The sequence below is a fragment of the Semicossyphus pulcher genome, unplaced genomic scaffold (genome assembly GCF_022749685.1).
Source record: "Semicossyphus pulcher isolate SPU_LCO1_2020_fin unplaced genomic scaffold, fSemPul1.0.p SCAF_13, whole genome shotgun sequence".
Classification (NCBI taxonomy): Eukaryota; Metazoa; Chordata; class Actinopteri; order Labriformes; family Labridae; genus Semicossyphus; species Semicossyphus pulcher.
Genome location: NW_027211637.1, coordinates 21,658,173 through 21,799,777, shown reverse-complemented (window position 1 = coordinate 21,799,777; position 141,605 = coordinate 21,658,173). Strand labels below are relative to the sequence as shown.

Sequence of the window (141,605 nt, the reverse complement as noted above, 5' to 3'; positions counted from 1 at the left end):
GCGGTGGATTTCTTCCCGCCTGATTTGATGCGGTCTTACTGGATATTAGTATCTCTTTTGAAACTATAAACATTATGGCATTTGAGTTTTCATACGTACACCAAAACAGGGATTTCTGATCTGTTTCTTTGAGGAATAAAAACATGATATATTACAAAATCCTGTTTTGAAATTCATCAAATATGACTCAAATAATCTTTTAATCTTAAACATTTGCTGTTGTCTAAACCAAAGCTGCCATTAAAGAACTTTTCCTTAATAAAAGTAGAGCGTACAATTGTTAAATAGTGACTTAAATCAAGATTAGTCTGATTTAGAAATAATGAAAATGACTGCAATTAGTTCGCTAAAGGCCAGGTGAGTTCAAAGTTTCTGCGACAAGACGAAAGCGTTTAAACCATTTTAGAAAAGATGACACGTCATCTGCATCAGCCAATCAGCTCGTAGCAAAGTCAGCTGGTATTCAGTTGATGCATGAATGAACAGCTAGTAAAATGCTGCTAAGAGACGTGTCCATACACAAAAAACAACAAAAGTCCAGATGCGTTTATTGTTTATTAAACTAAAGACTGACGACTGAACTCTAATACAAAAAGCAAAATGTAACAGCACATAAAGCACATTAAGGCTCCTATATATTGAACGCCTCTTTTTTCTTCTAGCTTCATTGAAACTAGAAAAACTGTTGCAAGTAATTCACTGTCACGATATTTATTCATATTTTAGGCCTATAAATGATATCAAAAGAAGCCTGGAAAGTGGTAATAGGCCTACAGTGAGTCCTTACTGTGGAAAGAGTCCTTACCAGTTGAGCATCACTGTAGAAAACCAAGAAATAAAGAGACAGCATTTTTCTAACAATAGAGTGTTAGTTAGCCCATATATACAGTATATAAGTACAGCACAGTAAGGAAAGAAATAGGATATCAGGCTTTTATTTCATGCTAACGTAGCCCTATGTAGCTGTTTAGCGTACTTGTTTGTATTTTCAACAAACCAGTTCAACAACTAGTATGTTTGTTTCACTTTTAACAGTGAAAGATTAAAGCTTCTGTGAATGTTTGCCATGTTTGCTGGAGCAGGACAGAGCTAGCTAACATTAGCCTGAATTCTGATATGAACCATCAGTTATTATTGTAGGTGGTAAGCTAACTAGCCAGACATGCTAACAATTACAGCTTATCTTTTACTCGATAAATACGTGGTTGCTGAGTTTTGATTGGACAATCACTTGTAAGGGGATAGGTTCAGGTAAAGATCAAGTCTGGCCACTTGTGTGTTGCTAACTAATGGTTGCTTATTTTTGACACTACAATGATATTACAGACATGAGCCCCCTTTTACACTGTCAGTTCAAGGCGGGACTATTACGCCTCGTTACGTCTCGTCTTCTATGTAAAATGCACAGAGGCTGAATGGTGGGGCGAAGTCGCTCTGCCTCCGGCATTGGAGGTAGTAACAGAGGGATAACAGAGGCGAAACGGCGTCAGTGTAAACAGCGCCGTGTGTGTGTATGTGAAGCACGTGCTGTTTGTTTTGGCTTCCACAACGCCGAAACGCTTTGTAAAAACACACACTGGGGCGGCTTTACGCCAGCATGGCTTGGTCCAATGGAAAAATGGAAAAGGCGGCATAACGGTGGAGCTTTGTTACTGCGCTGTGGCAGAATTGTGGTGTAAAAAAGGCTATACTTTGGCCAACACCAAAAAGTTCTGAGGCCAAGTATCTCCACACTCTGAGTGGAAACAAAAAACAGAATTGTTACGTGTAACTTTGCATGTGAATTAAATATTTGGCTATATTTACGGCTCTCCTTTAAAGCCAGGAACCACATAGCCAAAATTCCAGCCTGTTAAGCCATCAAGGCTCACGTATTATCTGCTGCTCTTGTGATAATGAATTGGAGACACACAGGGTTTTTGTGTGTTGGCTTTAGCTTTGACACCCAAATGAGCTCTGTGTTATCATACAGCTAACACTTTGAAACCAGAAATACCACCCACATCCCGTTCAGAAAAACATCTTGACTGCTTTCAAGGCTCATAAGGCCGCTCTCCACTTAACTGTCAATGAAAGTCCTTCACCGAGTGTCTTTTAAGAGCTGTGAATTCAGTTTATTTAACATTAGTCATGTAAATTATCCTCAAGTGTTGAGATGATCTTAACTACTTGTTGATTCTTTTATTCCTCTTTCTGTCTCCCTCCCTGGAGTACCTACTCATAAGTATTTTACACTCATAAACTGAAAATGATTTAAACCTCTTATTATATAAATGTAACTTCATTTGTTAAGTCCTTTTTATGTGCTGGGGATCTCATTGTCAGTGTGGCGTGTGTGTGTGTGTGAGTGATATGACTTCAGTGTGCTGTGTGCGTTGGAGTGTTTGTGCAGGAAGCTGACGTGCTTTCGTGAGTCAACACGGTACAGGAAGAGATGTTGGTGCCACACATAATTTGTCTGTGTTGACACCACCTGCAATATCACAGATCATTATTTCCAAAGGGTTCTGTGACACCGGAGAAGAATGAGGCAAAGGGATCGAATAGATCCTCAAACTTTGTAAACTTCTTTTACAAACACGTCCAGAAGGAAGGGCTGCACGATTAAACCAAAAAATGATAATCACGATTATTTTGATCAATATTGATATCACAATTATTAATCAGGATTATTTTGTGCTGCATTCTGGCTCATGTACAAATTTAGCATCAAACTTAACTGGGTTCTGAAATTGGTCCATCTTCCAGAGGCAAAATATGAGCCTAAAATTGTACCACAAACAGAACAGAGCTGTTCAGCGTCACTGTCGCTGTCGTCATGTCTGACTTGACGCTGGAGTAGCGACGTTATTCCTCTTAGCCTTCATACGTGCACATGCTGCATGCTTCATGCTGCGCTTTCTGCTGTTTTTTTAGCTGCTTGAACAAGTTAGTTGTGTTGCTTCGCGGCGCAGACACAGCTTTGCACTCTTTACACATTATTTTTTGGTGCTTAACATCTCTTACCTTAAAATACCTCCAAACAACCGATGACGAGCCGTTTCAGGGGACTCCAGCTCTTTGACTTCTGTTCCAGACATTTGACTTTTGTTTCTCCCGACTGTCTCTGTTCTTTACTCTTCCACTCTGCCGCTGCAAGGTAGGCGCCCATGATATGACGTGCCTGCCCTGCTCCCCCAAAAGTTAAGCCAAAACCTCTTGATCACCCCCCTGATAGTTTAGTGAGCGCTTGATTTGATATGCAGCAGAGTTTTCTGCATTTTAAACATCAATATCGCCATCAGTCATGTTTATTTAATCGCGTGACGCCAAAATCATGATCAGGATTAATATTTGATTAATCGTGCAGCCCTTCCAGAAGGAATATTCATGCTTACATAAATTTCTTAATACTGCAATTTTAAAGTTTTGCGTCTTATTTCCTAATTTATGTTTAATATCTTTAAGTGTTGGACTGTTAAATAAGGTTTTGATGATATTCCTGGAGTAATGATGGTCATTTTCCACCATTTTCTGACATTTATAGGCCTGAATGAATGAATACAAAATAATATTTTAAAAGGGGACGTGTTAAAATATTAAAAATACACAGTAAAATGTGTAACTTGTAACATTTTACTCTGTATCCGATCATTACTACTGTCCACATTATCCTGCTCTTGTCAGACTGCGTTAACACTGATCAGGAGCGAGTTGTGAAACCAGGTCAGTGAACACGCGTTGACCCGCACAGACTCACAAACACAGGTCACGTCCTCGTGTCGGTCTGAAATTGATCTAAGAGTTGTGTTTCTCTCCTCTGCTGTTTAACGCCATCTTTGAATCCGGTGAGATCTTTGTTTGGACGTTTCAGGAGAAACATTTAGTTTGGGTTTATGAAAATGTTTCTGGTGAAGTTACGGAGCTGAAAAGTAGTTTGTCTCTGTATTAATGGCAGAGCTGAATATCAAACGGAGTTGGACGAGGAGCTGATGATAAACAGAGCGAGAGAGAGGGAGAGAGGGGCGAGCTGCCTGTCAGAAGCACTGTCGGCTGTGTTTCCTCTGTTTCTGTTTCCTTTCTTTCCCCCAGAATGCCTCAGTGCAGCTCATGTCCTCTGCTGCTTTATTTTTCTGAGAGCTATTTCTTCTGTGAGAGGAATGTCAAGTGCCCGTCTCGGTGCGTTTCTCCTTTTTCTCTGTTTTTGTTTTGTTACTTTTGATTTCCGTCTTTTCCCCCTCCTCTTTTCCTTTTCATCCCTGTCTTTGTCTCCCTGCTGCGTTCCTCTCTGGCAGCACAAAACGAGCCGCTGCCCGGGCCTTAATAAATATATAAATAAGTTTATGTGTTATTAGCAAACATATTGTCTTTGTGCGACCGTGGCTTGTCTTTTGTGTTAGCACAGGTCCGTGTGTGTGTGAGTAAATGTGCGAGAGATGAAGGAGGGGAGAGACAGCGTGAGGAGGGGGGAGGAGACGTGGAGAGTCATTTTATTAACGCGGCGACTCCCGCTAAAATTCAGGGAGTGCTGTTGCATCCAGCTGTTACTGGTTGCGCGAGGCTTCGTTGCCATGGCAACACAGCCCTGCGCGCCTGCTCAAGGTCGTTCATCGAGCTCTGAACCGAGCGGCGAGGATGCACACCGAGAGAGGGAGAGAGAGAGGGAGAGAGAGAGAAACTACTTCAAAGTGACCAATCAAATGCACTTCAGTGACGTTGTGGTCGGTGAACAAACTCAACCCCCCTCTTTCACACTCGCTATGATACACACAAACACACACATGCTCACACACACACACTGTCTTTCTTCAATAAAAAAACAAACAAAAAAGAACCTCTGGCCTTGGGGCTTGTAGGTTCTTTTTCCAGCTGATAAAATATTTAGCTGGTCAATGTGAGATGAGGGATACAGTGGCTGGAGAAGAAGCGCAGCAGAGCTCGGCTTTGTGTTTCTCTTTCTCTAATGGTGCATCGCTGTGAGGCTACCTGGGGCTTCTCCCACCTCCTCGCCTCTCCTCTGCTCTTATCTGCTTTCCTCTTCTCTGCTCTCCTCTCCTTTCCCTTTCCTCTTCCCTCCTCTGCTCTCCTCAGAGGGCTGCAGCCTCCCTCGGGGGGCTCTTCTGCGTGTTTGCCTGCACAGACTGGGCTCAGCACAGCCCACTTAGTACCGATAAGGCCCCCCCCCACACCCTGTGTGACAGCAACAGTCCTGCAGGTTCGTTGCATGTCACGCTGTGCAAACTTAAAAATTCTGTCGGCAGACATAAATTGTGAGGAATATAATTTTGCAATGACTCACAATTGATGTGACTGTCAAGAGCTAAAATGCTAGCTAAAGCAACTTGCTCATGACAAATCTACCTTGCTGATGTAAAGTGGGATTAGCATGTTCACCATCTCATTTTAGCATGTTAACATTAGCACAAAATACAGCTGAAGGAGATGGAAGTCATGAGTTTGGCAGTTATTTGAACACACACCAAAGTGTTTGATAATTTAAAAAGTTTAAGTTGATGGTGCGCTATAAAAAAAAAAGGGGGTCACAAAGGTCACTGGGGTTAATCCTGATGCGGACATGACGGCCTGAACCAAATGTAACGGCAAGCATTCCCATAGTTTTTAAGACAATTCACTCCACATTCAAAACCACAAACCGTCAACATGAGGGGGCAATGAAAGAAAAGTCAGTAGATCACTGAAGTTGAATGTCGGTCCATCCAGTGGTTGTAAAGAAACAGAAGCTTTCGACCGACAGACATTGCTATTTCCGTAGCGCCTCCGCTAGCATGGCTAAAGCAACCAGAGACTTGTCATCTTGGCTACATAGCAGAAGGCAGACAAAGTAATAAACATTTCTACGCCACAGCTATGAGACACGGCTGACAGTGAAACTCGCATCGATGCCACATCAAAAACCGAGGTGGACATCACATAGTCTATGATGTCACGGAAACTGCATTAACCATTAGACAGGAAAAGTAGGGATCTTGTTCAATTGAATTGGTTGGAATGGTGTGTTTCCTTTTAAGTTAATCAGGGACACCAATCAATACTGGGATGTATAACACAAACAGTGAATCACCGTTTGTGACGTTCATAGGACACAATTCGATCAAGTTAGATTTTTTTTATTAATAACCAAATATTTAATGCAATATGGAGTCTAGATCTGAAACATAATCATGTTCAGAGCAAACATCCCGTCCTGATGCCTAACTCGGAGGTTGGTCTTCCTCTGCTTCCGTTTTCTCTTTTTTTCCCCTCTCTGCCGGGTGCACCCAGAGTTCACAAACCAACACGTAGAGTCACCATTTTCTTGGAGAGGAGTGACAAGTCTTGTCGTTGTCTCGTGGTCAGTGACATGATGGTTTAGGGCAGGCGCGTGTGTATGTGTGTCTTTGTTTTAAAGAGTTATGAAAACACAATCCGTCACTTTTTGCGAGCGCAGTGCTGAGGTGGGTTCTAGGCGGAGGAAGGAGGTTAGTTTCACGTTTCTTCTCGCTGTAAGGTAATGGATGCTTATTAAAGGGGTCCTCAGAGGGGTGTGTGTGTGTTTAAGAAGGGGAGGTGTGTTTTTTTTACTTATTTTCCATTGTAAAAATCCAGGCCTAGTTTATGTGTTTAAAGCTCCTTTACGTGTCCGTGCACACACACACACACAAACACACACAAACATTTATGAGGTAGGAGTTGAGGTAAATGTTACCAGCTGCAGCTCAGCGAGCAACTGGCTTCAACTCTGCCTGAACCCGGCTGTTACGTGACCACCTCCTCAACTTAATTCTGCCTTCCCCCTCGGTTGCCACACCTCCTATATCAGCCCCCGCCCCACACACACACACACACACACACACACGCACACATCTCCATCCACCAGCTCCTCTCCAGTGTCACCAGCAGCAGCATCACTCATCTCAGGATAAGCGGGAGAGCACTCCAAGGTCCGCTTCCCCCACCTCGTCACCTTGGTGTGGAGCAGCGGGCCGGTCAAGCAGGCTGCGTCTGATTGGCTGCCTCGTCGAGGTCACACTGTTGATGCGGTGATGTCACAGTGGCTTGTTTATCCGTAGCTCCTGTCAGGCTCAGTTACAACATACTGTACATAACAACAGCACCTTGCATAAGCACAAAGAGCATCAGTCTTTGGTTCTTTCTTCACTTGGATGGTGCCAGTCTTCCTAGGGGTCGACACAAAAGCAAACATACAAACAAAAAACAATTTATTAATGTTGTAAAGTAACTCTCCAACTTAAATATACACTTACAGTTTAAAAAAAGGAAAGAAGAAACATAAAGAAGCTCCGTAGAACATTATCGAGACGCAAACTTGATTGAACCCAGTATGACTTAACTTCTAGCTTATGATTTATTCATCAAATTTCTTGCATTGTCATTTCAGATAATGACTTACTTTATAAAATTAGTCACACAAAATACTTTAAAAGTGGAATTGGACAGAAAACTTCACCAGGAAATGAGCACCAGGAAGAGATGTACAGGGAGGTTAGTGATTCACTTTGGACCCGTGTAGGAGATTCTGTGCTCGTGCATCATCGGTCCTTTGTCGGTATATTCATTCAGAATATGAGCAGAACGTGAGGGTTTATTAATAATGATGGAGATTTAGGAGAATGAAATTGATTTCCTGGAACAGAAAGTTGTTTTCTACAAATTTATCTTCTAAATTTGTTGATAGCAGCACAGAGCGGGGAAAAAAATAGGCGGTTTGTGGAAATTGGATCCAGATCCTGGATAAATCCCTGAGCAAAGGTGCTTAAAATATGGAATTGATTTACATTTATCATAGCCTATGTAAATAGGTCTCAGTAGGGGCTTTTCGACAGCAGGAACCTTTTGAGGAACTGTGCATTTCGATGGCAGGAACCAGGGTCTAAATTTAGTTTCAGGGTAATTGAATTACTCCCTGAAAAGCTTGTGGGGGTAGTGCTTTCCAAAGGTCCAGGAACTTTCAGGGCGGGGCCTGCAGTGCTGATCGTTTCTGATTGGTCGAGTACTCGCAGCGTTTTATTTCACCTGCTAGGGCTGCACGATATTGGAAAAAACATACATAGCAATATCTTTTTGTTTGTTCTGAGATGTTTACTTTACTTTACTTTATCAAAAGAAACCTCATGTCTGAGGTTGTGTGCGCCAACAGGAAGTAGGAGACGCTTTCGTGCTCAATGAATACATTTGCAATGCAATAAAGCATGATCAAAACCAGCACAAGCTGAATCTCCTTCATGCTAACAGGCTAACTGTAGTGTTGCACAAATGATGATACTGGCCCGTTTGTCGCGTTTTATGCCGTCATCTTTGTTGTATTGGTTTTTTTGCTTCTCCATACGTTATTGGCCTGATTTGCATAATCTTCGTGGGACTTTAGGCCGCTGTGGAAACGCAGACAACAATGGGCGACAGAAACAACTTAGTTTCTGGAACTAAAAGTTCCTGGTACTTTTTGTCGAAAAGCACCTAATGTATATTTCTGTCCACAACTGGATCCATCCAAAGAGTCCCATCATAGTTGAGGGACATGGGGCGACCAGTTGACTAATGCTCCCCTAACAAATGTTGTGGGAAAAAATATCGATACGGCAATATATCGTCATCCTTCCACATGCTCTAAAAAGATTTCCCTATGATTTTGACCGCATCACAACTCCACGACTCCTCGCGGTGGCGCTTATGACATGAATGAGGGTAACGGAAATGAATGAATCTGAACAAAGGCAGTGACTCATTCCATCCATCTATGTACAGAATGAGTGCGGTGACTTTAGTAAGAACATTCATTTTACCAAATACAAATCATTGGTTTTGGTAATGTTCAACACTCATTTATTCGTTCTCAGCTATTTGCTTATCAATCAACCCGTTATCGATTGATCGCAATTGGCTCCGCTGGTGATATCAATGCCGTTAAACCCCCTGAAACTGTTGGGAAAGAGTTTGCTCCATGACACACGTGACTCGTGGCTTTAATCAAACTGCCGAGTTTCACACTCAGCTGCTACTACCTTCGTACATCTGTTTGTGCCAGGCAGAGGAGAGGAGAGGAGAGACGTCCTCCGTGCTCTGGCTTCAGCTCGGGCAGAGGGGAGGCAGCGCGTTTGGTTGAATCAGCTTTTCCTCTCTCACCCCTGCTCTCCCCCTCCCTTTCATTTCACTTCTACAGCCTCCCTCCCTCACAATGAGCCTGTTAGTCCTGCGAGATCCGAGTCGTAGTAAACAAGCAGTGACATCCGCATGCTCTCTTCGGAGGAAAAGGGGCCAGAATTTAAATATTGATTTGATGCAATGTGAGACAAAGATTCCGGTTCGTCTTGTGTTCCTCTTCTGGGGGCTTTTTATAGATGTTGTTTGTGTATTTTTAGGCGTCGTCCAGCGCATCAGACTGAGGAAGGTTCTGCTCCTCTTAAAGTTCTCCTCTCCGTGTATACGTGCTTGCTCCCGTGTCTCGGTTCTGCCTCAGTTAGACCTGATGCCCGGGATGAAATATCATCTCCGGTCGGCCTCAGCTGCCCACTCAGGTAACCATCAGGTGAGCGGCCTCGGCTCGCCTGCAGATGTGGAAAGCTGCTGGTGATGTTTATCGAGCTGATGAAGCCCAACTAATGGAGCGGTGACTGACGGACTGTTCACATCGCTGCAGATTCAGGTTTAGTGAGCTGGGAAAAAAAACTGCCTTTTCCTCTACATGACTCAGTCCACTGCCTGGACAAATGTGTGTGTAGGCGCAGCCATTTGAACTGATAACTACGGAGCAACAAGAGGGCAGACGTGAATGGAAAATGAATTTGTATTTTCACCCTGCCAGCTACTGTCCTTACACATGCAGCTCAAACACACAAGTCCTGTTTCGGCCTGCTTCCTACAGATTTATGACCTTTGACCTTTCTGTCCCTTCTATCAAATAACACTCCCTTTGTCGCTGATTGGCTTTATTAACTCCATCTTGTTACATCCCAATATCCTGCATCCAAATCATATTAAAGTTCCTTTCCTGGAACAGATTAAACCCTTACAAACTCATTTCTCTTTCCCCCATGATTTAAAAACCCGTCCCGTGTATAAACTGGCTGAGATGTAACTCTACATATTAACCTTTTTTTAGTCTGCACACATCAGTGAATATGCAAATAGTCCACGCCTAAATCTTCACCAACAGTTGCAGCTCTTGTGCAGCTTGAGTCGAGTCGACGTGTCATAATGGTGAAGTTGCTCTCTACATCAATGCAGTATACATAACTGTAATAGATGTTACTGTTAGACGTGTATTTTTAGAGAAACCTCAGTCCTGCTGCTTTTGACAACTTAAAGTGAAAGTAAAGCTTAACTTGCAAAATGAAGATCTGTTGCTACACCTGGCTTCAGCTTTGGTATCCCCTCGTTTCGCTGGACAGGATTTGTTCCTTAAATATTTATGAAACAAGACTCTCTAAATCTGACTTTTTCTTTCTCCCTCATTATATTATAATCATCTATTTTTAAAACAGCGTTATACTGTGAAGTTAAACAACCTTGTGAGGCAACAAGTGGACGGACTCGCTGCAGTGGCTCCACACTGTGAGCTTTCAAAGCTGGAACTCTTGGCCACGACTGTTAGCGACTTCTTTCAGTTGTTTTTGTCTGTTTTTTGCCTTTATTCGATCGGACAGTGGATAGAGTCGGAGAGTGGGAATGACATGCAGCAAAGAGCCAAGGGTCGGAGTCAAACCGCGCTTTAGTGTGTGCGCTTTAACCGCTGAGCTAAACCAACACTCCTTATATATATTTTTACTTATGTTGTTGCAAATGAAAACATGGACATGATCACAAGTTTTAAAACACTGTTTTTTCATCTCAAGGAAGTCTTTAGAGGTGAAATGCCAGTGAGAACATCTCATTAGAATCTGCTGGTGACAAACATGTCAGGAAACTGGAGGAGGAAGACGTGCATGTAACCTGCGAGGCCACATTTTTCACTACTAAAAGTCTTTGCATTTTAAAATAACTTGGTGGAGCCCAGGGGGGTAGCTACAGCTCGAGATGCCGATAATGTTAGGTATCTTGTTTGTTAATATATTTGTCTCTGTTGATCTACTTTTGATGTGATCCAAGTCACAAGCTCATTTCCTTTCACTTCCTTCATCCAAAGATCACGATCGGCCTCAAATAAGATGTTACGACTCAACGGCACAAAGCCAGATCTGTAGTTCTGTTAATAGCTTCAACTCCAGATACATTCATGTTTAGCATCATTTAAGAGTGCCGGCTGCTTTGAGATGTTAACTGATCACCATGTCCGGTATGAAAGTGCTTTAGGTGCACTCTAATAACTGCTCTGTCCTGCATCCCATAGCTATAATGTGAAAAGGCTGAATTCGCCGCTGACTTATGCACGGAAAGCTCAAACGTCACATAAAAATCAGTATGAACAACCTCATTCTTTCAGGCTGTGCGCCCTTAACTTAGCAAACTTATGTCGCTTACACGGAGGCTGGCGACAAAGTTGCCAAAACTGAACTGAACGCACCACAAGACCAAAGATATGACGGTCATATGACAGTCAGGCAACCCTGGCTTGCATTGAAACTCTCTGTCCTGTTTCAGTGTTAGCGACGGTCCATCCCTGTTGTGCTTTATCTTGGTTACATGCATACGATATATTTAAGGGACTTTCCTGGCTGAATAAAGCATTCTAGTAATGTTGAAGTGATACTACAGTGAACACACACACACATGGTGGAAATATGTCGAGTGAAAGCCAGACAGTGACAGGCCTCCAGCAAAGGCCTTGTGGAGAGTACGTGTTAGCCCGGCACCATCTCTCTCCATATCTCACACGGGCTAAAAATAACAGCATCTCCACACCAGACTTACACCGAGAGAAGGAGGGAGCGAGAACACGGTGGAGGGTGGAGGGACGAGGATGGGGATGAGAGCGAGGCGGAGTGAGAAAACAACAATCAAAGCGAGACAAAGGGGAGAGGAGACGGACGGAGGGGGAGCAGAGGTTCAGGGAGGGAAAGAAAACAAGTCATTAATAATTTACCTGGAGGACACCTCCAGCTCGACCTTTAGCTCTGGTCAGTGGTGTTCGGCATCGAACACAAGGCTCGTGTACAACGTTGTTTGGTGTTAGGAAACTGTTCCACATGATCTGACTTGTGTGTAACGTGTGGAAGTCTGTGCCCACAGCGGATGGCCAGGTGTGCTCAGGTGCTTAGTGGGCGTTCGGGACAGAAATAGCACCGGGATATATATAAAAAAAAAGATGAAATATGATCCAGGAAGGACGCTTTGAGTAAAAGATTCATGAGTTTCCAGCTGCAAAGAACTGCAGGGTTTTAGTTCTGGGAAGTTATGTCGGAAAAAATAATTACATCAATCCTCGTGGAAACTTTTTGTGAATAGTACAGTTACCTTGAATTCACCTGGAATGTGTGCTTTCTGTTTGTGATGTCGCATTGCAAGAGTTCAATCAGGTTAAACTGTTTTCAGTCCTGTATTCTGCTCTCTATTGATTTTTTTTTTATCCTAAATTAAACCAGAGAGGTCTCACTCAGACACAATATCTCTTCTGCCACAGAGTCCTGGTCTAGATGCTCGGGCAGCCAATAAATAGATAGAAAGGTTTCATACGGCAGAGACAGACATGAAAAAAAAACACATAACAATGTGACATACAGCGGTCAGTGGTTTAAAACAATCATGGCGAATAGTAGAACTTTAGAATATAATTGTTCTGGAAATTCTGATGTCAAAATATTTTTGAACATGTCGAAAAGAAAGTATGCAGTGCAGCTCTTTCCAAGCTTTTAGGGCAGGAAAGAAAAGGGCTGTTTAACCAGCTCTGGAGCTCCAGGAGAATTTTCACTGCAGGTCCAAGAATCTAAATCTAAATACTAAATCTAAAATATTATTTTTATAGACTGAGCTGGTGCATAACAATGTGCTTTCCTTTTTAGACTGTTTGCCTTCATCTGAGCGTCTAATTTGTTTCTCTTTCTTTGGATTTTCACTTATTTATGAAGTTGTATCTGTAGTCATCAATCTTTTCTTTCTTTGTTCAGCCATAGTAGATTACTGTTTACTCGCAACACTTGCAGAGACCGGAAAAGCAGCCGTTTAGCTCCGCCTACCCTCTCTGGCAGACCAACCACTGCTGGGTGATGGAAAACGCGTCACTAACTGGGCGCCGCTTGTGACTTTTGTCCGAGAAAGTCGCCACAGACACCCAGTCTATAATACTGCAAATGCAAAGGCTTTCATCAGTGGGCCATAGGCTCAATCACCATTGTGCTCATTTGGCGAGTTAACATTTATTTAAATGAAAATTTAAAACAAGATGAGCAACTCATCAAGATGAATTTAAAAATTCAAGTCATTAATAGCGACACTTTCAAGTTCCATAATGTCATTGAAAACATGTGGCTGAGCTCTTCCTGCAGCTGCTTCACACTGAGTGAGTTCAGGGGTTTTAATTATCATTTAAAATAAAATAACTATTATTTTTGCTTCTTTAGTGTTTTCTTGTGACCGATATTCACTCATTTCTTATGTATGTGGCTGTTTTGTTACTTGCAGCTGCAGTAAAAGTTGAATTAACTGCAGTGATGCTGAGTCTGTCCTCCCTTTGTGTGAAGGGACTTTGTACGCTTCAAATAAAGAAGTTGTTAGATTGTCTAACATCTGAAAACCTCTCCGCCCACACACCTTTCTTATGCTTTGTCTACATCAAACAATTTGAGTAACAGTGTCAGAAACAGTCTGACGTACACATGCAGCAGCATCTGTACGATTATTTACTCCTCGTTTGACTCCCATCAGCAAACGTGACCTTTGGAACGAGTAGAAACACTTCCACCTTCAGATGTGTTCACATGAACTTTGTACGAGCTACTTTGTTTCAAGTGTTGAAGGAGGGACAAAGTTAAAGTATTTTTATGTCACTGATTTATTTAATTCTTTGCTTTGCCGCCTGCTGTGTGCATACTGACTCCATACTTGTCCCTTTGACAGCACATAACTCAGAAACACACATATATTCTCACTCCCGACTAGTTAGAGCTAATTTGCGTCTGCTCTGCATTTAACCTTTGTCCTGCCACATTTCAGCCGCACAAAAGGACTGAAATATAGCCCGAGGAGTCGAGGGGAGGGGTTGGGCAACTTGTTGCTGTGTGATTATGGAGCTATGACAAACACTGTGCGGCGCTTGTTTGTTTTTCAGTTTGTATTTGTCAACAAAACAAACCGAGGTCCTGGTTAATGGTAAGGGACTCGATGAGGCTGATTCTCTCTGCCTCACTGTTTCTCTCTGCTGCCGTCGCACAAAGGAGAGAAAGAAGGCCGAGAGGAGGGAAGGGGTTTTGGTTTTAGTGGCACAAGGGGGGTCGGGGGATTCCAAGCAGGAGAAGAATAGGCAATGCAGTTGACATTGTTAAATTTCAAGTGTTTTTCAAACAGTCCATTTAGTGTGTAACCTTACACCCGGGGGTAACTCTGAGGCCTCGCTCCCTCAGGCGAGAGTGTTACAGACCTGCGTACTGCAGCAGCTCAGGCAGGTTGGAGCGTCCGTGCGTGAGACTTTTTGAAGACGTAGCAACTAAAATGGGAAACTAAGAACTTAAGCAAATCAATATTTTAGCCAACAAACTTTAACTTCGCTCACAAACGAGAAAAACACCTGCAAAAACACTGGACTGATGATAACCAGCAAAAAAAGTAGTTCCAACGCCTCGTCACACCTTTACTACCACCATCGATCCCACCCGAATGTGCCGCAAAACAAACCGTCTTAAAACAGGTCAGAAAACGGCCAAATCAGAAATAAAAGAAGCGACACGAGGAAAGAGAGGATGAAGCGCTGAGAGGAAGATGGATGGACAGAGGTGTAACGTGATCCGTGTACCTGAGACACTGAAGGTGTTTTAGTGGCTGCTGCTTGTGAAAAGATAAAATTCCAGCACCAGTTGGTCGGCTTTCAGCACCAGTGATTTTTTATCCAAGTACTTTTTTGGCAAAGTTTGCATCATCACTGGATAGTTTGAAAGGTTTGAGTTCTGTTGGACACCCTTCAGATACAGCGAGCGAAAAGTCTCTGAAAAACAACGTCTAAGAAAGATAGGAGAGAGCCAAGAACACAGTATGTTGCTCTTTTTCCTACTTAACTAAATGTCCCAGAAGTTTCTTGCACAAGATCGAGTGAAAGAGGAGAGTTGCTGCTGTGCTATCATTGCTTTTATCCTGGACAGTTCTTGAAGGATAATATATTAATGTAAACAAGCCATGCTTTCTCTCTAAGCATGCAACAGTTTTACCTATTTAACAGAGCCCTGCGATGGCCAAGCTCTAACACCCATGTGATCAGATAAAGACCCAGGAAGCAGCGATCAGCTCCTCTCAGATTAATTGGTGTCAATTTAGTGATGATAAAAAAAACAGCTTTTTGGGGGGGAGTGCTGGTTCAGCTCAGCGGTTAAATCGTGCACCTCGTGTACGGAGGCTCAGTCCTCGGAGCAGCAGCCCCCAGTTTGACTCCTAACCTCAGCCCTTTGCTGCATATCATCCCCCTCCTCTCTCTTGCCTCATTTTCGATTCTTCCCACTGTCCTATCAAATAAAGGCAAAGGCCAAAAAAATAATCTAATAAGAATAAACTAATTGGATTTATTTTGATTCAGGAGGGACATGTTGCAAACAGTTGTGTTTGAAAAACATGCAAAACCGCATACGTAGTAAGGGCCATGTCTGCACGTACACTGGTGTTTCTCAAAACGTAGCTTTGTCTCTGCGTGTTGACCTTTCGACACACAAACGCCGATTTAGGTCACTGAAAAGGGATATTTTGTAAAACTTCGGCCAGGGTGAAGACTTTTAGAAAATCTGTTTCCGCGGAGACGGGGTAAATAGCGTTTTTGGCTCGTGACGTCGGGCTGTGCGTCGTTTGTGAGTGGCGACATTCTTTGCAAAATGACGGACGTGACAAAAACAGTGATGCTAAACAGGACTTTTTTACATGCTTACACATATATGTACAGTTACTCGTCTACAACATTGAGGAACAGACGCGTCACGATAGATTTGTCAGACTTTTGATTGGCCGCGATTCTTCCTTTTCTTTGGCATTCTCATGGCAGTGTTTCTGTTGTGTTTTAGTTTTTTTTTATAACCGTGCTGGTGTGGACGGAATTTATTCGGGAACCAAAGGAGGCAAAACTCAGTTTTCAATAATACCCGTGTACATGTCGACATGGCCTAATGTTGCTGAGTTTAATTATATCACGCAGGCCTAGTTACGACTTGTTTGGTTGGACAAAGCAATTAAAAGTTAGCACCTTGAAATGGGCCAAAAGTATGATATTGTAAAGAGGCTAAATAATGTCTGTTGGGCGCTATAGCTTTTAGCAAACGTGACCCAAACTGAAGTATATGGTGTATTTGATGGGGACTATTTTAATGTGCAGGTTAGTTGCTCTAGTAAATATTTACAGCATGTGTGGGATTGATTAAAAATAGTGTCCATTTTAATTCTTATGAAAGAAATATGTCACTCAGTGCAAATATATATGTTGTAGGTGGGTTGTAAACAGTTTTTGGACAATGATGGAGCTCTATGGCACAGGGGAATAATATATGTTAAGCTTTAGCTGCACAGACTCGATAAAAGAATGAATTTATTGTTGGTTCTTTTGGTATTTTAGTGAAATCCAATTAACAGAAAATATAATTGAACATAGCCAGATTTGTGCTTCACGTCCAGCTGATTGTAACAGACATGTACGCTGCGTCCGTGAGGAGGAGGTCAGCTACAGGTGGAGGGGGGTGGTATACAGCTCTATACGTCCACGCTTCATCTGTACACGCTCGTGGTGTGCACAGCCTGCTGCTCTTACAGGGATGTGTGTTTCTAATGTGTGTGTGTCTTATTATCACAGTCAGGTGGATGGAGTAGGAGGAGGAGGGGGAGGAGGATGGGGGGCAATCGTGCAGTTGATGTGGGGAGAATAGAACAACGGGAAGCTTCTTATGTGACCATGGCTGTTAATTAATCAAACACGCGCGCACACACGCAGACAGTGATGAAGAGGCTATAGAAACACGCACACACATTTACACACACACATTGGAGAGGCTTGGAGCTCTTCTACTTACCGTCGCGGACCGACTCTGCTCGCTCTATTTGCAGAGCGGCCCCTCCCCTCTCTGATGCTATGATCTAACTGCAGCCTCCTCCCCCTTCATACACACACACACACACACACACGCGCGCGTGCTCACATGCCTGCACGAACACACACACTCACACGCAAGGGTGCTTATACATCCACAGCACACCGGCAGCATGCGGGGTGTGTCTGCGCGAGTATTTATGCTGTTTTGATGGAGTGTTGTTAACATGGACTGCGGGCTCGCTTTTTTCCTCCTGTTGATCTCACGGTTCTCGACCCACACGTCGTCTTGGTGGCATCGAGGGAAAAGCACTGAAATGAAGGAAAAAAAACAAACAATACAGCCTCCTGTTTTCCTCCCTCTTCTCTCTCTCCCCTGAGAGCAACAACTGTTTTTTCTGTCCTCTGTGATCAAGGACAAATAAACATGCAGGAAGAGAGAGCGAAGAAGGAGGGGGGCTGTGCTTGAAACAGATGAAAAATAAACATGTAAAATAAAGATAAAAAAACAATAGTGTTGGTGTAGCGGCAGAGGTGAGCTCCGTATCTTTACAGTCAGACTCTGCGAGTGGGTCAAAGTTCCCCGTGCAGCCGGAGACGCGTTCTGATTGGCTGCGGAAAGGTGAAATTAAAACCACGGTAAACTTTTGACCTCGCAGGAACAGGCAGAGGAACGCCCATCGCTGTAGCGAGCGCGAGCTTCTCTCCTCCTCTTCCTCCTCCTCCTTCCTCACCGCTCTCCCATCCACCCACCCCTCCCTCCTCCTTTTCCCCCCCTGTATCTCTCACTTTCTCTCCTCTCTTTCTCTCCTCCTCGCCCCCTTTTTTTCCTCCTCCTTTCATTCCCTTGTTAAGTCTGTCATCCGCTCTCGTTTTTTTTCTCTCTTGCTCTCTTTCAGTCCGAACAATCTCTCCGTTTCAAACCCCCTCTGTTTCTCCTGCTTTTCTCCTTCGCTCGTCTCTCCCTTTCCCCCCCCGATGAATTTGTGCCTTGCTGCATATAGCCTGATGAGACCGAGGGAGGGAGGGAGGGAGCAGGAAAGAGCTGGGGGAAGGGTATAGAGAGGGAGGAGACAGGCAGAGGGAGAGAGGGGGGATGGGAATAGAGACAGAGGGAGAGCAGCAGCAGCAGTAGAAGAAGAAGACACGAGGAGGAATGCAGCCTCTCTGACTGCACAAGAAGAAGAAAAGTGGAGTGAATGTATAAATAGAAATGTAACTGTGGCTCAGACTAAGATGTGCTGAGCGGCGGGGTGGGGAGAGCCCATTTTTACTGCTAATGGTTTCTCTCATTACACATCAAACGACGTGGAGGGTGTGTGTGTGTGTTTATATATGTGTATGTGTGTGTGTGCAAAGGGGGATGATTTTAAATGGTTTCATGAGCCAACTATAAGAGCAGCCCGCTCGCTCGCTCGCTGCTTTGCACGCACGTAGACGCACGTGGGCTCTGAGCTGCATCCGACTATTAGCATATCAGAACTGCACAGCGTGGTGGAGCACAGTCTACTGTAAGCGTTGGTGCTGTTCACATGTAAAGGATCTAATGGAGTCGTCTTGAGCCGTGAGCGGTAGTATCAGGGACAATATGGGCGTATGTTGAATGCTGAAAGTAAGCACATAATCACTGTTCTCTGCTGGGGTTCGTTCCCCTCAGACGGCAGGTGTAGCAGCACTGCTCACCTTTACCACATCCCGCTCTACGGTGCAGCTTTTCCTCATACAGTATGTAGATATGATGAATTGTTAGAGCACACTTGCGGTTGAAAGTTTGGAAAAACAATTTGAAGAACTACATGTGCAACGCATAAAAGTAGACGTTTCAGTTTCAGGTGTCAAAATTAATATCAATAATTTAAACTTGCTTCCAGCTGGCTCGCAGGTGGCTGTTGTGAATCCTACTGGACGAGGGGGGTTGGTGGTAAACCCAAGACAGGTCACTAACATAAGCCCCTTTCACACATGCACTGCACTGCATTACACTTGTCTGGGTGGGCTGCATGTGTGAACACAAATGGCCGAATGTTTCCGTACGTTTCCTGCCATCCTCCAGGTAAAATGTCCGCAAGAAGTCGGGGGCTGCTGATCTGTGAACGCAGCAGGTAATCGTCCAGTGGGATTGCGTTTATGTCATGTGACTGGTACGAAACCAGGAGAACGACACATAACAGGATGATTTAGGGCCTGTGTCCACTAACGGCTTTTTTTGCGCCGGCAGCGCCCACAACCTCAATTTCAGAGCGCTTTTAACTGATGCTTACTGTTGCTAGGTTACGAAACTTGTCTGGCAGCACTTCCGCTTCCCTTCCCTTGGTAGTGACCATTCTGACCATTCTGTTTTAAAACTGTGTGCTTAATATTTGCTTTTATTTGAACTAAATTACACAAAGAAACAATGGAAAGGAATCGTGTCCTGGCGTAAGCAACACCTGGAAATTGTACCCTCGAAAAACAAGTCTAGCATGAGATAAATGTAAGTGACCGCCATGATTAGCTTCTCGTCCGCCATTGTTGTTGACAACGCTGATATCTTAAGTCCCGCCTCTTCTTGATTTTGATTTGTCGGTGAGTGAGAAGTGACATTAGCCATTCTTACACTGCGGTTCCGTCCCCATGCCACTTTCGTCATTCTACATTGGACCACCACTGCCCCAGTGTGCGTTTTTAAATAACGTTGTGGAAGCAAAACGGCGCTGTTCCGCCATGCCAGCTCCGCTGTTTACACAGACGTTGTTTCGCCTCTGTTACTACCTCTAATGCCGGCTCAGAGGCTGAACAACTTCACCCAACCATTCCGCCTCTGTGCGTTCTACATAGAAGACGTAACGTAACAGAGGCATAATAATCCCGCCTTGAACTGGCAGTGTCAAATTGACGAGCGCGGAGGTGTTCCAAAAGTTGAGCTATTCACAACTGAGATCGCTGTGAGCTCAGCATCAAAGAACAGCTGACACCGAGGGCATTTGAAGGATGAAAACGCTGAACTGCGTTGGTTTTGTACAGAAAATAGGTGCTGCCAGCGCAAAAAACGCAGCTAGTGGACACAGGCCCTTAAACGTCCAAAGTTGAAGAAGAAGAAGGATCATTTACAAGACGACAATGCTAAAGATGTTGGAGAGATTTTGGGAGCTTCTGGCTGTGAGGGCAGACGCCAAAACTGTTCGCCAGTTGCGTGGAACGGCAAGGGACTCGGTTGTGACTGAGCTGCTACACTACACTGTGACTTCCGCAGCGTATCTTTTACGTGATGTCCTGCCTCATGAGACCATCCCACTGTACAGGAAGTCTCGGCTGTAAGGGATCTGTGTGAAAGGGCGGCTGGAAAATTTTAGGGGCAGAATCAAAAAATGTGAGGACTGATCAGGATTGGGGTCAAAGACACTTCATTGTCTCGTCCCTCCTGTCTAGTCATGATGCAGAGGTTATGTGTCTCCTCCTCCTCTGCTGCACACGTGCTTGTGTAAACACTGTCTCATAGCCCGTCATCAACGAAATGGCACATACAGAGCGCCGTCAGTTTTCAGATTTTAATGCGATTGAAGTAATCCTTTTTGGTTCGGTTTAAGCCCCGCGATGAGTGCACAGAAATCCAGCGGGGGGAAAAGGGAAAGGTGTGGAGGAGACGAGAGCCAGAGCCGGTCGTCTAGGAAGAGAGGAAGCAGGAGGAGAGATTTTTTTCTCTCTCTCTCTCTTCGCTTTCCTTGCCAGCAAAAAAAAAAAAAAAGCAGTGAGTTAAGAGAGGAGGCTGTGGATGTTATTGAGTTAACCAGACAGAGCTGTAGAGGGAGAGTGAGAGGGAGGGAGGGAGAGCAGCGGGAGACGAGCGAGAGAGAGAGAGGCTGAGCTGTGATGCTCTGCCTGCTCCTGCTGCACAGTGGGCACCATATGCTCTCAGAACGTATGGAGCACATGTCAATTCATCCTGCCTCCCCCCTCCCAAAAAAACTCGCCTTTTCTTTCCCCCCTTCTTCATTATTCCAGCCAATTACGTCACTCAAGACACAGCCCATTAGTTAAAACACACGCACACACTCACCATGCATCCCATTAGGTGAGGAGCACCCTGCTGACATGCGCGCGAGATAAGAGGCGCTGCTAACAAACATTTTAACACACATCCCCCTTTAATAGATTGATACAGACGGTATAAAGAGGTTTCTCAAGATGTCGCTCTGCCCCTGCTCAGCTCCTTCCTCTTTAAATATTTAAAGCAGCATGGTATGTTTTATTCCCCTCATTGTGTTAGCATTGAGTTGTTGATTTTTCTCGCATGCTAATGCAGCTTTTCCCGAGCGCACCGAGCAGCAGCAGAGCGCAGAGGCGAACGAGAGCGAGCGGCTCCCCGAACGTACGGCTGATGTGCGCTGACAGTGATGTGCGTGCAGCCGAATGCAAGTTGATTTCTGATTGGGGAATAAAGTGTGTAAGGAGGGATTGCTTTCTCCTGCGCGCTGTCATCTGCTTTCAAGGTGTGTCGGCTGCTCTGTGACTGTGTGTGTGTGTGTGTGTGTGTGTGTGTTTGTTTGTGGGTGGTTATGCATGTTGCCGTGCAGTTTCCCTGCCTCTCCGCCATGTGCTTTTGTCTGTGGGAGTGATGGATGTCAGGCAGGCGGCTAATGTGATTTAGATGCTCCACCAGGAGTGTGTGTGTGTGTGTTTGTGTGTGCATGCGTGCGTGTCCCATCCACGTGTGTGCAGCCGAATCTGCAGTGTGTGTTTGTGTATCTACCTCGCTCCCTCCTCTTCTCGTCTTGCTCCTCTCCCTCCTCCTCTTCTTCCTCCTCCTCCCCTCCGTCATTTTTCCCTGTGCGGTGCAGTTTTTGGACTCTGAGCAAATAAATAGAGGGAGGCGGGGGGGGGGGAGGGAGGGAGGTGTTTATGTGGCGAATCTGCTCCCTCACTGTCAACGCGGCGAACGAGAGCGTGAGGAAGGAGGCGAGGAGGAAAAGTAGAGAGGTGGAGGAGAAGATGGTGTTCTCTCGCTAAGACCGCGCTGATGGGTTATTGTGATCCAATTATGTCCCGTTCCCACTAAAGAAAGTCTCACAGCTTATTGGCTCACACACACACACACACACACACACACACACACACACACACACACACACATGCATCAGCAAAAAGAAAAAGAAGAGCTCTTTCTCTTCTGGCAGCTCCGGCAGTGAAGAGAGAAGAAGAGCCTGAGTTTTATCTGCATTTATTTAGTGAGAGAAACGTCTTTACACTTACGCACTGTCCCCTCACACTGACTAACCCTCCTCTTTATTGTTCATCAAGTTTAGTTATATCAACCTTTCAGTGTGTAGCGCACCAACCCTCCTTTTGGGACAGGATACTGAACATGTTGGGCCAATAAAACCAAACTTAGGACGCAGATTTTCACCAGTTTCATGCACAGAACTGGAAAAAGTATTCAGATCCTTTTACGTAAAAGTGGCAGTACTGCAAACACTCCAATACTAACACTCATTTATCATGGGGTTAACATCTCGTAGCTCCTTTAAAGATATAATCTCGAAGATTTTCATTTAAATGTCTGTTAGGTCACTAGCTATCGCCGAATGCGGTAACACAATGGTGAGTGAGCCTATGGCCCGCTGTTGAAAGCCTTTGCATTTGCGGTATATAGTAGCGGAGCTAAGCGGCTGCTTTTCCGGTCTCTGCAAGTGTTGCGGGTAAACAGTAATCTACTATGGCTGAACAAACAAAGAAAAGATGGATGACTACAGATACAACTTCAAAAATAAGTGAAAATCCAAAGAAAAAGAAACAAACTCGACGCTCAGATGAAGCAAACAGTCTAAAAAGGAAAGCGACCGTCAGCGAGGAAAATCAAGAGTTACAACCGGAGCCAACCGTGGACGTCACACATGCAACACTGTCTGGATATCTGTGAGCTCCCGCAAACCACTTTAACTTCTTATTGGCTATGTATCATTTAATTCACTTATATTTAGTTTCTTATGTAAAATCCAGGAAGTAAGTTGTTGTAGCAGAGGCAGTGATGCTCATCTCTTCAGCAGAAGCCTCCTTGGCCCACAATGCATTGCAGCCCATATCAAACATACATTTGCAAAAAGCAGGAAACACTCTCTAATGCACATGAATTGTGAAAAAACACCATGAACATGTTCGCTTGTCATAAATATATATATGTATGTTATTAAAACTGTATTTTGTGGCGCTGGTTTGTGGCTACAGTCCTCAAAGCACTGATCGCAGGTTCAACTCCCGGTCTGCTGGTCATTTGGTGCATGCCACCCCCCTCTCTCTCCCCTCCCCACACTTCCTGTCTCTCTTCCAAAGAGAAAAGCCAAAAAAATAATCTTTAAAGAACAAACTGTATTTTAAGGAGGAAAAACTGCCTGAGTTGGATCCGGATATGGTGCAGATTCAAGGTTCTTACTTCTTCCATTCTTCACCTTTCCATTGAATCCAGCCAGCGGTTTTTCCATAATCTACACTACACATCACTGAAACCCCTTTGGCAGAGATTATATATTTGTATTTTCATGCATTGACATCCTGTAAATATGCAAAAAACATTAAACACAAATGCAAAAAGTCCAGTTTATCAAATTGCACCAAAGAAGACAAAAAGTTCTTCCACCAAAAGATGCTTCAAAACGTGCAAATAATAGAGAAAACTGAGTAAAGACACATCGCAAAGCTCTGCCTCGTTCAAAACACTCCACAGTCGATGAAAAAGACCATCATTTCCCCAAAGTTTAAGCACCGAACACCAAATATTTTACAGAATAATAAATATGTTTAAAACTTTTGTGGTTTTTTTTCATCGTTTCTTCATGGGTTTCATATTTTTGGATGTTTATAGTTCACAATGGAAAAGTGAAAACTGCATAATTTCATGTTTTTCCAGAATGACATTTTTAAAAAGGTTGCTCTGAATGGGCCGTTCAGAACAGCTGCAGGTTTCTATGTAGAACCTTGCTTTCGCTGAAATCGACCAATCGTCATTCACCGTCATTTACCTCAGGCTGCCTTCTTGCACTCGCTTGTCGTCAAGTCGTTGTCAAGATTTTAACTAACCATTCCGATACCGCCTGGTGATTCTGGCTCGTATACGGCCGAACAACCGATCCTAGAGCGGCCGTGTTTTCTGCAACTTTGGAGTGTGGGGAGGGGCTACGCGGTCACTCCAAACACTGTCAGCCAATCGTGGCTAAGGTCTGACCTCGCTCGTTCAGGAGGAAGGAGAGGCTCAGAAAGTGATTGCATGGCTAAAATATGTCCCCTTTAATAAAACGTCTCCTTCTCGTGTCGCCTCCTGGTCGTATTCCCTGGTTAATTACACAGTAACTACATTCACAGTAATTCACTTACATGTGTTTTATAAGCTTGAGGACGTCATTCAGGTCACCCAAGGTTGTTTTTGCATGGATGAGGGGGAGGGGCACCTGTTTGTTGCCATGGCTGCAGAATGCCCATCAGAGGCGGGGTTAGAGATTGGAGGGGGGGGCGTGTCTTATTGATTCACCTGTTGCACTAATTAGCCCTTGACAGCCTCCTCAGCTCCTCGTATTTATTTCAGCAGCAGAAACTAAAAGCAGGTGACGACTGTTTCCCTGCGATCTCCCTGCTTCCCTCCGTCCGCCCCATGAGGCCTGTAACTGTGTAATTTACTCTCTGTGATGACAAGAATGTTTTAAGTATTTACCAAAGCTGCAGTCATTCAGCGCTCTCCGATGTGACAGCCTTTCTGCGCCGCTCATTGTTAATTAACTCTCCGAAATGGCCCTCTATGTTATGATAATGCACAGCTCCTGCATAATTGATGGCTTCCAATGAGGCGTTTTATTTAACCTGCCTCTCTGTTTGACTCTGCGGCCTGTTCGACTCTGTGAGTGAAACATGTTGTTGACCTGGGATTTCTTCACGTGTGTTTTACCTATCTCTTCCTGGTTCAGCTGGAAGAGACCGTTCGCACACGTGTGGTTTACTGTCCTTATCTTATCAGGCCTGTTTGTTGGCTCTGCAACATTACTGTCATCGCTTAACACACGCAGGCACGCGTCCGCTCCTTTGTATGGTCTCTCTGCCGCTCTCTCTCTCTCTCTGTGCTCTTTGCACACATGTTCAGCACGTGGCCGGGGTCAAACGGAGGAGCAGGAGTTGTTGTTGAAAATGTGCACTTTTGTGCTCGTCATTGTCGGACTGAAACGCTGTTCAGGAACCCTTTTTAAAGAACAGGAAGGTAACAAGACTCTAGTGTGTTGTGTGACGACACAAACCGTAGTGTTTTACTGGACACACAAACACAGGGACAACATTAACACAGAGGGGAAGAAGAATGTCTGTGATAAATGTCTGTAAGGAAGATGAGTGTTCACCAATGAGTCTGCTTCTGCTCCAGGTTTCTGCCTGTTAAAGGAAGTCTTTTCTTGCCACACGTGTTAGCTCTTACTCACAAACCTTCTCTATCTTCTTTTGACCTCCACTATTGAGAGTTAACGCGATTAATTAGCACAGCTATCACACTGTGCATGTTGTTGCTTGTTCTCTATATTTGTCCCATATTAAACCAAATAATAGGGATATCGAAATTGTATAGGCTAACAGAGCTGTAGAGAACCACAGTGAGGTCAGAGTCAGAATCCATCCATCCTCTACACCGCTTATCCTGTTCAGGGTCGCAGGCTTTCTCGACAACCTTTCACGCTCACGTTCACTACTACGGGCAATTTAGAGTCGGAGTACTCGGAGGTAACCCACGCATGCGCAGGGAGAACATGCGAACGCCACACAGAAGGGCCCACTTCAACCGAAGCCGGATTCGAACCGGGAACCTTTTAGCTGTGAGGCGACAGCCACCAACCACTGCACCACCGTGCAGCCCTAAAATAAAATAAAATAAACAAACATTTTCTAAAAGATGTGGGACTTTTTTAAGTGAAATGACAGAGCTGTACAGATTGTGTAGGATGTTACCATGGAAACGTGCAAACATTCACAGTGTAAATACAGAGACAATGTGAAGAGACTCATTCATCATCAGGACAAATAAGAATATAAAACAATATATAAATAAATGTTGGTGAGTAAAAGCGCGTGTGTGATCCTCTAACTCGTCTCACAGTGTTTGGTACTCGCTGAATTCAAAGAGAGCAGAATGGCCTGTTTTTATTACATCGACTGTCGGCCTGCACTCAAAACAGATGTTGCACCGTAAAGTCATTTTAAAGTGGCCTTGAGCTATTATTACAAAAACCCTGATGCAGTCATTTTTCTTTCATTCCTTGTTACGCTCTCTTCTTCTCCTCTCTGAGTTTCAGTCCGCCGTGTGCGCGACTGCAGATTCATTGTTGTGGACTCGACGTGTAGCGTGCTGTGAGTTTAGTTTCCTCTACCGTCTTGGAAAGGATGACTCATGCAGACGCCTCTCTCCTCTCCTTTTTTTTTTTTTTTGAATATGTAAATGCATGTTTGATGGCAGCAAACGGCAGACACACCCTGGTCGGCTGGATGAGTTTTTTAGTTTTCGACCTGTCTGGCTCATTTCTGCCCCGAGCCAGACGCTTTGTCTCTGCTGCTCTTCGTCCTCCTCCTCCTCCTCGTCTCTGAAGTGTGAAGTCTGAGCAGCAGGCGTTGTGCTATCAGAGCGGTAATTGGGCTAAAGATGGAAAGTTCTCCCTCACTTTGTCACTGAACTAAGAAGCAATTTGTTTTCAATGAGGGTTTTTTTAAGCTGAGAACATTTAACATCAAAGCCGAGTTTAACTGCTAATAAATAAAAGAGGCGTTGGATGGTGGAGACAGCGGAGAAACCGGCTCTGTTTGTCCGCTTTAAAAAGCAGCTCTCTGTCTTCAGTTCAGACAGAGCGGGGTAGTTGAGAACGGCTCCCCTCTTTGGTACCCCCTCGTCTGTGGAGGCGAGCTTTCGACTCAGAGTTTTTTATTAGCCTCTGTGGTCTGATTTGTTTAAGGCGAGGCAAAGTGCCAAGAAGTGGCCTGGCTCCTATTCTGCTCCAGTGTGAGCGCCGGAGCTGTTGGAGGGGACGGGGCGAACAAAAAAAACTAAAGCCGAGTTACTCCAGAGTACACACACACTCGCACTTCCACACAATGTACTTTTATGTGATCTTCACTGTGGCGCTGTGTTTGCTGGCCAGCCCGCACAGTTTCCCCTATTCACAGTTATTACAGAGGACGGACACATGGAGAGAAAAGCCCTGCTGTTAAAGAGACGCAGAAGTCTGAAGCTCAGAAGAAACTTGTAGTTCCATCTGAGATTCACTTCCTTTTTGGCGCACACAATTGAATGAGCTCAAATCTCTTATTGAATAAGTCAGATTCTAAAATGTATTTATTGTATTTAGAATTCTGACTGTAATACGTGCAAGTAGTTTGGATGTGTTGGGGCAGTGGAAGAGTCGGAAGGTTGGCGGTTCGATCCCCCAGCTCCTGCCGTCTACATACCGCAGTGTCCAAGTCAATGAACCCTAAATGCTCCCGAAGGCGCAGCCATCGGTGCATAACTGAGCGCGAATGGTTAAAACCGTGATTGGAGAGTGGCACTTTGAATAGCAGCCAGTGTTTGAATGTGTGTGAAAGGGTGAATGTGACGTGTAAAAGCCCTTTGAGTGGTCTGAAGGAGGAAAAGCGCGATAAAAGTGCAGTTCATTTACTGATGAAGTCAACAGTCTGGTTGACAAACTAAGTAATGGAGTTTGGCGTAACTGTAATGCAAATTCAAATGACTTATTTGCCGACTCGTGCGCATATAATCACCGCCATTGAATGATATGAGTCTGTATTTACTTTTCACTTTAAACCGAGTATGCCGCCATTTAATCCAGTTCAAATGAACACTCACTGAGAAAAGGGTTAATCACTTTGTAACGTAATTCTTTGACTTGTTTGAAATGCGTCTTGGCAACTGAATCGTTTTTCTCAGACAGCCCATTGAAACCAATCTGCCACTTGTTGGTCCGGTGACATAATGACTCTCCGAGCTGTAACCATGTAGGCCGTAATGAAATCTGAACACAAGCATCACCTGGATCGCGTGTAGATGCATGAGAGACACGATGTCTCTGCTGTCCACTGGTGCCGAGTCACCGAAACGCAGTTATAACACCCGGTGTAAACGGGGTCACTGAGTGCAGGTGAACTGTGTGTGTTCTTGCCTTTCAACAAGAGCAGCAGAGTGTTCAGTCAACACGACTGACGCGCTCCGTCACATTGCATCACTTCAGTTTTAGGAAATCAAAACGTTCATTCATAACAGATCAACAAGCTGATTAGTTTAATAGGTCAGTAAGTACCTCATATCATTTACAGATCAGAGCTGCAGGTTATGAACTTTAACTAGGCTGCACTGTTTCTGCTTTCTCAGTCAACAAAAGGTGATTAAAATCTCAAGTAAAAAGTCTTCGTTATTTATAACTTGAGTTAATTACAAATGTTGGAAGCTAAACTTGATAAAGGACTCAAAGGGATTTAGATTTGATGAGAGGATTTGAAACTAGATAAAGATTCAATAAAACGTTATTTAACACAAACCAGAGGCCTTCAGGCTTAATGGTGAGCGCAACCCAACTAAAGTGCCATCTTTGGTTTTGGTCGCACTTTTATGAGTTGGCTTAAGTTGGCTCCCAATAAAGTTCTGCCCGCAGCTGGTTAACAACAACCTCGTATAAAGCGCTGCACATTTTTTCCTCAGCCATGTTGGAGTTCCTTTTGAGTTTCTCTTCCAGAAAATTGGTTATCTTTTCATGTAATGATATGAAACACCGTTTCCTTAGTCATATAAAAGTGGTCGGTCCCTGAACGCTACACTAAACAATGCAGCGTTATCCAGAAGCAACTTTTAACCCGCACGCTTTATTTGTACCATCACAGCGACAGATGAGATTATTGTAAGTTTTCAATCATTCAAACTTGTTGGTTTATATCTCCAGCTACGCTTGGTCCAGGTTGGGTCCTGTGTTCTCTTGCTGCAGGTCTTTGTGCCAGTTTCTCGAGTGCTCAATGGATCTAAGCTGACTCACTATCAGCTCTTATCACAGGTCACTTTTAGATTGAGTCATTTCTGCGTGTTGCGTTTGGATTTAGGTTAATGGGTCTATTCAGATCTCGTCCAACATTGTCGCAGTATAACCACCTCTATCATGAGCCACCTTTGACCTTAGTTTGGAGTTTGTTTCCTCACAGATCACATGCTGACCGATTAAACTTTGTTACCACTGAAAAACTTTTTCACACCAGTTCCACATGTGGCTCTCTCTACTTCCTGATTCATCTAAAGGTGACCGATGAGAACGTGTGTGTGTTGTTTGACCGTCTTTATCTTACTGGGGCCTCACACCGATCACCCACACGCAGGCTGAGAAAGTGTCATTAGTTCAGATTGTGTTCTGCTCCGCACGCGGCTGCGTTCAAGATAAAGACGTGGAAACACTTTAAAACACATCCCAACTGTTTAATGAAGGTTATTAAACAGCTCGACTGTACATGTGGTGCTTCAGCTTCAGGACCGCTGCTGTCAGAGGAGAGAGCGTCCGTGAAGGAAACTGGAGCAGCCAGGTTTTTATTTAGGTTGTAAAACAATTCAAGAATCAGTTAATGATCTTATCATTCACAAAGTGTTTCTTTTGAAGCGCCAGTGTGTCGACCGGTTAAGCATATATTTCTGGAAGTCCCTTTTAGTTTCCTGTTTCATAAACATTATTCAGATTTTTACACTTTTAACCACAGCACGGTGCATGATGTAGCATTGTGTTTGGCTGATGCACTCACAGATGCAGTTAAATACCAATTAAGCTGCTGCTAACACCTGGCTTTTTAGCTCAGTGGGAAAGGCTACAATCGGCATTCAGACCCGGGTCAAATGACTCTGCATTAGATCCAGGTAATTATCGCCTCGGCTCCGATCGCCATTGATGGGAATACAACACCTGTGTCGACACACTAATCTCCGCCCCCTTTCCAGCGCGATGCTATGCTCTGTCTGTAACTTCTGCGACTCCTTGTCATCTCAGCTGCAAATTCTGCCCGTCTCCGTCCGAGCAGCGCTCCAACATCGTTCAAAATTTGTTGGCGCCGAGTTTGATAAACAGACTGAATGAGTAATAGATACAATAAAGACCGAACCACCGTAACATCTTCACTGTTTACTGACCCTGTTTCCAGCTCGTTTGTGACGTCAGACGGTGACGCAGCAGAAAAGAGACCAACATGAGTATACTTCACTGGCAATGGGAAAACAGACAATCGGCATCTGTTAGTGGGTCTTCCTGGGTCTTCAGAGTGCTAATTTCGGTGGGAAAGGGGTATTCGAAGCTTCAACAGGTGATTTCATCGTGGATTTTCCATCTTTGCTTGTTTTGCAAACTGGTAACAAAACTACGCTACATGGGTAAAAATGGCCTCGCAAAAATTAGTGCAGAGACTAATATGGACATGGATACATTCTGCAGTCTTTGTCTGACTCAGATTTTAAGTCATATTTATGTGGACAAGAGCATACTTGCGCCCTGATCTAGCTTCCTCTGACTGGATGGTCAGTGAACGACGTGGAGGCAAGCTGATTGGCTGGTTAGCTGAGGCGTGAAGAAAAAGCTGTACTCACAGCTCGTAACTCGTAACTTCAGGTTCACACATGCGGATAGGAAATTTGTGTGTGTGTAACTCAGACTTTGGAGCTGTGTGTGTGGACAACTTTGAGACTTCACAAAGTGTCCGACAGTTTCGACGGCTACAAAACACTTTTTACACATTTGCAAGATTTTTTTCTGTGAGCACAAAATATTTCTACACCTGCAAAACTTCTTTACAAATTCACAAACTTGAATTCACAAATTTAGATAATCGAATGCAAATTTTTTTCACATGTACACAAAACGTGGGATACAACTGCGGGCTGTGAAATTATTTTTTGCAAGCTTTTTTTATAAAGATGATTTGCTTTAATTTCATAGGACAGCTGAAGAGAGACAGGAAATATGGGGAGTAGAGAGTGGGGGAAGATATGCACCAAATGATCGGCAAACCGGGAGTTGAACCTGCGAGTGCGTCGAGGACTGTAGCCTCTGTACATGGGGCGCATGCTCGACCACCCGAGCTAAACCAGCACCCCTCTCAATTTTTTTTACCTTTATTTGACCCCATACTTTTACCATCGACTCAAACAGGACCTCCAAACAAAACATTCCCCTTAAATGACTTTAAAGGCAATAAAAAGAGGCCCAGTAAACGTGGATGCATCAGCAGTGAGTCGTGCGATATCATGTGACGCCCACAGAGGAAGAAATCATGTCACAACAAAGTGACCACAGAGTTAAATCAGCTGCCCCGACGGCCTCGGACGCTCGTTCATCTTTAAAATGCAGAATTATCACTGAGATAAAATCTGTGAATGTCTTGCGTATGAGCATCCACAGTGAAATGTGAACTCTGGCTGCTGCTTTTATGGCAGCACTTTAACTGCTTCACTTTAACAAGAGGAAGACGCTGCTGTGTGAGATCTTTGTTGTGCTGCTCAGTGACACAAACATTCATACAGTGAGAGGTCGAGGGCTTCTTTAGATGCTGGTGACGAGGCATTGTCGAGCAGACACACACGTGCAGAGCGGAGGAGAGCGGACTGGAAAAAGACCTCTGCGTTAACTGAGCTAAACGATGCTTTTACATCCAAGGTTTTTACGCTGGCATAAGCAACACAACATGTCCTTAACTAGCCTTTTATTCACTCTGGTTTACACGCCGGTTTTGTCCCCACTGAGAAGAACTACCTTTTCATTTCCCCCCCAAACTTTTGCACAAAAAACGGAGTGTGTTTCTCTTTGTTACGACCGAGCTATAAATTCTTCCCGCTTAAGCAGCCGCTCTCCGGCTCTATTTTTCTCCCCTTTCAATTAATAGGAAACACATCGGCTGAAGGAGGGTCTTTGTTGGTGTGTGAGAGTCCATACATCACCTAAACTAGAGCGCCCTCCCGTCCTCTGCCTCCGCCTCCCCCCCCCCCCCAACACACACACACACACGCACACACGCACGCACACACCGACAGCCCCCATCTGCTCCCAATCATGGGTGCAGCCAGCGGTCAGGTCGCTGACGGTGAATGGCGCACAGGCACGCACTAACACACGCATGTACACATACACTAGGCTCGTTTGGCATGAGTTCAGCCTCACACACGCACACACACATGCACACACAACTTTGGTTGTCAGCGTGCATCCTGCTACTTCCTCTTGATATAAAACTGAAAGTAAACCTACATTCTGTCGCTCTCTATCACACACACGCACACACACGCACACACACACACGTACACAGACGCAAATGGAGGCACAGTGACAGATGAACATGAGACATCCTGGCGGCGTGCTCACGCCCAGCGTTCTCCATGGTTACACACTCTTTACCCCCACGGGATACTCTCTTGTGATTGTTCAGACAGAGCACTCGAGCTACTACAACAACTCTGTGTGGCCCAAACACACCGACACACACACACACACATTGTTTCTTATCAGGATCTAAATGGACATAAATTAGCCTGTTATGTGCTTTTGGGATTAGAGCAGCGATTTAGCCTAATAGTGTTTCTGTGCTCAGATTCCACAGAGCCGGGAAGACGTTTGCCAATAAAAGCTGGACGTTTAAATAAAGTTTTAAATCAGGTGCACATTTAATGGGAAAGACTCTTTTGCCTTTTATAGTTAGAATGTGGAGCACATGCTGTCGTCGCAGGTTTCGACCGTTTGGCTTCCTGTAAAACGTGTCTCAACATCCCCTTTCCTGTGTGTGCACGTGGCTGCGTGTGTAGATGCAAATGTAAAGCCGCCACCACATTGTGTTTGTACGCGTGCAGCAGTAATGAAGACAAAAGCTCTCCTCACAGTTCCTTCTGCTCATTAAGCGGTTAATGCGGCTTCCTGCGCGTGTGTCTGCGGGCCGCTGATTAATAAGGCGGCTTGTTCTTCATTAATAAAACCATAATGAACATTATTATAATGCCACTTTATTTTTTATTTCTTCCTGCAGACTCCATTGACCAGCCCTCATACGACCACACCCCCAGAGTCGAGGGGAGGGGGGATCTGATCGTCCATCATCTCGGCGCCGTCACAAGGTGGGCTAACATCCCATAATGTTGGCATGGTAACGGCCTGCCTGGTTTAGGGTTGAGCGCATCGCCAGAGACAGTTTCTTGTTGTTGCCACATTCTTGCAACATCCTCATCCTGACCTGAGCGCCGAGAACAGCGTGTGTTTTCTGAAGCAGAATCTTTTGTGGAGGTGTTTGAGGTTTGGATTTTTTTTTTCGGGAAGGTGGGATAGTTTAGGAGAAAAGAGGTGAAACAAAAAAGGGGCAAGAGCGGCTGATTTTCAGGCAGATGAGAAAATGAAGAGTGGGAAGACAGCAGGGAGACAGGAGGAGAAATCAAATTATTCTTTGTGCTCCACCTGCCACACAGGCTGAAAGAGAGCATTAATCTTTTAGCCCTGTCTGCAGGTGACAACAACACACACACACACACACACACAAATGTACACAGACTTAACCAAACCGCACTTTCTTTTTCTTCACGTGCAGTCTCACACATGCTTCTGCAGACACGTTGCCGTTGCACAGATAGCAGGAGTGATTGTGTGCAGAGTGAGGCTGGTAGGAGACGGGAGGAGGGACAGCCCATTTACAGGAGGGTTAGAAACTGGACCTGAACGGGAAGTCATCTTCCACAAAGTTCATTGTTGTCATGTTCCATGACTTGCTGATGGAGAACTTCTTCGACTTGTATCGGTGTGAAACTCTGCTGTTTGATTCAAAAGTTTAGCGACTGCTTAAAGAGAGCTTGAATATTTTTTTCTCATTAAACATGTAGAAGTAGAAGCCCAGGGGTCTCTGGTGTTCATTAGAACAAGAAACAAACATCAACAGAACTCAGAAAGTTTAGTTAATGAGCCAAGAAGTTGTGGGTGACTTTGGCAGCTTTGTTTTAACAATGAATCATGTTGAATCATCTCAAAGTCTGACTGGAGCTTTTGACCGGTTGCTTCTGCAAAGTAATGGCAGCTGAGGCTCGTGGGTACTGTAGTTTACACTATATTATCTACATTCCTTCTATATATAACACTCACTATACAGGGGAACCGGTTTGTGTTCCTTACATGAGCTCTTTTTACAGTGTAACGAAGCTCCGCCGTTATGCAGCCTTTGCCATTTTACACTGGACCAAGCAATGTGTGTTTTTACAGCGTGTGTTTTTACAGCGTGTGTTTTTACACAGCGTTCCGGCGTTGTGGAAGTGAAACGTGCACGAGGTGTTAAAAAAAACAGCACGTACTTCACACACACACAACGTTTTTCCGCTCTGCCGGCTCCGCTGTTAAAACTGACGCTGCTACGCCTCTGTTACTACCTCCAATACCGGCTCAGAGGCGGAACAAGTTCGTCCCACCACTCCGCCTCTGTGCGTTTTATAGAGAAGATGAGGCATAACAGAGGCCTAATAATCCCACCTTGAGCTGGCAGTGTAAAAGGGGCTATAGACAGTAAAGTGCAAATATTATATAGTTGAGTAAAGTCTACTATAGAACAAGAAATTATAAAAGGCAACAGGACTTTGATGAATTGAGTAGTCATTATTGTTTAAGTCATTTTATAAGCAAATTTCCCCAAAAATCTCCAGCTTCTAAAATAGGAATATTTGTGGGGATTTATTCGTCTCCTATCGCAAAAAAACGAATCGTCTTTCGGTTTGTGACTGCTGGTCAGATGTCAGTTTGAGCTCTGGCATTTCATTGTTAGAATAATCACAAATATAAGACAAATAGATGATTAAATATGCTACGGTGGCTGACAAGGGCTGCAACTGCCCAAATGTTTTCCATTAAAAGAAACTCGTCATCTACTGTATAATGCAGCCCTTGCAGCCCTTGCAGCCCTGGCATCCACCATTACAAACTTTATGGAAATTAGTCTGAACAGGTGGTCATATAATAAACATAAAGGTTGCATAATTAAGTTCTCTTTTAGACTGCCATTTTAAATTTGGTACTTTTGTGTCATTACATTTCTTTTAATAACTGCATTTGACTTGATAGTCAGAAAAAATGAAATTAAAGCTCTCTTGAATGATATATTTAAAGACCATTGACAATATCATTAAAGGAAAGCAATGAAGTGTGAATTTACAGAAGGGAGAAATTCACCTGAAGTCTGTTCTGCCTGGTTAGAGGAACCTAAATCAGCTGAAGTCTCAAGATTTGACTCTGATGTGATCAATCCATCAGCGGGGAGCCCATTTCTTCTTCCTATCCGTCAAACAGCAGCGAGGGTCGTCCCCGGCCTGTGCTCAGCACTCACAGCCCCAGCAGCTGCAGCTCTTCTCGTGTCACTGGTGTGAGTTCATGAGGCCAGACCGGGGCCGTGTGCCACTGTTTTGTCAACACAGATTATGAAAGAGTGGTTGGCAGGCAGGTAGGCGGCGGCGCGGAGGGAGGGGGGTGACAGCAAAGCTATTTACATCAGCCGGCCTGAGCGTGCCGCCCGGCTAACTCTGTCACCTTCCCTCCCTCCCTCTCCTCCCTCTTGTCGCCCACACCCAGCACCCTGCCCACACCGTGCTGCCTTCATGGTCTTACATCTCAGCCTTTGGTGACTGACAATATGCGCCCATTTTGTAGCTTTCAAAAGATTTATGAAACCTGACGATGCTCAGCCAGGATTAAACCTCCCCGTGTACAGACTAAGAACAACACAGATTAAAGATAGGCCTTGATTTTTCCCGTACACTCATCACCTTCCCCCAGTAACTCTTTCCAACACGTTCTTGTTTGTTGCGTTGTTTTTTCCTCTGCTCTGACTCACTCTGTCGTGGGCAGTCTGTCGTCTCGCCACTCCGTTGTCTGTCTGCCAAACTTTTTTTTTACTTTCAGTTTTTAGCTTCTGTTCAATCAAGAGTCTAGCTCGCTGGTGTTGTTGAAGTGTTGATCATCTCTCATTGGGTAAAATCAGACAAACTGTTCTGCAAAAACTTTCTCTACTTCTGGAATCTGAAACTAATCAAGGGCTCAAACTGTACAAAACAAATGTTATCAGGCTGATATCCGAGGTAATAATGAAACTCTAATCCCCACACGTCACAAAGTTTTTTCTAACCTTATTATTAGAAACAATAAAATCTCTTTGCAAACTTAATTTTCTCTCGCTATAATAAAACATTTTGTGTGTCTGGAAAAAAAAAAAAGAACTGAAACAAAAATAAACCCCGCAAGCTGAAATGTCACAAACATCCCATCTACACGAAACCAACCACATGATGACAATATTGCTGCTGAGACAGTCACGATAATAAACCAACAGTTTCACCCTGTGAAGCTTTTTAAAGACACACAGTGGTTTGGAGGAAATGAATAATATCCAGTAAAATGTTTATATACAGCATATTAATACTTTGCATGGTGGCTGTTTTCTATGATGCCTGAATCAAGCTGTAAAGAATATTTTATTTTAAAGGGAGGGTATTATGCTAATGTCAAGCTCCATATTTCACTCTGTGATACCTGTGGAGTAGCTTAGCATCATTTACCTTTTAAAAAAAACAACTGTGCAGGCCCTCATACAGCCTCTGTCTCGAACGACTCAGTCAGCTCTGTCCCTTTAAGAAACCCCGCCCCTACAAGCCAGCTGTCTCCTGATTGGCCACCTCTCCGAAGCCGGCTAAGGCTGCACTTTGGGATGTTACAAAGTACAGCATGTAGAAAAAACTGTGTGAAACCTGGCGTTCACAGCAGCCCGCAGACTGAGCTGAGAAGCCGGGGGATTACTCCAACATACTTTTAGATTGGAAACATAATACCTACTATTAAAGAAACCCCTACATTTGACTGACAAATCACTTTAAGATATAAACACGATCAATGTTACATATATTCTGTTTCTTAAAGGTCTTAAGATGTACATTAATATTTCTTGTATATATGAGGAGGCATTGGTCTGATTTTGAAGCTAGCAGGAAGCCAGGCGTCAACAGGAAACATTCAGGTTGATCCTCTCAGAACCAAGAACATGTACAGTAAATGTAGAAACCTGGTCATTAGTGTTTCAAGTGCAGTTCCTTGCTTAAGTATTCACCCACTTTTTCGTTTTACATTGTTACAACCATGAATTTAAATAGACTTATATGGGCCTTTTAACATTTTATTCCATCCATTTTCTACACCGCTTATCCTGTTCAGGGTCGCAGGGGGCTGGAGCCTTTTCCAGCTGTCATTGGGCGAGAGGCGGGGTTACACCCTGGACTGATCACCGGACTGACACACAGAGACAGACATTTCACGCTCACCACCATGGCAATTTAGTGTCACCAATCAACCTAACAAGCATGTCTTTGGACTGTGGGAAGAAGCCGGAGAGAACCCAACACATTCACACTCCACACAGAAAGGCCCCCTCTGTCCACACTGGGATTCGAACTCAGAACCTTCTAGCTGTGAGGCGACAGCGCTAACCACTGCACCACCGATCAGCCCCTTTTAACATTTTATTAACAAAAAAATGTTAACACTTCAAAATAAAAGCATTGTGTACAAACGAGGGGAATCAGAATTCCAGATCGGGCTTTTACTTTGAAAAATCATACCTGAAGTGTTGACCTACTTTACTCTCCATGCCTGTGACTTTTACAACAGGAAGAGCTGTTAATATTGCTGTCAAAGATCAATAGGACTCATCACAATTCATTTTAATCATGTATTTTGGCTGAGAACCGCACGCAGCTCACCGTAAAAATAGGCGAGCCTCCAATTCTCTACATTTTCGGGGTGCGAGTCGAACAAGATGCGCGCTTGTCACGCCAGCATTCTGAAGACTCTCATCTGTTTTCATGCATTTGAAATGAAAATGAACACGTCCCGCAGCCGTCATGCACATGCCACGCTTCCAGTGTTGCCCACATTGACCTGATGCGGTCAGCCACATACTAGTCTTGTTCTCTGTGTACATAGTAGTTTACTTTCTGTCGAGCATGTTCCTGTTTTTAAATCCTCTCTGTGTCTGTACTTTTAGAGCACCGGAGTCAAATTCCTTGTACGTGTTCATCACCATGTGTTGGCATTAAAGCTGATTCTGATTCTAATACTACAGAATATTCTGTGTTAGTCCATTAAAAACAACACTGTGAAATCTATTTTGATTTGCATTTGCAACATGATGATGGAGAAGTTAAAGGGGGCTGAATATGTACTCAGGGCACTGTAGCTCGTCGTAGAACAGTGTTGATTACCTCACGTCTGTGGGTCTGTCCTGTCACATGTGAACTTAACAGGGATTGGGTTGCTTGTTTTCTGGTTCAGGAGGTGAACTCTTTCCTCTGCTGTTCCCATAAAATCTGAGGTTCCTGGTGAGCAGAGCTCCCGCTGGGCTCCAGGCCCCCGGGGTCACCGGCAGGCTGCTGTCCTGTAGCAGCTTCACCCCGCGTGCTGTCACAACAACTGCTGACCCGAGTCATCCTCTTTTCACGCCCGTCTAATGACCCTGAAAATATGTGGGTCGACTGTCAGCGTGAGGGCGGTGACCCCTTTGAAAGCGCTCGGGTCAAGATCAGGGTTGAGAAGCAGGTCAGAGTTAGTGAGAGAGGTCAGAGCTGCTCACCTGGGTGTGCGCGCTCACCTGTAGCGAAGCTGGCAGCAGGAACACGCTCTCCTGTGACGGCTCGGTCAGCTGGGAGCTCAACTCTCCGTCCGAGCCGCGAGCAGCTGCTGCTCAGTAACCGCTCTGATTAACAGCTTCACACTATTACCTCTGATCCTGATTAATGTCTCTGAGTCGTCTTCGACTATATGAGGAAGTGTGTGAGTGAACAGCTGAAGAAGAAGCAACAGAGAAGCCGTGTGTCCTGGGGAGTGTGTTTGTTTCTCTTTAACTTGTAGCTGCTGGTCAAGACTGATGCCTTACTGTAACACTTCACTTCCACCTCTTTTTTCCTCTATTATTATGCTAGGTGTGTGTATATTAAGAGCTACAATGAAAGGTCACATCACTTATTTATTAGTCCACTTTAAGAAAGTTAACTGCCAGCTTCACCGGTAATCAATCAATACATTTTCAAGCAAATTATTGGCTTAAATTTCAGGGCTTTGCAGCTTTTCTTTGTTATATATTAAAAGAAGCGTCTTTTTGGGTTGTTTTTTCCCCCCGTTTATTTATAGGACAGCTGAGGAGAGATAGGAAATATGGGGAGTAGAGAGTGGGGGGGTGACATGCACCAAATGATCGGCAGACCGGGAGTCGAACCTGCGATCAGCGCGAAGAGGACTCTGTACACGGGGCGCCTGCTCCACCAACTGAGCTCCACCAGCGGCCCACCTTTTGGTTTTTGACCGTTTGTTTTACAGGCGTAGGTTCAGTCCTTGACATGTCTCACTATCACTCACAGCAGCACAATGTCCCAAGATTTACTTTTGTCTGGCTTCTTGCGTGATCACTCTCTCTTTACCTCTCTGTCAGCGTCCTTTACGTTCACTGTAGCTACACTGTAATGTCAATTTCCTTGTATTTGTTTAAGGAAATGATAAAGAGTTAAAATATTAAATTTTTTATAGTCATTTGCCTTCTTTGTCCACATTTGTGTCGTCTCCTGCAGACATCCTGTTGAGCATCTTCTGACCGTCAACACACCATCATGTCGTCCTCACTTGTTTATTTCTAATCGACGTTCTGTTTTCTCTCTTGTTCAAACTGCACATTAGCCCAGGTGCAGACACACAACCTTACCGTCTACTTCTACCTCTCTCTCACATTTACTGCATCTCACTCTTTCTCCCTTAAATTGCCATCTCTGTGCCCATCTCTCCTTCTTGCCGCCCTCCATTCTGCCATCACCTTCTCCTATTTCCCTCTTTACGCGTCTCATTCCCGCTGCCCCCTGCTGCTGCATTGTACCCAGCGCAGCCCCGCTGCCTCTCTGCCACCAGGCCCCACTGCCTGTGGCGTGTAATTGACTTTCTCCCTGCGCTGGAAAAGCGGGCGGCCCGCGCCAGGCTGGAGGTGACCCATTTCCCTGGGGCATTCAGCAGCCTCCTAATCAACCATTCTCTGGGGCCGCCTCATTCACTCTGCAATTAGAGCAACTCCCCCTTTGAGAACTCCATCAATAGGCTGGCAGGCAGGCGGGCGGTGGAGCAAAGACGGAGTTCCACTCGAACACTTTGCTTTGGCTCTTGGAGTTCTGATCCCTCCAACTTTGTGCCTCCGCCTCTCTGCTTTTTGCCTCCTCGTCTCCCTCGTGGAGGGTTTCATCAGACAACAGCGAGCGAGGGGTTTTGTCTAACGATGAGCGGCAGACAGGCACACGGGGAGGCAGACAGGGGGATAGGCGAGAAGAGACGCAGGTAGGCAAGCAGACAAAGGCAACAAGACAGTCAGACAGACAGTCAGATGGGAGGTACTCTAGGGAGAGATTAAAAGAGAAATCTGAAAGAAAGTCGGAGCGGGGAGGGATTGAGCAGGAGGATCGGAGCGTCTTCAGAGCGCCTCTCGCTTTTTAGAAGAAGATTTATGAGAATTCCCCGTTGTTTTCCTGCGAGGGAATTCACTTGTGTTTCACCTGGCGTTGAAGACGTGCATGAAAGCAGCCATCATATTGACTCTGTCTCAATCAGAAGGTGTGTTCGCTGCTTGTTTTAGCCTGATATGATCTTGCTGCGAGCCGAGAGCGCACAACTGAAGATTAGAACAACCTCTATCCAAGAAAAAAAGAAAACCAAATGCAATCAGACATTTTGGTGGACGGCTCTGATCCCTCAAGAAGCAGCCTGAGATGATGGTGCGTGGTGATTAAATAACAGGCCGGCGTCTCTCTCCCCCTGCCGTTGGCCTGATTTGCGATGCAGGAGAGGCAGTGCTCTGGTCAGAGGATAACCATGTAATCAATGGAATGAAAAAGCTGCTCTGGCTGTGAAGGTTAAGAGGGGTACTGGAGGCTTTCAGCCCACTCTGCGCGCCACACATGCATTCACAACACACGGCAGACAGTCTGAATGTTACATCTCCTCCTCCTCTCACCTGTTCCCTCCTGTCTTTCTCTGCCTTTATCTCTCTTTCTCTCCTCCTGCCTCCGCCTCTTCTCGCTCTGATTCCCCCCTCTCTGTGTTTTTTTTTCTTCCTCTGCATTTTCTCCATCTCCCACTACATTTGTGCTCTCCTCTCATTTACTCTCCTTCCATCCTCCATCCTCTTTTCCCTCCCTCCTTCCCTCCTACCTTTCCCCAGTGTCAGCTGCTGTCACTGTGGCAAAGAAAGTGACCAATCAGAGCCCGCTTCACAGCACCGGCTTCTCCCTCCCTCCCTTATTCCTTCGCTTCCTTCCCTCTCTTCTTCCTCCTCCTCCTCCTCCTCCTCCTCTTCGTCCCATCTGCCTCTCTCTCTCTCCTACAACCTTTATCAGCTCACTTCCTGGAGACGAAATGTGAAGCATTATGGGAGACAGACGGCTGTCTAACGGGGTTAGCCGTGCAGCGTGGCTTATCATCAGAGGCACTGCTAATCCTGTGTGTGTGGACGTGTTGGTGTGCATGCGCGTGTGTGTGTGTGGATGTAGCATATGAGCTGATGAACTCATACATGCACAGGCCCACACAAACAAACACAACCTCACATGCTTACTCTCTTTTCCTGAGGAGGAGGAGGAGGAGGAGGAGGAGGAGGAGGAGGAGGAGGAGGAGGAGGCAGACGAGACATGTTTGTGTTCGTCAGTCTCTGCCAGGAGAATACGATTTGCATGTTATAAGCATATTTCACCCTGCTGTGTGCTGTTTCCACTGTATCCACTTCACAACCTGTTTCTGTGTTTGTTGTTTTTGCTGAGTTCAAGAAGACAATTCCCATGTCATCTTCCCTCCACAGTTACCTACATTATAAGAGCTAAAGGGCTAAAGGGGACTGTGAAATCCCTCCTCTCTCTCTATTAAAGTGGTATTTATACCTGTGTGCGTGTGCTCCTTCCCCTCAGGTGCTGATATGTGTTCACGATGAGCGGACTGGGGGAGAACTCCATGGAGCCTCTGAGCTCAGAGAACCGAAAGCGCAAGCTCTCCACTTGCGACACGCCTGGTCTGGGGTGAGTGTGTCCGATCAGCGCAAGAGGGGGGAAAAGTGGGCTACTGGGTCACTGGTTTCTATAGCCGGGGCCGTTTGGCTCCATTATATGTTTTGACTAGTATGAAGCTAAATGTGTGCAAAAATCTGAGACAATTGTGGTGGGGAAAAAAGAGTGAATTTCATGGTTATAAAAAAGGGATGCACGATATTATCAGCACGTTATCGGTATCTGCCAATTATGACTTGAAAATGGCACATCAGGGGCGCTGTTTAGCTCAGTCGGTAGAGCAGGCGCCCCATATACAGAGGCTACAGTCCTCGTCGCACTGATCGCAGGCTCGACTCCCGGTCTGCCGATCATTTGTGCATGTCATCCCCCACTCTCTGCTCCCAACGTTTCCTGTCTATCTTCAGCTGTCCTGTAAATAAAGCCAAAAAAAAAAAGGCCAAAAAAATAATCTTAAAAAAAAAAAAAGAAAATGGCACATCAGCATCGACAGATATATCATTTTTCTGCTGATATTTTTTGCCGATAAAACAACGCTTTAAGTCGACCTAAATGCTCGATAATTCCCTAAAAAAGCTTGACGAATATTAGTTTTATTTGAAAGATATATTTTAAAACTTTGCGTTTGACCTTTATTTAAACTGGTAAAAATGTCTTCAAGTTTAAAATCTCTCCCAAGGAGGGTACGGACCAGCACCCCGACGATAAACCACATATTTATTAATGTAGACAACATTCAGACACCAGTTGGATCTTCAGCAGGTCAAACGTGTAAATAAGCATAAAAAGGTCAAGAAATCTGTCAGCACCTTCATGCTGTGGAGGCATGGACGATGAGGGGAAAAATGTTGAGCACGGACATATGAAATCCCCCTGATGCTAGCATCCTAGCATGCTAGTTGCTAGCTTGAATAAAATTAAACTTGGCTTGTTTTATCGTTATTTCCAGCGCAATTTAAAATATATATATATTTTTTTAAATGGTAGTAATTTAATCCTAATTCAAATACTACAATAGTGGGACAAACTCTTTAAAGCCATTGGGCCCAAAAGTTGCCATTATCTTTTAACAAGCTACCTGCCATGTTGATTTCAGCAACTCACATTGTTGTCAAACGATTACTGACAATTTGACAGAAGTGGAGCTAGCATTAGCTTAGCTCTGATCTCTGCACATCGCCCCCTGCAGGTGTGAGAGGAAGCGACGGGAGCAGGAGAGCAAATACATCGAGGAGCTGGCGGAGCTGATCTCCGCCAACCTCAGCGACATCGACAGCTTCAACGTCAAACCAGACAAATGTGCCATCCTTAAAGAGACGGTGCGCCAGATCCGCCAGATCAAAGAGCAGGGTGAGTGGACACGGTCGTCAGAAAGCCCTAAAAAGCTGTGAGAGAGAGAGTCAGATGGACGGTTGAGAAGTGTGTGTGGGAAACAGTGAAAAAGGTGACGAGGAGAGAGAGTGGAGGAAGAGACAGCTGGGGGTTCACACACACACACACACAACCACAAACACATACACACACACAACCACAAACACATACACACACACACACACACACACGTGCCTCTTCAGAACCCAGGTGCAAGGACGAATCAGTCATTCATCTCCCACAAATTTCACAGCCTCGACTGTTTATGTTTGAGAGGAAACATTGGCAATGCTTTGTGAACCTGTCATCTGTGCGTGTGCGTGTCCCTGTGTGTGCGTGTGTGTGTGTTATGTGCATGCACAGCTGTGTGCTGGCCTCGCCAGGGGCTGTTTAATTGGACGTTTGCAGGTAATCACATGCCCATCCATTCTGCTGAACTGCCAAATTATTAGTTCTGTTACAGCTGCTGTTGTCACATTGCTGCCTCTGTTACACACGCTCGTCTCTGCAGTTTAAGAAGCCGTCAGAGCAGCATGGACATATTTTAACTCGGTGTCGGGAGAGATTTTTTTTTATTTGAGGTGAATTTCTCGAGATCAAGGGGGCAGAGCCGGTGCTGAATTTCGTTCTGTGCTCGGCTCAGTCAGCGTCTGCCACCTCGACAGGAAGGGGAAGAGGCTACAGCTGGCCCTGACTGGCTGCTGACAGGTTGCCATAGTTACAGGAAGTGAAGACAGAAATGACACAGGCGTTTAGACTCGCATCCCGCTTTCTACCTGTTCCTCTTCTCCTCTTCTCACTTTCAGTTGCTCTTTCTGCCACTCTTCATTATTGCTCTTTTCTCCATCAGTCATTCCTGCTTCTGTCTCACTTGGATGTATTTTACTCTCTCCTCCTCCTCCTTTTCTGCCCCTCTCATCTGTATTGCAGCACAATGAGTTGCAGCATCTTTAGGTTTGCTCCCAGCATCTTAAGATATTGAGTGAGCTGATGGAGTGCACAGTCTCTCTTCCTGTCTTATGCACCCACTTATGTCTCTGTCCTTCTCTGCCCAACTTCAGAGTGCCGGGCTGTACGCAGCGATGGCTTTTTTTTCCCTCTTTGTGTGGGTATCTGTGCCCCCTGGGAGCTAATCAGATAGAATGATTCCTGTATCTAAGCAGCCCCCGCCTCTTTCTCAGACCAAGCCCTGCATTAATACAACAACCCAAATGCCAGCCGTTCTCTGTCACCATTTACATCCCTCTACTTCAGCTCCAGTCCCTCCTGTCTCTCTCTCTCCTTTCTCTCTCTCTGTCTGTCTTTCTCTCTCCATTAATTCAGGTGCTTCGGCTCCTGCCCCTGCACCATTACAGCTTCCAGAGCCTCTCTAGCTCTCTCCCCACGCTCTCTGTTCTTCTCTCTCTCTCTCCCTCTCTCTCTCTCTCTCTCTCGGCCCCAGCCTACCAGACAGTCCCTCAGAGTCTGACACTGAATATAAAGCATGAGGACGGCTGCTACCTGCTCCACATGCACCCAGCCCTCTACTCCTCCTGACGGGCTCCTCAGAGAAACCTGCCTCCGTCCGTCTCCCTCCTCACCTGTAGTTTTAAATCTCCCAAAAAAAAGAAAAAAAAAAGAAAAAGTTAAGATTGAGAAACGCTGCCCCCTGCTGGCGCAGATAGAGTAGTGAGTTCCTGCCTGTTTCCTCCAGTTTCAGGTATCGCTGCTCTCACCTTGTGTTTCTCCTTTGCTCTTTTTTTCTGCTTCTTTGAAAGCAGCTGGGCCTGAATTATTTTTTTCATAATGTTTCCTCTTTCGCCTCCATTTTCCCTCCTGCAGGAAAAGCTTCATCCAACGATGACGACGTCCAGAAGTCAGACGTGTCCTCGACAGGTCAGGGGGTCATCGACAAAGACCACCTGGGGCCGCTCCTGCTGCAGGTGAGCCTCTTACAATATATATACACGGTTTTATCGGCTAACTCTCCGGTGCTGACTTCCTGTCGCTGTGCTCTCAGGCTCTGGACGGCTTCCTGTTTGTGGTGAACCGGGAGGGCAGCATCGTGTTTGTGTCGGACAACGTCACGCAGTACCTGCAGTACAAACAGGAGGAGCTCATCAACACCAGCGTTTACAAGATTCTCCATGAGGACGACCGGGAGGAGTTCCACAAGAACCTGCCCAAGACTAACAGTGAGAAACACACACACACACACTTACACACACAAACACACTCACAGGGAAGCTGCACGTCTGCTAAGTAAACCCTGCTTGACATCTTCCAGAGGGCCTAGGTGTAAAGCAAACTTTGAGAGGTTACAACAACTCTGCACACACGCGCACGTCAGCGTAAACTCACTCGCTTATTTATTCATGCTCCTCCTCTCTCAACTTTCCCTCTCGTTGTAATGAGGAGCTCCTGGGAAGCGTGGTTATGTGCATGAGAGGATTTTAGAAATGCGCGCACACACACACACACCTGACAAAACACACGCGCACAGGAGCACCCACCCACTCGGTGCTAAGCAGGCAGAGCGTAGCGCAGCTGTCAGTCACACTCAGTGGTCCAGACAGTGTAAAACAGGCCTGAGCTCTATTCAGATCCCATGGCAGCCATCTGGAAACTACTTACTGCTGAATAATGCACCTCCATACTTTCCTCTGCTTAATTCACTGTGTTTGCATGTGCATGCGTGTGTATTACTGTGTGTATTTGCATGCATATGTCAGTAATAAGGTTGCACTTTTTGAAGGTGTTTCCTGTGTGTGTAAGCCGGTGAGTAAGTGCACAGAGCTCTATTTATAAACCTGATTAATTATGGATATGTGTGCTCGACTGAACCTGCTACTCGATTAACTCTGCAGTAATGTTCCTAAGCAGCGGCGGCTCCGACATGTCATTGACACGTTCTCCCACTTATTCCTCCCCGTCCTCCACACGCTCCTTTATTCATTCACTCTTTTTTTATCTCTTAAAACTCATCTTTATCTACTTTCCTCCGAGCGTCCCCCGTGCCTCTCTCGACTCACTCTTTCTCCGCCTCATTCATACTTAATACGGCTGCCGACTAAGACGAATATTGTGGTTGTCTGTTGCTCAACCTGCCTCCCGCCGCCGCTGCTCTCCCACCCCTCATTGTGTCTCGCTCCGCCGCTCTGCCCCCTTCATTATCCTCCGGACCCATGAATGAAATACGCTCTCGCTGCACATTCCTGTGGGATGACCGCTGACCACGCCAGCTACTGTTAGATACACACACTCGCGCACAAGACACACATAGGCGAACGAAAAACAGACGCACATTCATGCACAAAACATGAAGTGAGCTTTTGTTGTCGGGCAGCGTGTGTTTTTTGACCCCTCTGTCTTGCCCGGCTGTTGGTTAATTGTGTCTGAGGGGAGATGTCGGCCCCAGCGACTGTGCTGCGTTTTCTCTGTCGAGGAGAGAAACCCAAGGCCTTGTTAAATCACCTCTCACTACCAGTTAGTCCCCCCTCACCCCCCTCGACATGTCTCGCTCTCCTGGGTCCTCTCTTGTATCCACCCTGCCCCTGCCAGACAGAAACCTCCAGCCAGCTCAAGGCCCAGATAAGGCTTCACACAGACCTTGGAGGACAGTTGGATTTCTTTCTGAAGTTTGCCTCCCCTTTCTCTCTCTTCCTCCCTCTCCCCCCTGTGAAGGTGACCCCGTCGAAATGATTGTGTGTGTGTGTGCTGTGATGAGGAGTCAGGGCCCAAATGAGGATAGATGGCTGAGTGTCCCTGGCCTCTGCCCGCTGCAGAGCCGACTGAGAGGGAGAGATATTGGAAATCGACACCTTGGCTACATTAATCCCATGGTCCATTTAGCCAGGGATCGGAACAGCAGGAGAGGCTTCTGCGCCTCCATTTAGGAGGGAAAATACATGTTGCAGTGTGGTCTGTTTGTTTTGTTTGTGTGTGGATCCTCGGCAGGAAAAGGGTGTGAGCAGCGATATTTCATTACAGGAAATCTATTCAAAGCTACGTCTATATTTCAGTCTCATCCTCCTTCCATGTTAAATCTGTTTTTGTTTGCGATGCCTTTTTCAGTAAATGGAGTGTCGTGGGGAAGCGAGGCTGCCCGACAGAAGAGTCACACCTTCACATGCCGGATGCTGGTCAAGTTTGGCCACGCCCACGGCCCCATGGAGGAGGGGCCAGGAGGGCCACGCTACGAGACCATGCAGTGTTTTGCTCTTACGCAGCCCAAGGCCATGATTGAGGAGGGTGAAGGTACGTCGAAAAAGTCACAGATTTAACACTTAATTTAGCATAATAATGTGCTTAAAAAATACATTCATCTGTGTTCATTGGATATATTTATAGTCCCCCTCTACTTAAAGCTCCTGTGAAGAACTTTCATGTTGTGTTGATTTTGGCGCCCCCTGTGGACAAAGCCGTACCTCTTATGTCTTTCCTGATTTTATCTTGTACATGCTTAAGTGGTGGTTTTTAACACAACATCTCATCCTGCTTTCTTTAACGGTCATATGTATCACTAAATTTTTGTCCTGTAAAATGTAAACAAAGGCAGTGTGCAGTTAATCGCTTCCTCTGACACCTACCCACCACCAGCAGTTTCAGGCATTAAAAATAACTATATAGAAATAATCAATCTTGTCGCTGATGGTCTGGTTTGCTTTATAGGTCATTTAGTGATATCAGAATTATTTTCAGTCTGTTTCATAACCAGAGAAAAACTCCTCACAGGAGCTTTAAATGTCCTTTTTTTAATATTTGACCTTCACTGCTCATCGTGGTTTACTGACTGTGCAGGGTTTTTAGAAAGAAAGCCACTTTTAACTCTCACCTGCAGAAGAACACATATTGGTATAAGCACGGTGTTGACATTAGAACTCGTTTGAAAGCCGATCATGATCCAGTATGCAACTTGCCAAAGTGCGATGTGGAAACCTAAAACTTAAAGAGTTGACTTTTCAATTAACTTTGGAATTTAAACAAAATTTGCATGTTAAAAGAAACAATGACGGAAAGAAGTATTAATTTAAGGATTAGTAACGAGGTAATAGAACTTCCAAATCAGACACACATTATTTCAAGCAGACTGTTTTATAGACTTAACACATGTCTGGAGGGGATCTTAAAGTGTCCATATCTTTTAAATGGATATGCTCATATTTTGTTGGTTTAATGTTCACAGTGAAAAAGTGAAAACTGCAGGTTTTTAGGTAGAACCTTGCTTTTGCTGAAATCGACCAATCGTCATTCGCCATCGTTCACCTCAGGCTGCCCTCTCGCTCTAGCTTGTCGTCAAGATTTCAACTTGCCATTCCGATACCTCCTGGCTCGTACATATAAGGCCGAATAACCGATCCTAGAGCAGCCATGTTTTCTACTTCTTTTGGAGTGACAGTGCAGTGCAGTGGTTGTTGCCCCACGTGGGATCGCACACGAGAAGGAGAGAATTATTAAATTAAAATATGTATACTATTTTTACGAAACAAATTTCACCAACACATTAGAATAATAGAAGATTTATTGCAAAGCTAAAATATGTCCCCTTTAAGAATAAAGTGAGAATCTGATTTTAAATACATTTTGCAAAGTGCCCACTTTGTAGTATTTCTTGTTAGTTTCTTACTGAGAGTAACTTGGCTTCATAATTGGAAGATTGTTTGACTCTTCTCCCCATTTTTCTCATCATTTTCCATTTCCAAAAGCCTTTTCTAGTTTTGCAATTCTAAAATGCAAACTGTGTTTCACTCTACAAGAAGCAAATTTTAAATGCAAGGAGACATAAAATCAATTTGTAGAAAGTCTGGGCTTCAAGAGTGCAAACCTTTTTCCTATTTATTTTTCTCATTTTAAAAAATGTCAGGAGCTCAGGAAAAGCATTGCTCAAGAATCAGTTTTAAGGGAAACTTGTTAAAGTACAAAAAAAAAAGCAATCAAGTAAAAGTAATGATCCTAAAAACTTACTGAAACTCTTCTTCTGTCCCCCTGCAGACCTTCAGTCATGTATGATCTGTGTGGCTCGTCGGGTGACAGCCATGGAGAGAACAGAGAGTTTCAATACCCGGCATGAGCTCTCAGGTGAGGAGCTGCAGACCCTGAAGCTGAAACAGTCCATGGCATCAATTCTAAACCCATGAACAAGTTTGACTCATTCCTCTTGCGTCTCCTTGTTTCCCTTTCCCTCCACTCGTCCTCCTTCTGTCCTCCCCGGCAGGTAAACTGATCCAGATCGACCAGAACTCTCTGAGAGCGTCGATGCGTCCGGGCTGGGAGGATTTGTTGAGGCGTTGCATTCAAATGTTCCTTCAGCATAGTGACGGGCAGCCCTGGTCGCACAAACGCCACTACCATGAGGGTGGGTCACACACCAACACACACACACCTTGAATAAACTGACGAAGTTAAGCAAATCCATCATGTTTAGCGCATTAAATCCACAATGAAAGAACTGGAGGCAAAATCATCAGGATGTTGCCGTGTTTAATTAACACTTTACTCAGTTTTGACCTCAATCTTCTCTCTTACAATGCTATTGTTAAAGCCATAAGCAACGTGTTGTGCAACCAAATTATGTGTTTAATTAGTTGTTGCAACCAATCTTGGCCAGACCTCCCGTCAGAAAGAATGTCTGACTCTCAATGAGTACAAATATACGGCCACAAACACATCTCATGCATTAGACATTTGTATTCATGAGATCAATAATGATACACTGAGTGCTACAACATTGATCCTCAGTGTAATCACAGAGTTGGTTATAACATAAAGGTGGCGATTGATGACCTTTTTATCAGATTAGTGTTTGAGGGTGTTAATTTGTCCTTTAATCTGTCCGCGCAGCCTTTCTGCAGGGTCACGCTGAGACACCCTTGTACCGCTTCTCCCTGTCCGACGGTACTCCAGTCACAGCGCAGACCAAGAGCAAACTGTATCGGCACCCCATGAGCAACGAGCCGCAAGGCTTCATCTCCACTCACCTACTACAGAGGTCAGAAACTGAATGCACACACACTCCATTCAAACAAAGCAGAAAATGTGTCATGTACTGTGCTGACAAAAAAAGCAATTCCAGCATATCTATGCGAGGCAGTCAAGGTATTCAAGAGCTGAAGTGGCAGCTGAAGTAGCTTTTATACACTGACATCCTGTGAAAAGTAAGAAGACTCCACATGAGAACTAATACTTCACTTGCATTAATACAGAGCATCTGGAGTCATAGAGTCGTTGTTTTGGGTGTTCGGGGTACAATACGATACTACACTGTAAGATACGATATGATAGTACATTATACGATACGATACTACACTGTACGATACGATACTACACTGTACAATACGATATGATACTACACGATACGATACGGTACTATACTACACTATATGACACAATACTACACTGTACAATACGATATGATACTTCACTGTACGATACGATACTACACTGTACAATACGATATGATACTACACTGTACAATACGATATGATACTACACTGTACGATACGATACTACACTGTACAATACGATATGATACTACACTGTACGATACGATACTACACTGTACAATACGATATGATACTACACTGTACGATACGATATGATACTACACTGTACGATACGATACTACACTGTACAATACGATATGATACTACACTGTACAATACGATATGATACTACACTGTACAATACGATACGATACTACACTGTACGATACGATACTACACTGTACAATACGATACTACACTGTACAATACGATACTACACTGTACAATACGATATGATACTACACTGTACGATACGATACTACACTGTACAATACGATACTACACTGTACAATACGATACTACACTGTACAATACGATATGATACTACACTTTACGATACGATACTACACTGTACAATACGATACGATACTACACTGTACAATACGATATGATATGATACTACACTGTACGATACGATACTACACTGTACGATACGATACTACACTGTACGATATGATACTACACTGTACGATACAATATGATACTACACTGTACAATACGATATGATATGATACTACACTGTACGATATGATACTACACTGTACGATACAATATGATACTACACTGTACAATACGATACGATATGATACTACACTGTACAATATGATATGATACTACACTGTACAATACGATATGATACTACACTGTAGGATACGATACTACACTGTACAATACAATACGGTACGATATGATACGATACAATACGGTATGACACTGTACGATACGATATGATACTACACTGTATGATGCAATATGATACTACACGATACGATATGATACTACACTGTAGGATATGATACTATACTGTACGATACAATACGGTACGACACTGTACGATACGATATGATACAATAAAATATGATACAATACGAGACACTTTATTGCCACATGTTCCACATAATACACAACACTGATAAGTGATTAGAGATACAAACACCATGAAGACAATGCAAGAAAAATGATACATTTTCATTCTTGTGCTTATTTTCACTTTCTTTCCACACAGGGAACCCAATGGTTACCGTTCCGCACAGGGTGGGGGCATGATGCCGAACACTATGAGACAACAGGGCATGGGGGGCCCGAACCCAAACGCCCAAATGAACATGAACAGCGGTGGGGGAATGGGAATGGGGGGCATGGGCAGCATGAACAGGGGGTTCGGCATGAACGAGCAGGGCCACATGGGTCACATGGGTCCAATGGGAGGCAGCTCTATGTACGGAGGGAGCGGTGGAGGAGGAAGTGGAGGCATGGGCAACCGCATGATGCAGATGAATCAGATGGGGCAGATGAATCAGGTGGGGCACATGAATCAGATGAATCAGATGGGTCCCATGAATCACCCGGGACAAGGCATGCAGCAGCACCCACAGCAGCCCCCGTTTCAGAGCAGCGGAGGGTTTGGGCTGAGTGGCATGAACAGCCCCTCGGGAAGCCCCAGAATGGGCGGTCCACAGCCGGGACTCCTGATGTCACCACGGAACCGAGGGAGCCCAAAAATGGGGGCCAGCCAGTTCTCACCTGGAGGTACTAGTCATCAATGTCTTGTAATTTAGCATCAATTTTTAAATAAATTGATTGACTTGTTTGTTTGATTGGATTCATCTGAGTTATGTTGTCCTTTCCAGGCTTACACTCTCCTATGAGTGGCATTGTCAGTGGAGGAGGAAGTGGAGGGAGCACCACCACCTTCTCCAGCAGCTCCTTAAATGCCCTGCAAGCAATCAGTGAAGGAGTCGGCAGCTCCCTCCCCTCAACCTTAACATCCCCCTCTCCAGCCCTTAAACCTGACAGCTCTCCCAGCGTCCACTCCTCTTCCTCTCAGCCCAGTCAACCGGCCAAACCAGGCCCAGATGGCTCCAAAAGCCCAGCGGGAGGGTTAGGGCCTGGACCCAGCGACCATCATCACCCTATGCACCATCACCACCATCATCAGCATCCTCAAGCTGAGAGTTCTGGGGATCGACCGGACAGCCAGGCAGCTACAGCAACTAAAGAGTCTGGGGAGGGAGGCAATGAGGCAGGGGTGGCGAGCTCTGAGCCTGCTAGGAGGATGCCGGACAGTAAGGGACATAAGAAGTTGCTGCAGTTGCTGACTTCCCCAACAGAAGAGCTTGGAATAGGTGGCAGCGGGCCAACAGGGCCCCCTGTGCCACCACCGCCACCCAGCAGCAGCACTCCTGCAGGCTCCGACAGTAAGGACCCCTCTGGAGGCATGACCAGCCCCTCGTCTACTGGTGTCTCCTCCTCTTCTTCTGCCAGTGCCAATCCAGGCCAGGCCACCGGGCCAGGGGGAGTGTCAACATCACTCTCGTCAGCCCACTACACAGGCTCGCTACAAGAAAAGCACAAGATCCTCCACAAGCTTCTTCAAAATGGCAACACCCCAGATGAAGTGGCTAAGATCACAGCCGAGGCCACAGGGAAGGTGTCACTGGGGAGCCAGGAGGGCGGTGATGCTGGAACAGGAGGATCGGGGGCTAGTGCAGGGCCTGGGGTCACGGAGCCCAAACAGGAGCAACATAGCCCCAAGAAGGAGAAGACCCATGCCCTCCTTCACTACCTCCTCAATAAGGATGATTCCAAAGAGCCAGCAGATGTCAAACCCAAACTCGAAGAGCTGGAAGGAAAGGGGGCACCGGTGGCCGCTGGCGGCCCTGCACGGGGCGGCCCTGGATCTGGGCCCGGCCCTGCTGCTGAACATCCTGAGAGCAAGATCAAGTCAGAGCCACCTGATGACGTAAGATTAATTTTGTTCAGACATGTTTGGATGAAAGTGACTTTTCATAGACGTTTACGTGATAACTAATTTGGCCTATTTGAATCTTCAGTTGCACAACCTGGAGTCTATCCTCGGAGATTTGAGGGGATCAAGCTCTGACTTTTACCCGGATCAGGCTGGAGGTGGAGGGGCTAATGACGCAGGAAACAAACCACAGGGTTGCCTTGACGATAACCTGCAGGGTAAGTGGTTGGAGGAAAAAAGCCTTTAGAGAGTGACAGTTACCCCACCCCCTATAAATGTAATACTACACAAGCATTATTTGTATACTCTGAAGAAAGATGGAGCAGTGGGTGAACATAGAGTTTATACTTTTTGTTAACAGGGAGTCCAGGAATGGGTCCGGGGCCTCGGGGGCCTTTCCAGAGGGCCGTGTCCATGGACGGGAAGCCTCCAGGTGGGCCTGGAGGAGCAGGGAGACGCCCCATGCTCATTAAACAGGAGAACATGATGGGCAGTCCAGACGGCTACCCAGGAAACATGGGTGTGTGTTCAAGTAGGCCAACATTATTTTTCTCTCTCTATGTTTGAATTTGTCAGATCACATTTAAACAGTTAAGAAACAGATTAAAGGTGCTAACTGTTAAGGACCAAGTCTTAGCCTCACTGCTCTCCTCTAACGTTTTAAAGATAATGACACATGCACATCTGCTGTTTATGTATTACCAGGACCAATGAATAGAGGCATGGTTCCCCAGAGATCTCCCATGGGGGGTTCAGGGGAGTGGGGCATGCCTCGCTCCAGTGCCAGCCCTGTGGGCTCAGCAGGACACCCGTCCATGATGCGCCCAGGCATGGAGTACAACAGCAGCAAGGGCATGATGTCAGGACCCATGGTCGGCCGCTCCAACAGCGTACCGGGCACCAGGTCCATGCTGCAGCAACAGCTCATGGAAATGGGTACGTCTGGTATACTGTTGCTACATGTTGATCATAAATTTAAGACATGACACATAAGGTCACAATGCATAGAGTATATAGCCATAATAGGAACTCTGCCTTGTTTTTCTTAAGCTCACCAGGGCTTTGAGAAACATGTATACATTAGAAATGTATTGTTTTTTGTATCCTAGGTGGGTCTGCTGACATGGGTATGGGTATGAGCCCCTTCAGCCAGCAGGGCCAGTCCAACCAGTCTCCATCCTGGCCAGACAATATAATGGGCATGGAGGGTAACAGGTGAGTGCAACATCCCTAATTTTTCTGTATTCATTCCTGATTAGCTTCAGTGATCTCAGGAGGCAGTTAATGCTAAACCTCATGGTGAGTGTTTGTGTGTTTGCACCTTGTAGACGCCAGTTTGGGAACACCTTAGATGATCTTCTGGTGCCTCCTACCACCAGTGAGGGTCAGAGTGATGAACGGGCGCTCCTCGACCAGCTGGACTCCCTGCTCAATAACACGGACGGCATCGCTCTGGAGGAGATAGACCGAGCATTGGGCATCCCAGACCTCGTCAGCCAGGTAAGAAATCAGAATATGTATAAAAAGATACATTAACAGCACTAATCTTTGAGCCTGTGTAAGTAAAGTTAGAGGGAAATAATCAGTCTGCATGGCATGACTCATAAGTGTGCCTTGCATTCATCTCTGTATCAGACATTTCAGTCATGACTCACCGTGTTCAGACTGTTCTTTTTCTGAAGGAAGATAGATGAGCCCGGAGGGATCTGTCTGTGCTGCTTAGAAAAAGACAATTACAGAGCCAACCAATTGGAAATTAATCAATTAGATGAAGCTGTTTGACAAACTTCTCTTTTGTCCTCTTGTCTGTTGATCCAGAACCAGGGAGCCGAGCAGCAGATGGAGCCTTTTCCAGGGCAGGACCCGTCCATGGTGCTGGACCAGAAGCCTCTCTATGGACAGGGCTATCCTGGCCCCCCCTCCATGCCCATGCAGTCCGGTTATGGAGGGAACCCCATGCAGGGACAGGCCCAGGCTCAGGGAGGGTTTGGGCCTATGCTCTCTCAGATGGGCCAAGGCGGCAGTTTCCCCGGTATGGGTGGGATGGGCGGCATGGGACACCCGCGTGCAAACATGATGAGACCACGGATGATGACGGCCAACAAGCCCATGAGGCTTCAGCTGCAACAGAGGCTGCAGGGACAGCAGGTATGAGAACAGGAAGCTCAAAAATTGCACCAACTATGTTACTATAAGTATAATGTATGGTATGAAAGAGGGTGGCATTTGCAGCTCCGTCTTATGTTGAATGTTCTTTGTCAGTTTATGAATCAGACGCGGCAGGGAATGGGAATGAAGATGGAGAACCCTGGAGGAAACCCTGGCATGAGGCCCGGCATGCAGCCCGGCATGGGAGCACAGGTAGATGTCAAAAACTCTTACAGATAAATCACTGTTATACTGATGTTGTTATAAAAGCCCTAATGTCACAGATTTCCTTTTGGTATCATACACTTATACCACATATGTTCACATACTGTAGACAAAAAATGGACTCCAGTTGACTTGACAAATCATATTGGTGCTGCTTGTATGCAGCACCGAAACAAACGTAGACAAAGAACAGAGATACAGCTGCTTTGGAGAAGATATTGTAACGGTTATTACAGGATTATTGAACACCAGCTTAGACTTCATGGGGCTGAGAGAACAGCTCGAGTGAGAAATTATCTGTTGCACCTGCAAGAGGGGAGAAGTTTGTGCCCAGGTGAACGTGTACCACTTCATGAGTCACTGTTTTTCCAGCGTTTGTTAGTCTTAACTAATGACTTTATTCATGATTAATATATCATTGACTTTTTCAGCCATTAATAAGAACAACGTTTGTTTCATTTATAGCAGGCAACTCTTTTTTAATTCAACAGGAAGTCCCTCTAACGGGACCAAAATCTATGCATAATCCTCTTTTTATATGTTTAACTGGAATCCATAAGTTCTCAGTGGAGTTCCAACATCAATAACACCAATATAAGTTAAAATGATGCCAAATTAATTTTCCCACTAGTGCAGCATTATATTCCAGCAGTCAGACACATAAAGACATTTAAACCTCTTTATAAAGGTTATCTCCATTCAGCAGACCTTTGTAGACGGCTCTGGTACGGAGTGTCGGCCGGTTTAAATTGGAAAGTGATGGACGCACAGACAAAAGTCTGACGGCAAGGTAAAACTGGCACAACATATCCTGTTGCACTTCCTCAGCTACTTCAGGAAGTACATCATCTGTTGAACCTTTACGGGAGTCAAATTTGCAGTCGCGCTTCAGACCCCGGGGAGAACAGATCCAAAGACTATGTAAGAGTTCCCTTTGCCGCCAAAGGCAAGTTTTTCAGACAATCTCTTAGCTTCATTCATTCATTAGTTAGTTATATTCATGTGACAGAAGTCCTGTGCCAAAATCAAACTGGGGATGATGGAATTACTTTTGACACCAAAACTATGTAAGGAATCCTCCTGCAGTCCGTCCCTATACAACAGATTGAAGCATGTTGAGCTCAGAGTTATTCTGACCTTTTGTCTCAATGCTGTCACATATCCGTATCAAATGGCTCATGTCGTCTGTTGAATTTAATTTGACAGAGAGGGCCACGACCATACAGTATAAACATATTGTTGTTGGTGTAATATATTTTTGATGCAACTTTAAAGCTATTTTACTGCTGTAGTAACTTCTTCCATTTCACATTCTATCCACATTACAGTATTTGTCCAAGGGAATTTATCACACACTGCTTTTTAACATTACATGCTATATAACGGGAATTCTCTTAAAGCTCCAAATGTACTTAAACCACATGTCAATCCTCAATCTCTCTGATTATGTTTGTTTTGTGCAGCCGGGCTTCCTCAATGCTCAGATGATGGCTCAGCGCAGCAGGGAGATGGTCACCATGCAGATGAGGAGGCAGCGCATGATGATGCTGATGCAGCAGCAGCAGCAGCAGGCGGCAGCGGCCGCTGCTGCAGCCGCAGGAGGATTCAGCCCCCCTCCGAACGTCACGGCTCCTGGTGGCATGGACAACCCCATGGGAGGGCCAAACATGGGCCAGCCAGGCCCCCAGCAGTTTGGCTACGGTGGAAACTATGGTGAGTTTACTGAGACAACAGAATAATGCTGCTCCCTGGTGGTGAGTCTCTGCACTGCAGGGTTCTGGCCTCACATTTGTCATGTTTAAAAACACATCTCTGTTGTTGTTTTTTTATAGTTGGACTATTTATTGTTGTTGATTTTTAGTATCAGAACTCCCATGCAACAGAACGGACTCTGTTTTGTATATCTTCATGTATTTCTGTGGTGAGAGGAGCGAGCTAAAGCTGTGTGTCTTATCTCCACAGGGATGGGCCAGCAGGGAGACCCCTCGTTCGGCCCATCAGGCGGTAGTCCTCCAAATGCCATGATGCCCGGCCGGCTCGGGCCTCAAAACCCCATGATGCAACAGCACTCACAGGGCGGCCCCATGTACCAGGGCGCAGATATGAAAGGCTGGTCGCAGGGAGGAATGGGACGCAACAGGTATAATTTGAAAGTCTGGCCTAATTTTTTCTCTTTCTTGAATACGTGGGATAAAACCTTCATCCTTCCTGTTGCTCTTCGTCACCAGTTCGTACCCGCAGCAGCAGTTTGCGCAGCAGGGACCTCCGGGACAGCAGCAGTTCGGGCAGCAGGGGAATCCAGGCCAGTATGGAGGCATGATGATGAACGGGGGCATGGCAGCCAGCGGAGGAGGCGGTCACATGGGCCAGATGGGAGGGCAGATGGGGATGAACCCGATGGTGATGGGACGCATGCCCATGGGGCCGGATCAGGTAGGTGCAGAAGGACTGAATGCTTAGAGTTTATCTGAACGAATGAACACCGAAAGGGTTATCGCTTGGTGAATGATTTCTTCTGTACATAATGGGCACAATTATGAACTTTCCTTCCTCACTTTGTTTCCTCTTTCTTCCCCTTAACGTAGAAATACTGCTGAGCATCATGACAGAAGCCTTCGTCTCACTGTGATCTCAATCCAGAGGCAGGACACGGCTGCAGCACTTGAGTGTTAGGAGGAGGACCAGGATGTGTGTGTTTGTGTGTGTGTTCATGTGTACTGCTGCACTCCCACCAGACGGGGGAGTGAGCCTCCTTTGGACTCGCGGCTGGTGATGGCAGTCTGGCGACCTGAGGAAAAACAGACATTCATGAAGACACGCAGCGTTCATAAGAATCAGAAACACTGTGACACATTTCCACACAAAGACTGGAAGACTTACAGCTCTGTGATTCCTCTCCTAGTTTTAATGTTCCTCTCTTTATGAGCAGTGTGTGTGCCTCAGTTAACACACACACACCCCTTGCTGGACCAAACAGTGAGTAGAACACGGACAAACGTGTCGACACATCCGCTCCGTGTTGTTGAATGTACCATGAAGCTGTGTTCAGATTTAAAACCATGGGATTCATCTCTTTGCTTCTGAACGTCGCCTGCTCCTGGAGGATCTCCCTGCGGACAGGAAGTAAAGTAAACCCGGCTTCAGATGACGAGCCGTCAGATTGTGACACTCCCATGAATGTCATTCAGCAGTAGCACATTGTTTTTCGTCCTCCAGGACGCCGCCGAGCTAAAGTACGACTGAATTACTCGTTGGCTGATTGCACTTTAAGGAAAGGCCAACATCAAAAGGATTGTGGCAATATAGAGGCCTTTACCCAAGAGTTAATGTAAAAAGTTAATGTAAAAGCAGCAGACATTTACTGTTTATTTTAGTGTGTGTGTTCTCCAACTTTTCCTCTGTGATGAGTAAAGGGGGCTGTTGATTGGACATAGGGGACCTTTACGATCTTTGCTCTAAAGTGGGAACCAGTAGAAAGGCAGAAAGCACAGATTTTATCCAACACTCTCGTCTGCAGTGAACCAGTTTATTACAACAACAAAAAATTTAACAGTTTTTAAAGTCCAATAGACTTCTATTAATGTTCAAAACTCCACTTATATTTCTACAGATTCACCAAGTGATCATTTTATCATTCCAGAGGTAACTTTTCAATCCAAACGTTGCAGATATTTCGATTACCTCGCACCAATTTGCAGTGTTACTACGAGTGCAGAAATGAAATTGATTGCCTGTCATAAGATTACGTCTGTATTCATTCACACTGTTAGACAAAGTGTGAGTTAGATTACAGTGTGCAGAATTTAGCAATAATCCTTCCTCCTGGTTTTCCTCTGAGGACAAAGCTCATTCACTCAAAGCGACGGCACTGCAGTATTAGACATGATGTCTTGTTTGGAGTTCTTTTTCCTTTAATCTGTGAATATGAATTGTAAATATGCTTCAAATGTACTATATATAAATATATATATGCTTTTGTAGGTCACATACTGTTTTTGCACAGATTGTAAGGCTTGATATTTAAAAGTTTCTTAATCCGTCATAGGTCAGCTTTTATTTTCAATACTTTAAACATTGGTGTGAAAGGAAAGGGCCTCCTTTTTGTAAGCAGTACGTGTAGATTTACTTTCATACTGTCACTTTCTTTCTCTCAGAAAGCCTTTTCTGAGCATGTAGTTCTAGCTAAAGAGGTGCTAGTGTGTAATTTTTTGTTTTAAATAAATTATTTTTCTTTTGACAAAAAAAAAGAAAACACAAAATATGCCTATACAAAAAGAGTTGACACATGATTGTGTTAGGCTTCTAGGGGCCCAGATGTCTTACCGGTAATGTGGTGTTGATGTTTTCTGAACCGAACCTCATGCTTCCATGTGTGACTTTAAGTTTCACTCCCGAGATTTCTGTGCTTTGGATTTTGCAGCGTTCAGCCTCAGAGACGAGACTTCGGTCCTACTGTACAACTCTCCCCTCAGCTCTTTTAGGTTTGTCTGCAGACGTTTAATACTGACGGAAGCTACACAAGAAGTTCTCTCAATCTCGTATTTCCTGTCAATCTTTCAAAGGGGGACTCTTTTTCTTTTGAACATTTAAGTTTGCCTTTAATTTTGTTCTATTTCCTGTGAAGCTTTTATTTTGAAGTATCTACCTTTGAACACATGCTCAATCCAAAGATTTTTGTTTGTCATTCTGCAGTGCTTAGAAACAGTTCCTGACGTAGACGTGCAAGTACTCATGTGTGCTTTAACTGTTGCACATAACCTATAATATACATTGAACTGAATATGTTTAATTGCATATATTATATCCCCATGATCCGTATGACTTAGAGTAGACATGAGTCTGGTTCTGCTGAGGTGGTTTGAGTTTTCTGTTTGTGATTGTTTCTTCCCTTTCTGTAGATTTTATGGCCAGTTGAATCGTGGTGCTGCAAACGGTTACTTCACAAGCGAATGTTGAGATTTTCTAAGCTAGAAGGGCGGTTTCATGATCGATGTCTTTTACGTCTCAGAATACCTTGTTTTTTAACCCCAGTCTCAATGAAGAATATGAAAGTTAAATCGACGTATATTCAAGTACATGTCTTTGTTTTGCTGTAAAGGAAAGAAACTCCTCATGGTGCATCGGTGGCACTAAAGAAAAGACAAAACACATCTGGGAAATATACAGTCATTACTAAAGGATGTAAAATACTATTGCGTTTTTTTCTTACCTTGTTTCTTGATGTTAATATCGATGTAAATACAAATTTATATTTAAACATTACAATGTGTCTATTGTCTTCTTGCACATGTTCATATTGTCTATGACTCAACAATCCCGCAGCAGTCTTAACTGAACATATGTTTTACTGCATTAACAGGTTACTTTCAAGAGCCACAAGCACAAGCTACAAGTAGTGATTCAAGCTACAGTTTATAATGACTGGAGTCTGCCAGTCTGCATGAAGTGGGAGGTGAGTGTGTGGAGGGAATCGAGAGTGTGAAGGACATCTTTGTGGCAAACCCTCAGAAGTGAGCTGGAAAAGACGCGGGCTTCCTCTCAGACTGGCTGTGTATCTGCGACATTGCTGTGTTTCATGCTGCCGTCTGCAGCCTCGCTTTAATCTGCTGTTTGTTTCCTGCCCCCCTCTGAGGGCTTTTGTAATTCATCATCCCACTTTCTTTCCTTCTCTTAATGATTTTGCGACACATGAAAAGATCTGACACCTCCAGGCTGCCCCTGCTGCTGCTGTACCCAGGCCTACAGAACCCTGTCAGACCATTCAGAGCTTTGAATAACTTTAAAAGACTTTAATGTTATTCGTTGTAAAATTACAGAGTCTGTCAGGTTAATGTCGGCTGACTCACTCAAACCTTCAAACTGCAGTGTTGTAGGAGGAGAAATGGTCTGACATATTTAGTCCAAAAGACAACAGGCAATTTTTTGTTTCACTTCTGTTTTAATGTGATTTTATGTGGGAATATACTGCAGTCTTTCTTTGTTTTTGCTAAATTATACCATTTTGATCTTTATTCTTTTTATATAGCCAGCGGTGCTAAACGCTGCTGGTGGGGTTGTCTTGATTTTTACAGACGTTCATGTTCCCAAGACAACGAACCCTGAAGCCTCTGGGTTTTTCTAGTGTCATTATGAGATTGATATTTGTTGTTTTGAGTGAAATTTATCAATAACTGCTCAATGCATTTTCATGAATTTAGCTTACACATTCATGTCCCCTCAGGTAGAGCTGAGATCAACATTGTAATCTCTGACTTTTTAATCTAGCACCACCACAAGGTCAACAATTTATTTTGTCCAACACGTTGTGACGGTTGTGACCCACCTTAACGTTTCCCATCAGCCTCAGGTGCGTATTTGTTTAGTGCTAATTCGCAAATATTAGCATGCTACAGCACTAAACTCAAGTGGTTAGCATAGTAAATATCATGTCCTTTCTTAGCATTAGAATGCTAGCTCGCCATTCATTTTTATTTGTAGAGTGCCAATTCATAACAGATGTTATCTCATGACAATTTACTTAATTAAAGAGCAGGTGTAGACCGTACTCTTTGTTATACAGAGACATTAATCCACCATGAAAACCACTGTTAGCATGTAGCTCAAGTAGCCTAGTAGGGTAGTTGTAGTGGAACTTCAGGTAGTCAAAATTGGCTATCAGGTTCATATTACACAGTGGAGCTCAGATTAGACCAAAATAATATTTAAAAAAATCTTAATCTAAAAATATATTTGGTTTATAACTTTAGCTGTCACCATATAGGCTACTCCAGACCCAGGATCTGCCCCCACCCTTCTGAGATCCCTCTGATGGAAGTTTAATGTTTATTTAAACAGAACAAAAAAGCTTATTTGAGAGTAAAAAGAATAGATAACACAAAAATAAGATTTTCATGAAAGCATAAATTAAAAATGATTCGTATGGCGTCTGATTTTAAACAAGCGTGACCTCCTTTAGCCAGTTTAACCTACTCTCTACAGCGTATCCTGGCTAGACGGTTATCTTCAAAAGCATGTAAAATATATATTTAATCAATCTCCAGTGAACCCTTGAATGTCAAATTACATTTGGCGTCTCCTCTTCACCGCTGTAGATGTGAAATTATTCAACTGTTTCTCCCATTCACTTGAGTATTTCAGCTGCTAAAGTATATGTGGGGGGTTTCCTGGGTGTATGTATGTGTGTGTGCAGGAGGGGCAGGGTGGAGCAGGAGGCGGGATGCGCCGATGGAAAAGACGCACCGCTCGTTTATTGGAGCAGACGCGCAGTGGGCGCACGCAAGACGCGCCTACCGGAGCTTAAAGACTGTTTTTTTATCCGGGACAGGAGACATGAGGTTCAGAGACACCTGTCAGGAGGACTATATATCCAGGAGCTGTATATGAGGCATCTGGAGGCTGAGGCTTTGGCCATGGACGCGCTGTTATCTCTCTTATAGCCTCTAGTGACCAAGGAGCGTAAAGTTACCCTGCTGCTTTCTTGTTTTTCTTCGTGTTAATCTTCTTTTTTTCCCCCCTCAAGCCGCATGAGTTCACAGCTGTTTTTAGGTCAGCTGGTCGGGGTTCCGTTAGAAATAATGCACCCCACCATGGAGAAAGACACGACCTACACCAAGATCTTTGTCGGCGGGTTGCCTTATCACACCAACGACGCTTCACTTCGGAAATATTTCGAGACTTTCGGGGATATCGACGAGGCGGTGGTGATCACAGACAAGCAGACGGGCAAGTCCAGAGGATACGGCTTTGTGAGTTCATTTAAGTAACTGCTCTCTTGTTGAATAACCGAGGAGCTGAACGCATGTAGAGTGAAATCTGGGGTTTAATTAAGCTTTTTATCAGCCGCTCTGACTTCACTAGGACAGTCAGAGGTCTGAGAAACACACATTATGTCTGCTGCAGCCAATAATGAGCTGAAAACGACTTTGTCTTTGTGGTCAAATGTTGTTGTTTTTTTTTAAATCTCCTGGTTATCACAACCTCCTGAAGGTTTCGTTTCTAGTCGTTGGAGGCACACACACACACACACACACACACACACACACACACACTACCACAGTGTCCCAGCAGCAGGCAGAAATGTGCAGAGTGTCTGGTGGTGGCAGTCACATGCTTGAAGCATGAGGGGCAGATTATTTCGTATAAGTGTGTCATCAATTATCTCTGGAGACCCGAAGTACGCAAACACACACACAGGCACACATACACACTAAAAGTGTACAGTATAGAAGCAAACACACACACAGAGGGAGAGGGATACACTTGAGTTGGTAATAAGCTACTGCATTCAGGACAGATGTTTGTCTTTCTGCTCTGTTAGTGTGAGAGACAGAGAGACAGGGTGAGGGGGGGAGGTCTTGGTCACAGAGGTGTGACATGTCAGTTGGCTCTGCAAGATAAGGCTGCAGTAGTTTCATTCTGACTTCCTCCCATGCAGCCCTTCCCCCCTCCTCTCTCTCTCTCTCTCTGCCAGGTTTGAGTTTGAAGGAGAAGGCAGCGGGTTCATGTGTTTTGGACTCAAGCAGTTTAAAATGATCTCTTCCTCTGCCTAGCCAGTGAGCCAATCAGCTGATGGCTACCAGCGTGTGTTGAGTTGAGTTGTCTGCTTTGGGACAGCGTGATCGTGTCATCCCCGACTTCCCCTCAGCGGTTTTGATTCCCCGCCGCAGCTTCTTGAACCCTGCTGATCTGCCTCTGTTTGCTTAAGAGTCCAGAGTCCGATGCTGCAAAACGAAAGCGAGCGTGGCAGTTTTGCTTTCACTGTCACATTTATTTGTGATGGAGCTGTCTTCACCTCCATATATCAAGTGTGGCAGCTCTGTGTGTGTGAGTCTAAACCTTCACCGACCCCTTCCCACTACTCTCTGCCCACTCCTCACCTCACCCCCTCAAGGTAGACTCCAGCATCTCATACTTGGCAGCCCAGACTGAGAAAAAAAAAAGCAAATCTTCCTCCTACATGAGCTCCACAGGAAGCGTTAAAACTCTGTGATGGCTGCCGTCAGGAAGAGGAGTCACTGTCTCCTCTTGTATTTAGCGAAAAGATTGAATCATTGGAGGAGAGACAAGGACAGCAGCGACCTCAGGGGACGGCCTCCTCTGGGGTCCGTTGCTTCATCCGAGCACTCATGTTGGAATCACTCCATCGTCACTGAATATAAAAGTCATGACATGCAGCTATGAGTGATGTTAATAAGTCGTGTTGTGACACTGTCAACAGGTGACCATGGTGGACAGGGGGGCAGCAGAGCGGGCGTGCAAAGATGCAAACCCCATCATCGACGGCAGGAAGGCTAACGTGAACCTGGCGTACCTGGGAGCAAAGCCTCGCAGCTCGCAGACAAGTAAGTGACACAATATATATATGTATTTAATCATATTACAGGATGAAGGCTGGTGATTCTCTGCTTTTTTAAACTTTAAACTAATCCATTAAAAGACTCAAGCCATACTCGGTTCCTAGTGAAGACACATCTTAAAAAATGAGGTCACAAAATTATAACAGTAATTCCAGTAAAAACATCTTGACAGTATATTTCAGCAAATGTTCCTGAGCCTTAAGTAAAAGCTGCATTTGTACTTTTAGCTGAGATATTGGTTTGCAATTTGCAGCTTCCATGTTGTAGATTTGGTGAAACAGGCCCCAGACTTATCCTGTAATTTCCAGCAATTTCCAAAACAGGAAATGGTTTTATGAAGTGAATTTATAAGCTAACAGGTTGCAGAAACTTACCAAAGAACTATAGTTCACACTGTAGCTTCCTGTGTGTTTTTTCTTGGTCGGAGATACTGTATGCTTCAACTGGTAAAGCTTTGCATTCCCAAACTAGTGTTTGTTTGTGGGAGACTTCAGCTGGAAGAAAAAAACAACTTTGATGTCATGTCAAGGCAAATCCCCCCCTGCAGATAAATTAGGAATCTATCAATCAGTTTATGTGCAGAGGAAAGTGTGGATGGATTAAATGCTTCCTGCATTAAAAAGGATGGAGCTGGGGTGCTGGTTTAGCTCAGTTGGTAGAGCAGAAACTCCTGGTCTGCCGATCATTTGGTGCATGTCTTCCCCCACTCTCTACTCCCCACATTTCCTGTCTATCTTCAGCTGTCCTGTCAAGTCACAGCTGAAGATAGACAGGCAAAAGCCAAAAAATAATCTCAGAATAAGGCTCTGACATCTCGAATATCACAGCAAAGTGCCGAAAAACCCAAGGATATCATCAAATCATTCTTTGCTTGCACTTCATGCTGCACTGAAATAAAGCAGAGCCCAGAGCTGTGTGGAAATCAATCTCAAAACCACTAAATGTATGAACAAATTTGAGGTTAGTGGGATAAAACATAGAAAACCACTGGTATCTGCCTGTCAGCCAACTGTCTCTGCTCATTCCCACCATACATTCACTCTTTATGTAGTCGATTTAACGCACAGCTCTCACGCTGCCGGGCATTTTCAGAGTTAAACACCAGCACACACATGCCCCGTGCTTCCCCTCCTGACAGCAGCTCTGCCCTCTCTGCCTCATCCAAAGCTCGCTGGCTGAAATACCATCGAGTGTAGGTGTGATTGACAAACAGCGACGCCAACAACAACTGACTGTGTGTCCTTATTCCGGGCCAGCAACTGCGACGCAACTCTCCAAGCATGCAGCTGATGGGAGATGGCAGCGCTTGGTATTTTGTTATTGTGTGCGAGGGAATAAGAAGAGCGAAGAGGGGACGGGACTGGTAGGAGCAAGAAATAACTGTGTCCTCTTTGTCCCGGCGAAGAAAGGAAATGTGCATTAAGATATATGTTAACACAAAAGAGGAGTGCTGTTAAAGAGAGGGATGAATAGCTGCAGGAATGTAGAAATGAAGTCAGGAGGAGCGGCAGAGAGAAGGAGGATGAGGAGAAGTTTCTCCTTTCTTACTCAGCCTCAGCTGATTCCTGGTGAACTCTGGAGGCAGCGAGGTCACAGATGTTTGTGCGCAGTAGAGTGCATCAGTATTTGTGTCAAGCTTGTGTGTGTGTGTGTGCTGAGGGAATAACAGTTGGTCTCTGATACCCTCGTATTATACATGCTAACATCTGACACAAACAGACAAAGAGGAAGAACTGAAATCCCCCTCCTCACCCGCACTCTTTCTCTCTGTCTGCAGGTCTCTCTGTTGGAGTTCAGCAAGTCCAACCTACGTGGGCTCAGAGGCAATACGGGTAAGACGGAGAACAATCAATACCTCTATTTCCACCTCTCTCTTTCTTTCTCTCTCACCTGCCTCCTCCTCCTCAACACATCTCACTCCTCCGTCCTTGACATTTGGGCGAACTCGCTCCTGCTCTCAGCTCAGGTTGTGGTAGTTAGTGCCACTCTGAAGTGTGAAAAAGAGAAAAAAAGCATCACAGCCCGGCTGATGGTTGTTTAAACTGTGCAGCACTTCGATAACGTTACATCTGTATCTCTACATTGTGTTTTGATTTGCTTCTGTTGTCTCTCTCGCTCTCTGTCTGGTCCATTAAACACATGAGAAGCTCAATTCTGGATTTCACTCACGCATGACTTGGGCTTCACTGAGGCAACAAGCCGTTTAGTTAAACTTCCCTGCGTCCTCCACACACACAAACACGCATGCACTGCTGACATTATCCCTCATTTATTTCTTCCAGTGACATGTGGCTCATATCTGTCTAGTATTTCTGGGTGTATATCAGGTGCACTCCAGTTGCAGCATAGCCTACATCTGTAACCCATTAATGCACTACTAGGAATTCACCTTGTTAGCCCTTGTTGGACGGCAATGATCACTGAACTGCTTCAAGGCAATGTTTGACATTTATGTGAATCGTGCAGCTTTCTAATTAGAGCTGCTAGATTTTGATAATTGGATGTTTAATCTAAGTCATTTCTGGAGTAAAAATGTGAAACATTTGCTGGTTCCATCTGATTTAACTTGAGGATTTGATGCCTATTTTTGTCATATGTGATACTAAACTAAATATCTTTGCAATTTAGGCAGCAAGTCGAATAAGATTAGTAATCTAATTACTTGTTGATGGGCTGTTGGAAATCATAAGGGCCAACATTTTATAGCCAGAATGATATAGAAGAAAATAATCGGTAATGACTGATGAAAATAGCTTGCAGTCATGAATAGCATGACAAGAGTTGTTCTGTAAGGCTGGAAATACCTCTTATACTGCTGGTGTGGTGTAGTGTATTATATAACTTATTAGCCCTTTATTATGACTACCACAAGCAACTACTGTTTAAGAGTAGCATAGAAGATCATTGTGCTACTAGAGGAGAGTGTCACGTTAGCCAAAGCTAGCAAAATTTTAGCTAACATTGTTTTCCAATTAAACATTTTTAGGCTCTTTAATTTGTTTAATTTAAAGTTAATATAATTAAAACTAATAATGAAATAAGAAAAACAAACTATAGCAGTCCATAATAAAATTAGGGTTATTTCAACGCAGCGCTTCAGTAGAGGCTGCTAGCAAAGCTGCAGCTAACGTTAGCTAAGCTTGTTTCTAGGTGCCTAGCTTGTTTTGAGGGATAGTATTGAGAGTATAGAGCCAGGCCATACAACAACCATAACAATTATATCACATCGTTACACTGTAAGAAGTATAGCAAACAGCTGTTAAATAATTATAATTACATGGTTTTTTTTTATCGTACTGTTATCTGAGGCGTACTTGTAGTACTCAAGTCTAGGTATGGGAATCTGTAGGCTATCTGGAAGGAAAAAATGGCTGTGGACCATCTCCAGTTTTTCAGGATGAGTCTAAAACAAAATATTGCTGTCTGGGTATTTCATTCCAAGACGGTTATCAAATGTTTTTACAGATAATTGACTACATCACATCGTAAATCAATCAGTAATACAGTGTAAACCTAAGACTATAGGAGGTTTTGTCCATTTTGCCTACGCCTAATAAACTGTAACATCAACATTTAGCATCATGGGAGTTTCTCAGGATGTTGACCTGCTCAGAATCAAAAACTCCCTGTTATCCACAAGTGACGGATGTTCTGCCTCCTCATGTCGTCTCCCTGAGTTTCAGTTCGAGCATTAAAGGAAATTTAAGTGACTAATGATTGAAACATGGAGGATGATTCATTCCCGGGGATGTTCCAGACAGACAAGCGACAGTGCAGCTTCTTGTTGTGAATGTTGAACATTAACTTGACTCAGATATCCGGCTTCTGAAGTGTTGTTTAGGGTATTTAAGAAGAGGATATTTTAAACTAGCATCACTGCTCACAGCTTTCTGTTTTGAGTGTGTGGATGTGCTGTTGTTGAAAAGGACTGGATCTCCTAAATTTTACATGTAGTTTAGTGATTTTTAGTGTCTTCTCGCAGACTTTCCGCAGGGTGACAAGTTGTGATCGCGTAGCTGCAGAAAAGTCCATTAAAAACCTCAACTGTTCTGAGCGCTATTAATATTGCAGTCCTCAATTTCTGAATGAGTGATGAGGGAATTGAGGCTGACCCAGATGAGTCTATGAATGAGTGATGATGGGTTGATTGAAAGTCTTCTGCGGTGAAGGCGGAGGGAGTCGGCCTTTATAAATCTCTGCTTCCAGGATGAGTCGCAGCTTCGACAGCTCGCAAACCTGAAACAAAAGAAGCCAAATGTCACATAGAGCGATGACTCGCACCTGAAAGGCTAACGAACACTTTGTGGTTGTGCGTGTCCCTTTGTGAACTGACTGTAGACTTGATGGCTTTACAGTAAAGTTTAGTCAAGTTTTAGCATCAAGAACAGAGAAAAATTCTGATTTCATTAAACTTTTGATCATTTCATTTTGGTTCATTTGTTTTGCTTGAGAAGGGACAGTGCATATTAATAAATACACATATTAAAAGAGGATTAGCTAAAAGGATATTTTTCATCCGGTTACCTAAAATATTTCAAAGAAAAAACATGAAAAATTGTCTTCAGTGATATCTTATAAAACTTTTATTTTGAAGGGGTCCCATACGTATTTTTAAATGAATCTCTGTGTTTTTGTGAATTATCACTTTGCAGAAAAGAGTTTAAAATCTATATATTTTTTAAGAATATGAGAAGATATTTTCAGATTACTAATTGTATCTTAACAACAATGGATTAGACAAAGAGCATCCGCTGTCCTCACCTACGTCGGCAGCGCGCACCTGCTTTCAAACACGTTGTCATCTGCCTCATTAGGACAGTCCTTGTAACCCTTTGCCCACAAAAGCACACATTGACCTGATGCGGTCAGCCACATACTAGGTTTTTACCTAGTCTTGTTAACCTACACTGGATAACTAAAGGTCAGGATATCGTCTCCTCTGATGCTTTGTTTTCAACCATGTTTTATGATTTCACTCCCTCAACTTCAACCACTTATCAGACGTGCAGAAAGTGCTAAATGGCTTGAGTACCCCTTTAACCAACCAATCAATTGATTCACTTTTCTTTTCAACGCAATGCACCCTGAAGGAGAAATGTAACCGACCCACCTGTTTACGATGCACCCAGTGAGCTCAGTTTCATTGTTTGATGTTGTTTTTTTTAGGCGCAAAAATCTGTTTCAGAAGGAGATGTGATACAACTACTTTGCCCTCAGGAGATCTCAGTACAGCACAGCTGCAAGATGTGGTGTGCTCTGAGTCAGTGAGAGATTTTTCTAAACAGGAAATTCGCTCTTTGTTGAATTAATGTTACAGTTACTGTTGTAATCTGTCACCACACCTACATGATAACCGAACAGCCACAAATCAGGGTTTCTTTTCTTTTCTTCAAATTGTCAACCTTTCATCGTGGTTTAATTCCTCTAGATTACACAGTAGACACTTCTTTTTAAATACATGTTTAAATGTGGGATTAATGGTCTGTGATATCTGCATATTTCAGTTTGTGTATGTTTTCAAAGGGCGCATCTGTCTAGTTCACGTCCCTCTGCTCTGAGGCGAGATGTGTCTTTGACATGATCAGTATGACTGCAGTCAGTTTAAGACATCTCTTGGCAAAGTGAAGGACTTTTATTTTAGGAACATCTTCAAGATACCGCCAAGGTTTTACACAGGCCTGTGCAGCTGATAGAGAGCAGGAGTTATTACTGATCCATCTTTTCCTCTGGTGGTGTTTATCGTCAGATACCAGCTTTTTTACTCAATTAAAATCTTCATGCGCTACATGGATTTTTTATGCAAGATTACATGACAAATACTCAGGTTTGTATGCAATACATAGGCTACATATAAATCTTCTATATATTTATTATAAGATTGTGATATAAGCGCGTATTCAAGACAGAGAACCTTGAACCGTCAATTTGGGGCTTTTAAACTGACATAAATAATTAATAGTTCTTCTGATTTTCTAATTATTGCAGCCCAATTAATAATTTCCCCTCTGAGTTTGTATGAATTAAACAAACAAGATATAACACGTTATTACACGGCTATGTTAAATACTTGATTCTGATTGGCTAGTCACGGCATTCCGAGGTCTGCTATTTCTCGATAACACACCGTTGCTATGAAGAACAGACCGTTGCTAGGGATTCGGCTCTAATCAAACAATCTGGAGGACAAACTGTAATCATATCAATCAGCCGAAAGAAGTCCGCTAAATGTGACGTTGGTCTGTTTACATAGGGAAAAAAGAAAAGAGACAAAACAGCAGAGAGAAAGCAATAAAGGTTAAAAGATGCACAAAATGAAGGCTATGACAGAGAGATCTACAAAACTGAAGACGGCACATGAAGCTCACAGTAAACAGAACACAGTACGGGATATGGCGGTGTTTAAAGACGGTGAATGGAAAAGAAAAAGTCAACAGAGACGAGACAGAAAACCTCAATCAGGTGCTGCGCTGAGTCCTGCGGTACCGTTCACCTTGTCTTACTTCACCATCAGTGGAAATGTTTCTATTTAATGTGAGTAAAAACAGCTAGCTTAGCTCATTATAAGAAGGCTAGAGTTGACCGTTACTATAGATGCAGCTCTCACTGTGAGTGTAACTGACTATTTTTAAACGGAAATTGGAAATATAATCATTTTTAAATTAATAGACTCATTTCAAAATCAATATTTTGTGTCAAATTATTGATTTCGTACGTAGGTAGCTGTGTAATAAAGCGGGATAATGTATAGTGAGCAGGTGGTTATTGCTGAACACCATGAAGGGGTTCCTCACTACATTATCCCTTACTCAGTTGATCTTAAGAGGATCTACTGGTTGTGTTATTTATCTTTGGATGTTCCTGTTCCCAGTTGTATTGCTAAGCTAAGCTAATCTGCGGCTGGCTGCAGCGTATTAAAGAAAAAGAAATCAAGTTAAAGAATGTTTAGCAAGATCTAACTATTCACTGAAATATGTTTTAAGGTCTTTTGTTACCATCATTTTCGCTCCATCTTCACCGCTGTGAGGCTTTTGAAAGGCTTCAGGGACCCACACATGGCTCAGACACACTCACTCTAACACGCTCACTCAAACGGCAAATAACCAAAGACAAACTCAAACAAAGCAAAGCTCTGTCTGCTGCTTGGGTGTATTTGCTTTAAGTTTTAAGAGAACAGAGGACCGGCTGATGCCAAATGTGGCTCTGAGGTACAGCTGAGTTGGGGGGAGGGGGAGGAGGAGGAGGAGGAGAGGGGTGTTGTCATTCGAGGGAGGGGGGGACATCTGTCGCCCATGGCTGCCTGCTGTCTGCCTTTAGCACCCAACGTCGGAGCTTGGCAGAAGTGAAATTGATTTTGTTCTGGTGTTTATTTTCTGAGAGAGAAAGGAGAGGAAGGAGAGGGGCAGCGGAGGAGGGGGGCACTTCCTGTTGAAGCAGTGGAACAGAGACGGGGGAGGAAGGGAGGAAGGGAGGAGGGGGGGGGGTCACACAGACTAACAGCACACCTGTGGCTGGGTGCAGTTGTGGCTGGGTTCAGTGAAGCTTTTGAGCGGGTGGTATGTGTGACGCCGGAGCCGGTTTATGCGTGTGAAGTGCATCTATGGGCGAATGACACACCATGAAGTATAAAACGCTTTGACTGTTTTCTCTCTACGTCTCTGATTTTCCTCTAAAAGATCTTTCTTTCTCTTTCCTCCGTCTCCTGTAGTTTTCACTCTCTGTAGGAGAGGGGTTCAGGTAAACGGAGAGCCCTCAGGTGTATGTTTCTTTCACCCTGGGACCCAATTAGGAGAGGCACTTCTGTCAAACGAAAACAATAAAAAGAGTCATATTGGAAGCTTTTAAAAGCACAGAAAGCTCCCTTTTTTCAGCTGTCTGTTGAAAGATGAAAAACATTTCGATCTGCACTTAATTCTACACTAAGTTCTACAGTTTGATTAGTTTAGTTTTGTGCATTTCTACACCAAATTCACTTCCTGCTCCCCCATATTAGTGTGCGTGTAGTTTTTATCCATGTATTTTTCAACAACTGTTCCTGTATAAACTGTGAATGATTGAATTGATAACACTGTTTATTACACAGGTGTGTTAAATACTTGATTCTGATTGGTTAATTACAGCATTCTAAGGTCTGTTATTTCTCGATAACAGACTGTTGTTATGAAGAACAGACCGTTGCTCGGGATGCGGCTCTAATCGCACAATCAGGGGGACTATTTGTCCAGCTCACCCTGCAGGGGTTCCATTTTGTGACAACAACCGGCTCACAATACATTATCCTTGACTTATTAGACGGCTGTGTTGAATACTGGATTCTGATTGGTCAATTATGGCATTCCGAGGTTTGTTATTTCTCAATAACAGACTGTTGTTATGAAGAACAGACCGTTACTAGGGATAATGCTCTAATCACACAATCGGGATGACTAACTGTCCTGCTCACCCTGTCGGGGTTCCATTCTCCGACAACAACCGGCAACATTATCCCTTAGATAAAATTGCTGTAATCATGTCTTACATACACACAAAAATCATCACATGCAGGTTTAAAGTCTTTTATAAATGTATGTAAAACTCATAAAGATATGTTAAACTTCAAGGTTCATTGTTGACCTTGTTAATTTTACTTTCTAGACTCGCTCCAGAGTTTTCAGTTAATGGCTTTTACCAGTAGATGCATCTTGTTTGGTTTTACTTATTAACCAATATTGTAATTGTAAAGAAACAATACTTTGTATTTCATACAGGAGACATAAAACAACAGCATAACATTACATCGTCTCATCATTACCTTTCAATTTCTCTGTCTTTCTTTCTTTAGAAAGGTTATAAATGTTGACTTAAATGCTAAAAACTATAGCATATATTTAGATTTTGTTTAGAAAGATTTAATTTATTTTTTACACCAATGAATTCTTCAAAATAAAGTTAAATTGTTGCAGACTTTTATTGTGAGGCAGCTGCAGATGAGTGATGTTAAACCCTTTATCTCGATCTGCTCTGTGTCTCTGATGGTTTCCTGCTGATGGGTCAGATTTGGATGTTTTTAAGTTGCCTGTCTGATGCAACAAGTGAAAGTGAGATGTCAATTATTTAGATTGTGTTGGAATGGAGCGCAATCTACGGTATTTGTTTGCATACTTTACACTTTTGAAATTATCATCACCTCCGCTGCTGCGATAAAACCCAGTAAACAAATCAGTGAATGCACATTTCCTCCGTCTCACGCAGACGTATTTGTATTCATGTATTCATTTGAATGTCTTTCTTGTCTGCTGACATTAGAGCTGAGTGTCCAGTGCTGATGTTGGCCTTTCTATCTCTCACCCTCCCTCTAGCTGTGTGTGTCTGTGTGTGTGTGTGTGTGTATCAGAAGGGAGGACGGAGGGTCATGTATGTGGGTGCTCTGTGAGTGTGTGTTTGTCTCTTTGACTGACTCACCCTCCTCACATCCCTGATCTGAACTATTAAAAGCGTGTTTCTCCCGAGGCGTGAGCGATATGATGGCGGATCCTTCTCCTGCCCGCTCGCTCCTCGCCCAAGGAGTCCCGACCTTGACCCTGAAAAAGGAAGAAAAAAAATGCAGATGTTTTTTTCATTTTTTTTTTCATCCAGTACGTTTTATCTCTTTAATCCTTCCGCCTGTGTCTGAGGAAGGACAGTGAGGGGGAGTGCAGAGGAAGCTGACTGTGAGGGAGTAAACTCAGAGAGAGGAGGGAGTCGGTGGAGGTTATTCTGCTCTCATGGGTCTGTTAGTGAGCGTACACCCATGCAGCTGCACCAATTAGCCCCTTCTCAGCACACACACACACACACACACACACACAAAGATCCACATCCTCTTTTAAGCTGCTTAACTCACCACACACAACCTGTTAAGTGTGCCTTTGTAATATCGCTTCTCCCAGACTTGCATGCTCACTTTTCCTCAGTGTAATTTATGTTAGTGTGCGTCTGCAGCCCTAGTGTGTGTGTGTGTATATAAATGTGGGTTTGACAGTCGGAGATGATGCCAAGCACGGGGAGGAGAGAGGCGAAGCGCAGCTCCCTCTCGTACGATGCCGCTGTCACATTGGATCAGTCAGGCGGGTGCACAGGCTGGCAGGCCGGCAGGCAGCGGCACACAGCCGTGGGAATGACACTGCACTTCTGCTCTGGGAGATACTGAGGGAGCGCGAGCGAGGAGGGATGAGATACACAGGGCGATATTAGCTTCAGCACTGCTTTGACGTTATATGTTGTTGAATATCATTAGGCAGCAGGTTTTATCTTTGCTGTGGTGTTTCTGTCCCGGCCGGGCGTCCTTCAAAAGCCCTGAAAACGCAGCTCCTTTCTATGACTTCCTCTAAGTCAGGCAGACATTTCTGTTTCAGATGGACAGTTGCATGAAGGTGATGTTAACATGTCTGTGCCCTGATAAGATGACGCAACCTTTGTGACAAAATGTGATGAGTTATCGAGTTGTTTGCTCATGTTTCAACGCCACAGTCAAACCAATCTGATCAAATCACACCGACAACGTTTTAAAGACATATAGAAAAGGCTGTTAGGATACTTGGGTAAAAAGACAGTTTTCAGGGAACTTTAGGGCGTCAATGGAGTGGCTGCAAGTTGTTGTTGTAAAAGGAGGTGATAAAAACAAGTGTGGGATCTTTAGGATAAACATCTTCCTTTCCTGTGTGAGCAAATTGACACGTCCTTTCGACTTTAAAGTTTGGTTTATTCCCATCAGAAGATGTCTCATATAATTTTTTGCTAATATAAAATAGTGAAGGTTGTTGATCTCTTATATTTTTTTAACAGTTTTCTTTTTGATTTACTCACTAAAACCTATCCAACTGAGTCCACTGATTTCCAGCGGCCAAAATCCAAATGTGAGAAAAGAGGTGTTTATAAAAATGTTCATACCTTCATCTGAGTCCCTGTCAGTTATCAGCGGCACAGCAAAAAGCTTTACAGGCAGTACAAAGTGCTTTGTGTCCTTTTTTTTTTGCCCCGGATTTGACTTTGCAGGCTACATAACTGCTTTATTTTCTCCAGGGTTTTTTATAGGGGGCTGCATGTAAACTACAAAATTAAACTATAATGTTATGTATGGATTTGAGACACAGCAAGTGATTCCATAAAAATGAATCCTCATAAATATGTGGCCTCAAATGTATAGTACTTTTACTTTAGGTACGATTTAATGTGGCTTCAGTGGAAACTTACAGATACAGGAAGTGGTCTATAACGGCACAATGGTTTATCCAACTACAACAAGGTTAGTCAAGGAGAAGTATGGCACTTATTTAAGTAAGGTAAAATAACTTTATGAGGTTATTGTTAGGCATATTGTATATGCTGGTGTGTATGTCTGTGTGTTGTGTATACATCAGAGTGAGTGCGAGCAGGCCCGGTCCCGGTGTTTGTTGTGTAAGCTCACCTGATCCCTGCTCCCGCTCTGTTTAGAGGTAAGCAGCAGCAGCAGCAGCAGCAGCAGCCGGACTCTGATCACCTGTTCAGACTCGGCGACAAGGTTACTGCCAGGTTAATGGGTTTGACCGCAGGCCGGATCACTGGAGTGTACGTGTTAAATACTGTCATGTTGTGTTGTTTTTACTTAAGAGCAGAGGCATAACCTAGTTCTTCTGATCTGATCGCTGTTGTTGTTTCCAGATGTAGCAGAGGCAGTTCAGGTTAAGTGGGCAGCCTCAGGCAAGGGCATGACTGAATACAGGAGGACAGTGGAGCACTATTTCCTCTCATTATCACTGTGGCTCCAAGTATCAACAGTCTCGTACGCTGCATCTGTTGTGGCAGGTTGTGTGTGTGTGTGTGTTTGAGGTTTGTTGCGCAGGCATGTAATCTAGAGACCACGCTTTGTATTGATAATACATTTCAGTCAAGCAAATCAGTTTATAAACGGGTGATATTACATTTGTGGGTGTTTTTTTACCTTTCTCAGACAGCGTGCTAATTAAACTTAAACACAAGGGAGGCGTCTATTTTAAGAGAACAGGGCCGATCATTTCTTTTAAAGGAGGAGGAGGAGGGTGCCTTTATAGGACTCCATTTTTAAAATTAGGATGTAAAAGAAAAGGAGCAGTTACGGTTGAAACTGTTGTTTGTGTTTAAACATGCATCTTTGTGTGTCTGCTTCTGTCTCTGGCTACTGTAATGGACTCAGACCTCACAGAGATACGGCTCTAAACGCACATTAATCAGATTTTGCTGACGTTGTCATCACACACAGATATGGATGTGGTCAGATGTGTGTGTGACGCACATTTTTCCTATTCTTGCAGCTCAATTGAAATTTATATTATCTGCCTCTCCTAACCATATTCTTAATGTTGTTTCTTTATAGTTTTTTTTGTTTCTTTGTTTGCACATGTAATTGTTCAAGTAGCTTCAAAACAGAGAACAATAAAATAAAAGATCAAAAATGGCCTACCAGCTTAAAAGGCAATATAAAGAACATAAATTAGGGGGGCAGGGATAGTGACTCATCTTTGAGAATGTGGGAATGTCCTCAAAGAGTACTTAAGATTAAAAAAAATATACAAATACCTTTCAGGTTGAGTTTTCTGAGAGTGAAATCCAGAATTAAGTTCAAAGAAGTTGCTGAAAAAATGACGAGAGAGAAAGAGGTATGCACTCGTGTTTATACAAAACACATAAAGAATGCTGCTACCCAGGTTTGTCCTCTGTTATTAGTAGTTACGATTTATCGTCATGTATTGTCAACACTAAGGCTGAGGGTAATAATTATTTATACTACAGATTATTTACATTTGATCGATAATAAGAAAAAAAACTACCCATCAATGTCTTAGTCCAAGCTGGCAGGTATGAGTTGCTTGTTTTTCCTGCCAACACTGGCAAACCCAAAGCCGTTCATATTGCGATCATCAGATATTAACATTTGAAAGCTGGAACAAGAAAAAAAAATAAAATCATAAATATATAATCTATGAATCTGAATGTATAACTTCTTTCATCTGGCTCATTAATCTCAAATCCTAACCCTTGTGCCTCTGTCGTCCAGGTTGGCCCAGCAGTACGTCTACCCCCAGGCGTTCCTCCAGCCCGGCCTGGTGCTGCAGTCCCAGCTCAGCCCCACAGCAGCAGCACTTGCCTCCCCTTACCTGGACTACAGCTCCGCATACAGCCACTACGCCCCTACAGGACTGGAGCAGTACCCCTACACTCCTTCACCGTCGCCCTCGGCTGGCTACCTCAGCTACAGCTTCTCCCCTGGCACTTCGGCGCCCACTCTCACCACATCTCCGACCCCTCCGGCTGCCATCCACCCTCCTCTGGCTGCACTCACCACCATGTCGGCCGCCCCACAGGCCTTCCTCCACTACCCTCTACACCAGCCAGACCGCATGCAGTGAGCTGCTCCGAGAGGAGCTAGAGCTGCAAAACTGATGATTCAAAACAGCGTGACTGTTGACCTGTGACATCATCAGGATGAGACTGTGTAACCAGGAAGAGAGTGTGATGTAATCAAAAGGGCTTTTAGGAAGCACTCTCATTCCTGTTTTTTTTTAATATATATTAATGTTGTAATAGTTAATGAAAATGTTCTATTGCTACAGTCATCAGCATACGATCTGAATGTTTTTCATAAATGTCAGAAGTCGGGGACCAGAATGAGAACACTTTTAATCTTCTGGATATATTTTTCCTCTGACCCCTGACCCTTAGCGCTGAGGTTGGAGACAGGCTGACAATAAAAAATATGTCTGTTCGACATGATGCTGCAGCTGCAGTTTCTCCAAAGGCACTGGGCTGAATGCTGGATATTAGCCAAGCTGAAAGCTAGTTCCTCTTTCAGAAACGCTGGTCCAATTACCTCCTCTTTGAGGTTACCTTTCTCTCTATGGCCTTAGAGATCGTTCACTCTCTCTTGGTTCAGTTTGTGTCATTTTTATTCAGAGTCTCATCTCAAAATGGGTTAAATGTTCATTTTATTAACTGATGGCAAGTCATTACACAGTGATAATCACAGTTTAAATGAATATGCAATTCCGACTATAAAAGCTGACCAAGAATAAGGTAGAAAACACTGGTATATTGTTTTTGTATTACTACTGCTACAACAATACTGAGAGAAAGACTTTGTTCACAAAACACAATATGACATAAAATTCCTACAGCTGCTTATTAGGCCTGTTTTGACCTGTTACTCTTGGATTTGTTACTGGGGACTGTTTGGTTTCATGAAAATTAAATTGCAAAGTTGTCAATACATATCAGGTAAATGTGTTTGTAGGTGTCTAAGTGTATGTTGTCACTGAAAACGTGTGAGTGTGTTTGGTGTCTGTTTCAGTGCGTGTGAGATTGAGTGAGTGAAAAAGCAATAGAGCGATGCAGTATACCCCAGTGTCAGGACCGAGCTCTTTTTCCAGCCCATTGTACTTGTCAGAGTTGTGTCTTTGTTTCTTTCTTTTTTTCCATGGCAGCAGAGTACAGACAGATGCTTTAGCAATGATAACTGGAGTCTCACAGTGCTCTGACAACACCTTAGTATTCATAAACCAAGCCATACATCACATTTAAAACAAATATGCAAAATAAAATGAATATTTCTAAATAAAACAGGCAATTGTTTTCTATGAGTGCAATCGTTTTACCGTGTTGTTATGCTGTGGTTAATATGTGTGGGAAACAACTGCTACCATACACTACCAACCCTGTATCCTCAGCTCATTATTTCAACTATGTATCCTTACTTAAGCTAATTATCTAAACAATGTATCCATTACTTTGGACAAGTATTTCAATCATTTATCCAATAGGCCTACTAACTTTTTCAAGCAGTTATCCATTACTTTAGCTATTTCAACTGTTTTTCCAATTACTTTTGGCAATTTCAACGTTTTTTCCAATTGCTTATTATTTCACTTGTTCATCCATAACTTTTAGCTAATTCATCCGTTAATCGATTGAGGTAACTCTATCAATTACTTAAAGCTAACTTTAAAAATAAAAAAATTCCCATTACTTTTAGCTACTTCAACCATTTACCCATTACTTCAACTGTTTTTTCATTACTTGGCTAATCATTTCAACCATATATCCTTTACTTTATTTCTGTCATTTATTTAGGCTAATTATTTTTTATCGTTTGACAAATACCTTTAACAAATTATTTCAACAGTTTTTACTTCGCTAAAACTTATCATTTCAACCGTTGAATGTTCCTTAAGCTAACAACGTATTTCAACCGGTTATTCATTGCCTTGCTAACTATTTTAAGGAGTTATCCATTACTTAAGTGTAATATTTTCAACTGTTTGTCCGTTACTTTTAGCTTAAGATGGTCATGATAAATCATGTTCAGCACGTCAAAAATGTTACATTTTGTTTGCTTAATCTGTTGTTGAAAAACATCTCGTTAAGTATCGGACTTCGAGTCAGGCTGGCTGCCACTGCCAGCATTTGTTTTCCGATATTATGCATAGCTAAACTAGCTAACCAGTTGCTAGCTTGCCTTGTTTTGTACTGCGAGGTAGAAATTAGTATGAATCTTCTCATCAAATCCCGGCAAGAAAAGCAAATACAGTAAGTATAACCCACAGTGATAATAGTTATTTTAAACAAACCTAAAGATATTCACAAAGTTATTATAAGGAAAACAATATTGTATATTTTTTAACTGTATGAGGCCAAAACGGACAGTCATCATTAAAGGTTTTGGTCCCTTTAATCATTACACATAACGTTTTGTTAATGAAAAAGGGAGGAAATTATGCAACAGGTGAACACTGTAAATGTCTTTCAAAAGTATTGATGTATTTGTTGGAGACTGTTTTCATTTGTGAATTGGTTTACAGTAGCAAGTCGGTGTTGGTGAGATCTACTCAAAATAAAATGCAATGCCCTGGTTCATAATAATGAAGAGATCACCCCGTGCAATATTTTAGCTTATTCATGTGTTGCATTTATAGTTTCGTAGTACAATGAAGCTCTATGGCACAGAGGTAGTCTATAAGATATATCAGATTCTCACTACACAGACCACACATGATATATTAATTATTTGTGATAGTTTCACGGGATTTGTTAACCCTGAGATAAATGTAGCCTAAAAAATCCTTTAAATGTCATATCCTTTGTCAGGGGGCCTGTTGGCGGAGTCATGTTAGCAGCTGTGATGCACAAGAACAGAAGACATTTGAAGATAAACACAATATGTCCGTTTTAACCACGTATCTTATCAAACACAAGCAATGGTCCGCCTTTGGGTGAACCCTGCTTAACCCAAACAACCCCTCCCTTCACTACATTTCCCAACATACAGCATTACCCATGTGACATGCCACTGTCGCCTTCTATAATTCATGTTAATGTCCAAAGATGATTTAGGTTTCCTCAACCATCTCGACTTTTGAAAGCGAGTCTGACGTGAGCTCTGTTCGCCCTCTTCTGGCCGAAATTATTTACTGCATTCAAATTTTCCTCCATGCTCAGCAGCTGCACAAAATGCAGAATTTACAAGAACAAAAATGACCCAAAGCATGTACCAAGTTTTTTATGTTTATTTTCATTGAAATGTTTATTGAAACACCTTGTGCTCCCAGTAAGGATCAAATAATAAAAGGAGACTCAATGTAAAGCTTGCACATCTGGTCTGCAGTGAACAGAACTACTATCAAAGTCTGGGATACAACATTTCCTTTTGATTGCGCTGGTTCGGAACAAAGAAGCAGATGATTTATGTAAAAATGAATATCATAGCAAATACCACAGTGAGGGGAGGAGAAATGATCATGTCTTTAAAACTGCTGACAAATGAACACAGTTAATGGTACGAAACAGGAGAGCGGTAATGCAAATAAACTGAAATAAAAAGTACTGTATCTGCAATCTTGATCACACACATACACACATATACTTGCAAACAAGCTCATACGCACAGGCAGGCGCACACACATGCACACGCTCACTCTCACACATATGTACTGCAGAAGTGTCCACACACACAAACAAACCCACAGATAAAATGTAGTGGTTGAAAATAGTGAAACCCTGGTAAAATCTAATGGTATCATACATCCACGTCTTGTGTCTGAAGTGCAGAAAACAAAATGAACCTAAAAAAACAAAACTAAAATGTAGATAAATTCAGATGAATAATGAAAAGCATGCCCATCTTCACTGGTCTAACCCAACTTGAAACGACCACAAACCCAGAGTGTTGCCCTCTCTAGCCTACCCAAACCCCAACCCCCATCCCTCTAACTCCACCCTCACCTGCCCCATGCCCTCTTACCCTTCTTATATCATACCCACATCCCTGCATAAAAACCCTCATCCTGCCCCCAACTTTCCACCACCTGCCTCCTCAAGCCTCTCTGCTCTATTTCAGGATCCTGATGAAGGCCTGGCTGGGAGGAGGAAGCAGGCGGGCGTGGGGAGACGAGGCAGCTGCTGGTTCAGGTTCTGGTCACCACTTATAAAAAAAAAATACAATGTCCAGTTCAGAATACAGAGTGAGGACTTTGGGGGTAGAGGAGTCTTGTTGTGTGTTCAGGTTTGTGTCGGTTTTTACAGTGGAATAATCGTGTGTTAGTCTAGATGTGAATATTTGGGTTAGTCTTGTGCGATGTTGTGTGGAGGCATGGGGGGGCGGGGGGACAAAAGTGGAGGTGGGACTGGCGTAGCTCAGGGCCCTTGTCCCTCATCCCACGGCCCCAGTCGGAGAAAGGGAGCAGGGCGGGTTTATAGGGCTTGCGTCTTGAGCTCGATGGGCTCCCCGCGGGTGTCCTGCTGGGTCTCGCTCTCAGGGGGCCGGCTGCCCTTCAGTGTGGCGAGGCGCTCGGACAGACCCCTCATGCGTGGGAACAGCATGAAATCATACAGGAGGGCACCCATGGCACCTCCTATCATAGGCCCAACCCAGTACACCTGCAGGCAGAGAGCAACAGCTTTAACATTTAAAAGTTCACACAGTTGTTGGGTGACTTATTTTCTTTGTGTGGTTGCAGGTCTTACCCAGTGGTTGATGAAGTTCCTGAAGAGCACAGCAGGGGCGAAGGACCTGGCAGGGTTCATCCCAGCACCGGTGTAGTACATCTGAAACACAAGTTACTCTCTTGTTACGGTAACGGTTGTTATATTATTAATTAATATTGGACAGTGAAAGAATCGTGTGTCTTTAGACTGCTTAGGCGTTGTGTTCAGATTAATCCTCCTCCATCTCAGCCTCCTGAAACGTCCTCCATCACAGCTCCAGATTTCCATCACAATATCTGTGTTTCCATGTGTCTCACCCCCATGAGATGTCCAATGGTGACGGAGAAGCCAATGGAGAGGGCAGCAGATCCCAAGCGTCCATTTCTCCTCTCGTCGGTCACAGCGAAGATGCAAACCACGAGCTGCATGGTGAGGAAAACCTCCACAGTGGTGGCCATTCCAAGGCTGATACCAGGCTGCAGCTGGAGATACACAAGTGGAAAAAAACATGTTCGCTTAAGTCAAAGAGTTTACTACTAGTTTAGAGCTACTGGGAGGGATTAAATATTATTTGGTTTTTGGTCGCTCAGGTATCTAAACTGATACCACTATTTGAATCCCATGGATGAAACCAGCCCAAAAACTTCTACCTCACCTCTCCCAACATTGCTTTACTTGTTTCATACAACATCCATCTTTGTTCTTACCGTGTTCATTGCCATGTTGCCCCTCATGTTGCCGGGTGTGACCCCGTACAGCACAGCAGCCCCGGCCACAGCACCCAGGCACTGTGCGGCCATGTAGAAAATGGCACGGAAAAGAGACATCTGTGAGCCGACAAGGTAGGCGAAGGTGACAGCAGGGTTAATGTGGCCGCCGCTGATGTGGCCGATGGACTGGATGAGGGTGGCAGCTGCTAGCCCAAAGCACAGGGCCACATGGAGGACATGATGAGGCCCAGTGGTCCAGCGCAGGGCTGCACCCATGCCGAAAAATACAAAGAACATGGTCCCGAAGAACTCTGCGAAGACCGCCCGCCAAAAATTCATGGACCGAAACTCCCACATGGTGACTGTTCACTTGAGTTTCTCCACCAGATGAAGAAGGTTCTCTAAGAATAAATCAGGGTGAGTCTAGAAAGGGTAAATTTGTACCTTGAACGGTCCTCGTCAAGTGCCAAAAATAACAAATAAAGGATCTCCCTCTTGAGGTCAGCTCACTCAGCTGACAGAAAAAAAAAATCAAAGAATCTGTTCAGAGACAAAACAGAATGTCAACAGACACATCCACGCAACAAAGTCAACTCAGCTGCGTTTGCTTGCCACCCCTGTCCACCTGTCGCAAAGACATAGGTGTGATGTAATGTGGGAGTGTGGGTGGAGGTCTCAAGTGGGATGAGCTGTCAAGAGGAGGTGTGCATCAATGCTAAACGGGGTGTTTCTAAAGTAGAGACGGGGATAGACAGAGTGTCTGGTGGACCTTTTAGCCTCTCTGACGGAGGGGAGAGGGCCAGACAGGGGCTTTATAATACCCCCCCAGGGGCCCCAGGTGACGACATAATCCCCCTGTAGGGCCAAAGGCGGGGGGCGGCAGTGCTGGACACCCTTAACTAAACAAACTTAACCCCTCTGTTGCCCCCCCATAACAAGCCGAGGCCCAATGAGAGATGGTGTATCAGAGAAGAGAAACAGATAAAACGAGAATGAGTGTAAATCAGCGAGTGGGAGGAGAGATTGGGGATAAAGAGACAACAGGAAGTGTTGCGTCTTACATTCAGGGGGGGAGAAGGAGGAACAGCCTGCTGGAGAAGGGCAGCTGGAGCTGAGGGGAGAAAGTTTTCTTTGGGGCATATGTCATCTGTTGACATATCATAACTGTCATAATCAGGGGACACAAATGCTGATGGACAAGGACGCAAAACACACATGCATGCACAAAGACACACACACACACATACACGTATACACACACATGCAGATAATACAGTTGGGGCCCCGGACGGAAGTGCCCAAAGCTTACAGCGCTGAACTGACCCATACATTGAAATGCCTGACCCTGTGAAACCATTGTCTGTAGCAGGCATGAGGGCGACGTATGGACAAGAGGGAAGACAAAAATATATATTAAACTAAAGCGGAGAGGTAGCAGCTAGCAAAAGCATATACTTGATGCTAAAGCTAAAGAGTGCTATCACATGTATGGCTACTGTTAATGTAATGTAGTGAAACTGGAGACTTGTGGCGGCAGTTGTTTCAGAGGTGATTATGAACATTTAGACCTGAACTTGACTTTGCAATCTGACAAGCACATGCAAGAAAGAAAAACAACAGTGGAGAAAGTGTTAAAAATCAAAAGCAGCGGATAAACAGAAATTGATATAACACAGCAGATTGTGTCTTGTGTTGTGACCGGGGCTTCGAGGAGGTTGGCATTGTGTGAGAGTGCGTTTTGGCGTTTGTGCGTGCTGCAGGACGCCTAAGGTACGACCAAAGCCCTGAAAGTTCTGCGTATGTGTGGAGCCGGGGAAAGGGAGAGGTGCAGCAGGGCTGACAGGTCGAGAGCCATCGCTGTTGGTGGTTGTTGGGGGTGAGTGGTTTGGGGGGGCTAGAGAGGAGAGGCAGGGGGGGGGTGATGAAAGCAGAACGCTGAGCTGGCCATTTTAACACCCTTTTATACATGTTAGAAAGAACACACACAATGCAAATTGCTGGCAGCACTGTGGCAGTTATAGCTATTGTGTACCTTGTGAGTGAGTGTGTGTGTGTGCATACTTTATGTATGAGTATGCGTGCACTGGGCATGTGTGTATTCAAATCACACAGCTGCAGTTATACTGAATGTTAGCATGGTTTTATTTACATACACACATACAGAGAGTTTTCCTTTCAGAATTCATATTAATAAATAATAAATATACTGTTTATTACAATAAATATTGATTTAAGGGTCAGTTCATCCAAGTGACAAAACAAATATATTTGATTAATTTAGCAATAATGGGTAAATACTGGAATGGACGCAGCAATCAAATCTAAAAGGCTAGATACCACTTGAAGAGTTCTTTTGTAATTCGGATGACCTGACCCGATCAATTACATGCAAAACATATTTTAAGACAAGACAACATGGCAACTTAAACCAAAAACACACAAATATAAACAAAGGTTTCATAAAGACATGTCGTATCGTCTCTCAGAAACCCCAAACACAAATATACCTACACACACACACGTACGCTCATTTATCCTTTTTAAAGTACAAAGCTTATTCCCACTGAAGGTGTTCCTTCTGTAGAGCCATTACGGAGGTATGAAGGCCCATTTGATTGTGAATAGGAGACAGACACACACAGGCATATACTGTTTATGAGAGAGATGTTAAGCAAATTGAGAGCATCATTGAACCGAGGGTGCAGGGCCTCTTTAGCATTTCAAACAGAGGATGAAACTGAATAATATGAGGAGACACGAGGGTGTTTTTCAGCACAGTTTCAATGAGTGTCCATTAGAAATTCTAATGATGTGCAAATGTGAAGTAACAAAACTGAGTGTCAGAATATTGGCTACACCTTTACATTCACTAATGACAGGCAGCGGGGACCTCAAAGGTCACTCTCAGCCCATTTAAAATGCAGCTTCCACTGATGTCACGACAAGCAACAGAGACCTCAAATTGTTATTACTTTAAAGGTGAGACTATTATTTTGAAAGAAAAAAATGAGACAGTAATTATCCGAGAAACAAAGAAATCGAAATGTTAAACATACCCTTTAATCAACTAACTAATAACTACTCATTTAGTCTGGAATGATTAGTAGCTTTTGGTGGCTACATTTACTAAGAACGTTATCATCAAAAGCTAAATTTGTCTAATTTTAAACTATTTTTGTTCACTCCCTTTGGTTGAGGATTCAGTAGAGGCGTGAAGTAAAAAAATAAATTACCCACATTTTCAGCTACAGTTAAATGAGTCAAGTATTTCCATTTTGTACTTCATGTGTCCTCCACTATGTTTTATAGAGAAATACTTTACTTTCTTTCTCAACCACATTTGTCTTTCAACTGTATTGAGCCCACTATTGATTTTAACTCTACATTCAACTCATAAAATATGTCTGTTTTGGGGGTAGAAGCCTTGTATTTCTTTGTTCCAGCTCAGTAACACACTGACTATTGGACAATATTCAAAGCAGAGCTTGCAGTCCCTCATCTCACCATGTGGTAAATCTGGCACCTTAAACTTTGGGGATTTTCATGCTGATGTTTATTCATCAGTAACATCACAATCTGACATGAACTATTCTTTACTTCAGTGCATTTAAATGTGTGATTCAGGACTTATGTTTAAAATAGAAAAATAATGTACTTTACATTTATTTGCCCGGCTCTTAAATCTAAAGTAATACTTCATAATCCTGAGACCAGATGTCCATAATTGGGAATTTATCCAAAGTTGTTGATAAATAATTCATTCAAAATGCCAAACATTAACTGCTTACAACTTCTAAAATATGAGGATGTATGTGTTTTATATCATCATAAATATGATATCTCTTAGTTGTAAACTGTTTGTAGACCTAAACGAGACATCTCAAAACATCATCCTAGGCTCTAGGAGACGGCAGATTGGTGTCTTGCTCAAAAACACCAGACAAAGCTGGTATAGAGTATTGTTCAATAGCTGCACTGCCTGAGCTACAACCACCTTTTTTTTGTAAAAGGGCTTTAATCTCAAAACAATCAACCTGTCCATTTTTGACAAGTATAACTTGCACAGCTACTCTCTTGCCTCTGGTCTTTACCACTGATCTACATGACCTGCACACCATGCATCTTCGCTGTCATATTGCAGCATGTTTCCATGTATCATCAGTTGTTCTCCTGCTTGTTGGCCTGCTTTGCTCTCATGGCGTTCTGTGTGACGGTGGACAGTGATGATCCGGTCATGCTGGTCGTCTCCACAATCTCGATGTCCTTACAGGTCAGACAGGCCACCAGCTTCTGGCGAGACGCACTGCGTGCAAAGAAGAACTCGTGGGACACTCCAGCTAGTATAGCACCAAGAACCGGTCCGATCCAATAAACCTGAGGGTGGGCATGAGAGAAACAGGATAGAATGAGAGGAGATAGAGGAATACTTTCACTTAATCTGGATAATCCAAGAAGAAAAGACAACAAATAGGGGCAACGCACTGAGGCAACGTTAATATTGGCCGTGTTGAAACAATATTATGTACTCCAAAATCAGGCTTGCGTTCTTATTATATAGATTATACTTAAGTCAAGTTCAAGGAGTGGCTGTGGCTTAGCAGATAAAGCAGGTTGTCCAACTATTGCTAGACTAGCAGTTTGTTCCCCGGCTCTTGCAATCTTTGTTTGGTAGTGTCCCGAAGCAAGATATTGAACAGCAAATTGCATAGCCTTTGGGGTGGGAATGTGTTAGTTGATTAGGTGCTTTGCATTGCAGAAGTCATTAGTGTAAGAATGTGTGAATATTGACGGGTAGCGTGAAGTAATTTCAGTGGTTGTAAGACCAGAAAGGCGCTGCTTTGATTGGCTGTTGGTTCAAATCCCCCGAAGGGTTCAATATAAATCTGGGGGGCTGTTACTTGTGAGGTAATTAATGGAAGAGGAGAGACAAAGACTGTTTCCCTATAATGTTTACCTTCTATTGGAAGTATTGCTAGATTTACCTCATTGGGCCTTGAAAAGTTTTTTTTAAATGGCAAAAAAACCCTTTGGAACAGCTAACAACTTATACATCTGAAAAATGTAACAGCTGAATACAACTTTTTTGTAGGTCTCAGACCAAAACACTCAGAAACCTTTTTTTAATGTGTAAAATATTAATCAGAAAGCAAATAAAGCCGCTTCATCTGTTAGATAAATGCATGGGGGAAAAAAGTACATTTCCTGCTGATGTGAGGTTAAAGTGTAAAAGATCACAAAATGAAAACACTCAAGTAAAGTACCTTAAATGTACTTCCATTGTAATGTACTGCCCCCCTCCAGTGAAAATCAAGTGTTTAACCTTGTAAACATCTCCATGTGATGTTTTTCACGTGCTACAAGACATATCAGGGACAACATCAGCAGTCATCTCCACGGCTGGGCCTGTCTGCTTTTAAACTGCAGTGTACCAAGGACAGGCTGAACAACACGTTTTCAGATTGGCAGGTTTGAGACGTCACAAACCTAAGGAGGCAATCCCGTTAATGGACGGGGTGACGCTATGGGTATCATTATGTGTAACCTATGGCAACCACCTCAGCGATGCGCGAGACAGCTGTTAACGTTATTACTACGAATGACTAAATTTCAAGCTAGCTAAGTTTCAACAAGTTGCCACTAAATGATGGCAGAGACGTGTTTTGTTTTCACGACAGAGGGGCCGGTTGGACATATGCATAGTGGGCGGGGACTATGCAGATTCAGGAACAGATTCAGGAGGGAGAAGGAGGATTTTTACAAGGTAATTAAACATATTCTGCAGAAAAAACATCAGACCCCTTTTACTATTTTAAGCATTTTATATGTTTTAAAACATGACTGGAGCTGCTCTTTAATTTTAAGTCTCTCTCTCACCCAGTGGTTTTCCCAGAAGCCAGTGATGATGGCCGGACCCAAAGAACGTGCGGGATTCATACTCCCACCAGAGAACCGTGCCTGAAACACAAACAACACTTCTATTTATCTTTAAATAAACAGGTGTAAAGAGCTACTCAAAAAAATAACTAAGTCGCAATCTCTCTGTACTCTTAAGTGATTGGTAGTCCACTCATTTAACACTTAGTTGGGGCTGCAATTGTTTTCTTATGTTCAGTGTTCTGCAATTGAACTATTTGAGGTAATTCACTTATTTAATTGGCCTCCTTATTCGCACCTACACTCAGAAGGTTTATAGGATACAAATGAAAGTATCCTGGACAAACAGTGTTTGACAATGTGCACTGTACTAAGCCAACATGTCTGCAAGTAGCTCACCTGCTTGGGCAAATAAGGTCTTATCACAGCGGCCCAGGTTTCCAACACAAGATCTACGGCATGTCATCTCCTCTCTCTAATTTTCTGTCTGTCTTCAGCTGTGTCAACTATCAGAGGCAAATAATAAGAGGCAAAAATTGAAATCCCCCCAAAAATGGTCAGGGATTGAAATGACCTACCTTCTGTGAGACACAAGTGTGTGTACCATTAAGTAATCAGCGTGGTCCGATGTGGTCACAAACTAACCTGGTCTGTTGCTTCAACAAGAGTGGTTAAGTGACCCTCTTACCCCTATTAGCACTCCTGCACTGTGTGCAAATCCAATGGCGAGGTTTCCAGGTTCTGGACTTTCCCTCCGTCTCTGAGCCTCCACCGAGAACACAGTGAAGACCAACTGGAAGGTGCACAAAACCTCTATGCCCAGAGCCTGCGCTGCATTCAGCTCTATAGGGACCTGAGGGAGGTTAAAGAGGAGCAGGAAAATTAATGAAGAAATCTTGTACAAAAGATGTATTATAGTCTTGTCTAAGGTAACCCACTGAAAATGTACCTTGTTGACAAAGTGATCTGCTGTGGCTTTGAGCGGCAGGGCCAGGTAGAGGGCCCCCGCTCCTAAAGAAGCCCCCAAACACTGTGCAACTATGTAAACAAGGGCCCGGAGGACATCCAGCCTCCGAGTGGCTAACAGAGACAGAGTCACTGCAGGGTTCACCTGATCAGAGGGCATAAACACACCATTATAGGCACCGTATGTCATGAATATTACTATTAAATAACACAAAAAAACAACTGGAGTGGTGGAAAGTACAGTAAGTGTACTTTTTAAATCTATTCTACGACATTTCAGGGGGAAATATTTTGCTTTTTACTGCCCGACATTTATCAGATAGCTTCAATTACTAGTGACTTTTCAGATTAGGATTTAATATGAAAAGTTTAACATACGGTTAGATTGTAAAATACAATGAACAGTTACTCCCAACCTTTTGGTGTGTGACCCCTAACACAAAAACAGAGTCAAGTTGTGGCCCCTTGACACACATGTCAGGTGTCCGTTGCCTAATCAAATTCCACCCCCTTGGCACCGACCCTAGTTTTGGAGAGCTCTTGACTGGCTAGTGGAGTAACACGGGTTGAGGTTGAAATCTTCACCCAGAGAATGGTACGCCGCTCATTAGGTCATATTTTCTAAGCTTTATACAGGCAAATAACTGTGCTGTCTTTGACAAATCACAAATAACTTGCACCTACATAAATCGAGGATTTTCCAACTGATTTCTAAATCTTTGCATGATTATTTGCAAATATATGGGCTTCTTTCCCTGCACCTGTAGCCATGTTCCTTGTCATACTGCCACAGGAGTTTGAAGTCTGCATCTGTAAACACTCCCCTTGGAAGGCCGTTTGGAGGGGAAGAGGACCATTACACCTCGAGCCCCAAAAGAAACGGGTCAACCTGGCCTCCACAGAAGCTCTCAAAGGGGCACGAATGAAGCTTATAAGTTCTTTAGAGGGCAACAAAAAAGAGATTTTCTTACACTGCTCAAAATAAATGTTTTCGAGGCCTGAAGGGGTAAATGGTGCAATTTTTGAAAACGCATAAAGACAGAGTAAAGAACACAGCTTTATGTAGCAGGTCCTATCTTGTGAACTTTTGGAGGGGACACAAGCCAAATTAAAGCATCTGACTGTAAATACAGTAGTTTAAACCAACAGTCAATAACATATTGATACACCAGTATTAACAATCTAATCATGTAATTTTTATGATAATATATCACTCACTGGTGCCCTAACGAGTACTCTTACTCTTAAATGCAGGACTTTTTAATGAAATGTGATGTTTTTGGTGCTATATATCTAAGTCCTACAACTACTGTGTTACCAGCATAAGTGTGATAAAACCAAATCATCATGTGTGACTATTAGAGTCTCACCTGTGCCCCGCTTATTTCTCCGAAACAGTGTGCCAGTGCAACAATCACCACTCCCACTGCCACAGCTGGGTACAGGGGTCCCACAGGGCCCTCTCCCGGGCCCGGCACTGAGGCACCCAGCACGGCGCTCACTAACACGAGCGTGCCGAGCAGCTCTGCCAGCATGGCACGCCAGAACTGCCGACTCCGTAGCTACACAGGAGAGGGCACATTGACAAAGATGGTATATATATAGGTCACCAGATATCTTTTTATTTTAAACTGAAAAAAACAGAACCCTAATGCTGGGATCTTTTTACAAAAAACACATTGAACTTATTGATATAAACACAATGCTATACCAGACAATAGGCTGGTGATTATGTTTCTCAAGACAGTCAATGTAAAAATCTTAGAAAATGTTAAAAAGATCATAAAAATAATTAAATATACAGAGAAGATAGTTACTCTAGCTCTATATCAAAAACAAACAAGTCAACAAGTCCATGTCATAAAACTGTAATACACTGTATTTGATGTGTTCTTGATAAAAATTGATTTAATTGCTGAAATTGTACCAACTTATAACACAAAATAACCATATGGCCTTTAACAAAGTGCTAGAATAGGTCAAACTACCGTGAAATACTAAATCAAAGCACTCCATTTTTTTTAAATCAACATTGCTTAAACTTGCAAATCATGAGGAATTGATACACAAGCCAACAAAATATGATGCTTACCTCACGCCACATCATTTCCAGCTAAATTAGTTTTTATCCTCGTTTTTTTTTTTTGCTCTCTGTCGTTTCTTCTGTCTGTCTGTCCGTCCGCGTAGCTGTCGGGGTCTGAGGGCTTCAGGGTCTCTGCTACATCCGTCATTAACTTGTAGAGCCTGAGAGGTCCTTTGATGAGAGCAGCCTCCCACCCCCCCTTTCAATCTCTTTCTCTCTCTCTCTCTCCTCACCCTCTCCTTACCCCACACCTCAGGCCCTATCAAGTCTTCCTCTGTACAAACATTAGCAAGTGCAAGCCCTTCAAATGTGTCTCTCCAAGGTTGTATGTATAACACCGACCCGATTTCCTTCCAACACATCCTATCGACCTTGAGCAATTTAATCCGTCTTCGGCAAACTAGCTGGAGCCTTTCACTTATCCTCAAACTCAAGTGATTGAGGCCACTTCAGAGGGTAGCACAATGGTCGAAACATTGCAGCGAGGACACAAAATGATATAACCACTTACAGAATGGAATGACATAACTTAATCACAATTACAAAGCACTGCAACTAAAGTTTAAGGTGAATGACAGAAGCATTAGTCAGCTTCAAGTGTTGTCTGTCGGTTGGGCACTAATACGAGAAAAAGTATCTTGTTGAAAATCAAAATGATTTACTATTGTGAGAAAATGTATGTAATAAAAATGATCCCATTTAAGGCATTTAGTAGCCTCAATATTTGCCAGATCTATAGCACACGTGTTTGCTAATTGCTTTATTCACTACATGTAGTATATTATTTCTCCAGGTTGTTGTTTCCATTACTTTAGTAGTTTACATCTCCTACCTCTTAGTCTTGTGTTTTCTGAGAACTATTAGGGCTACTAGGGCGTAGGACTTGGGGGGGGGAAAGGGGGGCTGAGTATGTAGGATTTGAGGAGGGCCCATTTAGATACTATAATTAAAAGCTGTGAACCCGGGGAGGGCCACATAGCAAAGGCATATATCAAAGATTGTAGTATTATCATCTTATTAAATGGCTGTTACTGGCTGCATAGATATGGGCCAGCCAGACAACTTCTCTACCTCCTAGGCAGCTGAGAAGGCCCATATCATTTATTGATAAGTTGAATTGGCTCATATTTATAGAACAGCAGAGACACCTAAAAGCAGTAGTTATTATGACGGTGAAGAAGGAAGTGACGTGACGTAGAATGAAGAGCCATTCAACTGGATCAGGTGGTAGATGGATGGGCCACACAAACACAGGACTCACCCAGGAGACAGGGGCTCATTCAATTCACCTGTGAGAACAAAAGTCCTAGTTGAATTATCTTAATTGATGAATGCCGCGTCCATCACATAACATGACTTTACTTACTTATATATTTTCATACATCTTTTTCTAAGTACTTCTTTAGGTCCAAGTGGGCAGTAGTGGCTGCAGGGAATTGTGCTTTGGAGAATTATAAGGGGGCTGGATTTTTCACTCAGCATCCCATAACAAATATTTTTACTACTCTAAAACAATATTTAGTTATCCCTAGTATATATTAAAATGACAGTTAGCAAATTAAGGCATGAACAATTAATTATGTGCATGCTACGCAACAGCACTCCACAGCTTCAGCTAGCTAGGCTGCCTGCTAGCTGTAGCTAAAGTTAGCTCAAAGAACACCACACATAACAGAAGTAGCTTACTTTAAGCTCTTGGCGCTAGTTTACATGTAAATGCTACTCGTTCAGACACTCCTTTTCATCATCATCCTCGCGGTTCTCGTTTTCCCCAATGTTTGGCTTCGCAATGTCTTCTTTTAGTTAGCATCCTCATTGCTTGAATTAGCATTCTTTGATTGGCGCCACCGACACTAACCTTCTCCACTTCCGGTCCATAATCCACGTATTTAACACACTAGAACTGAACTGAATTTGCTTATCAAACTTGCTTTATCAAACCGATTCGACACTTTCTTACTCTCGTACAAATTCTTAGACCAATGCTCTCAAAATAATACAACTCCACTAGTAGCCTTCAACAACTGCTAGAGTAACTTATGTTTATGTTGTCCCACATATATAATTAAAGTTGCACTGACACGAACCAACCAATCAAATTGCAGCAACATTTAACGGCCATGATCACTCATGTTACTCAAATGTAAATACATAAATAAAAAAATTGTATTATAATTTTTTTTTTTATAAAAATAGGATCCACATACATTTTTTATTGCATTAATATTCTTCTGTACAAAATTAGCGAGGAGAGGGTGGGCTTAGTGGGTGCTTAAGACCCTCTCATCCCCCCCTGTCAGTCCACCATTTTGGTCCAGAATGAAATATCTCAACAAATTACATACAATGTTTTGATGTTAACAAAAGTATAGTTTATCATCACCCTTATCCTTTAACATCATAACCCATACAACAGCATTACTTGTTTGTCTTTTTGTTTCCTGTTTGGCCGAACTGCGTTTCTGTGTCCTGAGCACCTGGCACCTATTACTGCTGCTCAACCTGATTTTCATATCAATTATAAGAGAAAGGGGCCATTAGTGAGCATAGAGGACCAGATCAACTGGAACAAACCACATCCTTTGCCTTGAAATTATCCATTGAGTCACATGTTGTACCTCAACATCTGATAAATATGAGATAATTATGACTCTTCCTTCAGTCTGTCTGTAATGCTTTATCTCCAAGAGATAAATGAGGTTTGAAGTGAGATAGAGAGGCTTTCCATTTACTGCAGACAAAGACATACATCGGTATTGAATTGTGTTATATTGACACTCAAACACGTCTTCCCACCCTCCTTTTATTCCTCACACAAACTACTTGTGAGGTCCTGCTCTGATCACCATGGGGACACACTCTTTCATGATGCTGTTGCCATAGCGCCTATTGTGATGCTGCATCTGTGCACGCTTTTATTTTCAGTCTTTGATATCGAACAGACACGCATGTTGTGAAGACGTTTTGTAAAACAGACAGAATTCCTCTGTTTAGGTAAAAAGATGCAACAAGTAGGAATCATGGCGGCTTTTCAACATATGGATATAATACCGATGTTAGAGGCAGCTGACGTGATTTCTAGGAGATTTTTAGCATCAAAACAGATTCTCCTGACCCTCCAGGCTTCAGGGGCCCTCAACCTGGCGGACTGAGTCCAGAATGAACTGGTTGCAGGGTTTGAGGGGGGATGTGGGGCTCTGGTGTGCCCCCATTATGCCGTGGATTACCCCCTCCTCTCCACAGCAACTGTTTAACTGTTATCCCCCCTTTTGTGGGGCTAAGCCCGACTGTGTGGAGCGGGCCGGGCGGGGGGCACACTGGAACCCGCTGGCGTGGGGAGTTTTCAGCCCCCTCCGCCCAGAGTGCTGACACTGACACAATTTCACACACACAAATATACACACACACACACTCAAGCCAAAGTGCCAGCTCAGGGAATTGAGAGCGTGATAGAGTGCAAAAGGAGAGGGACAGATGCATTAAAAGACAATACACACATTATTTTATTTCTCTTATATTAAGTTTCTTAATATGTGTTTTAACGATGCTTTGTAGATTTGATTGTACGATGTAAGGGTGTGTGAGTGTGTCGCACTTGAGTCTTTACCTCTGAAGAGCAGCTGGGAGTGATGGCAGGATGTTCCCAGCAGCATGTGCCTCAGACAGGACTCTCCAGGGAGCTGCAGAGCCCCGCCCACATACTTCAGCATATTTCCATCATAGTTAAGTGCTCATTTTCACCCTTTGATCTGAATAAGCACACTGGCCTTGTCTTGTGGTATACAGTGAGTTGTTATACAGGTATGAGGTAAGCAGGTGGCGTTTTTAAGGAACGTGTGAGATCCTCTTGAAAATGTTCACCTGCCAAAAAATCTTTTTAAAAGAGGCACCGTGTTATCAGGTAAAGTTACAGTGCACAATTTATTAATTTCTATAAACATTTAACTTATACTAGTGTTTCATACGAGTGAATGATACTGAGTCATAGTTGAGAGATACTCAACCCCTTCATTAAGATGGATTTTCATTCAGTTACACAAGAAAATATCCAAAAGTTGTCCATCTTTCTTATTGGGTTATTAACAATATTACACACTGTTAATCAGGTTGTTTAAGAGAGATATATACACGTTAACATAACATTCATTTATATTCATTCCTTGTGTTGCAATTAAGGATTTATTTGTTACAGACCAATCTGCCAATTGTTGTCCTTGATATTTAATTTTTGTTAGAAAAATTGAGACAAAGAGATATTGGAACAAGATTAATCAATTGGCAAAAAAGATGCATAATTTCTGTAGCAGCCCCGGCAATGCCATATATGGTCAAAATGCAATAGTTGTTTTAATTTGATGTATATTTGACCTCATTCATACCAGTTTTTATTCATATTATACCTCTTAAATGTCACTGGATCCGCTCCTGAAAGATTATTAGCTGTATGCAGCTAGGAGGGGTTGAAGCCTATCCCAGCATGCACCTGGCAAGTTGGCATGGTACACCCCAACGAAGTCACCAGCCTATCCAATTCCAAGGAACACAGCAAGACACGTGAGTTATGAGCAGTTTAGAGCTGCCAAATCATCTGCTGCCGCATGCCCTTTGAACTGTGGGAGGAAACGGCATCACATGAGCACATCCTCAAATATAAGAGAACACTAGAGAGCACAAAAAAAAAGATTCAGCTACAAGGCCAAAGAGAAGTAATACTTTCTACTAGATGTGGTTTTTATTCAACTCACAGTACATTCTACAGATGCACACGTGTTACATCACCTTAATACAACAGAGTCTTGTAATACCTCCTCTTAAAAATGATGAATTGGTCCTAAAAATATAAAGGAACAAATTTAAAGTCACCAAAACTGTACATTATTAAAAATTCACGTAACACCACGTTTGGTTTTCATGTCTTCTTTTTTTTTCTTTTTTGAAAAAACGTCTGTCCCTTTAAATGTAATAAGGAACATCAAAGTTTATTTCCTATCAACGGATTTGAGTTCAGTGTAAGAAACATGTTTAAATAAAACCCAGAGTGTGGAAGTCGTCCTGTCCCCTTCAGAGCACACCAACCATGCCGCGCAACATCGTACATTGGCCCTCGGAAAGCACAAAAAATAGCACTAAAAAGGAATGTAAGAAAGAAAACCGGGCAGGAAGGTGCCCAGTTTGTCATCATCAGAGTAACTGTCGTTCTAGTCTTTAAAAGGGAGGATTTTACACACAACCAGCTTTAGATGTCTGCTTAGATGAGCTACAGAGAAACAGAAGTGTAAGCGCAATTTGTATAAACACCGAATTGAAGTCCTGAAGCTGCTAACACCAACTTACATGAGAGCAACTTTTCAGAGCGAGCTGCATGTGGAAGTTGCATCCTGTCGCCTGTATACAGTCTGTGGCACATATAGATGTAACTAGCTGACTATTTAAAAGGGGGACAGTGAATTATGAGCCTTTAAGCCCCGACTAAAAATCCTCCAGTTTCAGAAACCAGTGTCTTTCACACAGCAGCAGAAGGTGGGTATGTGTGTGAAATCATGTGTGTGTTGGTGAAAAGTGTGCGTGCACGACTTTAAGTGGAGGTTATACAACGTCTACTTGTGACAGTCCAAAAACAGATTCCTTTAAGTTTAACTGGCCTTTTCATAAATGGTCTAGACATCTCTATAAGGTAATCTGTACACATTCACTACAAGCTATTGCTATTAAATAATCCCAGCTATTGTAATCTGTATATATATTTATATATAGAATATATAATAAAAATATATTGAGCAAAAAAGTTACTTCTAGGCATAAGACCACGGTACATTACATTTCCATTGAACAGGTAAGAAATGGATGAAGCTCTGAGAAGAGTTTGGATCCATTTAGTCGTCGAGCGGTGCTGAGCAGGTCCAGTGTGCAGCGCTGAGGCTGCGTTAGTGTGATCAGTCCCTGACCTTCAGTGTGAGTCTGAGAGAAACACTCGGGGCCTGAGACCGTGTCATCGCCCCACAGAGAGGGGGGCCCTGACCGAAGGCCTCGCTACGACATGGGGCTTGTGAAAGGACGCGACAGGCAAACGCAAAACAGGAGATGAGGTGCTGAAGTGAAGATGAGACGACATGAGAGGAGGAGGGTGAGCGTGAAGAGAGACATGCTGTCGCTCTCTGTGATGGGGAATGAGCACGAGAAGTTCAAGCCAGTTCAGCTGTGGGCCTGGAAAATATTAGGCCTGTAGAGGAACATTAACAGACAAAGAGCCAAAATCTATACATATATACCTATACATGAGAGAATACACATAGCTGGAAGAGCCTCCAGAGAGTCTTTGCAGTGATGGAGAGAGAGTGTGACTGGGACGGTGAAAGCACCAACAGTATACAGCCCCACCATGAGGGGGAACATCGTAGGGTCCTATTTGTCCTTATTTGAGTAGAACTCCGCCCAGCGGCTCTCAAAGAAGCGCCTCATGGCGTGTCCGGCCACCCCCACCTCCGACGTGTCCTCGTTGAACAGCTCGCAGTTGTTGAAGATGAGGTGAGCGTCCGCCGCAAACTCCTCACAGCTGCAGTACCTGAGACAGAGACACAGAGGAGAGGTGTTCAAGTTTACCAGCAGCAGAAATCAAAATGCTTGCTGAGCCTTCTTTTGAGGACGAGGATAAATGAAGTGGTGATGAAATGTGTAGAATGGTCCTCTCTTACCCGCCCTGCAGCAGACGTTCTCTCATGGTGAGGAAGTCCATGGGGTTCTTGATGATGCGGCGGTAGCCCGGCACCAGTCGGGGGTTAACAGGTTCGAGGAATGGCCAGGCATCGCCATGAGCCTCCATCTCCATTAGAATGATCCTGGCAAGAAATCAAAAATAAGAATTAACACAAATCCAACATAACTGTCCAAAAGAGTCATGGTGCAGATTTACAAATGACTTTAAAATCCTGTAATTTAAACTTATAAGATCGTTCAGGCACTCACTCGCAGAAGGTGAGGTCAGGCTGGTTGCGTGTTGTCATGCGACGACGTTTACTGCCGCCGCCGCCGCCGCCGCCACCGCCGCCTCCTTCTCCAGAGGAACGCGAAGATGACGGGGGTGTTACAGTCTCCTTGAACCGCGTTGCCATGCCACCGCTACGGCGCGTGGTGGTCGTCATTGTGGTTGTTGTTGTTGTCTCATCCTCAGAGCTGTCGTCTTCATATCTTCTCTTTTTCACCCTGGTCCTCTTTTTGGAGGAGCGTGGTGAATCACTGTCGTCCTGTGAGACGGAGAGAATGAGAGAGCAAATTGAGCTGATGAGTAACACAAGTACAAGTTACTTGGAAAAAGAAAGACAACTAAGAAAAAGCTCATAGATTTTGGTCAGTTATTTCTTGTGGAGAATCATAGAACTGGTTCTGACCTTGGCAACGCAGGTAGGACAAAACCAGTCTCCCTCTGGCACCTGGGTGATTTTGGGCCTCAGGCAGTACATGTGGCAGCCACGATCACAGCCGTCACACAGCAACAGGCAATCGTCATTGTCTCCCTTCCTGCAAACCTGGCAGGTCTAGAAAAAAAGCGGATCACGAAGAAGCCTTAATGGTCAAAATCACATAACTCTTTTTTTATTTTAAACTTTTTTGTAAGCACACTGCACGATGTAAGGGTCACAGTTCCTCACCACTTTAGTCACAGATCTCTCCCAGGCGATGGCCTTCTCCAGTTGAAGTAAACACAGACAGAGCTGGGGAGCGCTGCGGCAGCGATCCAAAGCCTGTCGCCACGTTCGTAGTCGAGATGTGATCTCACTCTCCAGACTGGAACAAAAGCGCATTTCAAAGACATTAAGGTTAGAAATCTCAAACAAAACTCCCCCCTGCACTCTGAAGTAAGCCCCTTCTTCTTCTTACCTGATGACATCCATGGTCAGCTCTTCTCCTGGGGTGGGCGTGAGAGGAGCGAGTCGCATCACCTCGGCTGGGTTCCACAGCGGCTCCTTCAGGTAGCGTCTCTCAATGTTTCGCTCCAGGTTGGCCAACCGCAGCATGGCCAAGTCCACCGGGTGCGTGGCGATACGGGGCAGGCCCGACCACTCCTTCTTAGTCCGCACGATCCAGTCATCCTGTGGGTCGGCGTCGTGTTCGTAGTACTGGAGGTCGTCGCGTGTGGAGTCTGGATCTGGGATTGTGTAGGGCTAATAAAGAAAGAGGGTGTAAGCATCAGTGGGGGAGCATCCTTATTTTTACAAGAGTTAAATAGTGAGGAATTGTTTTAATAAGGGTTTGAATGGTTACCTGAAATTCTGCCACTGGCGTCTCCGTGTTAGGTTCAGCTTCACTCACTGCTCCCTGAGGAAGTGCCTGGAAGGACACACAAAGGAGTTTTTACTACAACAATTACATGTTACCAGAAGAAGCCAAATACGTCATTAACTGATAGTTTGTTGCAAATATTATTTGGCTCTTGGGGGTATTTGTTGACTCAAATTGAGTACTGGCTATTGTTCTGACACAACAGGGTTAATTAAGATGAAGAATTACAGTGACAAATTAAAAACGGAGGCATTTTCTCACCTTGAGGTGGAGGTCAGCGGCGACGACCCTCTGCTCCAGGTCCTCCACCCACTGTAGGGCACTGATGTCATTCTCCATCGCCTTCTCCTGCACTTGCCACGGCTGCTGCAGAGCCTCTATCAGCATATCCTTCTCCTCTACCTTCAATTCGAACATCGGGTCTGTCCCCCAAAAGCACAGTTGTAAGAACACACAGGAACAGGGGAAAACATGCAGGAGGGAAAACAGAAGGAGCATTTCCCAACACTCACCGTTGACAGTTTTGGTGCACATCTCAGCCAAGCTCTCCATGTGTTTGGCCAAATGCTTGTGGAGCACCTTCTCCCTGATGCCTCTCGGATGGAGCGCCTGTAGGGTGCTGTACAGTTCCTCTGGATCCTTGATCCACCACCAGCCCCGCACCATAGCTGGAAAGAAACATTAAAACACATTAGGCATAAGCTATACACAGCCTTTACTTGAGATCAAAACACCCTTATTAACCAGCTCTCACTTACATGCTGGTATAGGTTTGACCACCAGTTGTGTAAAGTACTGCTGCTCGAGCTCCTGGAACACAGCGTTGGGAGGTCTTCCTCGGCGTTTGGCTGCAGCTGCTCTCGGCCCCCTGCGAGCAGGACTACTGCCTCTGCTGCCTCTCCTCCGCCTACGACCTGGCCTGCCGGGGGTAGTTGCAGCAGGCTTGGCAGGAGGAATGGGTGCTGGAAGAAGCTGAGGGGGTGGTGGTTGGTCACAAACAGGATCAGCAGGAGCAGAGGGTGCAGGGGGAATGTCCTGTGGTGTTGCTGGAGTCACAGGGTCAGCAGGGGCCAGGCCAGGCAAGAGTGGGTCCGGCTGAGGGATGGGAAGACAGTTTCGTATTTATAAAGCATCCAAAAGACTCAAATGTTTCTATTATGGTATAAGATAACGTATTTATAGTTATGATTGTGATGGCAAACCTGCAAGAGTGGGGCAGCGAGGGCTGGCAGAGCACTTGCGATCTGAGGGAGGAGTTTTGGGGGTGATCTGGGTGAGGTGGGTGAGGCGGGTATCTGGGGCTCGGTCAGAGAGTTGTCATCGCACGGTTGTTTAGGGAGCAGGTTGAACCACTGTCCCTGTTTCTCTGCCATCTCCTTCACACTCTCCTCAGGTCGGTTCCCCTCTGGAGCGTCGCCCGCTGCCGAGCACGTGCCGTTGGTGGTCACCGCTTCCTGCGATTGGCTGAGCCAGCTCTGGAAAGCAGCCTGTGTGAGGTCATGTGTGCCGCTGTTCGGTGACCCCGGCCCTTCTTCGCCCCCAGATCGGGCGCTGCTTCGACGCCTGCGGCGAATCTTTGCCGTGCGGAGGTGAAGCTCTACTTCTGGTTTGATTTTTCGTGGGCGACCTCGTCCTCGTGGCCGGCTCATGAGGGACGCCGTGCCAGGGAGGGGGTCCTCCTCTGGAGAGAAAGCCTGGTCCTGGGCGGGGGTAGCAGAGGAAGGAGAGGAAGGTAGAGTAGGAGGGGGAGTCGTAGGCATTGTGGTTTCTTCAACTTTGGGCTCTTTTTTGAGGAATGTGACAGGAACCTCTGCAACAAGGACATCTTCAGAAGCTGCAGGACAGAAATAAAGGGACCGTTAGGATAAAAACGCACTATCCAAGGGAAAAATTGGAGCAGTGACATTTCCTCCGACTCACTCAGCAGCTCCTCCGGCCCCTCGACCAGAACTCCTCCGAGGTGAGGTAGAGCCAAGTATCTTCGTCGGTACCGGTCCTGGCCCAGCAGTACGGCCCGCATGGAATGAGACGACAGTAGCAGCTTTTTACGGAAAAACGCTTGGCGCTGTGGAGATTTAAAAAAAAAAGGAATATTTAATATAAAGCAACATAATTTAACAAAACACTTTGTCTTTGTGGCATCAGGCTCACCTTGGTTAGCTTATCTATCTGCCTTTCAAGCTCGGGAATGCTGGCATTAGTAGGGCTCTCACTCTGTAACAGAGAAATGTAAAGTAGGATCGATCTGTTTCTTTTGCTGAAATAAAAGAAAAACACTTTGAGCAGATACCTACATCACTGAGTTTGGGCTCTTCTTTGCGAGCACGGCGGTTGCCTCTCTCCAGGACGAGACCGCTTTCCTCCATGCTGAGGTTCTCTTCCTCGGCCACTCTGGCACTTCGCCTCCTCTCCTCAAAACACAGCTCTTCCTCTGAGCGTCCTGTGCGACGCGCTAGTGCCACCTTCAGTCTGCAAGAGGGAACAAAAAGATCAACATGTCATGTGACTGCTTTCAAAACAAAAGAGATCTGAGTAAAACTTGTGTTTGCAGAGTAAATAATGATCTTACTTGCGCAACTTTCCCTCAATAACCCACTTGTTCTTCCTGTAAGTTGCCATGTTCTCCAATGTGTTATCAATGTCACTGAAAAAGAAAATGCATACATATATTAATCAAGTATAACTAAGTATAAGCACTATGGTTGAAGAGTAGCCAGCAAAATCATTTCTAACCTTGTCACAATGTTGCTACTGTTGAGCTCCTCCACCAGGAAACCCAGGATGGCTGCTTTTGTGTCAGGAGGCAGGGCGTGAAATGTTTTGGTCCTCAGTGTGTTACAAACTTCTGTATCGAAACCGTGCGCTTCCATAAAGATCCGCAGTACCTCTGAGACGGTGCTGCGAGTCAGCTCCAAGTCAGCCAGCTTGTCCCCGAGGATCTTCACTGACTGAGGGTTGAAAGGAGAGAAAATTGAGATTCAAAAGGTGTACAGTTCTTTTGCAGGGATTGCATTCATGGAGCAAATATTGAAACTGTATCACACACCTGATAATACGATGGCAGGCCTGGATCGTGGATCGCAGACTCCACCAGCTTTATCAGCAGGTCCTGGACTTCTCCTTGGCTGTCCCCCAGGCCTAAGAGGCCCTCCTGCAGGGTGGTGAGACTCGGGATGTCGCCGGGTACATTGAGACCGATCACTTTTCCATACCCATGCAGGAACTCAACCACAGTCAGGCAGTGAGCAAAAGATGTGCCAGAGAGAACCACACCAGGGATACGGGACAGCTCTGGGAGGGGCTGAGGAACACAAAGTTGAAAGGTCATAAATACCTTAATAGATAGAATAATAAATCTTTTACAGCCACATTGCCAATAGAACAGGTTCAAAAATAAAACTCACCTTGTGGTCAGTGAGACACATGTCCTCTGTCGGCTTCTTCAGCTCTTCTGCGATCAGCTGCTGCCTCTTCCGCTCCTCCAGACGCCTCTGAGCCTGCGCTCTCCTCTCCGCTGCCCTCTTAGCTGCCTGAGCAGCCTGAGCTGCCGCCTCTGCCTCCGCCTGGGCTTTAGCCAGTGCCTTGGCTTTACTACGAGCCCCCAGCACTCTCTTACCCTGCGCTATCCTCTCCTCATCTGTCTGCTGTACAGGCGGAGGAGCCTCTACCTTTACTGACCGCCTGCGGCCGGGCTTCTTGGGCTCTGCAGCAGATCCCGATGCTGGAGATGTGACCTGTGGGGCTGTCGGGTCGGTCGGTTCGGCCTTCAGCTCCAGGTCCTTGGTATCTTGCTCAAGCTGAACACACAAAGGAGAGAAGAACGGGTGGAGGTGAGGAGGAGGTGGTGCTGAGAGGGAAACTTTAGATAAATCTGTGTTTTCCGTACCTTGGCCTTCTTTTTCTCCAATTTCATCTTCTTAATCTTGGCATCTTCCCTCCTCTTCATTCTTGCCTAAATAATACAGCAGGAACAAATTCAGGATGAGATGTCAACAACTTAAAACCTCAGATACCTCGAGCAGTATCTTACATACCTTTCTCTTCATTTTCTTTTTGATCTTTGCAAGTTTCTCCTTTTCCTCCTCTGTGAGAGCTTCTATTAAAGGGAACACAACCATCAGCTACAGGTGTTGAATACAAGCAACCTGATCCACTCAACCTCCACTAGTCTACATTCACTCACCCTTCGCTTCTAGTCGGTTCAAAAGCTTGGCATCAACTTTGCTCAGGAGGTCTATCATCTTGGGTTTTGGAGGTCTACCCGGGCGGCGGGCCGGCCCTCCCTTCAGGACACGGACCCTGCGAGGTTTCTCTTTGTCAGGGTTTGGAGGTCGACCTCGCCGGCCGGTGATGGCCATGATCATAGAGGGAACCTCCTCGTTAGCCAAGAGCATCCACTGCATACCCTGTAACATAATGTAGAGAATAATAAGTCTCTTAACACATTGGTTTAACTGAGCAGTAGCTCTAAACTGTGAATGACTTGACATTCTTCTTAAACAGAAAAAAATACACTGAGGCAAAGTGAGTCCAGTAAAATAAAGGTACAGACCTCTGGTGTTTCTCTTTCTTCATAAAAGTCTCCTACAGGCATGCGTGGGCTGAAGCTGAAGTGTTCTCTGGAGACCACACTGTCTGTGTGTCTCTTCAAGTACTGCGTGAAGAGATCAGGAAAACATGAGGACGTAGAAAATCACGGTCAGTAATTTATTTTATCATTACCTCATCTTGAAAGACTGATTAGAAAAACTTTAAAATGCCTTGATAGTTTAGGTTTTGCAGGCCGGAAAATGCACCTTGATTATTTCTGGGAACTGCTTCATCCTCCTTCCACAAGGTGTGTAATACCAGGTTTCCCCCTTCATGCGGTGCTCCATTTTCTTCACACGAATCTCCCTCTTCCAGCTACAGTTAAGAGAGTTCATCATTAAACTATCATCCAGCTGATGTTCGGACACAACAGCACAGAAAAACAAACTGTAGTTGGAGTTCAAATATATAAACACTGCAAACTTCCATAAATTATAAAAAAGAGGGTATTTTTAAGACCTCAGGTAAGATGCTTTACAGATGGGAGTTTGGATCTTTGTCAGTAATTAACAAATGTTAGGTTTAACATTTTCCCCAAAAATCACCTTAAAGAAATGAACAAAAAACAAAGAAGTGAAGCAGAAAACTTTACGCAGAGCTGACGTTCAAATTTATGGGATTTAACACTCTAAATTGTAAACTTGCAGTGATACCCATAAACAATGTTAGTTAGAGAAGGCTTTTCATAAAAAAGTGGGTACTATATGTCAAACCTCTGAGACCTGATTTTGTTAAAGGAGCAATTTGCCCCTGGAAAAAGCCACTGTCAGTCAAAGCTGGCGTTCTCTGTAATCGATAGAAGCAATAATATTTAAAATCGGCGCCATAGCTGTGGAGAAAGTTGGACAAACGGCTCGTGGTTTCGCCCATTCTACATTCCTACAACACCCAGCGTGCATTGCGCCCCTCCCTCTGAAAGGAACGGCCCAGCGAGAGACATTTCGCTGCAGGCAATGGCTCAGAGCGGTATATAATCTGAAATAAGATGAGAATATACCAGTGGATTGTCTAAAAAATCTTCAGGTCTGCAGTCTACATTTCAGACATGAAGATTTTGAACGAGACATGACATCGGAGGCGGGCATCCTAGATTGAGGTTTTAGGTTTTCCAGGGGCGAGCCCATTGGAGAAGCGGATAGCACCCTCCAAAGGCACAGAGTGAAATTGCATTTTTTTGCATGATAGGACTGAGGCTGAAAATCGCCGAACTGGCCCTTTAAGAATTGAAGGAACATTCAGTATGTTTCATCTATGCATTTGTATTTTATTTTTACTCCTGTGTCCAAATACCTCACTGTAATTGTTTTCACAATCTACTGCTACTTGATTTCTATTTATTTGCATTACTTTTCCTCTTTTCTCTCTAGATGTATATAGTTTTGTTGAGGCTCCTTTCAGTAATCATCTTTTGAAACGAAACAAAAAAGTCTTAGAGTCCATATTAGGCTGAGGCTTCACTTATTTATCTTTCTGTCCGTTTCGATGGGGAAGATAATGTACCACTCTCTTATAAGTGTCTACATGACCTTTTTGTCTTCCTGCCTGCCAATGCAATAACAAATGTAATCTGAGACAAGAAAGAAAAGGCTTTTCTTGGAAACAAATAAACCCGACAAGGAAACATTACCCGTGCCGCAGTGGGAACTGAACTTGCTCCTCAGTTGCAACCCTCCGTCCTCTTGATTCACCTGTTAAAATACACACAACCATGCTAAGTGTCAGACTGTTCAACTGTGATATCATGTCTCCACCTCACAAAACCTTTCTATGTTACCTGCAGTGGAGCTGTCGTCATCATTTTCTTCAGCATCATCAGCCGTCTTTTCTTCATCCTGTTTGGGTGTTTTTGCAAGGTTTCCTTCCTGGTCTTGTTTCTTGGACCTTCTCGCCTTCTTGGGTTTCTCGACGTTGGTGTCGAGAGTCGAAGCGTTGGCCAGAACAGCTTCAATAGTTGCCGTGATGGTGTCGACCGCTTCTGTGGATGGCCCAGCCTCTCCACATGCATCTGATGTTTCGTCTACTTTGAGAGACTTCTTCCTCTTCCTGCCCCTTACTCCTGGCTCTTTAATCACTCCCTCTTCATCAGGCTTTGTCTTCTCCACTTTAGGGGTTCGACCCCGAGGCTTTCGCTGGGCCCCCTCTGGAGCTTTGAAAAAAGAGATTAAGACAAAACATAAACATAAATTTATAGAAAAAAAGATATCATGTTTTTATAAATTCTTTAATTTTTTGGCGCAAAATTTTGTTGAAATCAGATTTTAAATACCTGGGCTTTTCGCCAATATTGCCTTTGGAGCTCGAGGTTTGCGTGGTTTCCCTGGGGTTTTCACTCGTCCTCCAGCAGCTGACACAGTCTGATCCGTCACTGGTTGGAGTGGGTGTACAGCAGGGCCCTCTGCTGGGGTACTGAAGGCGATGAAGTTCTCATCTCTCATCTTGAAACTCGGGGGAGTCATTGCCTCATTGAGCGTGGTCTTTATGCTAATGCGTCCAACTGAGTCTGGTGTATCGTGTCCACTGGGTTCCCACTCTTCTTCTGTGCCTGATATGAAATAACAACATGGAATTTCGTTTGAATAATTCTACATACATAAACTCATATCTATGCCATGTCAACCTATGTTCAATAGTTTCCATGATCGTAACCTTGACAAAACGTACCGTGGCGACCTGGCTGAGGTGACATGAAGGAGCGGGAGTCAGACACGTTGCTGGAGTCCACAGAAGGCTCCTCCATCTGAGAGGTGTTGTTGAAAGAAGACTCCAGCATGGATTCTTCTGGGATTTGGCAGCTGTCCTTGGACTCCTCTGCCTCAGATGTTTCCCCTTCCCTGGTGGAGTCCAACGTATCATCTCTGGAGTCTTCTGCAGCGGAGCTGCTGTCTCTGGTGGTGTCAAACGCAGTAGACGGTTCCTCTTCTCCATGGGAAGTGCTATCAAACTGAGAAGTGTCCTTTCTTGAGTGGAAGCTGTTGTCAAAGTGAGCGGAGTCATCTAGGCATGAGCTATCCTCTTGGACAAGAAAAGACTTTTCCGAGACGGAGCTGACATCCGTTCTAGAGGGGGTGTCAAATCGTGAAGAGGTATCAAAACTTTCGTCATCAGTCGGTCCTGCCCTTGTGCTGTGGAGATGCGAGAACTTTCCGAGTGGTGTCTGCTCTTCCTCTGAATCGCAGGCGCCATCGCTTTTCATGTGGTGCTTTTCAGGATCTGTCTGTTTATTCTTCGGCTTTTGATCAGGAGCGAAGAGTAGGGTCTGCAAGGATTTCCCTGGAAGATCAGAGAGGGGTTTGGGTGAGAGAATTTCAGATTTACTGGTCTCAGCGGCTTCCACCTTCTGTGACGTCTTTATCATGCCAGAATCAAGCTGAGAGAGGTGTTCGTCTGGCTTTCCGTTTCTTTTAAACGCTTTCCTGTCCTCGCTATGACCATGGTGTTCTGGCTTGGGAGACAGCTGCTTTAGAAGTCGAGGAGCAGTCGTGTCAGGAGGATGCTGCTCAGTGCCAGAACTTCGGACCACTCCAGAAGACGTACCCATTGCAGAAAGCACAGACACCAAGGCAGGAGGGCCGGACAGGGGTGCAGTCCTGGAGGCTTGAGTGGTTAGAAGAGGTAGGGTAGACAGAGGTCGGACTGTGGGACTTTCCTGGGCTGAGGGGAGGTTCACGGTTGCTGCAGAAGCAGTGGGAAGACCAGAGTCAGCAGCTGGTGGAGTGTATGGTTGACGCTGTGGTGTGGCTGCTGGGTCATATGGTTTACTACCAACTGATGTAGTTTTTGATACAGACATGGGAGATGAAGAAGGACCAGGTTGTGCTGAAGATGAAGATCCTGTTACTGACGTCAGAGGTGGAACCATACCAGTGGATGAAGACTTTTCACCCACTGAGGAAGAGGCAGGCATTAACTTTGGGGGTCCGGGCTTGCCATGTTGAGCTCCAGATTTATCTGGAAAGCAAGAAGTCAGCAAAGGTGGCTTAGACCCTTGAACCATCCGTTGAAGAGATGAGATTGGTGCAGATGAGTAAGAAGACGTGGGCACAAGGGCTGGAGGCAACAAAGACTTGGTCTGATGAGCCACAGACTCCGAGACTACAGGGACTGAAGGAACTGAAGCAGGTTTAGACACAGTATCAGCCGAAGTAGGATATCTAGACAACTTTGGAGGTGATGCAGGCTGTGAAGTGGAATAGGACCCCACTGACAGATTCCTGGATCCAGAGGAGGATGTGTCGGTTGCAGCAGAAGTGGGAGGCCTTGGGCGTTGCATCATTAGAGGAGGTGTTGAAATTTGTGCTGGATCAGATTCAACATCAGGGGACGATACTGTCGAGGGCCGAGGGGCAGATGTGGGAGACTTTGAGGCAGCCGGAGCTGCAGAGACCCGAGGAGGTGTTGAGGCCTTGGTTGTAGACGCTGACACTGCTGCAGGAGGTGTAGATGAAGAGAGCTGAGAGGACACAGAATGAGGAGGTGGATTCACGGCTGACTCTCTGACAGGAGGAGCCATTTCTGGTCGCTGCTGAGCTGCTGGCTGTTCAGAAGGCTGACGATAATCACTTGACGGTCCCACAGGGATTGGTGGGTAACTGTCACTTTTGGGTGGCCTCTGGGAAACGGATGCCCTTTCCGTGCCATTATAGCTCGTGTCTCCTTCTTTGACAGCTTCTCTTGTGTGCCCTGGAAAAGAAGATAAACAACAGCGCAGTCATTAAAAAATAAGAAAATGTTTATGATACATTTATGGTAATTTTGATATGATAATCACATATATAACATCATTATTAATGGATAAGGATGTTTGGTAGGTATATGGCACCCTTAGTAAAACACCTCACTGACAGCTTTTACAGTTTTATAGTCAAACAGAGGCACCTGCTGGCTGAGTCCTGGCACTATCCAACCCCTAAACACAGGCAGTGAGACAGACACCTCTACTGGCTGCAGCCTAACATCAATTTCTATAATTATGTAGTTTGCAGATTATTTTCTCAGTTATTAATTTTGTCTGTAAACATTGTAAAACATGGCAATAACAAGTTTCTCAGCTGAAAGGGAACCTTTCAAAAGTTGTGCTTTGTCAGACCCAAGGTGAAAAACACAAGGCTGTTCAGTCTACAGTCAGGTCTGAGAAAATGACTAAATAATAACATTATAATAAAAAAAAGAATAACATTACTGGTATATTTCTTAAATACTAAAAACAATTATAAAATACTACTACTAAAATCACTTAATTACGTTTTTTCCTTATGCTGCTGTGTAGAGAATTTAACAATAGAAGCTCTTACTACGTAATAACTGTCAATTTAACTGCCATCATTACTTTCTGCCTACTTCTGTAAATAACTATTGTACTCTTGTTTTTCTTTCAGGCACTGTCTCTTTTGCATTAACCCATACACTTTATATTTTCACTTGTGTTTGAGTTGTTCTTTGCATTTCTCTAATTGGTACTGTATTTTTTGGAGCTATCTGGCTCTATAATCTCCTTCGGGATTAATAAAGTTCTATCTTATCTTATCTGAATTTCCCCCAATGGAGGACTAATAAAGTGATATTCGACAAAAAATTCATTACAAATCCTCCAAAAACCAAGTTCTGGCATTTCAAAAGATCCAGTAGGAAATGTTTGGCTGTGACGGCTATGCCCAATATGGTCATGAGGAAGTAGACCGTATGACTATAGGAGTATCACTCAACTGGTGGCATCAAGAAGGAAATGTTGGGTGGAGGACAACAGTCAGATTGATGAGGAAATAAAACTTAAAATGGAGACCAGTGTAACAGGAGTGTATAAAATGTAGAACTAACCAGTTCCAGAAAATAGTATTAGTGATTACTTTAAATGGAAACTGGAGAAACTCAACAGTTCAGGTAAAGGATGAAATGAGTCAGAAAGTTCCACAAACATGTCTGGAAGTGTATAATGGTCACCTTGAATGACAGTAGATACTCCCACATTGCCAGCATGGGGGCTCCGTTCCCTGCTGTGGCCCTTGGGTGATTCACTCTCCCGCACTGTTGACGGTGATATCACTGTTGCTGAGGACATCCCCACAGAGAGGGGGCTGCCGGTGCCCCCCCTGCCTAAACTGTGGTGCTGCGGGCTGCCACGTGGGGGAGTAAAATTCTGGGCAGCTGGGGGAATCATCTGAGCCTGGCTTTGGGGCTGAGACTGCTGCGGCGGCTGCTGCTGGGGAGAAGGCAGGGATGGGTGCTGGGGTTGATGCTGGTAGTAGGGCATCCCATTAGGCATCATGCCATAATGCTGTGGTTGCTGGTGCTGCTGGTGGTGGTGGTGTGGGTGACGATGGGAGTGGAGGTGCTGCTGTGACGATTGATGTGGTGGTGGTTGTATGGACTGCTGCTGGTGATGCTGTGAGGGTGTAATCCCAGGATGCGCCTGACTCTGGTAGCTCCCATACATACTGTGGGAATTGTAGCTCATCTGCTGTGGGCCAGGGTTACTCCTGTTCCAGTACTGACTCCCAGTAAGAGGCATGTTCGGTGGGCCTGGAGGCTGGTGGGAGCTTTCAATACCCCCGTTTAGTTGGTACTGTCCATGTCCCTGGAAGTGGTGCTGTGACTGAGGCTGCGCCATCCCAGGTGTAGGCGTCTTCTGGTGCATCCCGTGCCCAGGAGAGGAGCCCATGGCCGGACCGTACTGAGGGTGCCCTCCCCATAAGTAGTCATAGCCCATGCTGCTCTGGTGGTGGTTGCTCATGTGTGGGTAAGGAGCAGTTGGTGGGTGGGAACCAGGCACACTGGACCCGAGTACAGTAGTGACGCCATTCACATTCATTTCGCCATTCATATCTGTTAGACACAATCATAGTAGTCAAATAAAAAAATGTTTTTAAGTTACAGTTTTAATAAGTTAAACATTTATGTTTGTTGATTTAGCACTGGGAGTTTAGAATGTCAAATTAAAAGTCTATCATAAGGAGAAAGAGTAGTCTGAGTCTATAAAGTTCATAAACTCAGCAATTTTCACACTAAGGCTCATTGTATTTGTAGTCTGTGAAATACTCACTCTTCCCCTGCTGAGGAAAACTCATGGAGGACCCGTTAGTATAAAGAGAATCCCCTGAGGAGAGTTTCAGTCCTGAGTTTGCTGAGGAGTGGGTGCCATAGTTGAAATGATTATTTGACTCCATCTGGAAAAAAGAAAAAAGTACAAAAAATAAACACGCAAACTCACACTAAAATTCATGTCCATCTCCATTAGAAAGCATGTAAGCTAAAGGAACATAAAGATGTCTGTACGCGTTATGCATCGCCATAGAAATCACACATTCATTATTTAATTCATAATTTCCATGCAGTTTTAGGGCGCTACGTAATACGACCAATTCATCCGTGAAATGTCTCTCCTAAATAATTTTGGCTGCTGCATCTTGTGACAGCACCATTTCCTTCCAATAACAACCGTCAAAATGTCGCAGCCAGCAGCAGCAGATGCCAGGCCCAAGCGAGCAGTAATGGACAATCGGGATATTACGATAGAAGCTCATCATTACCGCTGATGAGGCGCCGCTAACATGAACACATCCTCCTCAATCTGCCATGATAAATGTACGGCCCAGGCAGGCACAGACAGTACTCAAGACCCGGCGGCCTCTTCCCACTAACAATGGAGGGATTAGCGAGAATATTTTACAGCCACTCTGAGGCCCAGAGGACTGTTACTAAACATGTCGCTGTTTGGCAGTTTCATACCCTCGTAATACAAAAGTAGCCCTCAATGAATACGTGATTTCCTAATTCAACAAGGCCATTGCAGAAGCAGGCGCCGCGCTAGCTAAGTCGGGCTAGCAGCGTTCTGAAACGAACAATTCACTTTAAAGCGATGCTAGTCGGCTGAGCTAATAACAAACACTGTTAACGTTAGATATGAGTTCAACTCAACAAGAGGTTAGACAAACACATTACTTTATCGTGAAACATCCGACAAAAATATCCCCAACTCCAGTTCCAAGGTTATTTAGCTAAATCATCACAATAGAACCTAGCTAAGACACGTTAGCTAGATAGCTACACGATAGCATCCCGGAGAATGTACGGTACACTTGGAGCTGCGATGTTAGCTCATAGCCAGGTAGCAGGTACCGCAACCACGCTGGTTTTAATCCACGGTACCCATCAGTAGCAGAGAAAATAAATATGAACCGGTGTGTTGATAGTGACTAACGTTACCTCAGTCAGACTCACTTGTTAACAGATGGAGGCGTGCTTCCCTTTTGTTCACGCGCTAACGTTAGCTAGCAGCCAGATGAAGTTACATTGTTTACGCTGCACGCGCACACACAATTTCTGCAGAGCATCATCTGCCCACACCGCCACCATCAAAAGTTTCGCTAATATTTCAGTTTAAGCTGTCCAACCTTTCAGTCCTTGGATTTCGAAGGCGCAGAGGCTTCTAAACCTTCGTCTAAGCGGATATGTGGGTGAGGATGGCACACGGGTACATAATAAACAACTATTCCCTAACCTTTGGGTTTTAAATTAGCAAACATGGCTGGTGTGGTCCAGTGCAGCCATGATCACAGAACAGAGCGAACAGCAGCAGTGTAAACTCCCCAACGATAACATCATACACATCCGGTCAAATTCCTTCAGGAAACTTCACAAGAAAATACCCAACAATAATAATAATAATTAAAAAAACAATAATTATAATAATTGTTACAATAATATTCTACTATAACATTTTATATAATAATTAATTAAATTTGTATTTGCTATTACTAGTAAAATTATTCTTAACAAAAAAAAAAAAAGAATGTTCCCAAACAAATGTCCCCTTTAAATGACCATTTATTCATTAATTATTGCTAATGTATTTGTAATATAGCTGCTATGATTAATCGATTACTTTCAAATTCGGTTGACAACTATTTAGATGACAAATTAATTGAATTGAGTTACTTTTTAAGAAAAAACTAAATTGTAAACTATTAACCATTAGGTTGTAGTGACACCAAGATATTCAAGGGCATCATCTTAATGTTTCACTGCATTCTTACATTTTAGAGACCAAACACTTGAAGATGACTTAAAAAAAAAAATAGACAATGTGCCCCAGTGGAGTGGAGAAAAAGATTTAGACTTGCATGAATAGAAATACTGATCCTAAGTGCAGGACTTCAGAACGGCACGAAAGTCTTTCTAGTTGTACTTACATTGACTTTACATCACTGTTGAAGACTTACAACACAGAGCGATAGATGTTAACACTGTAAGTTTAAAGATTGTGGATAAATATAAGTCTGTATCTAAAATAAAGGTTATTTTGGGGGGGGGGTTACCTTTGTATTTATCAAGGTGACGTGTTCGTTCAGAAAGCAGGTTTAATAAAAGCTAACAGACCTCCACCCTATACGTTTTTATGTCACAGACACAGCACGACCCTAAAATCTACGCTTTTATTTTAACGTTCTTCAGGGTGACAACGGAAAACTATTGTCGCATATTTCAGTCATCTTCTCGGAAAAGACAGGGAGGAAATCAGGCCTGAAGAGGAAGTATGCTAATTTTCTGGGCCGAGGAGCCTGGAGGCTTCTGGGTCCTAGCGCCGAACAGACAGCAATTCTCAATTAGAACTATTATATATACTATATATATATATATATACTATTATTATATGTTTTACAAGAAAATATAACTCTATTTAATACAAATTAATACTAATATTGAGTTTGGACGACATAGCAAGGCAGTATTGTATCTTTAAAACATGTATATGAAAAAAAGTCAAAACAATCATTCAGACAATCCAGTGATATTCTCTAAAGAGAGACAACCCTAAATCTAAACTAAAAACAAGGTTCAAATTTGTCTTTATACTGTTGGCTGTTTTGTATATTATGTTTTTATATGATTCACTGACAATTAAAGGTACATGCATGATAAAGCAACAGTTATATGTAGTGCATCTATAACAAGGTTAGAAGCCTAATATATTAACGAAATTATGTATTCTTTTCAAATTCATCCCTTTTCAAATATTTAGCCGTTAATCCCATTTACCACAACTGTCCTTTTAAAATACAAGAGCACACTATGTATGTAAGAGACAAATACATACATTTCATATCATTAAGAAAAAGGCATTTAAAATGATTCTTGAACAGTTTATTAGAAAGATGTAGACAATAAAAAAAGAATTTCCACTGTAATTCAACACCATTTGTCTTCCGTTACATTTTATTGACAGTGCAAATATAATTTGGTCATTACACGTCGCCTAACGTCCCGACACTCCCTCACCGACGAGGGAGGATCATTCTAGATGAATGAACGAAAAGGAAAGAACCTGGAGAATAGCAACAAACCACATGATGCTGAGGTCCAACCAAGCTTCAAGCCCCGTTATCAGACGCACGACATTTCACCTTGTTTCAGCAGTCTAACATGAGTGTGCATGTTTGGTGGGCGCGGAGAAAAGAAGTCTTAAAATACGAAATGTGTGGAACTCACTCAAGATTACCAAATTAGGCTCATAACTGGGAAGATGCAAATATTTCTGCAATAATTTCTGAATATTCCAATTGAACAAACATTAAACAAGAAGAGGAGGGAAACATGTAAGCTGGAAGGTTAAGCCACGAGAAACAACGACTGGCTTCCTGGATATCTAATTCACGGCACATGGAAGGCTTTAGAGGAACCCAATCAGTAAATGCATCTAATTAATCTGAAGTACATATATAGTGTCTTCAATCATGAAAGAAATCTACACTGCTCGACTAACTTAAAACAACAACATTGGAAATGGGGTGGGCCTAATCATTTTGAACCACAATTCATTTGTAAATCTCTTAACATGTATTGCTCAGTTGAGGACAACTATACAGCTTTTCCAACAAATAATGTGTGCTTACTTGTAATATTTAACAGTAAAACAAGATACCCAAAAAGGTGCAGTACAGCAAATGGAAGTGGAGATAGCTGCTCTGTACAATACCATGCATATCAACCTTCAGTGGACTGATCGGTCAAGAGTTTGGAGCTGAGGCTATGGATTTAAATATGGCTACTGACTCATATGTACAGTTTGTTGTCACTGCCTTCGATTTCAAGATATACATTTGTTATGATTCCTCTTGCCCTGCGTTCCTCCATTTTCTCTCCAGAGTCTTACAGTCTTCTATTCCAAATCTGGCATTTCTGAAAGTGAAAGGGAAAAGAAATTACATTAAACCTTAAATCACGACAAATGTATGATCAGAAACGGAAGCCATCAAATACAGTCGTTTCAAAGGCTCGTAAATACTTACTCTCATCATCGCTATCTGCAGAGTCGGCCTGCAAAGAAAAAAGGATATGGTTGAAAATGTTATAATGGATCAACAAGAGTTCAGTACAGTAAAATGACCTTAAGATAAGATAAGATGGACTTTATTGATATCCCATTGGGGGAAACTCACTTGTTAAAAGCCTTAATCCATACTGACACTGATCAACATTTGCTTTATGATCCGTTTTCAATAGAGAATATGAACTCTGACTTACATCATCTGCATCGTCTAGACCAGGCATGTCGTCCTCTCCTCCCATGTTGTTCATCATCTGTAAAATTAACACAAAAACTATGAGAGAAGATTCATTTACTTGTCCTGTTTATCAAACAAATGCGGCTACTCCAGCAAAGCAAATCTGAGCACTCAAAGTAGGACAGTGGTTGAAAACTGTTTGACGCTTAAGCCGTCAGACGGTGACTCAGCAGAGAGGAGACCGAAAGGGATATGCTCCACTGGCAATGGGAAAAGAGACAATTGCCATTTATTAGCGGGTATTCCCGGGTCTGAAAAACCCATGTCAACGTGCTAATTTTTGTGGGAAAGGGGTATTAGTTTACAGGTATGAGTAGGATTTTCCGAGTGGAGACACTCACACAAAAAGAATTCCTCTTAATTATCACATATGACCCATTAAAATAGTGCAGCAGTGTCTATCTGCTGAGATTCCCCCCTCTGCCTGTATTTTCTATTTTTTTTAAATAAAAAAAATCTAATCATGTATGATAAATAATTATTTAGCCGAGTACAGGATGACACTGGACATAAACCTTTGGTGCATCATCCCCAGCCAACAGCTTGACCACCATCTCACAGGGTTGTGCAGACGTGTGGGCATGTTTATTTTTTTGCTTTAGAAATCAACTGCAGTGAAACAAGCAGAAAATGAAACTTAATTCGCCTTCTCTCGCTCTCTCGTTCAAAACGCCGCTGCTCTCCCTCGCGCTCTTTTAAGCGGGGAGGCAGGGCCAACTTCAAATGGTGTGTTTACAAACCACAACTGACAAATCCAATTCATTATACGTTTATGTTCGGTCCATAGGTCAATCTGATTTGTCACGCTGGGACAGAGGATTCAATTACAGGTGGAGTGAGACAAGGTGTGATTGACAAGTTGTCAGGCAATTTTTTCACATTTGCAGAAACGTATACTTGAATTTCCCTAGAGCACTTAATATGTATAATGACTGATATAAGCTAGACTGTAAGGAAACAGCAATCTAACTCATGTCTCAAAGGACCGATTACACAACATTTATATCAAGAAACCATTCAGTACTAGTGTTTCTTTTCCCCTTTTTGTTTGAAAATTTGTTTTGGGGCATTTGAGGCATTCATTTGTGGAGGGCAAATGGAAATTTGAAATCATTCCCACAAAGAGCCCCCTTGTTTTTAAGTTATTTGTTTATGCAATATGTCCCTTACTAGTAAGAGTAATTGAGATCAAGTGTATAATATTGAGTTATTATGAAAATTACACAAAACTGTCAAATTGGGACAAATAACATGAAATAATCATGGTTAAAAAAGAAATTAAGACATTACAAATAATCCCATTTTCAACACAGACATGAAAATGTTCCTTAATATTGTCTTCTCTCCACATTCTTTTAAGCATACACTGTGGGTTGTGACCAAATACAATGAGTGGGTGTATTGGGTGTGCCTGTTTGTGACTTTGGCTAATGGTATTAAAAGCCAATACAACATTCTGGAAGTCTCTTCTAATTTTGTCAAACACGAATGTCCTTAAGGTAATTCTGAATTACTTCACCCCTACTAATCAATGCATAGTGCTCACATCTGAGAATTGTTCGAAGTTGCCCATCTCCTCATCTGAGTCATCCTCCCAGTCTTTCCAGTTGTTGAAGTCAACACTGAGCCAACTCAGCTGTGAAAACACACAAGTCTCAAGTTAAAGTGATGTGGTGGATTTAAACAATGTTACTTAAGACATTATAAAGTGAAGCATCACATTATATGTTGCGTTTGCTTGTATTTAACTGACCTTAGCCTTCTCTTTTGTTAGCCTCGGCCATGCCTTCCCCGGCTGTGCTTTTCGTAAATAGCACAACACTGAGCGATCTGTGCGTTTATGTTTGGATTCCTGTGATGAAAGGAAAATAAAGAAATTAGTTCAATTTCAGACTGCGTTTTGTACAATGCAATCTACAATATAGTATGCATGTTTTTTTTAAGAATAATCATTAAATGGTTTTTAGGACATTAAGTTTAACTCACATTTTCATCAATGGCTTCGAAAAGGTCTATTTCATTCTCATGTTTGACATTGTCAGTTCCTCCAAGACAACTGTGAAAAAAATAAAATGACTTATTTCTGGGAAAGAATAAAACACATTTTAATAAAGTAAATAGAGAAAGAGAGAGAAATACACCACTGATACATTCAACTAGAATTTCATGATTAAAGTACAATTTTTTAGAACCAGCATGAGGGAAACATACCTGAAGTTGCACTTTGTTTTATCAAAAATGATTTTTACATCTTTGCTGTCTGCTACACAGAACTCTATAAAAACAGAGTCCCTCCTGTCGTACCACTTGGCAGTTGCTGGATGCCTGTGAAGAAAAAGGAGGACATCATAAAGTCCGCACATGTAACATGATGTCACAGAACTTTAAGCTTCAATTGGTTTCTAGACAAATTGGGACACCTGTTGAAATTCACCATGATGTGGCAAATGTGTAGGCTCGGAACAAAAACAATAAAAACCTTTGTGTTTAACAGTACAGCTCATCATCACAACCACAGCATTCATTAAAAATATATAATACAGGTCAGAAGTGCTGGTGGCAGGTGGATTAGTGTTCAGGCACAACAGCTTGCCATCAAAAAGCCTTTGGATCAGGTTAACATACAGCATCAAGTTACATAGTGAGCTCCAGTAACAAGAAGCCCCAAAGCAAAAAAAAAAAACCACATGGTGTGTTGAATGGGTTGAACAAATGTTTCTACAAACACACACACACACACACACACACATATATATATATATATATATATATATATAGGTTTCTACCAAATAATTAGCAATGACTAATTCAAGTACTTTTACTGATTGTACAATAGGGGTGGGAATCAAAGGATAACTCACGATACGTGGCCCACAATAATGCTAATATCACGATACAGCAATTCTGCGATAATTGATATATTGAAAGACAATCATATGATACATCACGATATCTCATTAACAGAAGTTTTTAACATGTTATGAAACAGACTGAAATTAATTCTGATTACTCTATATGACCTACAAAAGCAACCAGACCATCAGCAACAAGATTCATTTTTTCTATATAGCTCTTTTTAATGCCTTAACCTGCTGGCGGGGGGAAGGTGTCAGATGAAGCGATTAACTGCATGCTGCCTTTGTTTAAATTTTCCAGTGAGTGATACATTTGACTGTTAAAGAAATCAGCATGAGATTTTTTGTTAAAAACCAACACTTAAGCATGTACAGGACAAAATCAGCAAAGAGATTAGAGGTACGGCTTTGTCCACAGGGGTCGCCAAAATCAACACAAACCAAAAGTTCCTCGCTCAGGAGCTTTAAAATATCAATATTTGGCACCAGCGATATGATAATTGTATCATGCCAGTCGGGACAATATATTGCGATATCGATTTTTTGTCCCACCCCTATTGTACAATAAGTTCAGAGATCAGTTTTTGCAAGTGTAATTACAAGTGATGAAGCAAATTGATTCATCCATTAGCTTTTCTTCCCTACAGGAAACTAATAAAAACCTGTTAAACATGTGTCATTGTCCTCTCAGTGTTAACTGCACCAATGGAAGACAGACTTTATTACAGAAACATGTAAGCGATAAGAACACCTCCCTGACTCACTCTGGTTATTGATAAGATATTTTATGCAAGCTGAAATGGTGGTGTGTATGGGTACTGATAATATATTCCTCTGGCCATTGAACGGATGGCCTCGTTATCTAAATCCTCTTACAAACGCCTGTGGACCAACCAAGGCAGTGTATGGAAGCTACCGTTAGATACAAATATTGACTTAACATTGTTAAAAACTTTGTGATCAAACCACCACACATTGATACGTATAGATTTGTATTTGACATAAGGGTCCAGAATGTTTAATTAATTTTGTAATCAAGGCTCCTCCTGGCACAGAACTAATGGTAATCTAACCATACCCTCCAAGATGAAGTCGTTCAATGAACACTCTGCTAGCTAATCAAGCTAACAGCCCTGACGTTAGCCACTACGTTAACGGAGCCATGCGGTGCGCCTGATTCATCCCGTAGGCTAAAGTAGCGGCGATTGCGGGCAAAGCCAGGACACTGGGTCTACTGGAATTACTGCAATGGTGCATTTTGTACTTGTCTCTCCGTGACTATATGGTTCTAGCTATCTAGCGAGGTACCGTTAGCTCACAGTTCACTGAGGCGAGGCCAACCTCCCGCCTTTGAAAAAGCATGTAGTCACAGGGCTAACGTTAGCTAGCTCCGGAGAGTACTATCGCACTTTTCCTCCGTTGTACCCTTAAATTAACTTTCCACAACTTACATGTCTCCACGTGAAGTGCGCTTCTTTCCGCAGTTAAAACAGTCTTGAGAAAAAAATGGTAATGCTGGCAAAAAGAGGGAATGCTGCCCACAAACAAGCAATGCAATGCAAACGCCTCTAGCCTGTGGACTCTAGAATATTACGGATCTTCTTGCGTATCCCAGGACCAGAATGTCAGCGCTGACGTAGTTGGAGCGTAGTAGACGTTTCTAGAGCTTTCATCCACAGCTGCGGGTGATGTGAAGGAGGCAGTGTATAATCTGTGGACCACATTTAATGTGATTTACCTAAATCCCCGTAACCACTCAATATGAACACCTCAAATAACCTCATCCGTGGGTTAACAATCTGTAAATGAAACGTTAGCTTGGTAGGGTAAGTAGATAAAGCACACATTTGCACGGCCATGGTGTCGAGCAAACACGATCTCTTATACAAATCCGTTTTAACGTGCATCTATAAAGACCGTAAACAAATGTATAAAGTAATTTAAATCTTCACAGAAAATAAATTAACACAGACAAAAAGTAATATATATATATATTTTAAAAACCGCAGAATAAATGTCTCTGACTGGAAGTAAGTGCTCCGGATACTTCCTATCTGACCAGAACTGGTTCCAAAGTAGTTGGGGTGTCTCCATATGTACTCATGTTAAATTCAGATTTAAGGTGGTGGTCTTTCTGCAAGTCGAAGGTCAAATATCCAAGTCAAATTACAATTTGCAAAACACATTCTTCAGTGAAGAGAGTGAACTTTGTCCCCATGTTGCCAGTTTTATGCAGTCTATGCCCCCCTATTCAGGCTGCCATCAATTGGCAAATTTTAATAGTGTCTTGACTCTATGATTCATCTGTTTAAAACAACTAAAATGCCCCAATTGTGTAATTAAAATGAAAATGAACTATCCAGCATGGGTCAAACAAGGGCAGGCTGAGAAAACCCAACAGATGGATTCAACCTTGCAAACCTGGAAGATATCCAAAGAGGACAGGTTTTTCGAGGTGTGGCATGAAGAAGTCATTCAACCTCACATTCCGGAACTGTAAAATATTCATAAACATACAAACTACCCCATCCAAACAAGTGCCACCAAAGTACACACACAGGTATCAAGCGTAAACAATTTAAATTGCCTGTGTGGTTGTAGGATGGGCAGATAGAGGCTCTCTTTATTCTTTCAAGGTGCCAATCCATGTCTTGAAAAGTGACTCAGTGTGTCATAGCGGTGGTAGTGACAAAGTGAAAGTCTTTTATAGTCCTAGAAGCTTTGTCAAATTTTATCACATTAGTATTTTAACTTTAACTTTGGGATTAATAAGTTAAAGACGCAGCTACACACTAGTGATGCGAGGTTGAAACAAGGGGGGGAGGGGCTAATAAGCAGATGCTATCAAGTTGCATTTTGGGAAGTGTAGGAGTTATTGGGCTCAAAGCATACGACCGATGATCGCTTAAATCTTCACATGGTTTCATAGAAATACCAAGTCAAACATTTCACAAGATCAGAGCACATTAAAAAATGAAATATTTCTCATTATCAGAGCTTAGTTTTATACTTAAGTAATCACCTGCTGACACTTTAGATGCTTTTTTTCACAAATTATCAACCAATTAAAGCTGGGAAGTGGGATGTAACCTGCGGTCAGTTTGTGCTGACATTCATATTTCTTTTTCTACAGCTACTATATATGCTTATGTGATATAATTATTTATATTTGCTATATGTAATAAGGAGGGATTATATATCCTGTCCGGCCTGGGAACGCCTCGGAATCCCCCAGGAGGAACTGGAAAATGTCGCTGGGGAAAGGGACGCTTGGGTCACCTTGCTGAGTAGGCTGCCACTGCGACCCGGCCCCGGATAAGCGGAAGATAATGGATGGATGGATGGATGGATGGATATGTAATAAGTGTGTCTATGGTTTATTGCTCTAGCCCATGACAAGCATATGAATGACTGAACCACAAGTCTTACCCACATAGGTTAAACTATAGTGTTGTGATTAAATGGCAAAACAAACAAGAAGACACTATTGTGATGCCTAGTTCTTTAAGGGTTCGGGCTCAGTACACTTGTCTTGGCAAGGCTAATAATCAATCCTGCAACCACACCACCAGAAACCACAAAAACATCAAAATTTCATTTCATCAAGCCACAACTTTATTTCCATCTTGGGTATAAATTGTATAAACGAGCTTAAATCAGCAACCTTTCTTCAACCCTTTATTGCCAGGGTCCCATTACATTGTCAACTCCTGCAAAGAGAACAAAAAGTTTGTCAGCAATTTGTACAAAGAAGTAAATATCCACAGTTTAAATAAATGTTTCTCTTCTCAGGACAGAAATGTTGGCTTCAGTAGACTCAGAAGAACGAAAGTCACTGTATTAATCATCACTGAAGAGGTTTACGTATAGATTTATCTGCAGAGGGCCGAGCAAACCATTAACATCAACATCTTAAGTCTGTTTCAAGATCAGTCGAAACGTTTCTGGAATCTTACCATAATAGCATTGACAATGTCGTTGTTGTTGTTCTTCAGGGCGCGTACAGCCTTCGCCCGCGACACGTTGGCTTGTGACATAACGAGTTCAATGTCCTTAACCTCAACTCCGGTCTCATCAACCTGTAAAAATAGGAGAATTTGTTAAACCTTGATAAAAACTATTTTAAGAAGTGTGCATATTGATTGTGTCCATCTTCACATCTCACCTCTTCTTCTTCGCTCTCCTCCTGTACTGTTGGCGTCTGTGTGTTTTCCTGGATATTTGATACAGCTTCTCCCTGTACCTTGAATTTTTCTGCGGCGGCCAGCTGGGCTTGCTGGGAAAGATCTTCGATCTAGGGTACAGAGGAAGTAAAATGAGAACTCGGAATACAATGATCAGGACATTTTGCACAATTATCACAAACCCTTTGGTATAATTACTCCAGTTTCTGTATGAGATTTCTGCTTCCTTATAAAGAACAAAGACTAGGCATTACAGGGACATACATTAGGCTTGCTAGTATTGTTTCTGGACATACCTTAGCTTCACCGAAGACGATGTATGTGTCTGATGCAGGGCTCTTGTAGACGTCTGGTTTGGTAATGACGAACAAGATGTTCTTTGACTTGCGAATAGTGACCCTGGTGACCCCTGTTACCTGCCTGAGACCAAGCTTTGACATCGCCTGCAAGAAACAAGTCATTTTACAAATGTGGCCAAATTGACAATTGCAAAAAAATAAAAATAAAAAGATTATGCCATAAATAGAACACTTAGATAATTTCCATTTACCTTTCGTGCCTTCTTTTCACTGCGGCTCTGTTTGGCTTTGCTGACAGGTTCCTCGTCTATTTCGGCAGCCGCTGCAAGCTATAACAGACCAAATGTTCATCCACATTTTAGGTCAAGTAGTTGTTGTAATTTGAATATGAACCGATGCAAAATTGTTATACAAGTCATTGTGTAAACACTCTCTTCTCAGGACAGAAAGGCTGGCTTCAGTAGACTCAGAAGAACGAAAGTCACTGTATTAATCATCACAGAAGAGTCAAGTAGAAACATCTGCCAAAAATGTTTTATATAAGCAGCAGATGTTGTAAAGATCGTTTCTGTTTCAGCTCAAGTCAACAGAGGACATAATATCTAAAACCAGACTAAACTCTCACCTGAGCTTGCTGTGTCTGTGTCTGTGCAGAGTCCTGTTCCTCCAGCTCAGGGACTGAGTCATCACTGTCTGACTCAGTGCCGGATCCTACAGGAACCCAGACAGAAAGCAAATTTAGTCACAACATGCCACCTTTTACATGTATGTACACCATCAAAAGACGCTGCATCAATCCTGGGGAATGAAAATGGTTAAGTATTCATGATTCAAAAAACAGTTTGTTTGTTGAGATGAACTTTACCAACCACATGTTTTAACTCTAGTAATCTGCAAAAACCATTAATGATCTATGCAACTGTGCACGCTGTTTAAAACAATACCCATATATCCAATACCACATTTACTAGACTGAAACCATATTAGTGACGAAATACAGGTGCATCCATAAACAACTTGGTAGCATCCTTGAGCGAAGAGGACCGTTTATAATTTAAAGCAAAGCTAGTGGACACTTCAAAACACTGGCTTTTTGCTAGAAACACGTCTAATTTGAGAAGTCCCCGTTGTACAGTGACAGTTGGAAAAACAGAAGGAACACAAGGAGAGAGAAAGAAGGAAATACCCTTGTCGTTCTTGATCACAGGCTCCACCTTGGCTGGAGCTTTAGCAGGAGTGGGGGCAGGTTTGGGTGCTGAGACGGGCTCAGGAGTTTTAGTGATTACCTCAACCTCTGGTTTAACAGGAGCAGGTGCTGCAACTGCTTCAGCAAATGTGAGTTTACGTGGAGCTGGGACAGGAACAGCAGGCTCAACTGGAGCTGGTTTTAACTGGGCAGGTGAAGGCTCAGCTGCTGGTTTGGAAGGCTTGGCAACCTCAGCAGGTGCAGCCTTAACCTCAACCGGCTCAGCAACCTTCACAGGGGCTGGCCTACTGACTTCAGGTGCAGCTGGCTTTGGAGCCTCAACGGGAGCAGGTTTTGCCTCAACAACTGGCTTTACGGCTTCAACAGGAGCTGGTTTTGCTTCAACTGGCTTCACAGCTTCAACAGGAGCTGGTTTTGCTTCAACTGGCTTCACAGCTTCAACAGGAGCTGGTTTTGCTTCAACTGGCTTCACAGCTTCAACAGGAGCTGGTTTTGCCTCGGCAACTGGCTTCACAGCTTCAACGGGAGCTGGTTTTGGCTCGGCAACTGGCTTTACAGCTTCCACAAGAGCAGGTTTAGCCTCAGCAACTGGCTTAATAGCCTCAACTGGAGCAGGTTTAGCCTCAGCAACTGGCTTTACAGCTTCAGTAAGAGTAGGTTTTGCTACAATAACCGGCTTAGGAGCCTCAGTGGGAGCAGGTTTGGCCTCTGCAACTGGCTTCACAGCTTCAATAGGAGCAGGTTTTGCATCAATAACTGGCTTCGGAGCCTGAACTGGAGCCGCTTTAACAGCCTCAACAGCTGCAGCTGAGACTTCAGCAACAACCTTAGCATCTGCAGCAGGAGCAGTTTTTACAGTAGCGGCTGCTTTGCTGCTTTCAACAGGGGGAACAAATGCTGGCATTTTAATTAGCTTCTCAGGTGGGATGAGTGGAGGGAGCTCATCATCAACAGCTGCAATAACAGGAGCCGCCTTTGGTGAACCGATCTTGGCCTCAACTGGTTTTGAAGTGCTAGAATCAAAAGCATCAGAAAATGAAACGGGAGCTGCCACAGCAGGCTTTGAGGTAACTTTAAAAGCAGCTGGAGCTGCAACAGGCTTTGCAGCAGCAGCAGCTGCTTGCTTTGACTCTAGTGGTTTTTCATCGGCTGTCATCTTGCACTCCACAGGTACAGGAGCAGGCACAAATGCCTCTCCTTTCTTAGCTTTTCCTTGTTTGCCAGCCTTGACAACCTTTGGGGTGAAGCGGTTAGCCTGATTAGCAGAAGAGCTACCAGGTGAGGACGCAAGGGGAGACCTCACGGGCGACAGGGGGGTAGTTGAGGTAGCGGATTTTGGTGAGGTGGGAGAAGAGGAAGAGGCAGACATAGAGGAGCGTTTTCTTCTGCCAGGGACAGCCTTTGGGGCAGAGGTACCCTGCGCACTCTTGGCTTCTTTGCCTTTGGGCTTTGCAGGGCCAGAGGCTGCCTCAGGTTGCTGGGAGGCAGCCGGGGCAGGAGGTGCAGCTGAATAGAGAAACATTTCTTTAAAGTTTTTGGAGAGGAAGGGGGAAGACCTACTCATGCGAGTTAAAAGGGCACAAACCAAGACGCAATCTCCTTGATTAGGGTTAGAGAAAGGACACACCTGCCTAACTTTAGGGTTTGATGCAAATTGCCACTCAAAATGCTCAGTACATACTTCCACACAGAATCCAAATTCTATACTATAGTCAAGATGCACTTAGGAGAAAAGGGAAAATCACTCTTGCATAATGCATATCACAAACACACCATTTTGAAATATCGCACCTGCACGAGCAAGATAGGGGTGCATAAAAACGCCTTTCCAAGAAACCTGAAGGCGTGAAGCCATCTAGGAAATCCATTAACATATCACTGCTACTCTTGTGTTTTCAGGGACAAACACATAAAACCTTCATTCTTTTGACGTTGTACCACTCATGTTACCACTTGTGTAAAAGAAAATGTTGCCCCAGGTGTGTTTAAAAGATTGGGACAAAAGTGGGGAGCACTTGCTTGTCAGCTTTTCACATGGGATAAACCAACCTGACAGGTGGTGAATGGTGAGAGGTGGTCCGCCACATTTGGAGGTCTCCTTGGACTGAATGGCCTTTGGGAGAAGCGTTATAGGTTCTTCTTTGTCGGGATTTTCATTCTGAGTAGCCACGTCGACGTTCACATCAGCAGTCAACACTTCCACTTGGGCCGTTTCCAAATTCTTCTGATCTTCTACCTCAGTCTTTGGGGAATCAGTTGCCTTCACTTCTTCACCGTTCACACTGACAACTTCAGGAGCACATGGTACTGGATCATCAGGGATTATTTCTGTCACTGCTTCGGGCTCATCTACGGGTGCCTTTGCTTCAACCGAAATCTGCTGAACCTCTTGGATAGCCGATTCTGCAGCAGCAACAACTGACTCTTGAATTTGTGCTTCTTGAGTAGGAGCTACTTCTTCAGCAGGAGCCATTTCTTCAGCTGGGTCTACTGCTTCAGCCTGGGCTACTGCTTCAGCCGGGGCTACTGCTTCAGCCGGGGCTACTTCTTCAGCCGGGGCTACTTCTTCAGCTGGGGCTACTGCTTCAGCTTGTGGCTCTTCTGAGGATGTAATAGGAGCTTCAACTGCAGGCACAGACTCTTCAGGAACTGGCAAATTAGCGGTAGCCACTGCTGATTCAGCAGTCACCTCTAGCTGTGAGACAGGTGTCGTCTCTTCAGTTTGCTGGACCACTTCTTCTGCTGCAGCTTCACCGTTTGATTGATCAACAGTAGTCTGAATGTCGGCTTCTTCTGGGGAGACTATCTCTTGAGAAGGAACAGAGGTATCTGGAGGATTCTCCGGAGGGGTTGCTTTGCTTACTGTAGGATCAGCCGTCTCAGGAGGAGTAGGAGAATTCAATACTGCAGCTGATAAAGGAAATGCATCAGGAGTAACAAGAAGAAGGGCAATCAAAGGAGTCGTTTTGGAAGAAATTCACTTTAGTGTGTAATGGAAATGAAGTTGTGCTCCATACGTGAAGGGAAACGACGAGTTTGTGAAAAAGGTTCGGCGACGTAGAATGGACTCTTGGTTTGCCCATGTTAAAAAAAACAGTGTTGAGTGCACTCAAAGGAAAACAAAGATTCCCGTGTCCCAACTCCATGCAGTGGTTAAGTGAGAGGTAAGTGCCAGAAGACCTCCATTGTTCCAAGAAAGTAGACAATGCATGAAAATAAGCTAGACAACTTTTTACCTTCTAAAACCCTGAATTAATAAACATCTCATTCAAAAGTCTGTGGAGTCACTACCTTCACCTCTGAGCAGTTTATGAAACATCCAAAGTCAGTAGTAGAGAAAGTGTCCAGTGCTGACCTATCTGGGGTGCTCAAGATTACCCCTGCTGGCTTTATTCTTTTAACAATCTCCTCCCACCAGGCTAGACATAATGACAAATATTGGCCTCTTCACATGTGTGTATTCTCACATGCACAATATATCTGTAGTAAGACTGTTACACTCAAACCACTGAGAAATGTGTGTGTATTTCACTGCCCACAATAGTTAAACTGCAGTTTTACTATAAATACCTGACAGTCAAAGAAATCTGGCAATTCCGGTTTCTAGATTTTTAAGTGGTTATACAGCATTCGACCAAAATAACATAAGTTGTAGATCTCTCCCTAACTACAGTCTACTTTATAACTGCAGCAATGTGGAAACCTGCCCAGCACAACTACATATTCAGTTTGATTTAAGCTTAAACAAACCTTTGGCTTCACGGACCAACTGCAAAAATCAAAGCTTGGAATACTAGTGGCTTTGTTTATTAGTCTCTTGTACTTATTTATAGAAAGTTGTGAAATAACTTTGAACAATTTTTTTTATTTGTTTATACAGTACATTTACAGTGTAGTACATCTCCCTGAAACACCCTGGAATTTTACACTGAGTTAAGTCCCTCCCCCACCCCGAGGCAAGCACCTCCACCCACATATAGACCATTAGTAGAGGAGAATATCAGGTGCATACTGGTGAGAAGTAATAAATAAATATCTAGAAAAATGTGTGAACTGTCCGTCATAACAATCTGAAAATTAGGCAGACTTCCAAACATTTGTGATTCACTGTTGTAAGAGCTACTTGCGATTTCACTGTAACTAACAGAATGTTCCTAATGGTCTGCAACTAACATGGAAACTCAACAAATCCAAACTTTAGGTTACTATCAAGCTATTACCTCTTTGTCCTTTGAGCACCATGTACAGTATGCTAACCATCAGCTATCCATAATGTGAAATATTAAGAAAATAAATACATGTTTATAACCTTAATTCATCGACCTTAATATTGATTATTAGGATGTCATAACATTTTAAGGTAAAAGAAATATGCAATGAATGATTCCATGGTCAGGAAGGCCTGGCTTTAGTCTACACTACAGTGAGTTTTAATTGTGCACAGGGTAAAACCACACTCAACACCATGCATTGTGTGCTTAATCCCCTTGTCAGTGCAAGTCACCACACCATTGTGAGTTTGTGTAAATAAAGAGGGGTCCTGGTTGACTCTTTTCATGACAAACTGAGAAATAACACTGCAAATCCCCCAGAGAACAAAACTACACTTACAAATGACCCAACCCATGGCAGGTGACAGTCTAAACAGCTGTCACCTGTTCGATCAACTCAGTGTCCAGCCAGCTGAGTCAACTCCCCGAACCAAATATCAACATGCTATATTGTTCCTCTAATCAACAAATGACCTTCCAAAGACGGCTATTTGTTGAACAAGTCTCACTATTTTGAGTTCCAGGACCCCGTTTTGTTTAATATGCATTCTTCCATGCATGTTAAAGAGAAGCTGAAATCTACGTACCAGTCTCCACTTGAGGCTGCTGCATCTCCTGCTCGGTGACAGGGACCGTTTCTGTGGCTTCACCGGGCATGGTTGCTGGTGAGGAAAATAAACAGTATTAACAGACAGTATTAGCTCAAGCTGAGTCTTAACTGTGGTGTGAAACAAAAGCAGAAGCTGGGGTAACGTCTGAGACTCCCAGCGTTGGCATGGACTAGTTAGCTAATTCAGACATTGACATGCAGTTAACATAGCTGGCTGAACAGGTGACGGTGCCCATGCTTTAACTTAGCATGTAGTCTGTATTGTAGCATTTAGCTAACGTTAGCCAACTAGCGCTGTCAGCCTCAATAGCGGAAGCTAACGGCATATACCAAAGCCTACCATCATACTTTCCGATATAATTTAAATTTATTAAATAGACCAGTTAGTTGTCACACAACTCTATCTCATATCCCTTTTCACACAGTTCACTGCGGCCCTGACAGGCTGCTAGTGCACTGGTTATCATCATGTTCCCCCATTTTGAGCAGGTAACGGCGGTACAACGGCACATATATCACTGAGTAGAAGGACCAAAGAGAAATAATAGCTACACTGGCCGGATGACACGGCTTTACTCTAACACATGAAACCTTTGGTACAGAGGAGAATATGTTAAAAACAGCTAGATGATATTGGATTGTCAGCGGAGACACTTACCGACTTGGGACGTTATATCCAAGATGGCTGTAAGAGAGAACTTCTGACCCTAGTCTCGCGGTAATATCCGGTTTAGAGCAGGGGTTTCTTCTTCCGGGTTATTTAAAGGCACAATCAGTCGATTCTTATGAGAATTACACAAACATTCAGCACACAATAAAAATATGCGGCTTCTACTTAAGTAAGAATTTAATTATTTATACATTTATAGTACTTTACACTTATGTTTCCATGTTTCAAAAACACTATCTGTTACTAGAAGAAAACAGAATTTTACTAAGGTAAAACACCTACATACAGTTTTAAATATTTGTACTTGAGACATTTTTTTATTTCATGCTTCTTCAACATTATCAAATGTCAGTCAAAATAACTGTCATCCATTACTAGAAAAACACATTTGACTTCAGTACAATTTTGAATATAAGAACTTGGGTATTCTCATTTCATGCCATTTTAAAGTGTCAGTCCAAAAGAAATTTGATTTTCAACACTTTTTGCAATTTTTGTTATATTTTTGCAAAGCAACTTTATAGCTACCTCTACTTGTACAGATCTCTATCAAAAAAATTATGACCGTCTGTAGCAAAAACAGCATTTCATCAACTCAATCAACCTATGACTGTTCCAAATCCTTTTGTATTCTCCAGTTGTGAGTGGTAGATAAAAGTGCATTATTACTTACTATTTGCCTTCAGCAAATTTATTGTAAAGCCTTTTCACAGTGTTGACAAAGGAGCATTAAATAAAAATACCTGAGTAAGTTTGCACTGCAGGAGATCAATACCGAATAACCGGAAATTATTTTAGAAAGGGCAGACTTATAGTACCTCTCTGAAGGAAAAGACGCGTTAGCGGAAATCGTATAGGCACACATCCAAAATCCTTTGAATAAAGAAAATTAACTGAGAAATAGAAAATCTCCCTTCAGGTCTACATCTCCTCCAAACCCACCACTGCCATCCCTCCCACCTCCCTCATCACCTGCCTGGAAGACATCCAGAGCTGGATGAGCAGGAACTTCTTGAAGCTCAATGGCAATAAAACCGAGGCCCTGCTCATTGGCTCCAAATCCACCCTCACAAAATCACAACACACCCCAGCCACACCCATCATCATCGACGGATTTCCTGTACCCCTCTCCTCCCAAGTCAAGAGCCTCTGCGTCACTCTGGACAGCACCCTCTCATTTGCACCTCACATTCTAAACATCACCCGGACTGCCTTCTTCCACCTCCGAAACATCTCCAGACTCCGCCCATCGCTGTCCCAATCCAGCACCGAAATCCTGGTTCATTCATTTGTCACTTCCCGCCTTGACTACTGCAATGCCCTCCTCACCGGACTCCCCGCCAAACTCATCAACAGACTGCAAATTATTCAGAACTCGGCCGCCCGGATCATCACCCGCACCAAATCATCTGACCACATCACCCCTATCCTCATCCAACTTCACTGGCTCCTGGTACAATACCGCATCCAATACAAAAACCTCCTCCTCACATACAAAGCTCTCCACCACCTAGCCCCTTCTTACCTCTGCAACCTCCTCCAAGATTACAACCCCTCCCGCACCCTCCGCTCAGCCTCTGCTGGACTATTAACCATCCCCACATCACGCCTTAGCACCATGGGTGCCTGAGCCTTCAGCTGCTCGGCACCCAGACTATGGAACTCCCTCTGCCCACTCATAAGACGGTCAGACTCCATCACAACATTCAAATCCAAACTCAAAACCCACCTGTTCAAACTGGCATATTCACTCTGACACTGTGCACTACACTTGTTTTAGGTTGATGTCTGGTTTTAATAATGTTTGATGTTTTATTTTATGCTTTTATTCTCTGTATGGTGACCTTGGGTGACTTGAAAGGCGCCATCAAATAAAATGTATTATTATTATTTATTATTATTGATTTCTCTGAGTGGCAATAAAATCTTGACTAACGACTGCTTCCCAAAGAAGGGCCACAACCTCTCCCTGGTGAGTATGTGACCCTCCCAGCATTCTCCCTTGCCGATTGAGGTTGTTTATGATACTCCTTTCCCACCTAAATTTAGCCTGTTGACGGTTTTTCAGACCCAGGAAGACCCACTTATAAATGCCGATTGTGTCTTTTCCCATTGCCAGTGGAGTATTTCCTTTCGGTCTCTTTTCTGCTGCGTCACGAAACAGGGTTAGTAAACAGTGAAGATGTAGCGGTGGTTAGGTCCATTTCTTAAACTCTGCGCCAACTAATTTGGAACAATGTTTGAGCGCTGCTTGGACGGAGACGGGCGGAATTCATAGCTGAGATGACAAGGAGTCACAGAAGTTACAGACGCTCCGTCTGTAACTTCTGCTAGCATCGCGCTAGAAAGGGGGCGGAGATTAGCATGTCAAGACGGGTTTTGTGTTCCCATCAATGCCCATCGGAGCCGAGGCGATAATTACCCGGGTCTACTGCAGGTTTTTTGACCAGTGGGAAAGCGGCTTAAGTGACAGTAGCGCTGCACAAACGAAAGGGGCAGGACCGGAGATCTCTGGTGAAAATAACTTTTACACTTGGCCTGGGTGGGTGGCGCCCCCGGTGACCTCTGACACACCTATAACTAAGTACTTGCCTGCTGCATATTTATAGTAAAAATGTTATCACAAGATTAACAAAAGGAGCATAAAAGGGAAATACTTGACCTAAAGTGATAATCGTATTCAGACACATACACCTGAGTAAGTATGCAGGAGATCGATACGGATATCAGATAATTATGGAGGGAATAACTACTTTAATGAGTTGAAGTTCAGAGATTCAAACTAAAGCACACACGGTGAATACAACCCAGAAAACAGTTGAGGTTTACAAACATCACTTGTGAAAAATGTATTACAGTTTCAACATAAGGACTACTAAGAACAACAAAGAAACGGGAATACAAGACTTTGAAAGAGTTGAAATACCAAATTTATTTTCACAAATGACTGTACAAAAGCAAAATGTCGGCAACCAGCAGACAAACAACGGCACTGGCTCAGTGCTCAGAAAATTGGGATCTACAAACAGTGTCTCTTCTGATTGCTGATCCTGTTCAGAATTCTTTCTGAAGATCTAAAAAGAAAGAAATAAGAGATTAAAAAATTTGAACACAACAAAAGCTCTGCCCTCATTTTATCTACTGAGAATAAAACTCACCACTTTTTTTGAGAAGTTCTCCTTTCCATGAACGAGCCATTCCGTCCAGAAACTGATCAAAGTGTTTCACGTACTTAGCCAGGCTTGTTCGTTTGTAATCTGGAAACAAAAGTATTCAGTGAACAGATGATTTATAATGACCTATAACTATCTGTTCTCAGCGCTTCTTAGGGTATCTCATTGTGTAAAAAAAAGATCTTTCTGCTGTTTAATTATAACAAAATCAGAGTGATTCTTGTTATTTGGTTGTTGGTTGTCAAAGTTTCCGATTTTCTTTTTCGATACCACGTGTTTAAAATGATGCAACCTCTTGTTATTTCTACGTTCGATAGTACCGAAAGGTACCGAAGCTTTAAAAAAAAAAAATTTTTTTAAAGAGAGAGAGCAGCTGTGGACAAGCGAGATAAGCAGGAAGTGAAGACAGCGACTGCCATTAATGTAAATTAAGCAGTGAAACAGAGAAATAAGACATTATGTATTTCCTTCCCCGCCTTGAATCATTCTCTTTTAATCAGAATCTTTATTTTCTAAAATAAGATGTAAAGTTATTAACTCAGATTTCACCTCTGATCTTTCGTCTCTCTGCTGCATCTTTCTCGTTTTCCTTCTCCTTGCCGTCCTCCGACTTGTCCTCCTCTTCACCTGCTCTCGGTCGATCCAGCTCCTCACAGATCAGACTTAAAAAAAAAACACAAAAAACTTCAGAGAAACATCAAACATCAACTTTAAAGCGAGCCAAACACTGCACACAATATAGCTTGAGACCTTGAATTATGCCTTACCTGATAGTGGGTACAGCAAAAGGATCGAAGGTATCCAATTCTTTGAGGTCCATGGGGACAGAGATACGCCCTGCGCAGTGCAAAAAAGAGAAGTCGAGGTGAGTCGCTGTCAGCCTTATGATCATTAAATCTCATTGGAACAATGCTCACCAGTTTTGGGATGGACACTGAAGGGGCTCTTCAGCAAGTGGTTCACCCCTTTACTGACGTTCACATCGAGCCGAGGGTAACAATACTGCAGCATGATTTCCTTCTCAAAGTATTGGCCCTTTTTGGCAGTCGACTGTAGAAGAATAAATACACATGTTCATGTTTTTTCAGCCCTCTAACTGTGATATATAAAAATCAAATGAAGTTTAAACCATGTATATTATGTTATGTGAGCAGATAAACAAACCTGTTTCCTACTGGCTTGATCCGTGATCAATTTCCAACGGCTCTCTGGTTTCCTCTCGTTCTGGAAGTTCTGCTGTAATTCTTTTCTGACATGTAAGAACTGAGTTAAGTTATTTTCACAAAGGTTTCTGCATGAGGTAAACATGCTTTTTAACCAAACAAAAAAACATATAATTATCTTATAATTACATATCAGCTCTACTGCATCTGTTCAAGTGATAAATATGCAGTATTTAGTAAAGAGGATATCTTCAGGCACCAGTCCCAGCACTTTGTCTACAGATTCCTTGCGTCCCAGAATGTCCTGTTCATGTAGTGCGTAGTGGGGAAAGTATTTTTCCACCACTGTCAAGGACTCTCTGTTGAAATTACAGTTACAAAATATTAAACTGATGAAGCTGCAACATCTGACAGAACATCAACAACAGTGACTACGGCTTAAACATCAAAACAAAGCAAACAGCTTCAAACTGAACATCACTAAGAACACGATCTGATTCGTACCTGATAAAGGGATGAATTGGATCCGTCAGCACAACTTTCTTCACCGTCTCCTCACCACCCTGTAAAAAAAGTGCACGTCATAAACTGGCTGATAACGTACCCAAAGGAGTAAAAACCTAATAAACAAGTACCATTACCTTAACCAGGCTGAGGTATTCTGCCACTGCAGAGCGAGCTGCAACAGAGAGCTTCCTGGCAGCTTCATCACACACCCAGCAATGCACCCCTCTTCTGCCAGAGTAAACCCAGAGCAGGTGCGAGAAACCAAAGTCATCTAAAAAAATAATAATAATAATACACAAATAAATGTTCGATGCTCAGAATCAAAGATAATATCAGCAGATTTCTTGACACAGAATCACTGACACACAAACCTCTAAGAGCTCGGTCCAGGATACGAATAGCGATGGTCATCAGAGTCCAGCACTTGGAACAAATGTCTGCAGCACTGAAAATAGAGTTTCTCTGTGATTATGCTGAATTTTAACTTCATTGTGGAATGAAGTGGTTGTTTACTATCATTGAAAAAAAAAGTCTAATCCATTTACCTGCAACAGCTTCTGACATCATCATAATCTGTCATATCAATATCAAACACAAGCTCTTTCTCCAGGGCTTGAAAGGTCCCCGACTTCACCGTGTTGTGTTGATTTGGCTGTGTGTGGGACAAACAGATGAAAGTTTATCCAGATGCCTGCAGGGACATTAAAACGTCTGGAAAACAGATGCACGCATGCTCACCCTGTGACTGTATATTGCTCCAATATCGATCTTGTACGGGTTCATCTTCTGCATTTCCTTCTCCAGCTCTGCTTGAGTGCTGAACGACTGGTAGCGGACGTAGATGTCATCTTTGAGAGTGAAGGAGAACTCTCGGTTCTGAAAGTAGTTCTTCTGCACTGGTTATAGAGAAAAAAAATAACACTTTAATCTAATAATCATTTGACCCAGTCATAGAAGGGAACTCTTGATACAATATCGAAACAACAGAGAACAACCATTACTCCAATCACTTAACATAATATTATTGTTTGCTAGCTTGGCTGGCCTGTCTAGTCTGAATACTTACATCCTCCATAGTTTAGCCAGCGGTGATACTGGGAGAAGGGAAACAGTCGCCGGTAGTACAGAGGTAATAAGTCCGGCAGAGAGGCCGAGTCATAATCTGAAGACGGCATTACCTGACAATATAAAGAAACAGCTGTGGCAGCAGGAAAACTGTTAAATCGCTAGCTTGCAACCGCTACAAGCTGACAGTTTAGTACGAAAGAGGGCAGCGCGGGAAAAGTCTTAAGCAAAGAAGAGGACCAATGAGATAAGGTTATGACAGTTACGTCAACCGAATGCGGAAATTTTCGCGTAAGTGTCTTTACAAATTAACCTGTCCGTTATATCAGCCAGTAAAAAACACTAAAAGATACATCTACAAGAGAGCTACAGTTGGATTTCATTGATTAATGTGCTCTATGAGACCTTTCAGGACGTTATCAGCGCTGGTCTTATCCTTGTAATGTTCGTCCTACGACAAACGAGGAGGTCCGGAAATGTCGAGGAGAGGTTCATGGGATATGTAGTTATTTCTACTCTGCTGAAGTTGTTGGGGTTTTTTTATTAAATAATGAAATAAATGTTCTAAAGAGACAGTTAACACAGTTCTTTTACAAATTCTATTGCAATGTAATTTAAAATTAATGTTGGTATATTATACATATTTGAAAAGAACAGAAGCTTCTTGTAATATTACATTTAAAGAAAGCACACACAGGAAAACTGTATTTAATATGTAATAATAAAAGTACAGAAAATTAAATATAACTGAGGGAATTTCTGATGACATACGCTTACTTATAATAATGAAATGTAAGAAGCAAATTGGTCAGAAAGAAAATATGTTTTCTTTATTTATGTAAAGATATGCTCTGAATGTTTAAAAGGAAATCTTTCAGGACTCCTACTTTATGTCATAAATTCAGAGTTCCTGAGACCTTATAGAACTTTACCTGCTCAATGTTGGCAGCTTCAAGATATTTGCTTTAGAAAGATGTTTTCTCTGTTGACTCCAGCACCGAAAGATTACTGAAATGTGTTGTGATTTCAGTGCTTTGTTTAGACTGTAATCCCCTTTCTTCACCTCTAGGAGGCAGGACAGTATCACGCGAATATATACAGGGTTGCCACACTGAGCAACATGTCAGGAAATGCAATGACAATGGTTTCATTGCAGAAAATCAATGACACTGAAAACACTTACTTAAGGCAACTTGATGACTATGAAATCAGTCAAAATAAAAGTAAAAATGGGACAGGGACAATTCTCTGGTTATCAGGGTAAATATGGCCTGGGATGCAGGGTCAGTGTGTGCTTACATTTGTGTTTAGCTTCTTACAGGATAAATTGGACTCGTTTATACAATCCCCTCTTCAGACTGATACAGATGTAGGTGCATGCGGTGTGAGGGACCTTTGCTTTGACATTTAAAAAGGGCACTTTTGCTTCCGAGACAAAAAGGGTCAGTGGCGGTGCCCTTTTTTGTCCGACCAGATGATCTGGGTGGTCCACAGTCTAGATTGCTTAATAATGATGTTTTTATACTGTTGAATCTCCAAGAGTCTCAAACTCCATCTGACTGAAGTGGCACTGTTCGCACTGAAGGTTGAGGGCTGTACAGCTATGAGAGCTCTTGTCAGCTATTGTACTTTGGGTATAATATAGAGTAGTCCTTTGTATTGTGCCTGTTAGATATGACTTGCTCTATAATTTTATTCACCCTGTCTCATCTCCTGACTGTTCATTGTTGCCATTCCAACCTTTCTCCATCATCTCTTTTCTCGCCTGTCATTCTGACTCCATTTCACACAAAATGGAAATTGGACAGATTGTAAATGTCAAGACATTTTGCATGCAAACCACTCTAGATACAGTCCTCCTGCACTTCATTTGTACTAAATCAAACATCATCCTCTTTCACTGAGGGTAACCTTAACTTTCAACATGTGAAATGTAGGTTTTAAGACAGAAAATAGATTAAGTCATGTTAGCATATGAATATATTAAGTGTACAACTGTCTAACAGAGACACCTCTTTTCGTATGCACTCCATTAATCAATGTTTTAACCATTGTCAGAGAGTGAGCACCTCACTCCAACATGCAATTAACCGGATTAGCATAACATGCTATGTGACATACCTGTGTGCTAACAGCAATCATAGTTTCTCCGTTGCAGAATCACTGAGCTGTTCCACTTTCAAGAGCAATTAATAGGACAAGCATTTCAGATACATTTCCGCTTGATGATTGCACTTGTATTTATGGTAATATTCTTTAATCATAGCCTGATTTACATAATGCAAAAGTGCTCAACCACATCTTACTTGAATTATGTTAATTCTGTCCCTGACAGCCATAGGGGATGTGCTTAGTTTGGTCCTGTCTTGGAAAAGGTTTAAAATGGACTTGTAATTATCACACAGTCTTTGTGCGTACTCTACGGACCTTCTCACTGTCTGTTAACACTTTTGATGTTAAATACTGCACTTTACATCCAGTAGTTTCTAGCTTAAAGCATTATTTTCCATATCTAATCTGTTATAAGTGAGCTCTTCTGCAGCTCATCATGCATGTGAACATCATACTGGTCTGAGAGTTAGTTACTGCTTACAAAACATTCACTGACACCCCCACACACACAAAGACTAAATGTCAGTAGGGCAAGTTAGGTAAGGTGAAAAATGTAACTTTGAGCAGTGTGTATGCAGTGTGGGCAGGCTGTTTTAACATGCTGAGATCATGTTGCATTATAGGTCACAATGTTTGTGATGCTAGGGGACAGACTTCTGGGATTAGGAATATAAAGGAACAAAGGTGCTTGTCGAGGTGTTGATCGTACTAGAAGTATTTTGTTCATTAGAAAATACCTTTCCTTAGTGTCACAGTTCAATAGCATCATTAGTATTTAGCTTGATGCCCTTTTTTCATAAACAAAAGATTTTGACAAATCAAAAATACAACCTGATGGTGGTAAATAAAGCGTTAAGGGATCAGCCAAAGTTATTACAATTGATTCTGAGGGGGGCATGAACCATTTAGCTCATATCCCAAAATGTCCACCTTATAGTGGCTCTAAAGGAAAAGGAAGGGGACCACAAAGTCAGTCGGATTCAGTATCAGGGCATCATGAATGTCTGTACAAAATGCCTCTCAATCCACAAGTTATTGAGACTTTTCAGGATTTCACAGCCTGACATTGCCATCCCAAGAGCCATGCCGCAAGCAGAGCTGAAAAAGGACAGGCTGAGGTATTTTAGGGAGTTATGCATGGTTGTAGGATAGAAGCTGGATACTTGCATAAAAAATTGCTTGCTGAGTGCAGAAGCCCAAAAAAGATCCTATAGCTTTAAGGTGTACACACTTCTGGGATTCTCCTCCAACAGGTTCCCGCTCCCCAGACAGACTTTAAAATATGCATGACAAAGGTTGCACAGACGCTTTTGGTCTGTGGACCATGTGTTATGTTTTTTAAGTACTTTCTGGAGTTTATGTTGATTTTTGAACCCTCAAAATGACAAAAAGAGAGACTTTAGGAAGTCCACATTTTACATTCGGAGGCAATCGACTCCCTGCTCCTGCTCAATAGCTGATGCACAAACATGAAAGTGGAATATTTCTGCTCAGACTTTTCTCGGCAAGGAAAACTAAGAAAATTTCCCAAAATGTTGGACTTCAAACTTGACGCCTCTCAAATTTCCTTTATGGATAATGGATAGAACAAAAGAAAATGACTTAGTGAAATTGGTAAGGAGGTATTAGGATGTAACACAATTAAGACTGTAACTCAGTTCAAGTCTTACATAGAGATACAGCAAGACCACTAAGAGGGAGAAATGAAGCATGAGGGAGTAAAGCATCAAGTGCAGGTGAGTGTTATTAGTAAATAGAGGACATGCACGTGAGGGGAAGCTAGATTTCGTTTAAGGAATGCGGAGGGAAATCGTTTACCTCTGTTTCTCTCTGCACCTGGCAGCAGGTGCAAACCGATGTCCTCATTCAGAGTTATACATTAATGTCATCAAAGAGCC

General features: G+C 43.4%; 8 protein-coding genes and 2 non-coding genes across 16 annotated transcripts; 2 read left to right on the top strand and 8 right to left on the bottom strand.

Moving 5' to 3' along the window:
• The first annotated feature begins 42,141 nt into the window (after positions 1-42,141).
• LOC138589664 (nuclear receptor coactivator 3-like) lies at positions 42,142-61,482 on the top strand. 2 transcript variants are annotated; one of them, XM_069660060.1, is made up of 21 exons: positions 42,142-42,230; positions 43,408-43,568; positions 45,411-45,511; positions 45,589-45,763; positions 47,643-47,825; positions 49,560-49,646; positions 49,783-49,923; positions 50,409-50,556; positions 52,116-52,639; positions 52,741-53,852; positions 53,944-54,076; positions 54,220-54,378; positions 54,564-54,794; positions 54,968-55,073; positions 55,187-55,358; positions 55,677-56,006; positions 56,121-56,219; positions 57,695-57,944; positions 58,194-58,371; positions 58,460-58,664; positions 58,817-61,482. In XM_069660060.1, exons 1-21 carry the CDS (start codon positions 42,142-42,144, stop codon positions 58,826-58,828), a joined length of 4,596 nt encoding a protein of 1,531 aa, XP_069516161.1. In that variant the 3' UTR covers positions 58,829-61,482. The 2 variants fall into 2 exon arrangements, with proteins under 2 accessions (XP_069516161.1, XP_069516160.1); XM_069660059.1 differs by having other exon boundaries at positions 54,220-54,390.
• Positions 61,483-63,576: 2,094 nt separating this feature from the next.
• On the top strand, positions 63,577-80,168 carry rbm38 (RNA binding motif protein 38). The gene is made up of 4 exons (XM_069660182.1): positions 63,577-63,976; positions 65,449-65,572; positions 67,365-67,419; positions 78,615-80,168. The coding sequence occupies exons 1-4, from the start codon at positions 63,755-63,757 to the stop codon at positions 78,964-78,966; spliced, it is 753 nt and encodes a 250-aa protein (XP_069516283.1). The 5' UTR covers positions 63,577-63,754; the 3' UTR covers positions 78,967-80,168.
• Positions 80,169-83,299: 3,131 nt separating this feature from the next.
• Positions 83,300-84,600, bottom strand: mipb (major intrinsic protein of lens fiber b). Its single transcript, XM_069659732.1, has 4 exons — positions 84,241-84,600; positions 83,851-84,015; positions 83,573-83,653; positions 83,300-83,485 (listed from the first exon to the last, which is right to left on the bottom strand). Exons 1-4 carry the CDS (start codon positions 84,598-84,600, stop codon positions 83,300-83,302), a joined length of 792 nt encoding a protein of 263 aa, XP_069515833.1.
• Positions 84,601-88,401: 3,801 nt separating this feature from the next.
• Positions 88,402-93,190, bottom strand: LOC138590270 (aquaporin-4). The gene is made up of 6 exons (XM_069660883.1): positions 93,176-93,190; positions 92,454-92,645; positions 91,067-91,228; positions 90,806-90,970; positions 90,118-90,198; positions 88,402-88,617 (listed from the first exon to the last, which is right to left on the bottom strand). Exons 1-6 carry the CDS (start codon positions 93,188-93,190, stop codon positions 88,402-88,404), a joined length of 831 nt encoding a protein of 276 aa, XP_069516984.1.
• Positions 93,191-97,884: 4,694 nt separating this feature from the next.
• baz2a (bromodomain adjacent to zinc finger domain, 2A) lies at positions 97,885-114,591 on the bottom strand. 3 transcript variants are annotated; one of them, XM_069659515.1, is made up of 30 exons: positions 114,528-114,591; positions 113,070-113,193; positions 111,971-112,852; positions 108,695-110,713; positions 108,300-108,575; positions 107,808-108,179; positions 107,661-107,721; positions 106,240-106,348; positions 105,996-106,097; positions 105,627-105,849; positions 105,478-105,539; positions 105,330-105,395; positions 104,848-105,240; positions 104,490-104,744; positions 104,177-104,391; positions 104,013-104,087; positions 103,738-103,912; positions 103,595-103,657; positions 103,364-103,508; positions 102,646-103,277; positions 102,202-102,538; positions 101,956-102,111; positions 101,705-101,865; positions 101,426-101,491; positions 101,042-101,325; positions 100,813-100,948; positions 100,552-100,698; positions 100,130-100,407; positions 99,859-100,002; positions 97,885-99,728 (listed from the first exon to the last, which is right to left on the bottom strand). In XM_069659515.1, the coding sequence occupies exons 2-30, from the start codon at positions 113,191-113,193 to the stop codon at positions 99,569-99,571; spliced, it is 8,118 nt and encodes a 2,705-aa protein (XP_069515616.1). In that variant the 5' UTR covers positions 114,528-114,591; the 3' UTR covers positions 97,885-99,568. The 3 variants fall into 3 exon arrangements, with proteins under 3 accessions (XP_069515616.1, XP_069515614.1, XP_069515615.1); XM_069659513.1 differs by having other exon boundaries at positions 114,421-114,562; XM_069659514.1 differs by lacking the exon at positions 114,528-114,591 and adding an exon at positions 114,248-114,367.
• Positions 114,592-116,155: 1,564 nt separating this feature from the next.
• On the bottom strand, positions 116,156-122,036 carry LOC138589300 (prostaglandin E synthase 3-like). Of its 2 annotated transcripts, XM_069659522.1 has the most exons (8): positions 121,898-122,036; positions 119,803-119,916; positions 119,578-119,647; positions 119,345-119,443; positions 119,138-119,227; positions 117,551-117,607; positions 117,316-117,343; positions 116,156-117,205 (listed from the first exon to the last, which is right to left on the bottom strand). In XM_069659522.1, coding segments are annotated over exons 1-8 (480 nt in total). In that variant the 5' UTR covers positions 121,900-122,036; the 3' UTR covers positions 116,156-117,185. The 2 variants fall into 2 exon arrangements, with proteins under 2 accessions (XP_069515623.1, XP_069515622.1); XM_069659521.1 differs by lacking the exon at positions 121,898-122,036 and having other exon boundaries at positions 119,803-119,954.
• A 2,002-nt stretch (positions 122,037-124,038) lies between these two features.
• On the bottom strand, positions 124,039-131,736 carry naca (nascent polypeptide associated complex subunit alpha). Of its 3 annotated transcripts, XM_069659517.1 has the most exons (9): positions 131,676-131,736; positions 130,995-131,069; positions 128,186-129,046; positions 125,555-125,640; positions 125,181-125,258; positions 124,927-125,073; positions 124,612-124,740; positions 124,403-124,525; positions 124,039-124,156 (listed from the first exon to the last, which is right to left on the bottom strand). In XM_069659517.1, the coding sequence occupies exons 2-9, from the start codon at positions 131,062-131,064 to the stop codon at positions 124,142-124,144; spliced, it is 1,509 nt and encodes a 502-aa protein (XP_069515618.1). In that variant the 5' UTR covers positions 131,065-131,069; positions 131,676-131,736; the 3' UTR covers positions 124,039-124,141. The 3 variants fall into 3 exon arrangements, with proteins under 3 accessions (XP_069515618.1, XP_069515619.1, XP_069515617.1); XM_069659518.1 differs by lacking the exon at positions 128,186-129,046; XM_069659516.1 differs by lacking the exons at positions 128,186-129,046; positions 130,995-131,069; positions 131,676-131,736 and adding an exon at positions 126,116-127,715.
• Positions 124,230-124,303, bottom strand: LOC138590438 (small nucleolar RNA SNORD59). The gene has a single exon (XR_011307958.1). It is a non-coding gene; the product is annotated as a small nucleolar RNA SNORD59 (small nucleolar RNA).
• LOC138590439 (small nucleolar RNA SNORD59) lies at positions 125,362-125,435 on the bottom strand. The gene has a single exon (XR_011307959.1). It is a non-coding gene; the product is annotated as a small nucleolar RNA SNORD59 (small nucleolar RNA).
• Positions 131,737-134,639: 2,903 nt separating the features above from the next.
• prim1 (DNA primase subunit 1) lies at positions 134,640-137,771 on the bottom strand. The gene is made up of 13 exons (XM_069659519.1): positions 137,597-137,771; positions 137,269-137,426; positions 137,076-137,182; positions 136,902-136,975; positions 136,665-136,801; positions 136,528-136,586; positions 136,273-136,382; positions 136,025-136,116; positions 135,778-135,910; positions 135,628-135,697; positions 135,410-135,522; positions 134,846-134,944; positions 134,640-134,761 (listed from the first exon to the last, which is right to left on the bottom strand). Exons 1-13 carry the CDS (start codon positions 137,703-137,705, stop codon positions 134,742-134,744), a joined length of 1,281 nt encoding a protein of 426 aa, XP_069515620.1. The 5' UTR covers positions 137,706-137,771; the 3' UTR covers positions 134,640-134,741.
• Between the last annotated feature and the right edge of the window lie 3,834 nt (positions 137,772-141,605).

Coding starts and splice junctions, on each gene's coding strand:
- LOC138589664 (XM_069660059.1), top strand. CDS start 42,142: ATGAGCGGACTGGGGGAGAACTCCATGGAGCCTCTGAGCTCAGAGAAC. Junction 45,764..47,642: donor GAACCTGCCCAAGACTAACA/GTGAGAAACACA, acceptor TGCCTTTTTCAG/TAAATGGAGTGTCGTGGGGA. Junction 54,077..54,219: donor CCTTGACGATAACCTGCAGG/GTAAGTGGTTGG, acceptor TTTTGTTAACAG/GGAGTCCAGGAATGGGTCCG.
- rbm38 (XM_069660182.1), top strand. CDS start 63,755: ATGAGTTCACAGCTGTTTTTAGGTCAGCTGGTCGGGGTTCCGTTAGAA. Junction 65,573..67,364: donor GCCTCGCAGCTCGCAGACAA/GTAAGTGACACA, acceptor CTCTGTCTGCAG/GTCTCTCTGTTGGAGTTCAG. Junction 67,420..78,614: donor TGGGCTCAGAGGCAATACGG/GTAAGACGGAGA, acceptor TCTGTCGTCCAG/GTTGGCCCAGCAGTACGTCT.
- mipb (XM_069659732.1), bottom strand. CDS start 84,600: ATGTGGGAGTTTCGGTCCATGAATTTTTGGCGGGCGGTCTTCGCAGAG. Junction 84,016..84,240: donor GCAACATGGCAATGAACACG/GTAAGAACAAAG, acceptor GTGTATCTCCAG/CTGCAGCCTGGTATCAGCCT. Junction 83,654..83,850: donor CCATTGGACATCTCATGGGG/GTGAGACACATG, acceptor CTTGTGTTTCAG/ATGTACTACACCGGTGCTGG.
- LOC138590270 (XM_069660883.1), bottom strand. Junction 91,229..92,453: donor GAGAAATAAGCGGGGCACAG/GTGAGACTCTAA, acceptor CCCTCTGATCAG/GTGAACCCTGCAGTGACTCT. Junction 90,971..91,066: donor CAGATCACTTTGTCAACAAG/GTACATTTTCAG, acceptor AACCTCCCTCAG/GTCCCTATAGAGCTGAATGC.
- baz2a (XM_069659515.1), bottom strand. CDS start 113,193: ATGGAGTCAAATAATCATTTCAACTATGGCACCCACTCCTCAGCAAAC. Junction 104,088..104,176: donor AGTAGCAACATTGTGACAAG/GTTAGAAATGAT, acceptor TTTCTTTTTCAG/TGACATTGATAACACATTGG. Junction 99,729..99,858: donor GAACGTCTGCTGCAGGGCGG/GTAAGAGAGGAC, acceptor TCTCTGTCTCAG/GTACTGCAGCTGTGAGGAGT.
- LOC138589300 (XM_069659521.1), bottom strand. CDS start 119,954: ATGTGCGGACTTTATGATGTCCTCCTTTTTCTTCACAGGCATCCAGCA. Junction 119,648..119,802: donor AAAACAAAGTGCAACTTCAG/GTATGTTTCCCT, acceptor TTTTTTTCACAG/TTGTCTTGGAGGAACTGACA. Junction 119,444..119,577: donor TCGAAGCCATTGATGAAAAT/GTGAGTTAAACT, acceptor CTTTCATCACAG/GAATCCAAACATAAACGCAC.
- naca (XM_069659516.1), bottom strand. CDS start 127,700: ATGAGTAGGTCTTCCCCCTTCCTCTCCAAAAACTTTAAAGAAATGTTT. Junction 124,741..124,926: donor TCGTCTTCGGTGAAGCTAAG/GTATGTCCAGAA, acceptor TCTGTACCCTAG/ATCGAAGATCTTTCCCAGCA. Junction 124,526..124,611: donor AGGAGAGCGAAGAAGAAGAG/GTGAGATGTGAA, acceptor CTATTTTTACAG/GTTGATGAGACCGGAGTTGA.
- prim1 (XM_069659519.1), bottom strand. CDS start 137,705: ATGCCGTCTTCAGATTATGACTCGGCCTCTCTGCCGGACTTATTACCT. Junction 137,427..137,596: donor CTGGCTAAACTATGGAGGAT/GTAAGTATTCAG, acceptor CTCTATAACCAG/TGCAGAAGAACTACTTTCAG. Junction 136,587..136,664: donor AATACCTCAGCCTGGTTAAG/GTAATGGTACTT, acceptor CTTTTTTTACAG/GGTGGTGAGGAGACGGTGAA.